This window comes from Botryllus schlosseri, chromosome 2, assembly GCF_051294905.1.
Source record: "Botryllus schlosseri isolate E-star chromosome 2, Bs_hap1, whole genome shotgun sequence".
In the NCBI taxonomy this organism is placed as follows: Eukaryota; Metazoa; Chordata; class Ascidiacea; order Stolidobranchia; family Styelidae; genus Botryllus; species Botryllus schlosseri.
In genome coordinates this window covers 584,270-700,170 of record NC_137237.1, presented here as the reverse complement: position 1 = coordinate 700,170, position 115,901 = coordinate 584,270, and the positions used below count along the sequence as shown (strand labels likewise).

The 115,901-nt window shown below is 39.6% G+C and overlaps 5 protein-coding genes across 5 annotated transcripts; 2 read left to right on the top strand and 3 right to left on the bottom strand.

Moving 5' to 3' along the window:
* Nucleotides 1-2,044: 2,044 nt before the first annotated feature.
* On the bottom strand, nt 2,045-3,589 carry LOC145432841 (26S proteasome regulatory subunit 10B). Its single transcript, XM_080309645.1, has one exon. The coding sequence runs from the start codon at nt 3,502-3,504 to the stop codon at nt 2,338-2,340; it is 1,167 nt and encodes a 388-aa protein (XP_080165771.1). The 5' UTR covers nt 3,505-3,589; the 3' UTR covers nt 2,045-2,337.
* Nucleotides 3,590-4,819: 1,230 nt separating this feature from the next.
* Nucleotides 4,820-6,749, top strand: LOC145432843 (uncharacterized). Its single transcript, XM_080309647.1, has 2 exons — nt 4,820-5,088; nt 5,652-6,749. The coding sequence occupies exons 1-2, from the start codon at nt 4,908-4,910 to the stop codon at nt 6,149-6,151; spliced, it is 681 nt and encodes a 226-aa protein (XP_080165773.1). The 5' UTR covers nt 4,820-4,907; the 3' UTR covers nt 6,152-6,749.
* Nucleotides 6,750-16,293: 9,544 nt separating this feature from the next.
* Nucleotides 16,294-23,467, bottom strand: LOC145432838 (uncharacterized). The gene is made up of 5 exons (XM_080309641.1): nt 18,878-23,467; nt 18,521-18,683; nt 17,744-17,804; nt 17,346-17,511; nt 16,294-16,428 (listed from the first exon to the last, which is right to left on the bottom strand). The coding sequence occupies exons 1-5, from the start codon at nt 19,831-19,833 to the stop codon at nt 16,320-16,322; spliced, it is 1,455 nt and encodes a 484-aa protein (XP_080165767.1). The 5' UTR covers nt 19,834-23,467; the 3' UTR covers nt 16,294-16,319.
* A 1,082-nt stretch (nt 23,468-24,549) lies between these two features.
* LOC145432872 (tenascin-X-like) lies at nt 24,550-105,992 on the top strand. The gene is made up of 98 exons (XM_080309695.1): nt 24,550-25,602; nt 33,352-33,502; nt 33,563-33,729; nt 35,439-35,561; nt 38,413-38,538; nt 39,270-39,367; nt 40,586-40,754; nt 40,810-40,940; nt 41,393-41,606; nt 42,528-43,073; nt 45,963-46,151; nt 47,044-47,310; nt 48,229-48,306; nt 48,475-48,663; nt 49,170-49,318; nt 49,501-49,690; nt 51,130-51,324; nt 51,389-51,466; nt 52,800-53,060; nt 53,871-54,140; nt 54,755-55,021; nt 55,562-55,741; nt 55,799-55,876; nt 55,934-56,010; nt 56,236-56,344; nt 56,777-56,854; nt 56,923-57,111; nt 57,656-57,733; nt 57,803-57,988; nt 59,022-59,099; nt 59,159-59,360; nt 59,944-60,080; nt 60,284-60,361; nt 61,080-61,268; nt 61,920-61,997; nt 62,059-62,250; nt 62,783-62,860; nt 63,148-63,221; nt 63,288-63,399; nt 63,588-63,665; nt 63,727-63,909; nt 64,232-64,309; nt 64,680-64,868; nt 65,635-65,898; nt 66,649-66,726; nt 66,907-67,089; nt 67,859-68,119; nt 68,573-68,650; nt 69,133-69,321; nt 71,050-71,127; nt 71,843-72,028; nt 72,805-72,882; nt 73,348-73,423; nt 73,486-73,595; nt 75,426-75,503; nt 76,200-76,276; nt 76,330-76,441; nt 76,841-77,101; nt 78,094-78,171; nt 78,227-78,300; nt 78,851-78,959; nt 79,211-79,483; nt 79,558-79,635; nt 81,029-81,211; nt 81,268-81,345; nt 82,688-82,829; nt 83,282-83,373; nt 83,955-84,533; nt 84,893-84,970; nt 85,184-85,447; nt 86,198-86,476; nt 87,746-87,940; nt 88,559-88,822; nt 89,644-89,721; nt 89,781-90,047; nt 90,300-90,482; nt 91,439-91,516; nt 91,950-92,141; nt 92,917-92,994; nt 93,055-93,116; nt 93,461-93,671; nt 94,211-94,480; nt 94,707-94,910; nt 95,325-95,481; nt 96,151-96,278; nt 96,462-96,606; nt 96,671-96,952; nt 97,556-97,834; nt 98,765-98,889; nt 99,280-99,443; nt 100,208-100,479; nt 100,985-101,097; nt 101,366-101,550; nt 103,005-103,101; nt 103,552-103,667; nt 103,820-103,967; nt 104,731-104,905; nt 105,750-105,992. The coding sequence occupies exons 1-98, from the start codon at nt 25,515-25,517 to the stop codon at nt 105,862-105,864; spliced, it is 15,666 nt and encodes a 5,221-aa protein (XP_080165821.1). The 5' UTR covers nt 24,550-25,514; the 3' UTR covers nt 105,865-105,992.
* On the bottom strand, nt 105,506-114,697 carry LOC145432886 (ankyrin repeat and MYND domain-containing protein 2-like). The gene is made up of 11 exons (XM_080309717.1): nt 114,365-114,697; nt 112,765-112,829; nt 109,854-109,992; nt 109,140-109,238; nt 108,917-109,074; nt 108,378-108,475; nt 107,684-107,797; nt 107,083-107,215; nt 106,713-106,844; nt 106,080-106,649; nt 105,506-106,022 (listed from the first exon to the last, which is right to left on the bottom strand). The coding sequence occupies exons 1-10, from the start codon at nt 114,486-114,488 to the stop codon at nt 106,581-106,583; spliced, it is 1,131 nt and encodes a 376-aa protein (XP_080165843.1). The 5' UTR covers nt 114,489-114,697; the 3' UTR covers nt 105,506-106,022; nt 106,080-106,580.
* Between the last annotated feature and the right edge of the window lie 1,204 nt (nt 114,698-115,901).

The window sequence follows — 115,901 nt, the reverse complement described above, 5'->3', positions numbered from 1 at the left end:
CAATTCAAGTCAAGTTACCTTTTCGAAGTATGAGGCATGATTATGTCATTGCATTTTGCTAGCTTTCTGACATACAGATTGAGTGGTCATTGATTCTGAACCGATAAACGAATATAGAGTTAAATATACACGCAAGAAGGCGTAGTATCGGTCACATATACATATAACAGCTAAACTACGTAAGTAATTGCATAGCCTCAGTTTATAGTAACCAGCCAAAATAGAGAAACGAATTGATAAGATGCAATACATTACCCATTTACGAAATGATATGATACATTTCCAGCCTGCGCCAATGGTTCAGGACTATATAAACTATATTCAATTTCAATAGAACAAGAGGTTTGGTTGAGGTATGAACAGAGAACAGAAATAGACATGTTGCTATTTATAAATTACTTTACTATACTAGTTTACGACAACGTCAGCTGCAAGCTTCGATCACTTCGTTTGTGGTCAATTTAATCGTGAGAGAATAATGGATGCTCAGTTAAACGCACAATCATTGAATGATTGGTCGCTCTCGCGGGTTACACTACACCAGCGTTTTGCGAACAATCCAAACATATGCAAGATACAGTGATTTTTATCGAAACCGATTACTTGATGACTTGAAATTGACTCGTGAATTTTGCTGTGAGTCACGAGTCAATCCACATTTCTGATACGCCGAGTCAAGTCAAGTCATTTCAGCAAAGTGACTCGAGTCAAGTCAAGTCATACGAAAAAGGTGACTCGAGTCAAGTCATGACTCGAGTCATCCCAACACTGCTACTTACTTACTTTTCGCTATTTTCAGTTGGTCAAGTAGTAGTTTAATCCTTCAATAAGAAAGATAGTCTGAGGAATTTCGGGGCTGTTTTCAAGGAGTATCAACATTTAATTTTCATGAGTAAAGCCCAGAATTTTTGTCACGCACAGTGGATATGGAGCGACCAATATGATTTCACAAAAGCATCGGGGAATATAATTTAGGTAGCGGGTTGCGTGGTTCCGTCAACACCGCATTGTCGCCCATATGAAATATTTTAACACAGTACATCTGGCTCATCATATCGTTGGAAACTGATGTTTAGCAGTCTAGCATTTACTCATCATATCGTAATCTAGCAGTCCATGACATTCCTAATCTGGAAAAGTGGACTCTTGATGACTTTTTTGAAGTTTTAGACCTGTTTTAGCATACCACCTTTGAAACTTTCTGGACTAAAGACAGGAAATGCATTTTCTGATTTTAGAAGTAGTAGGCTATTCATATTTCATTTCAATTCCCAATATCATACTTTGAGTTTTAATTAGTATCAGTTCTTCTGTCTGGAGAACATACATGTTGAATTATAAAAGCAACTGTTGTTTGTTTGTGATATTCATGGTGTTTGTCGACTACTATGGTCATGGTCATTTACACCAGGTCGATAACTGCCAACTTGTAGCACGGCCCACTTCTAGGATTTTTATAAGACACCGCTTGCACGGATGAGATGGCGAGGAGGGGCCTAGATAAACCTCCAAACACTTGAGGTAGGAATTCTGGAGTCGACATCGGTCGGACTTGAACCCGCAACCCATTGGTGTCGCAGCCGTGGATTATACCACTGCGCTATCTCGTCAGCTCTAAAAGCAAGTGTAGTAATGCCCTTAATTTCCGGCAATAAGGCTACACAATGTGGCATTTTACGATTCACCCTATTTTTAGTTAAGTTTACTGATCGCTCAAAGTGTTAACACCGTATCCGATACAACTTCTCCGTATTGCTCTTCGACTAAACTATACGGCTACCGGCCTTATAATATGGGGGACGAATGAATTACGATCGTTTTCACAACTACTTACTTACTTGAGTAGATTTAAAGTCAGTCAATTATACTTCTGGATTTAGGTTGCTCATGGAAGAAGTACTTCTACTCGTACTTGAGTACTTTCTTGACTACTTTGACCACCTCTGGCTACGACTCAGATCCCAATGATCTGGAATCACTTATTAGCTGCCATAATGCAATAACAGCTAAGGATAGGAGTGGTCACACACCTGTAGACACCATATTGCAAGGGCCTGCACTTTATACAATCATTGAAATGCGAGTCAGCAAGTATATAGACACAAAATTAGAGTATACCAACGTAAAACTGTAATAAGATGTTTGATACACGAACACATTTGAGTCGGTCTCTTGGTTTTTCTTCCAAGAAAACACATTTTAACAGTATTGTTGGTTTGGGCTGCAAAAATGGTTGAAACTTCAGTTTAGTGGCGTGACTCGCAAAATCATGCAATGGATTGTTCATACCATTGGTGCCAGCCTATCGTTTAAGAAAAAATAATTAAATATTCCTATTCAAATCGGCTTATAGTCCAACTTTGTTTCCAATTTCTTGTTCTCTGACAATTTTCGGACGGCTTTCATAAAGTCTTCCTGAATGACATACTCCCGTTCGGCTCTAATCGCGAATAATCCAGCTTCCGTACATACGTTTCGAAGATCCGCACCATTGAAACCGTCTGAAAGTTTGACAACGGCTTCATAATCAATCTCTCCGTGCTTTGTGATGGGAGATGCATGAATTTTGAGGATATCGAGCCTACCCTGTTCGTTAGGTAGTTCGATTTGAATTTTTCTATCCAAACGACCTGGCCGTAATAAAGCCGGGTCAAGGGTGTCGGGTCGATTGGTTGCCATGATCATTTTAACTTGTCCAAGAGTATCAAAGCCATCCATTTGGTTCAAAAGTTCCATTAGCGTACGTTGAATTTCACGATCGGCGCTGGTGCCTTCGGAAAATCTCCTACCACCAATAGCGTCAATTTCATCCATGAATATAATGCACGGTTGGTGATCTCGTGCGTAATTAAACATTTCCCGAATCAAACGAGCAGATTCGCCGATATATTTATCAACAATAGCAGAGGACACAACTTTCAAGAAATTAGCGTCAAGTTGGCTTGCGACGGCTCTAGCAAGGAGAGTTTTTCCTGTGCCTGGAGGACCGTACAGTAGACAACCTTTTGGTGGTGTGATTCCAACACGAAGAAAAAGTTCAGGGTTCAACAATGGTAGCTCAATAACTTCCCGCAACTGCCTGATTTGCTCGGAAAGACCTCCGATTTCGGAATATTTTACATCACCCGGGTCCTCATGTGACATATTGTACACCAACGGGTCGACTTCTCTTGGCAAATACCTCATTATTGTCAAAGTCGTCATGTCCAAAGCCACCCTAGTCCCGGGCTTCAATTTTGACTTATCAACTTGCCGCCTGCATCCGACTACATATCGCGGTCCGTTCGTGGCTTTAACTATAAATTTCTCCTCAGTCAATTGCTTTAACACTTCGCCCACAATTTGCCCGACACTTTGTAAAGCCTTCAAGTCGTTTTCGGACTTATCGTATTGTTTCGTTCTGTCTTTCAATTCGTCGCGTTTTGACCGTAATTTTCCGTCCGCTTCCTTATGATCGATCAGTTTTTGGCGATAATCAGCCAGAATCTGGTCCCTCGAACCCATCTTACTGTAAGATTCTTACAGAACTATTGAATACCGGTTCCAAAAAGTTCCCGTCTCGCAGATTTTCATGAATCGTGACTATGCAAGATGAAAATGCATCATCATAAATAGCGAACCATTGATATCTGGTGTTCGCATGTCAGCAGGGTATAGTTGGCTATTTTTGCGGTGTCGAGGTCATGCGTAATCGCTGCAATGGATATCTTCACTGTTTCGGTCTGGTTTATCAGCAATTTTTTTAGAAGACGAAATATAGCCCCCCTCTCGCTCTGTATCTCTCTACAGTCCATCCAGTCCACTGAGCTATATAAACGGTCCGGCCCGCAGTTCCGCATAGTCCGACGTTTAGTAACGCGGATCTATAACGAGGGGATCTTGATTTCTGAGAATCCCTCATCCATCCGCCACTTTTCTTAGGAAATATTCAAAGTTACCCTGATACCATACAGGGCCTATATTTCGCCCGGTTTTCATGACAATTTCACCAGCAATCCGAAACTACTTTCTACTTCACAATAATCTTCAGAGTCATACTTTGTGATACCGTTGCTGATCTACAATGTTCTTTCCAATTCTTTACTAGTTGCTGACGATTACCCCTGACGAGTGTCAGCCGAAAATAGTCAGGTTCATTAATATGAATATACTATTCAATTCCATGTATATTAAAGTTCTGTACCTCCAAGAAGCTCTTCAAATATTCTGAGTGTAAAATTAAGTAGTCTTGTTTCAAACAGAAGTAGTCTAGTAATAGACAACAACTTGAAATGAAAGCATACATGACCATTTGACCATCTTGCATACTACGAATAAGTAGAATTACCTCGTTACAAAAAGTATCTGAGGAACGATCCGTTCGAATCCTAAGGAACCCATCCAAAAATCCATGGGAATCCTAAAAATCTCGTCCATGCAGAACCCGAACTTTTGCTAAGATACAGTTTACAAAAACAAAGGCTATATAGTTGGGGTTGGCTGATTTATATTTGCTTGAATCTTAGACAGAGAAACTTTATTGTGCTACCAGTCCTGTCACAAGGTATTCATTTACTCTAATGATATATATCGTTGATTTTGATTTACACTGTTAAGTGCTCACTGTCAGTGTTTGGTTGTTTAGCTGACGTTTTATTCCTTTATCTTGAAATCAAAAGTCACTTTGGGTCTGAACTCTCCGAAATAAAGTCTGTAATAGAATCCAAATCAGCGGATCCGGTCATAGCCTTTGCAATATTCGTTTCGAATCCGAGTCCGTCCGATGCTCATCACTGACGCGGATCCGCCGTTTAGTATTACAAGTTACGCTGTTCTCCGTTTCAATATATACTTATTGTTCCGCGTTCGGCGTTTTGCAGGTCTTTAGATTTAGCTCTTTACCTTTAAATGCTGGTATATCATCTGCTATGCAGTCTTCTGTAGATAATCGAAAAATGGAGGAAGTATCCGAACATAGGCGCGCACCAAAGCGGCCGCACTCTCCGCAAAAGAGTGACCCGCAGTCAAGTGAGAAAAACCCCCCTCCAGCTCAAACGGCCGATGTCATGCAATCTGATGAAAAACGGGATAAACTGCTCCGACTTCTGGGTAAGCTCTCTTGAAATCCAATCTGTTTAGAGAATTTGTTGGTGCCAAAGAATTGGAAAATGCGAATCAGCATTGAAACCCATATTGAAATAGATTTTTCGTGTTGTACAAGGACAACTACATAGAAAATTTTCAGCTTCTTCTCCAAATTAGATTGGAATAAGAATAATAGTATTGATAGGTACACACCAAATTAAATTATAACTACTACATTCACAAAATCTTTGGAATTGAATGAAATTCTTAAAAAAGCTAAATACAATGAAAAGCAAACTCATATCAAATCAGGAGTCGATTCTCATGATCATGAGAATGTCAAATGTCTGTACAGCAAGCTTGGCTCGTTTCGCACGATACAGTTGTGCTCTAGCAATTTCAGGAAAACTAGAAATTAGATTAGATCTATAATTTCAGCATATAAACATTTGCCTAATTAGATAATTAGATTAGAATTGGATTTCCGGCATTTTGCACTAATTCATCTAGACTATTAGAATGAGCCAGTTGTACAAGTCTGGTTCGAAGTAGCCTTCATCACAACATCCATTGCAACTCGTTTTTAGGAGGAAAGAAAAGAAAAAATGAGACTGCAGCGAGCAAGTGGCTGGAACGCGTGCGATCACGAGAGGACGAACTTAAAGTATCTACCGAGCTGGAAAGCCAATTTAATGAGTCGTTGACCAATCGCCTGACAGGCGCGTCTCGGAGGCATCTCGGAATCGGGTTTAAAGATGACACAAACGCTACTGCGGCTCCAGATGCAAATACAGCATTGAAAGACGGATCTTCGCCACAACAACCGGAACCAATCAACCCCGCGTACAGGCCCTCACTTCATCCAGGGGCACCCAACCCTATTTCAAGTTTTGACAAACTGCCTACAAATTGTCACCCCGCACAGTACCATCCCAGACATTACCAACCACAACCACCTCATAACTCAACATATGGTCCCCCTCGACCCCCGCCACAGCTGAGCCATACTATGAAACCTTCAGCTGCTAATGATAAACCAATGCCGTCTCGAAACGCGTTTTATGCGCAATTTAAAAAGTCATCTTGATGGGGTTTAAATGAATCCTTAATAATGACCAGAGTTGCCAAAATTTTACTACCTGAGTCATTCGATTCTGAATCGAGTGTTAGGCCAGTATCACTCGTTATTAGAGCATGAATCATGCGGAATGTTTAAATATGTACCTTTTATACGAGCATGAAGGATATAATGCCAGTCTACATCACATTAAAGATGGTTTGGTATTTTTTTCGCAATGCCTATTTCATTGCACTTTCTGACAATGCTGTGGGTTGACTTTGTAGATATGTTATTTCCACAAACTCAGTTTCAATACTCAAAAAAATCTTATCTTACTATTGACTCGAAACATTAGCTTTAGTACTCGATTCAGATTCGAGTACTCGAATCATGTTGCCCAGACCTATAAATAATGAATGGACTCAAATCTGCACCAATCGGAGACGTTGGCGAGTTCACATTCATGTGATTACAATCAGCTGGAACTGCATTTGTGCGCTAACGCCTGCTTGTTTACATTGGTACCAGAGAATAGAATTGTGAACTGCCGTATATTTATACAAAATGTCACTATCACTTTGTTTTGGCAGATTGTGCAGACAATGGAGCAGTTTGTGACATGAAACTTGTATGTATACTATATAGCAGCAGGGGTGGTCAAAGTAGTCATAGCTGTTACTCAAGTAGAATTAGTTCATAAGTTTCTACTCAATTACAAGTAGTAGCATTGTCCAAAACATGTCAAAACTCCTTCAATTGGATATAGAAAAGTACTTGAATAGTTTTAAAAAGTAGATCATTAGGCTGCATACTCTTACCAGTTGATCTAAGGTGGGAAGTCGAAATTGCCAGATGGATTTTCGCGACTAACACAATATAACCAATGTCATTACAATAAGTGTAATTTTCAGAAATATATTCGGTTACTGCGATACAGTAGCTCTTTCGCCCAGTTATAACAATTGCAGGCATTACTTTGTACTTTTGAAAATCCAAAGTGTAAAAGTACGTTTTTTCATAAAAACTGCTTAGCTGAAGTAGAAGTAGTGTAAAAACGACCAATGAGTAAGTAGAACAAGTAGTCATGAACTACTTGAGTACTCACAAAATTAGAGTTACTGCATTACGGACGACCTTTCGATCCGAAGTTCACGAATACACGGACAGGTTGAAGTACGATAATTCTTCTGAGCATCAGTTGTTATATAATTTTTATGATTTCAAAACACCACAAGATACAATGAACAGCTGTGTGTCGATATGGAGTGGTCTTTGCAATCAGACACCGCCTAGGCCAAGGCGATGTAAATAAGGAACATGCAGTGCACGGCACATGCACAGCAAACTGAATGAAAAGCAGCAGACATCCCAGGCGCGTGGTGGTAGCCTACGCTCCACAGCTGCAACACCAATGGTCGCGAGATTGAATCCAGAATTCCTACCTAAGTGTTGCAGGCTTATCTCATCCCAACGTCATTTGCGTTTAGCGGTGTCGTACAAAAACCTACAACGAAGGTAGTCCGTCCTATAAAGTCGGCAGATCAGGAATTGTAATAAAGAATACCGCCCTGGTCCAAATGACCATTTAGTATTCGAAACTCGATGAATGCCAAAACAGCAACAACAGAGGATAACATAGAAGGCCAAACGATCAACACGAAGTGGCACGTTTCGGTAAACGAGGTCAACATATCAAATCGTGATGCGGTAATCATACAGGAGAATCTGCTTGCAAATCTACCACAGACACCTACCTTGGCATAGGCGATGTAAAGAGGAGGCATGCATGCATACTGAATGAAAGTAGAAGATTATAATATAAAATGACGAGCGATAAAATCAGGTGGCAAGTGACGGAAGGCTGTGGTTAAGGTTAGGCATGGGCAGAGCGATGCGCCTTCATGTAATTCGTGCTGAATATATCGGAATTAGAGGACGGACACGGGAGAGAGAGAGTCTTTATTTTCATCCAACCAGAATACATAACAGTGCTGGTAGTACAGAAAATACGCATGCACAGTATTCGGTATTTGATAGGAATGATCGATAAGACCGTGAAGGTCATCTAGTCTGATCACACCAGCCTACACTCGTGCGTTATGGGTAAGCTATTCACTTTAGATTCCGGCAATGACCGCAGTGGAACTGATTCATAACTTGACAATTTCTAGTTTCCTATAGCATCTTTCATGTTAGGAGACCTAATCTTTTGAGTAATAGTGACTTGTTGACTTGTCACTGATTTTTTGTTCAATGCGTCACTAAACAAACAGTAAAATTGTCACCTAAATGAGCTGGCACTCAGTCGATTCAAGCCCAGCTGGCTTGGCCCACGCGACACGACAAAACGGCCGCCACCACGCCCATCTGCGACAAAGCGATGCAGATGCTAATGCTATAATCAGGACGGTAACTGCCGCACCCCAAACCCCCCAATTGGGGGAGCCCAAAATTATTTCGTGAATTAGCATAAACCATAAATTATTGAATATTTTTAAAAAATTTATGCAGCTTTATCAAGCGATTTCAAGTTGCCAAATATCTTGATTATGAGGTATAGGCTACTCTTCCCCCAAGTGAAAATGTGCAAGATTTATTCAAATGAGCATATAGGCGTGGGCCATTATCGCGCCACGACGCACCAAGACATAAAGTTTTCGGCCATGTCACACGGCGACTCCAAGAAGGGTGCCAGAACCATCGGCAGCGAGAAAACCTGAGCCGAAAATTACTTCCCTTATGCTGACCGAAAACTTCGTTATATATATAAAATGCATATAGGTTTAATTGTCCATAGGCGCCTAAATGACTGGCGCCGAATGTTCCTGTCATGGCAATCTGAACCTCGCAAGACAAATACCATCCCGCAGGGAAAAATTACATGCCAGTGAAGAAATACCAATTTGAAATCGTGTGCGTCTTCTAGTTTAGTACGTTTATGCGATTCTTTTTTTTGTTGATATAAGCCTAACAGACAGGAGGTCACGAAACAACATCATGTAACGAAGTCATACCAACGGGTCCGCCCGCCCGAAGATGTTTAATTATTATTTAAGGGCCCTACAGTTTCCTAGACACCTCACTAAGCCCTACCGCGGTTTATCACCCTATGGAAGCCAAAGACCCAAATTTTTTGGGGGGCCTGACGAAGTGCTGTTTCGTTCCTGCCAACGGGTATACGCCCGCGAAGATGTTTGATTAATCATAATAATTCTTATTGAGTGGTCCTACCTTTCAAATACGCAGCACTCAGCTCTACCGGTAAATCTGATTACGTGAGCAGAGAGAGGATAAAAATTGATAGCAATATATATGCCATTCCCGATCATATTGACATCATGAATTACAGAAATTTTTCGCGCTTCGCTCGTTTACGCGAGAAGAGCTTACTCACCAAACAGTGCAGGAGCTCTGGCTCCATCTCTCTCCTATCTGTTATGGTATAATGCTATATAACGTGGCTTATCGCTGGTATATTACCTAGCGAATATCGTATGATTGACTCAGATTATATACGAGACTCATGTACGCTGTACTTACTGTACTTATCCAAATTACTATCGACCCGTACAATATATCTGGAAAAGGCAATTATTGTCGTCTCTATTGAACTGCCAGTCCAGAACTACACAGAACACAGGACGTTCGCGTCAGTTACTGCGGAAGTGCCAGTTAAGTATAAACTGTAAGCTGATATCCGTAGACAACGGACTTGCCGTATACCATCGCAGACTAACGGACGGCCATATACCCATCGCAACAGACATCCAATGAAGAATGATAAGTAGCCGTAAACAGCGTATTGCCTGAGGACTAGGGCTGGGCACAATGATTCGAGTACTCGAATCTGAATCGAGTAATTATTTTAATGATTCGAGTCGAGTAGTAAAAGACGATTTTTCCGAGTACTGAAATTATACGCTCCTCGCTACTGAAAATTATTTTATCAACGAGAATTATGGTTTCGATACTATTTTCCACTGCGGAAGCCTTGAAACCTTGATTTGCCGTATCGCAGCATACGAAACATATGGTACAAAGCTATTAAGGTTACTGGTAAAAACATTTCCGATGTCATGATCCTCCCACGACATTGTCACAAAGTACAATGAAAGCGGTAGGGTCGGAGAAATACCGAATTATCTTCAATGTGACGGATAACAGGCATTATATTCTTTGCGGTGGCATAAAAGGTACATATTTGAACTTTGACGTGCAACATTTTGCTGTGACGTCATAATGAGTGATACTCGAATACTCGACTCGACTCGAAGCATAATACGTGATTCAGAATCGAATCACTCAGGTACTCGATTTTGCCCAGCCCTACTGAGGACCCGGGTCTGGGGGCGAAGCCTCCCATAAGTCTGGTTTATCACTTTATGGGGGACCCAAGACCAACGTTTTTTTCTGGGGGGGGGGGGGGCTGACGAAGTGCTGCTACGGCACTGGCTATAATAGAGAGTGAGAGAGGGTCTTTATTTTCATCCAACCAAAATACATGAAAAACAGGCGGCAACGATGGTGGTACAGAAAAAATGCATGCACAGTATTCGGTATCAGACAGGAATGATCGATATACGACCGTAAGGTAAACTAGTCTGATCACACCAGCATCAGACAGGTCCGCTTGACTCTATGCAGTCAGGCTGTAAAAAAGTGTTGGTTCAAGAAGGAAAAGAAAAAAAGAAAAAGTAAACGATGGTAGCAATAAATGATCAATGAAGCAATGCAATATAGTTCGAGGGCGGTTGTCCATCTCCATGCGTTCGCACCCATTGATATATAACGCGTTGCTCGAACTCGAACGTATTCGGGATGAAGTTACCATGACCCAAAATACAAGGAACCTGACATAAATCAAAACGGACACCATCACTATCAGAATTGTTCTCGAATAACATTTTCAATTCCCGAATCCAAATTATCGTTCAAGTTTCATGCAGTGTTTCGCCACCAGTCCGATACATATTAAGCATGTTTGATAGGGATGGTGTGAACGTGAGGTTCACGTTCGCGTTCTGCGTGTGAACCTCGGAAATTTAGAGGTTCGCGTTCACAACAGAACCTTGGTAGGTTCTGCACTGTGAACCTTTTTCATATATTACAATTATAACATTATAACATCTTTGGTTCAAATTTATTGCATTTCAACTGCGAGCCACTCTATGCATGGCGCTGGCAGCATTAAAAATCAACACTAAACGAGCATGCACCTTGACAATCTCAAAAGTTTTACTTGCTTTGTTACAAAAGTATGCTCGAAATATCCAGCTTTCCGTTTGTGAATATTTAATGACTCTCTGCTGTGAGCTTGACCCGCAATCACACAACATCACGAGCGAAATACGTACTCAGCGAATGATGCTTATTCAACCAATCAATAAGATTGATATTGTTTTCTGGTGTAAAAATTCGAGAAGGCGTACGGGGTCAATCTTGACTCAATTTCTTTGCTACATCATTAAAACCAAATCCGTGCGATTGAGGGGTTGGCTACTGCTGTATAACTTTTGAATGGGGTAATATCGGTAGCAAGTATACAAACCCATTTTACACTCTGCTCAATATCAATGTAGCAATACTCAGACGCCGAATACATTGTCCGGTCCGGCCTAGACCGTTAAGGGGTAGTCCCTGATAAGTCCTCGTCGAAATTGTTGGCAAAGCGACGGAAGATATTGATTTTATGGGAGCATTATATACTTTTATTGCCTCAGTTGATACATTTAGCGACGTTTACAACGCATCAGCATTGTTGCATTATGTGACCCGAGTCGTCGTTAGGTATCGTGTACAACTGTACAATGTGTACATTAATATAGGCTATCACTTCATTGAAAGATAGGGTTGGAATTAGCACTATGACGTCACTTGACGTCATGAGGTTCACGTTCGCGTTCACACAGAACCTTTCAAAAAGGTTCGCGTTCACACGAACCTGAACCTTTCCGAGGTTCACACCATCCCTAATGTTTGATCGTCCATTGTCAGCGTTCAAGTCAAAATCAACGCGGAATATACTGAATCAGTCAGTGCTCGAGATTATGCTGGACAACGCTCTGATATATAGGCTACTGACTTCACCTACCAAGAAGAATCCGTTTTATGTTATCGTCTGTTATTTTCATACGGCGCCAAACTTTCGGCTGTAGAGTAGACCACTCACCATAACGAAAACCTACCACATTACACACTACAAAATACATTAGCCTACTAAAGAATACCGGCGCAAAAATGAACTGTGCATTAGGGCTGTTCAAAATAACTTTCTTTTTTCTGGATTCCAGTCATTCTGTGATTATTGTCAGGTTACCCAAAAAACGCTGCACACCAAATTTGGTTCAATTCTAACAGGTATAAGGCTCCGCAGATCCAATTTAAAATTTTAATTTATTTGGGTAAATTAAAAAAAAAATGAAATTTATCTATCAACCTCGTGAAATTGTTGAGCTGTCTTCAAAGACTATGCAAACAAATTTGACTCAATTCCAACTAGTAGAAGCTGAGTTATTCTAGTTTTTCGTTGATATTTTTTCGGATAATCCACCGATCAAGGATCATCCGAAAATTATCAACTAAAAACTCATTTACTACTATAACAAGGAGTTTCGACGCCTTCATATCTTGTCATTGTATCGCAGTCGCTTTGGTGTATTGAAATGATGAAATTCTTAAAAAACTGATGCTGATACTGCAGAAAAGCTGTCGAACTCAGAAGCCTTGAAATAGAGATCACCGCACAAAGGAAACGCGGGAACCATGATTACTCCACGGCCTGCAATTTACGTGAGTGTGAACGAATCGCAGTCTGCTGTCTGGCGCGTCGTCTGTAGTAGATTCTATCTTGTTTGCCGCTGCTTTACTGTCAACGAGCATGAGCCAGCGCGCGAGTAGTTCGACAACCCCAACAACCCCGTCGTCAGAGAGTCGGACTAGCAGCGAGATGGAGTATTTCGACACGAGCATGGAGGATTACATTTGCCAGGTTTGGGTTGAGGGGCAATCTTCTGAAAACAAGTCACTTCAAGAATCGGCCGGAAGCGAAGAGAACGAAACGCCACGAGAGCTTCAGAACTCGGAACGAGTTGTTGATATAAAGATTCCGGTTTCGAAGCGTTGTGTTGAACGGGATTCGGACCCGGTACTCGTTGATAGTTGTGCGCCTGGAGACAATGAGACGCCTTCAACGTCTCAAAGTGTACAGATGCACCTCAGATCAGACGTGCGGAGCGTCATCGGCAAACAAATGGTGAGATGCGGTATCTGTCACACTACTTCTTCTGTCGACGAGTACAACGAAACGCACTTGATGTTTATCGCGTGCGGCAAAAGCCATGGAATGTCGAATTTCGAAGAGTTCCTTCGTTAAGGATGCGATACTTCGAAAGTCTGCGACAAAATGAGCGTCAGTACAGGTTACACCGTAGCTGTGGAATCAAATACCTTGTGTCCATTTTACGCATTTAGAGAAAATTTACTTTCTGCAAAGTTTTCATTATCTTTCGGCTATATCTTTGGCCGTGGTAAACTTTGAAATAGTATGAAAAACAGAAACATAGCCAAGATTTCGCCGGAAAAATGTGATTGATTGATATTCTATCTCAGAATGTGAAAAAAATGGACATAGTCAAATTCGATTCCACCGCGACGATATGGTTGTCGAACTTGTGTATTCGTGGGGTATTTAACGGACTATCTTTTTCGTGAAAACCAACGATATTTCGATGCCGTTATCCCGCAGGGGTTCTTAACCCAAGGTCCGTGGACTCCTTGGTTCATGAAAGGCCAATGTTGCAACTACATTATGAAAGTATATCCTGTCTGTTTATCTGTCCATTCTTACGTTCCTTGCTTACGTTCCAGGGCCACGAGCAGAATAAAATTTGTATTTCGCCACCAAGCGGTAGCTTTCGATTCATATCCGTTTTATCAAATTTCGCGCTCGGCAAGCCGGTCAAAATCTGCTCAAATTTCGCGCTCGGCAAGCCGGTCAAAATCTGCTGTGAAATTGCCTTTACCCATGTTTCGACGCGGCACTCCGATGTAAATGAGTGCCGATTTAGCAGGCGTCGAACCCTGTCTGCTAAGCTGAATCTGCTCTTGGACTCGCTAACCTTGCGTATCAATCTTGTATTCAAAACGAATCAAGCAACCCAAATCGAATAATACACAATGAGAACTTCGGATTTTCTTAAGGAATACTAAGATACTAATACAAGAGAGTGAGATTCGCAATAGTGCTCGCTCGTCCGTTGCTCGATGGTATGGAGACCGGGACAACGGTAACGAGGGCAATTTATACACTAGCGAAAAGATAATTGAAGAGTAATCAAACAATCAAAATCACTAAAAGGCGTACAAATCAATTAGTAGATACACGAAATACAAATAAGGACAGTTGAAGGACGAACTGATTCCTCTAAAAACGTTATCAAATAAAGGATGGAAAAAAAGATGAGAAATCGCAATGGAAAGTGTGACGTAGATCAATTTCACTGAGCCGTGAGATTTGCTTGTGTCCACACAATGTTCCGTCTAATTTGTGACGAGTTTGCGCACCCTCACCAACTGACCTTGGAAAACCGTGCGTAACGACTAAAAAAAGGTCATAATTTCAGATTATTTGTGTTCAAGTCAGATTTTCTGTGCGCAGAGACCGTGAAAGCACTGCATTTGCGCACGTGCGCTGCTTAGAGGGAACATCCACACCATATATGACACTATGATATGATATTATATACGGAAGACTTTCACCTGGTGTCGCTGATCAGCTTGATGCGAAATAGGTGAAAGGTCTCTCGCTCAGTCTCTCTCCTAACTACACTTCCATTTCGATACCGGTCGCCCTACTATTACGTAACCTTAGGTGGTTCGTCAGCTCGAGTTCTACGCGCAAGCTTCGGTCATGCGCGAAGATATTCGGGTTCTAGGAGAGTATTTGTTTTCATCCAACAGAACAAAACAAATCAGCATTCAGCAACAATGATGATACAGAGAAGACACGCATGCCATACTAATGGGTATCGGGTAGGAATGATTAATACGATACTAGTACTCGAAGTTGTTCACACACATTCCCATCTTTTCATTGTATCGGATTCTTGTGGTGTTTGGAAATGATGAAATTATTATTAAACCGACACTGATACGAGCTTGGAGGTTAATTGCAGTTCGAGTGACAAGCATCAAACAATTACCATCCCATAATTTAGCTGTAATTTAAAATTAACTGGTAATAGAAAATGAATGAAGCAATGTCTAGGCGAGGTAGTGCACGATATCGCAGCAATGTCTAGGCGAGGTAGCGCAACGGTGTGGCTATCAAGGTAAGATGTAATCAAGCCAGTCTTTCTAAAATCTATCATACTCCAATTCACGGATAAGTTGCGGCGATGCATACCAGTATAATCAATAGATCTCTTAGCTATAGGTTATTGTTAGGTGGGGGTAAGTGGGTCTAGCTAGACTCTATAGTTCCCTTTGACGTAGATCTTTTATGAAAGTGAACAATGTCTGCTCGTGTACTCGAAGCATCCAGACCCACCAAAGGTCAAACACAGTCATCAATGATAGTTTGCAATGGTGGCCCTACGAACGGGGGGGCCCTGTGCGAGACATACCGGCGGGGGGGCTATAAGTATCTATCCGGCTCCGCCCCCCAGACCCCCCTTTCGCATCGGTTATTATTATCTATCTTATACCACCGCAAAGGTTTGCCCAGGTGCTGGATTCGGCCACACTGTTAAAAAAATACCTGTAAATTTACTGCTCAAATAGCAGGCAGCAGTTTTACTGCCGTTTGTAAAGGTAAATACTGCTTCCAGTAAGTCAATTAAATTACGGCGTTATAGCTGTAAGATTTGTTACTGGTTCGCCAGTAAATTTACTGCCTATTGTAAAACTAAAAACTGCTTCCAGAAAGTCAATGAAATCACAGCTAATAGCAGTAGGATTAACACTGTTTGCTAGTAAATTTACTGCCTTTTTGTAAAGCTAATTACGGCTCTTTGACGTATTTTTAAATCTAAATACGGCTCTTTGACGTACTACGTAATCACGGCACAATCACAGTATTATTATGCCCGATTTGCTGGTATATCAACAGACAATTTGCTTGCCCCATAGACCTGGTCACGAAACCCCACACTAATCATCAATCAATGATGCAGCGTCGAAGCATTTATTGATGTATTCATGGAGCTTTTTTCAGCAACTTCGCAAACTTGATCACTTTAGGGTGAACGTCACTTTTTCTTCTTTTAGAAGACTTTGAGCCTTGCTCTGCTATCCCAGCAAAGTACCTGCAAATGAAATAGATATTACTAACAGGGACAAAGCATCAAAGAGATTGCCAGCTGAGTGTGATGGTGTATTCTGGTACGATTTAGGTCAGGGGTGGCCAACCTTTTCAGCCGAAGGGCCACATGAGATTTACAAACCATTGCGCAGGCCACTTCAATATGTATAACCTTTTAGTAGTCGTCCAATAAAGAGCAAACCGGGTTAGGTAACGGTGAAAACAAGACTTATCGATCGATAACAATTATGTTATTAAAATCCAAAGTACATAGCCACGCCAAGCGCGAAAATTGTTCAAAGTTAATGAATGAATTCGGTCAATACTAATTGCACTTTGAATATTGCGGGTCGCCTCCGTATACTGCTGGGTTCATTTGGCAAGGACTGGATTATTCGGGGCCTGAACATAGTCATAGTCATCAACATCCTGTATTTCGCAGCCAGGCTGATCAATTTTTTTGCTGGCCTTGAAAATTTATATCAAATCACCTGGGTAATTAATTTTTTGACATGATAACTAATTATGAGAATTACCTCATGGGCCACTCAAAACCTTCGCGCGGGCCGCGGGTTGGCTAATGGCCCTCCCTGATTTACGTAGACCAGGGCTGGTCAATTTAGAAAATTACACCGAAGGCACTCACAGTCCCTCGGGTTGGCCAATACGAAACATATCTACACAAGTACTCTAGTAGTTTGTATGGGATCAGGTCATTGATTACTTCTACTCGAGTAGCAACAGAGACTGCTTCGGACAAGAATTAAAGACATAAGTTGTTGTCTTATAAAGCATATGTAGGTAGGCATAATCAAGATCAGAACGTGTTTCGGTGAGTCCAGGTGCATAGGCTATAATTGTTTTCACTTAAATTCAGTATAATCTGTTTCAATTGTGGTCTCACTCTCACTCATAGCTGACCTTTGCATGAACTCCAATGTAGCTGTTGCTTCTTCTGGGTACTCCATATTTAAAACATAGAAGCAGACGAAGAAATAAGCTACTGCAGAGTAGAAGCATTCTGTCGAATAAATGATCGATTTTTCGGCGGTGACCAGAAACTTTTCTGGACAGTGGACGGTCGAGCCTAAAAATGCACGGGTATTATAGTCAGATCTACATCATACCAATTTAGAGGTGGTTATGGTAAAGAATGCCTCCTTTATCAGAGTGTTCAAAAAGGTTTGACCAATTGGCTACACTAACTTTCCACGCTAATTCCTAAAATTTAATACCGCATGCTGACAGGAATTGATGTAATCATAAGCATAAAATGTCACTTCCAAAACTATTGCATTGCAATCTAAACAATAACTTACCGATTGCGATCAAGAACGGATGATTTGGAGCCTCCTCCACGAAGTCTCCTCGAACACTTTCCTGAAAACAGATATGGATTATCATTACAGCACACCTTCATCGACATCACTTGGATGGCGAGTAATGACTGGCGCAGGGGACAATGATTCGACAACTCGAATCTGAATCGAGTATCAATTTTAATCGTGTACTGAAAGTATACGCTTCTTACCACTGAAAGTTGATTTAGCAACGAGAATTATAGTGTCGATACTAAGTTTAAGTGTTGAAACCTTGATTGGCGATATCGCAGTGTTGGGATCAAGTTACACTATCTTCAAGTCACATGTCATCTCGAGTCATTGCGCATTTTGACTCGACTCAAGTCAAGTCGCTCAATTTTTGGAGGTGACTCGAGTCAAATCAAGTCACTCGGTGTTTGGAGGTGACTAGAGTCAAGTCAAGTCGAATTTTTAAAGTACGATACGGGTACATTGAGTGATTGGTTAGCAATCCGAACTTATACCTGATGCAGCGATTTAGTCGGCATTGATTACTTACGACTTGAAATTGATCCCTAAATTTGCTTCGAGTAAATCTGCATTTCTGAAGCATCGAGTCAAGTCATGACTCGAGTCATCCCAACAATGCGGTATCGTAGCATATGAAACATATAGTACAAAGGCTACCATTTTATGATTTGAGGAATGGTGGACAAGAAGGCACGCAAGGGAAATTAACACACAAATCCTGGTATAGGCGTATTACTACGTATAAAAACAAGGCTTTTTTCTTACCATTCGCCTGAATATTTGCGAGATTGGCTCATCAAAGTATGAACATAGTAACTCGAGCATGCCAATAGAAGCCGTATATGATTGCGATTGAAGAATTTCGCATATTGTCGAAACTCTTTCCATTGTGGTGACAACCTTCACCGACTTCACATTTTTCAGCGCCCTGCAAAGAGAATTACTACCATTTTATAAAAGATAACAGAGAAGATAGCTGTCTGCAAACATTTACAACTAAATATTGAAATGCAACGGATTTTGTGGAGCTTTTCTCGGCAACAGACAATATAATCACGACCGAGACATGTAGTGACTAAGCATTATCTACATTAAAATATAGGGATAGCTGTTTCTACTTACTTTTGAATGAGGCACCAGCTACTGTCCATCATGCGAATGATGTGTTCCTTTCCATCAACCCTACCAGTAAGCTTGGAGTAGTGCGCGAACATATAGTGATCTTCAAACAGGATGGGCCACTTAATCCTGATTGCAGATACTGGCGCACGCTCATTGATTATTGATCGCTGCAGTGGATAAGTTGTCGCCATTAACGATCTCACTCTTCCAATGTCTCGTACGGCTTTCCTGCTTTCTTCAAGCAGCCATTGCTGGTCTATTTCTAATTCTTTGATATTATTGGTAGGGGGCGACCAATTAATGCAGCCGTATTCTTGCACATCATTCTTTTTCCTTTTAACACTGGAATTGTTCATATTTTGGTCCTTTGATTTATTTTTTCGCCGTTCATTTTCCACTCTATAACATAGTTGACTCGCAAGTGAATCATGACCACTGCCAATGCGAACACCACTCGCGATATCTAGGAAAGAGCTTGGATATTTTGAGATAATTGCGTGGGCAATCGTCCCCAGTTCTTTCTTCTTTGGGTTGTGTTTAACCTTCATTATTTTGTCCGCAAGAATACGAACCATCTCCCTGCGTTGATCATCTGGAGGAATCTTGTTATTCATACAGCATTTGATCAGTGGTGCGGGAAAAGACTGCCAGGGTACTTCAAAGGAATAGCACCATGACGCATCACAGGTTCCAGAGTTGGTGGACGTGTTCAGTATACTTTCCACGCAGGAGGCATCAGAATCTGCCGATGCCGCCGATTCGTTCAAATCATCTTTGAGTCCAGAAATTAGTTGCCGAGCCGGAACAGGAGCTAATACTTCTCTCAAGTCTTCTTCTTTTAGAAAACGGGCTTGTTTGGCATTTTCCACACCGAGTTCATGAAGGCGAGCTTTGATATTTTCATATACCTCACTAGGTTGATCGGGTAGCATTCTACTGATATCTAACAAATCCATTTTGCACTTGCCTGTCAAGAAGAGTATGTGTGTTATAACTTATAACATTATCATATGATCTGCTGACAATTTGACACATTCATGAAAACATACATATGGCATATCCCAAAGCATGAAAAAGCCAATAACCATACGCAAATAGACTGCAACTGATACACGTTCGGGCTTGTTGAATTCAAGCATTATGCTTAAGTACTGTATACAGCGACATTCCAACAAGAAACCCATGCAGTGGAAAATAATCCAACAGCTGCGGAAAATCAACAAACCTTAGTACAGTAGCATAAGGCCCATGAATCTGAAAACAGCCACGATGCGGCAAAAATTCAGCTTTGCAAGGAGCAACAATAAGAGACACCACATCTTTATGTTGTACCAACATTCTGATTTTTCCAATTTCCAAATCAATGCTATCACGACTCAGGATAACATAGCAGTTCTCCAGCCTGTACTGCGTTCCTTTATAAGTTGCTTCTCGTAACAATTGGTAATGCTCAAATATTCCTTGTCTGGAAAGAATCGGTACAAGCCACTCAGGACATGGATCTGTATAGGCCTTTTGATTACTCATTTTCGTTGGAAATAAGGTGGAGTTGGAAATGAGATAGGCCTGGAGAAACTGATGATTCTCACAGAGTGTTTTAGTAATATTGATGAAGTTTTGTTTGGTTCTTACCACATTTTTGAAATACGAATGCTTACTCTCAAAACGGAGAGTCCAAACATGTACCAATGGCCCAAACTGGGTGATCAACCACGGGTAGTGAGATAAGAAGTGATGCTTTGGAAGAAATGTCAAGCTAGGGTCACACAGCATGAGGAGATGAAAATATTCAGATATATGGTGAATTAATAAAGCAATATTTTCAGTTGTGATACGCGGAGAGCAAACAGTCTCGATAATGATACGGAGAACTAAAATGGCCCTCCAAGCCGGGTCCTCATAATCATCAATTTTACCCATGAGATATAACGGAATATATCGAACGAAACACCAATTCTGGCTGGCATTTCCCAACAATTTACGACATTCTTCTCTTATTGGTATTGGACGAGACGTCGAACTTTCAATATCATACAGAAAATTCATTATCTTTGAATTCAAATAATGAACTGTAAACCACCCACGTCGAACCAAGCATTTTATGAATACCATCATATCTCGTGCCACGAGGCCTTCAAACAGATCATGTGCTAAACAGGGAGGAAGACCAGGATTACAAACATGGAAATGCTCGAGTTCGTTCAACGGGGAAGAGAATTTTATTCCACAATGGCTGTTTATCAAAGAGGATTCACATTGATCAACAGATTCATTATATGTCTCAATGGTTCGGAGTGAGCATTCAGTTCTGTAGTCCGGCCATTTATCTCTTGGTGTCACACAATATCTACATGAAAACTTGCCGGTTGAAAAATTGGTGATGAAACCGCCAATCCAATGACTACCAAGATTGTCGCCAGCGACACATATTATGCCGCCACATATTTTTTCAGATATACCAATATCTAATCCTTCTGTTTCGAGGATTTTGAGGTCTCTTATGAGCGGGTGAAGCAGTTCAGAAAAGTTCGAGTCGGTAATGTATTTCTCTTTGCACATCAAAACAAGCTGAATTTGAGCAACTTTGGAACGAGCATAGGTAGGAACGTTAGCAAACGTTACATAAAAAGCCAACATTTTGTGTTTTTTTCGAGCCGAACCAAGTGGATTTGATATTTCAAACGAATCTTGATACAATATCAATTGGATAGCATTCTTTTTCGAAAAAAGAGGGTTCGATTTAAAAACTTCTCCGTCAAAAATATCAGAAAACTCTGACGTTGACGATGCTGAACGAACCTTCAGTAGTTGTTGTCTCATAAAATCAGTAGAACATACAGTTTTTATGGTTTCCAAAATTGGCACGTAATAAAAAGTTTTAGTTGCTTCAAATGAACTTTCGATGAAATAAGGAACTGGAGCCACATAGCACTATAAATTTGCAATAGCAGTTCTACGAGAATATTCTGACAATAATGGATGATGCAAGTTCAATACCTTTTCATTGACGTAGTTAAGTTGAGACAGGAAGTTATCAGTAGAAGATGTACCGGTAACTTCAGTATTACCTTTTAAGATTGCTTTAAGCTGCTTCTCAACTTCTTTTCCATGGGAAGCTAATAACTTATGAAGCTCCGACATTATGTCCTGGACGACTGACGACGGAATGAGGTTTTTATATTCCAACCTTGTTGCAAACATTAGGCTTGGGTTATTAATTCCCTGATTCATAGCTCCGTTTGCAGCATTGGTATCAAGCACCGGGTCGTCAGCAATTGAACTATTTAACGCATTTTCAGTAGTAAGCTGAACCAGATTCTGATGGTGCTCACTAACGGTATGATTTCGGCTAACGTGACTTGAAAACGAGGAAACCACACCGTACCTTTTAAGACAGTTAGAAAATGGACATTTAACTATAATTCCAGATCGAATATGGCCTTTCAAGTGACGAAACATAGCTGCTGTTGACGAGAGTTCTATTCCGCATATTCCCACAGGGCATCTCAATTCCACTTCCATTTTCTTTATGAAATACCAGCAGATACGCAGCACCACCGCCGTTTGAATCCCAGACTAACAATTGCCAATCCTAAACTCGGTATACGTGCGCTGCCTGAACTAAAACTGATTTCCGTCTGGTAAGCCGCCCGTGACCTAAATTTTCTTCGCCAGTCCACACTTCGCAGCAGCCCGAGCCCCAAGCAGCATTTACGATTTATCTCGCACCCGAACTTTTTAGTATTTCAGTAACCAATCAGAAGTCAGCAGCCCGCCAATCCTCTCCCAGCAATTTGTATCAGTATGACGTAACAATAATGGCGTTTACAAATTTTTCTCTGCACCCGAACTTTTGAGTAATTCCACAACCAATCAGAAGCCAGCCATCCGCCAATCATCTCTCACCAAAGTGTATCAGTATGACGCAACAACAATACCCAATAGTTATGATCGCAATCGCAATATGAATGAAATGCTTGCGTAACTTACATGCCAAATATTATACAGTATACCAGAGATATCTAAAACTCCTAGATATCACTGGGTATACTCGAACTACTAGTGCTTCACGCCTGAATATCTCATGTTATTAAATATAAAGGTGATGATGAGCCTTAAAATCCATATACCACAATACATTCTTTTCTGTAGCCTTCTTCTCAGTCTACTTGGTATTGGAACGGCAGGCCTAGAAATTATTTCAATGTGAACATATTGATTGTTGCGATATTGAAGTTCTGCAACTAGTAAACGCCAGTATTCAGTTTACTGATTGTCAGCACTCAGCAGTCTCTGTCAAGCCGTGCTAAAATCGTATTTTCAAAATCTCAGTACTCTATTCTCGTTTGTGTAACCCTATTGTATATGAAATTACAATTTTAACAAAATATTTCTTTCCTAATCACAAGAAACGCGCATCTATACATGTGACTACTACAATAATTTACGGATTTGATTCGGTGAATCGAGTTACGATTTCATGTCCGTAATTAAATACGCCGTAAATAACAGTAAATTAACGTACGGCAACGTGTGTAAATTCGTTTACTGCTTAAATAGGTGTAAATTTACGGATTTTTCTAACAGTGCATGTCTATTTTGCATGTGTGCAAGGATAGACTACATCAAAACTAAGTAATTCTACCGCATGCAGAGACGTGATGATTATCGGGATACGGGACTTTTCTAACAAATGCAGTGATTTGATGATGATTGACACATCTGTACGGAATCATATTCTTGCTTGGTGCACGGATTTCCATGTTTATTCGTCATTCTCCTTGAAAAAAGCGCAAAATCCAAATAGGGGGCCCCCTTCGACCAGGGGGGGGGCTGGCGACCGCCCATCTCGCCCCCCCCCCCAAAAGCCACCACTGATAGTTTGTACCCCAGAAAGTAATGCGATACTCAATTGCAAGTAAAAGAGTAGATACTTTTGGTAGGTCTAGACATCACGAAACTATACTGCAAGTGGGAATAGAAAACAAACTAGGAACGATGTTGAACATCTTTTTCGGGTATTATAAAGTCGTCAAACACACACGGCAAACTCTTTGCAATATATTTGTGCATAATACTTCGATGTTCACGGTTGTAGGGAGGATGTTTTCTCGTTTTTGAAGCGTTCGCGGAAATATGCGATTTCTCTGCTCGCCAGACACCGCCGAAAAACGCTTGAGGGTTGAAATTATTATTAGACGGCTTCGATATGATCAATTAGTAGTTTTGGCAATTAAAGAGAGCGGCATTTCCTCGTACACCGATTCGCCATAAAAAGTATTTAAATCGTTGATTTCTTTCCCTAATATTCCAACCGATCAAAATGTAGACTTTGGATTGAGCTGTCAAATCTCAACGACATGTCCCTTCAATAAGCTGGTAATTATTAAGTATCTAAAAACGCTAGGAGCATGTAAGTAATCTGATTTAATATAGCAGGCCATGCACGTATCGACGTCCGATACGAGACCTAACAATGTAGCCAGATATTTTTCTGAAAAAAGTGGTTTTCTCAATGCTTTCGAAATGTCGTGAAGTTGTTGCTCGAAAATATTGCTATCCACTGAAATTAAAATCATTCGTCAGCAAATCGAGGCGTTGTGCGACAGTCAAATTCCGTAGAGAATGAAATATCCTGTTGACAGCGCTCGTTGAGGCTTTTATTTTAGTTTTTAATGACTCTGTTTATTGAGCGGCGTGTTCTTTGAAGTATTAGAAGGCTAGTTAGCTCGCTTCTTTGTGCAGCGTATGCAATGATAGTTGGCGAGATCTTGTCTTGACAGCGTGCCAGTATTAGGTTATTATGTTCTTCATCGAAAATGCTTGGGGATTGATCAGTTTTTTTTACATTTAATTTTATCGGTTTCATTGAATTCACACACGTTGAATATTCATCGCGTTGGCGGAAATTGTTTGGTAAGACTTTGAATGTAGTTCAGGTAAAGAAAACAGAACTTCAACATGCAATTGATTAGTAGCCTATTTTCGTATCGAAATAACTGCATTTTCATATTTGGTGATACGATTGTCGATATACACTGTTATAGTTGCTGACAATTATATCCCGGACGAGTGTCAATAAATATATTTAAGTTTATTTCAATAGTTCAGCTACAGGTTTTAAAATTTGTGTTCATTCGCGAAACTAGATTCTCGGCAAACAGTTCAGGCGCTTTGTCAGACTGTTCGAACTTCAGGATAAAGGGAGGATTTAATTTAAATCGCGCGTTAATTTCAGATTTCAAATGCACGCGATCAGGAAATGCAAGAATGTTTGCAAGTAGCTTGAAGTACGTCACAACAAAGTGTAGACGATGGTTATTTTGTCATAAACACAATTGCCGATGTCGCCATCGCCCACGGGTGTTGCAACAACGCATCCGAAAGTAGAATTTTAAGTAACAAAAATAGCATGTGTAGTTGCAGGTTACTTGAAAAATGCTTAAAATTTATTCAAATACTCAAAGTTTATCGAAGAATCCTTCTGTCTCTCACCCTTGAAATCACTGCATACCAAAACCAAATATTATAGATTTGTCACAGGAATTGATATCGTGCAGACATTTGCTATTTCAGAGCTTAACTAAACCAACCCTGAACCATATTTTTCTCAAATCGGGATATTACTTGTGACTTGATGCATTTCATGCGGGACATCTTCAAGCATGCTTGTTTCTTATGGATTTTATTTTCCGGGAGCTGGCAGCTTTCAGCAGCGCAGGAGAGTGAGTGCCTTATTTACACTCTATTGTTTTTGAGTCCGCGATTTGGGTTCGTTATTCGCTGCATCGTTCCTGTATAGATTAATGACCGGGATGATCAGATTTAATATTTTGCAATCCGAATCCTGTTCCGGTTTTAAGTTTCAAATCCAATTCCGTATCTGAAATTGGCTGAAATCTGTTTCAAAATTCGCATCAAAATCGTAAGTTGTTAGAAATTCTTTGTACAAATCTACGTTCAGCTTAAGATATACTCCAAATCCGACACTAATCCGTCCAAAATCCTATAATCCGGTTTTATCAAATCTAACTTCATATCAGTATTTATCTTTGATAAGGGAACGCGCTCTCAGTGACGCGACGAATTAAACGGTATGTTTCATTAAATAAAAGGGGATTTTTGTACTATATCTATTTCATTGCACTTTGTAACAATGATGCGGTCGATCCCGATTTCACAGCATATGCCATTTTCACTAACCTATGTTGCATGTAAACATTATTTGTTCCGTATGCTGCCACACGACCAATCGAGGTTTTGAGGCTATACCACAGTGGACACACATACGATTTCGCGCCATTCTTAGCCATTGTACTCGCGTTGATAATAAATTACTGTCACCGACACGCGAAGTTATTACGTTTCTGGTGCTAATTACAAAGTTCGTAACCTATTATTAACTATCTAGCGCGTGGGAAATATCGTTTAAGTCAGTTGTGATTTCGGGCGTCTCACTACAAAAAGTTTCCAGTGCACCATTCAGAATTGGAGACTTCTCAAAGTTTTTAATGATAAGACTGATTGTGCGGCCCCGTTACGCGGTAAAGTGGCCTCATGCTCTAATCTGAAAAGGACGATCACTCGTTAGAAGAGAATCGGACGGAAGTTCCCATTATGCCACAATAATCCGCTGAACATGACAGTTATTTCTCTCTCATGCAGCGCTATTTTTAAATGTTGCTGAGCGTTTGGCAACGCATCACGATCGCGCTTTTAATAACACTACTAATTGATAGTTGCGCTGCTCACGAGATATTTCGAATGTTTGGTGTGGACCAGATCGAAACTTTCACAAATGTCAGAAAACAATCGTTCGATGGCAATAATCTCTTTGATCGTTTAGTTACCGAACGTTAACCAACAAATAAACTGCAATAAGTGACGACATTTGATAATCCCAAGGAGAAGAAATTTTAATTTACCTATTTCATGGCTTCTTTGCGTCACAATCCAACAAACCATTGGTAATTAACCTTTACGAACCTGACGAACCTTTACGCTAAACTGCTAGCCTTCGGCGAACCAGAAATTTTCACTTAGTCACAAGAATATCTACAACATTACACAGCTAATACATGACTATAGAATATAGCTGCACAACAGCAGTGTTAATAGAACAAGGCCATTGAAACATGACTTTCACACAAAACAAGAAGATGGCAATGAATATTTATCAGGGTTGTAATGATTTGTCTGACTCGAGTCGTGAGACTGGCTAACAACGCATATTGGGTTCGTATGCAGTGTGCACCAGAGTTGGATCAATTACATTATTTCAGTTCAATTACAATTACAATTACAATTACTTTCATGCATGTTTCAATTACATTACAATTACAATTACTCAATGCTAAAAATATCAAATTACAATTACAATTACAATTACTCCTTGCATGCTTCAATTACATTACAATTACAATTACAATTGCTGCTGTTGAACATGTAATTGAATAATCATAAATTCAACCGTGCTCCTTGACAACCGTAGCGTCGTATTTAACAACAATTCAAGTCTAGTTCAGATTGTGTAGTAATAAATGCGTTTATGTGCGTACATAGTATGCTATGTAAGATGTCATTGTGACGTAATAAAAGCGTGTTTTGTATGCTCGGTAATTATGGCTCACGTAATTGGAAATGTAAAATGTTATTTACCTAATTTCCTATGGGCTAGGATTAAGGATAGGGTGCAGTATGTCGTTGAAAAAGTATTATAATAAATGCACGTGTTGGATTTGCGTATATAGTATACAATTAAAGAAATAATATTAATTTTATCGAGGGACGTAGGAATTAGGATGAGGAGTAAAACAAAACCGTGCTTTGTCAGATAAGACGTTATATAATATCCAGTGGTCTGGTTAGTTAGCCAGACGAAGTAACGATGCAGTATCGTGATCTGAAATCGTATTGTAGATTGCCAACCCACGGATAGATGCGCAAGATGTGAGTCACGGATGAATGCACCGACAAACGTACTGCAGAGCCGGCTAAAAGCAGCAAACTTTGTAGTCCTAGAGCTGGCGATCCATGCGTCCAAATTTGATGCATCTGGTCTTTATCGTAAGCTATTGATGTACTAATTCCGAAAATACAAAAAAAATCATACAGGGCAATGTAACTGCTCCAAAATAGCCGTTTAAGGCCGACTGTTCTGAAAAGTGAGAGCGCTGCATCAGCATGGCCACAACAATTACCAATTACGCCCAGCGATTGTTCAGAACAATGCCGATTCCCAGACTTTCACGACTATTTTGGGATGGTACCATTGCCTGGAAATATACTTTTATTGCGGAATCAGTGCGACACTAGCTTTCGATTAGGACCATACATATCAAATTTCGACGATTGGATTGCCAGCTATGGGACTATCAATTCTGCTGCTTTTAGCCGGCTCAGCAGTTCGCTGCTCGGCGTATTCACTCGTGAGTCACGTGTTGCGAATCCATTCGTTGATTAGTAATCTAAAAATTGTATACAATGGCAGCCGAGGCCAGCATAGCGGTAAAAATAAAAAAACTTCGACCGCAAGGGCCAAGTCAAGGGCTTCCGCGAATGGATCTACCAAATTCCTTGTCGACATTTAAAGAGAATGCGTTATAAGTCAATTATTTTATGTTGTGCTTGTCAGGTCTCAATAGCAATTTAATGTAATTGAAATTGTAATTGAGCAAAATTTTTGTCAAATTACAATTACAATTACAATTACACGAAATAAAAATGCTTCAATTACAATTACATTACAATTACATTGAAAAATGTAATAATTACACTCAATTACAATTACAAATTACAATTGATCCAACTCTGGTGTGCACCCCAGTAAAGAATCGCTGCTCCAGAGCAGACTTCTACATCTAGATAAATCTTGTTGTCTAATTAGAGCAGCGGTTCTCAACCTGGGCTCCAGCGCCCCAAGAGGGCGGAAACGATCAGTGGCCGATATTTGGGGCGCTGAAGAAAAATGGCGTCGCATTATATGGGGAAGTAGGGACATGTGCTTAATGATGATGTGCTAGAGAACAGCAGTTCTATATATCCCTGAGTTCTCATTGCAAATTTAACAGTCGACAAAATCTGCAAAATCTCGACATTTTTCGTTGCACTTGGCGCGAAAATATAGCCTACCGACAATGCTTGCAACGCGCAATTTATGTAAAATGAATTGCGCGTACTTTAGATCGGTAATTCCCCGTTAAAATACTCCCGCCACGCTAGCTCGGGTTATTTTCCACAAAATGTTTCGAGAAGCCGTTTGTACATTAAAGATGCTTTGAATCTTTTTCGCCAAAATTATTAATTAAATAGAATATAAATGTAGCCTATCTGAGAGCTATTAAATTAAATCGTCCAGATATTTATTCATTCAACTCAATTAACAATTTCATCATTCTAATGCACCACACGACTGCGATACAATGGATAGATAGGATTTGTCGAAACGACTTTGAGTAGTCTTTGAAATCAGACACCCACCTGGCCTAGGCGATGTAAAAAGGAGGGATGCCAACTGAATAAAAAGAGTAAAAGTAGATCGTATAAAAAGACTGGCGACAAAAGAGTTAGCATCCGTCGGAAGGCGAGATCTATGCTATCCTTTTGATTCTAATATATTTTCTGGTTTCCCTCAAAATGCTGTAGAAGAACGGTGTAGTACGAAACGACCGAAGCTTGCTGTATTCAGACATTACTGGCATTCTCATGCTGGTTACGAGAATGATCTCTGAGTTGATAGAAACTGAACCTGATTTGTGTTGTATTCAGGGCTTTGGAGCAGCCGTAAATTTGCCTTGCTCCAGCTCCGGCTCCGGAGCTTTCTTCTGTCATACACTAGCTCCGGCTCCAGCTCCGGAGCCACATTATTACCACTGCTCCGGATCCAGCTCCGGCTCCGGCTCGGAAAACTATCGAAGGTGTCTGTCTATATCAGGGGTGTGCAACCCGCAGCAGCGGCATCATAATAATTAGTTATCACCGTCGTTTCTTATTGAGTTGAGTTAGCACTTTGCAGGAAAATCGTAGCATTGTCACGATGTAAGTACATTTACTAGTCTATTGTTACGGCATAGAACTGGTGCGTAGACGATATAGGCCTAACTACCCTAGTCCCTATACTAACTAGTAGTATGTCCCACAAACTGAATCCCCGACAGTTTCGCCACCTCTTACTAAAAGCAGAAAACATAGATGGCGATGTCCTGAATTTCTGCAATGTTCGCTGGCTAAGTCGAGGATTTATGGTTGCACGACTGAGTAAGCTGAAAATAAAAACACTAACGCGACAGAAGTTCGTGATCCGGAATAGGTATCCTATACTTGCTTTTCAACGTCATATCTGAATTGAATTTGCAACTTAGGGTTAGAAGCAAGAAACAATTAACAACTGATACATGAGGTGTGCCTACTCGCATTTGAAAGAAAACCGTCACTTTGGGCGTGTAAATGGGACGTAAATTGGACAAAAAATCGTGCTTACTTTCCTACACTGGAAGAGAGCAAACCTAGTTGCAACACTGTATGGGTCACTGCGATACGAAATTGAGTTACGAAATTTTCCTCACGCGATTCCGACATTCGTTCTCTAGAAAATAAATTCAGGCTATTCAGTACTCCGTGTGATGTGGACGTCAATAACATTCCCACAAGATTTCAAATGGACTTTATTGAAATGCAAGGCAGGGACCGAGGAAAAATTTCATACAAGGGGCATATCGCGGCTGGACTTTCAAAAAAAGTATACCTCCTTGAAAGTGGTCCCAGTTTGACCAAACATGCAAAAGAGATGGCATCTATATTTGGTAGCACGTACACAAGTAAACAATTGTGTTCAATAATGAAATTCACGAAGAACAGACTAAGATCGCGCATGTCCGACGCCCATTCAGGAAATGTTCAGTTTCTTGCTTCATCTGGCTTGGTACCACATGTCAAAAAAAAAACGTTCAAAAAGAAAACAGCATCAAGTGTCACATTGATGCTGTATTGTTTAAGTGTGAATACATTTGCTCTTTTTGTGATTGGTATGATTGAGATCGCAAAAATGTAGCGCAATATACTGCAGTGAGAGTGAATTATAGTATGAAAAGTCCGCGGCCCGCCAACGAGTTGTGCACTCGACATTTTTTTTTCATCATCATCATTGGTTTATTAGCAATTTTATCAGTTCAATACACCACAAAAAATGCGATACAATGAAAAGAAAGGAAGATGTCGAAGCGACCAGGAGTTGTCTATGGAATCAGACACCAACATTGGCCTAGGCGGTGTAAAGAGGATGCATGCACAGTATGCACACAAAGTAAGAAAGATAGTATAGAAAAAGGAAGCGACAAGAAATAGGGCGGCATGTCATGGGAAGCGAGATCGATAGGTCAGTCGTGGTCCGGTAATCTTGAGGATGGAGTGTATTTATTTTGTAGTAATTGCTTGTATTTCGACTTGAATGTGGACATGCTCGTCGACTGCCGGATGGCCGACGGGATTCTGTTCCACACATCAGGTCCGGCATATTTGATATAGCGATGATCTTTTTGGTCGATCATATGATATTTGGACGACATGGACGCGCGTGTGTTGTACTTGTGCGCTTTTGATTCAGAGGCAAAGAAGTCATTGAAATATTCGGGGCAACGACCGCAGTGAAACTGATACATAAACTTGGCGATTTCTAGTTTCCGCATATCTTCTATGTTTAGGACGCCGAATCTCTTCAGCAGCGACTTATTGGATAGGCAGCCAGGCCCCTTTAGGGCCCTAGCTATGATTCGGAGTACTTTATGCTGTAGTTTCTGCAGTGGCTTGAGTGCACATTTGGCCCGAGACTAGCAAAGGTTGCCGACCCCTGGTCGAGAACATCATAGTTGCACTAGAACGCACTTTACTCCATGCAACTGCTGTGTACAGTATGAAAATTACTGATGCGGCGTTTTAACACTGGCACTGTACTCGCTAATGTTAAGCCATACTTCATACATAATTCAATCTTTAAATAAGCGATTATTATTGAACTGTAACTGTGGTAAGAGCAATATGGGCGGACATCACGACCTGATCAATAGAAATTCGATTTGTACAAAATGGTCAATGGTTTGACGTTCGATATTGGTGCACTCGTTACCAGTCAATCCGGTGTCGATCAAGTTTATCGGAATATAATATTTTCCCGTTGAAACGAATCGAATAATCGAATTAAACACTGTGCCATGCACAATTACGCCATGCCCATAACGAATTAAACTATGCAGTATACACATTGCACATTTTTACAAGTTACAGTGCGCGATAATCCGGCAATACTAGAGTAGGCTATCAAGCAGACTTCAAAAATGAATTTACGAAACAGATGATTACAAATTGGAAATCGCGTATCAAATCAGTAATTTGTCTCCAACATAAAGTACCATGGGTCCGGACATCGCATTGAGTAGCTCGCACCGCGACAATTGTTCGCCGAGAGTAAAGACGTTTTGGGCTACTCTTCTGCCATCCCCGATTCACGCTCGAAAATCCTTACTGGAGTTAATGACGATCATGCGCAGTAATGAATTCCAATTCGCATGCATAATTGCATTCTCAATAACACTGTCCAATTTCGCGGCCCGATTAAAGAACTATCACAAAAGAACGAGTAGGCTATTTGCTCATCCGATTCATAGCAACGATGAATGGAATTTCTCGGCTCGTGCTCTTCATATCGACATGTGAAACGAAATCACGTTTTTATCCTCTCTCCCATTTCGCGAAATACATAGTGATCATTATTTTCGAACCGTACGATTGGCCAACAAGGTTGTGCTGAGGATGAAGTTGCGGGTATGCCAAATACCCACAATATTCTCAGGCATATCTAACGTACCGAGGTTCGGCACTCATGTATGAAAATTGAGCATTGAACATATGACTGCTCTGCTGTTAAACCCCCAGGAACATGGTTAGTCGGAAAATGTAGCGCCAAAGTCTCTTAATTTCGCGAAGGCCTGCTGTTGAATTATGTGAACTCAGCAGATAGGCTATGGTTGTTGCATATATAATAGCATCTTATGAAATACGTCGGAGCCGGAGCTACCCCTCAAATAACTAGCTCCAGCTCCGGCTCCGGCTGAATTTGATGTAGAGCTCCGGCTCCATCTCCAGCTCCGGTAAAAATGCACGGCTCCGGGGCTCCGGCTCCGGGCTCCGGCTCCAAAGTCCTGGTTATGATTCTTTCCGATTCGGGTATTAATTGACTTGGCACGTTTTCGCGAAATCAGCAATTCTAATTCTAATCCTAATATGGAAAATAAGATGTAGCTATATTACTATACTTCTTATACAATTTGGAAGCTATCTCAATATTTTCTAGCTTTGCAATTCTGCCCCACCGAATCAAACTTGATATTTTCGTGAATCTCCAAAAGTTTTTCACATTTCTGTTTCCACGAAAACTGAATTTCACGATCGCAAGTACTATACTCCTTCCATTCTGTTCGCAGAGTGCCGCGAAGGACCGCTCGACATTTTCTTCATAGTGGAAACCTCCCGCGACACGGGCAGGAAATCGTTTGAAAACGTTCGCAGTTTTATCGTGAACGTGGCGCGGCAAATCGACGTGGGTCCGGAATCCAACAGATTTTCCATCACTGTGTGAGTTGACATTATTGGTTATAGTGGCCGTCACAAGGAATCGAAAAACTCCATATTTAGATTTAATAAAGAAGTTCAAGACGTTATGATGCTGAACGAGACCACAGGCGTTCCTGCTTTGCGTAAGCTGTTGGCGAGGACAAAGTTTTGGGGCGGAGGCAATCGTGCAACCAATGTCGGAAAGGCGATGAAATATGTTGCCGATAAGTTTTCGAACGAGATCGGAGGTTTGACGGCAGTAGACTTTCAATTTTCGGTTTCCATTCCCGTTTATTTACTAATTTCGGATTTGTTCCGTAGAAAATTATTTTTGACATCTTATTCCTCAATCTATGCGGTTGTATATTGGCAAGATTATTTTTCTATCTTGTCTATACTGGGCTGAACCTGGATCATTTTATAGATAACTATTAACCTATAGTCATTTGCTGCGAAATTGATGTGACGTGTTGTGGTTCAATAATTCTGACATAAATACAGCAGGGGATCTCCCCTGTATGGAAATTTACGCATGAATATTGAATCAGAGATGCCACTCCTGGGTTTTTCCACCCAGATCTGGGTTTTTTGAGCATCACCTGGGTTTCTGGGTTTTTATCCTTGAAATCTGGGTTTTTTTCAACATCCAGTTCGCCAGGTCAGTTTTACGCTCGAAAATTAAATATTAGATTAGTATGGTCGCAATATCGTAAAATGCACGCACTTCAGTTCACCATTGTCGATGGATTTTGCTGTTATTGTAACGACAGAGTGTTAAGAATCTATTTCACTACTAAAATGAGAGTCTTCGGCTTGATGCGATGGAGCTTCATTGAATGGTAACTTCCAGATCGCAGAAAGTCATCTTCATATAGGACGATTGCCAGTAGCGAACTCGGCACTTGGTGAACAATTCGGCATGTATCGATAAATATCATGTAACTGTATGGTATGCACAAGCACATGAACAGACCAGGTGATGATCCGACTAATATAATCCTATTGTTATCTGATTATATTTATAGTTCCAACAGGGACACTCAGAGAGAGAGAGAGAGAGTCAGTTAGCTGGACACCACTATTAAGTTAATCAGAGGCATTGGTTATCACTATCAGCACATTCGAACCCTAACCCTAAGTCCCTTACCCTAACCCTGAATTTCATGATTTGGCAGTTATTTATTTCCACTATACATTGGTCTGTGATTATTCCAAATAAAAGTGATTGTCGTAGGATTAATCAATCGAAAGCTACTTTCAATCTGTTCAGGTCGCTGAAATACATGAAATCATCCTTAGAAATAGGGAATGGCATTGCATTGAACTTTCGCAGCGCGATGATATAATTAGTACCGGTACTCTATCAACTATTCACGCTGCGCCCCAATTTTATCATTGCGATGTGTCGAGAGGAAAACAACATGTTTTTTGTGCGGTTCGCAGTGTTAACCAAGCAAAATGTGTATTCTGAACGGTTGTAAATTCAATATTAAAGGCTTCAATGACTGTATGAGTGTATTCGACGGCTATCAGGCTCCACTTTCACAGCTATCTCGTGCCTTTTGCGTGAAATATAGGATCTGGGTTTTTCTGGGTTTATTTCGCCTCCACATCTGGGTTTTTCCGAAATATCCCAGTGGCATCTCTGTATTGAATAGTTGTTTGAAAGTACAGAACTTCAATAATAGTATTACACCGTCGAAGAATATGTTCAATTGTTCATATTGCCAAATTTAGTCCACTGGAAGCTGGCTGACTCTCGTCAGGAGCGAACGATGGTAAATGCGGTTAACCAAATTCGAAATATAGATACAATACAATTATGTTTGTAATAACGAACGGCATAAACAGGGCACCGAATCGTGAATGAGTTTTTATGAAGAGTCTCTTTGAGGTACAGAACTTCAATATGCAATAATATATGCATAATATTTATGTATAATATGATGTGTTGTAGGTCGTCGTCCCGAGCTGGACGCGGTTTGTGTTATAATAATAGAAGGGGTGTCCAGTGACTTGAGTGCGGAGCCTGCAGCCGAACTTCGAAAACATTGCAGGATCATCGTGTTTGGCATCGATAGTGAGTGAAAATGAAATTCTAATCAAATTTTTGAAATGTTTCTATGCTGTGATTTTAATTTTAATCTGATTTTTGGCTTTCCTGAAAATGCTACAGGAGAATTGTGCAGTGCGAAACGAGCCAAGATCATTGTATAGACATTTGCCATTCTTGTGCTTATGAGGATGAACTCTGATGTGATATGAAGTGAACTCGATTTCTGTTGGATTTCCATCTGAATCAGAATTGCATTCAATTTCCAAGTTTTCCAGAATTCAGTTATGGAATTGTAATTCTAGAACTTTACTAGTAGCTATATCCCCTATGGCAGCGGTTCTCAACCGGGGGTCCGCGGACCCCCAGGGGTCCGCGAAGCAATTTCAGGGGGTCCGCGAGACCTCTAAATTTTTAAAAGGGTTGATAACCGAATTTTTATTTTATTTTTTAATTTGAGAAAGCATGAGGCAGTTTCGCACCCCAACTGCTAAAACCTCATGACTCATATCATCATAATAATCGTCCTATACATGGACTATCGTAGTGTGGAATCTCATTTTCATTGCCAATTTTCCAATAACCTGCTGATACAAACATATTGCTGTTAAACCTTTTGTTGGGGTTTGTGGAAAAAATAAAAATATGGAGATAGTAATAACGTCAATCAGGGTGACTTCGCTATGTATGCAAAACCTTCTCGATTTGAAGTTGTCAGTCTCATCAAATTAATGAACAGTCGTTTGAAATAAAAATTTCCGAAGTATTTCCATAATTTGTCCCAATGCAAGGAACAACTTCTTGGAGGTACAGAACTTTAATATACAATTGAATAGTATATTCTTATTGAAATGAGCCCGAATATTTTCGGCTGACACTCGTCATAAATCGGACAATGATATACCTGCTCTTAAAGCTCGGCTATCAGATTTGGCGCATTCTTATTGCTGATGCCCTATCGACAAAGCTGATTTTTTTATGAACAAGGAGTGTTTCGTTGCTATCAAAGCATTATACACTCCAACCCTGAAATTCATATCACCAGTTAGATTGGTATGCAGCCTTGTCTTGTTAATGTTCAATTGTTCATGGTCGAAAATGTATGCTCGTAAATATATATGTAAAACCGAACAAAACAAGTTTCATGACAGTCTTTCTCTGGTTGGAAAACGTGGATCCATTCTTTGGAGCATAAAATTTGTCTATATACTTTTAGATTAGGATTTCACTTTGACGATAGGAACTCTCTGCGGGCCGAATGCGGCCCGCGGTCCGTATGTTGCCCTGCCCGTCCCTGCGCTAGATGCTGGACGTGATACGTGCATAAAATATGTGTTTCTTCATTTTGGTGCCATCAATGTTGCGATCACACCAAAAGTATCGTCGGAAGCGTTATGCGTTAATATTGCATTAGCTTCCATCTATCTTTGCGGAAATGGTTGTCGGCACTCCTCGTTCATATCAAAACGAAGACGCGGACTTTCAAGACACGACCACGTACTTCAAGAAATACAGCAGCAAAATTAGCTTTGAAATATTAACTGTCCACCAATTTCTACATAAATAGTATGATGTTATCTTCAAGAAAAATCATTATTTTGCTGTTTATCACAAGCCTACAGTTCATATTTGCAGAAGACAGATGAAGGTTGCACCATAATAGAGCTAAAATTGAACTGAAACTTGAGGGGGTCCGCGAGGGTCCGTGACGGTCAAAAGGGGTCCGCGAAGCCAAAAAGGTTGAGAACCACTGCCCTATGGAATGTCGGTTCATCTTTTGAAATAAATTCTGAGTGATGAGAGCTTTTCTGCATAGAATAATTAGGTAATTAAACAGAAAGTTCGGCACTTCTTTGTTATTCCTCACACATCCAGAAGTGATCACCATGAAACCAATAAATGATTCCCATGAACATGTGAAAATTTATACACGTCAAAATAAATTGGGGATTATGACTAGGGGAGTATTAGGGTCGGGGTGGGAGATATAAGGGTCCTGGGAAGGGAATATTGGGGTCGGGGTTGGAGATATTAGGGTTGGGGAAGGCGGTATTAGGGTGAGTTAGAATATCCTAAGATTAGGGTTGCGGAAGGGGCTATTTGGGTGGTTAGGATATCCTAAGATTGGGGTTGCGGGTGAGGGTGGTAGGGTAGGTTAGGGTCAAGGTTGAGGTAGGATATCCCGAGATTAGGGTTAAATTTGGGGTCAAGGTATCCCAAGATTAGGGTTTGGAATGTTGTAATCTTCACCTCCAACCCTAATCTTAGGATATCCTAACCCCATCCTTGACCCTAATATCCCCAACCCTTATCTTATGATATCCTAACCCTAATATCTCCTCCCCCATCCCTAGTCTTAGGATATCCCAACCTTGACCCTAACCCACCCTAATATCCTCCTCCCCAATATCCCCAACCCTAATCTTAGAATATCCTAACCCACCCTAATATCTCCCGACCCTAATCTTAGGATATCCTAAGCCACCCCAATATCCCCCTCCCCATCCCTGATATCCCCAAACCTAATCCTAACCCACCCTAATATCTCCCGACCCTAATATCCCCAACCCTAATATTAGGATATCCTAACCCTAACCCATCCTAATATCCCCCTCCCCCATTCCTAATATCCGTCTATCCCACCCCAACGCGATGAACAATTCATTTTGACGTTTATAAATTTTTCTGGTAATGTTCATGGGAAACATTTATTGGTGTCATGGGGATCATTTTTTCGATGTGTGGGGAATAACGAAGAAGTGCCGAAAGTTATCCGTGACGTTTCCACCAATTCCACTCTGGGTTCTATTTCTAATCTAATTTGGAAAAGCTGCAAATATTCTAGTTGGCCAACTCTGCTATGGTTGTTGTATTCCAGGACCGAATTACTTTGAATTGTCAAAGATTGCATCAGAACCAACTCAGGGGCACGTTCGCGTATTACAGACCTTCATCGATCTGGTCAGATTTGAAGAATGGATCGCGGAAACAATTTGCAAACCACGTAAGTGCCAATCGTGAAACCAGTCTTGAAACCAAGTCACATAGATTCCGAGTCACAAGTCAATCTTACTCAGTTTTGAAGCGAGTCAAGTCGAGTCATTTTCAATTCACCACCGACTCAAGCCAGAGTCGTAGTGTTGAGACTCGAGTCCGAGTCCAAGTCAGAAGTCGTAAAGGCATACGGACTACGGTACTGTGTATTACTGTTCAGTCTAAGCCATGTTCAACTCATTTTCACAACTCTGCTGAGGTGAAACGAATTCCACGCATTCATAGTATGCCCATCTGCCTCACTCTTATCCAAAGACGGTCAGTAAGGAAGTACTTCTACTTTATCAAAGTACTCAAGTACGTTTTGCCTACTTGTACTACTTCCTCAAGGGGTTTTGATTTTAAACTACTACTTTTACCTTACAGTATTTTAGGTAAAACTACACCTAGAATACGTACTTTTTGCTTAGATGCAAATTGTTGCTTTTACTTGAGGACCAACACTGAGTACTTTGACCACATCTACTCCTAATATGTTTATTGAAATAGGTAATAGACAAGTCCTATTTTTCGTGAGTCATATGATTTGATATAATCATAGGAATATAGAAAAACGACTCAACTCTAGTCGAGTCATTTTCAAAAATGGCATCTCGAGTCGGTCTCGAGTCATTGCAACCCTGGAGGTATCATGTCAGTCATATTGTGAGATTGTACCGTTCATACAATATTTATGTTCAGCAATCTCGCAAATGCAGCTGGAGCGCGGACGCATCACGGACCGTTCTATACAGGTCGTGTGGACCTCGCAACCTTTTGCATCGGAATATTTCATTCAGGTTCGAAGAAATGATTCACTTTTCGTTAGGATTGGACACAGTATTCGAATACTTGTATCTGAATTGAGCATTAATTGTAATAATTCGCTTCGAGTAGTGAGAGAGAAATTCTTCGAGTACTGAAATTATACGCTCCTTTACATTTTGAGTTAATTTAATAAATATTTTTATTAATTATCATTTTGATAATATTTTCCAACGATAGTTTGTATTACAGCGTATGAAATAAGCAGTACGCCACAGTACCACGCACGTTAGTGCAAATGACATTTCTGGGATTTTGTGATCAGAAAGTCCGATGTTGTTAAAGTACCAAATTAATTTTATTGGGCATAGAAATGGAATTATTTTCTTGGCAATCTTATAAAAAGTACATTTTTGAACATTCCACATCAGTCACATCTGTATGACATCATAATGAATGATACTTGAATACTCGACTCGGATGATTAATACTTGGTTCACAATGTAATCTCTCGATTACTGGATTTTGCCCAACCCTTGTCTTTAAGCTTGAGGAGCCTATACACTAGGGCTCTTCAAAAATGACTTTTTTTCTCAAATCGCACTGGCTACTTGATAAAATTGTTAGGTTACCTAATTTAAGCCTACACACCAAATTTGGTTCAATTCCAACCAGTAGCCGCATTGCTACAGGAGAAGAAAGTTTCTATTTATTATATAAAAATAAATAACCAAAAATTTGAAAATTTTCTGTTCACCCTATGAAAGTGTTAGGTTGTCTATAGAAACAATGTTCACCAAATTTGGTTGAGTTCCAACCAGTACAAGCGAAGTTATTTTTGTCGAAAAATTTGGATTTGAATAAAATAGTATTTACGGTGGGCACCACTATAATAAATAATTAAGGAATTGGTCACCGTAAATACTATTTATTGATAATCCAAATTTTTCGACGGCGATAACTCCGCTTCCACTGGTTGGAATTCACCCAAATTTGGTGAACATCGTTTCTATATACAACCTAACAATTTCATGGGGTGAACAGAAAATTTTCAAATTTTTTGTTATTTATTTTTATATAATAAGTAGAAACTTTGTTCTCCTGTAGCAATGCGGCTACTGGTTGGAATTGAACCAAATTTGGTGTGTAGGCTTAAATTAGGTAACCTAACAATTTTATCAAGTAGCCAGTGTGACTTGAGTAAAGAAGTCATTTTTGAAGAGCCCTACTATACACTTTGTTGTCTTGGGCAGATTCGACTTTCCGGTGGAAAAGAGGCTTTTCAGTCGAAAACGGCCGCATCCAATCAAACATCAGTCACTTTCGGCGACTTGGAGCAAGGAACTCGGTACTCGCTCGACGCCTGGGCCATTGACGGCGATGGGAAACGAGGGCCGCGGGCTGTGTCTTTTCTCTCTACCGGTAAATTCTCGCAAAATTCCACGTTTATCAACATTCAACGATACTTTTTGTGCAGGAATTGAGGTGCCAAAGATGGTTCTCGATCCATTGTCAGTCACAAAAACCTCATTCACCGTCAGTTGGGCTTCCTCTGATTTACGAGGCGTATTTTATTACATCACGGTGAAGAGACTAGACACCAATGAGGTGAGTACCCAAACCTGAAGTGTATTAAATGTAATGGTTCGAGTAATGAAATGATACGCTTCTTGATTTATCAGCCGGAATTGTAGTTTCGAGACCATTTTCCACTATTGAAGGCTGTAAACCACGATTGGTCGTACCACAGCATATGAAACATGTAGTTCAAAGCTACGCACGTTAATGGAAATGACATATCTTTGATGTCACGACCGACCCACTGCATTTGCACAAAGTGCAATGAAATAGGTCTGCTAAAAATTACCAAATAGTCTTGAAGATGTGTAGAACTGGACGCCTAAAATGAGTAATGAGCCATACTGGAATACTTGACTCGAAATGTGATACGCGATTCAGAATTGTATCACTCGTACTTGATTTTGTACAACCCTAGTAGTAACACGCGACAAAAATCTTAACTGTGCCCTTATGACATATTTCGCATGTGAATTGTGCAGGTTGTCATATCTACAAGTGTATCTGGCAACAGCTATCGAGCAGTAGAACTCTCCCCAGGCAGGAGCTACGTGTTGGAACTTGCCGTCCTTCACAGGGGAGAGAGAAGTGAGAGCGACAATCGTCTGATCGTACACACGATACCCGACGCTCCGCAGATTTCTCTCGGCTACGTGACGGACCGGTCGGCCAAACTCGAGTGGGAATCGGTAAAAGGTGAGAAGCTCGGGATCCATGGATAAACATGTGAAGAGCTTCTTCGATGTACAGAACTTCGCTATAGAATTCAATAAAACATTCATAGTGAAATAAAGCCGAATATTTTCAGCTGACACTCGTAAATCAACATGTCACTAGATCTATTAGAAGACGTGCATGATGCGGTCGCCCTTAACTCATCCCCTGAAGCTCGAATCAGAACAGGCAAGAGCCATGAACTTTGCCGTTGGCAAGCATTTGTCGGATAATTCTGTTTGTGTGAAGAATGATCGAGATTGTGTCGTCGGAAGATGCCGTTCACACTTTCATTTGTATGCCTTGGAGAGTGGACTTAATCAAAATATGCCGACCTAGTTTGTGTCAACAGAAGGACTTTCAACCGAATTGAAAAACATGCCTCGCACAGAGTCTAAGGACTTCAGATATCATTATAAAACAGTCCATGAAAATATTACTGTGGAATGTCTTCTTTTTTAAAGCATTTTTAACTTTTTATGGACATTTGTTTGGTGTACATCAGTACAGTAAATACACCAAATCATATATGGTCCATCCTGCTTAAATTTGACAATTCTGTTCACTTTTAGACGAATTATGGGTAGAAATTCGCATCCATTGAGCCACTTCTAAACATTAATGAATAGCAATTCAATATTTTAAACTAGGTTTTTTATGTCTTTTACCCAAAAGGAACATTTCATCAGAGCCAGACCAACATATTTCCAAAATTCGCTTTTCAAGTACCTGCCTAATATGCATATCAAATTCAAATATATTGCTATACATATTTCTTCTTTAAACTTTTTACAACACATATTTATGTTCATAACGTTGTAGGTCTGCTATATATGACCGTATCATATTTATTTGAATTCTTTTTTTCTTATTTTGGAAATAACTGTCTGTTCGTCTGTTCAGGGGCTGCAACGTATTCTGTGAGAACCTACGACATCGAGACATCTACTGGAGTTGATCTTCTAGTTCGAGTTGATGAAATCAACGGAACCTCGTTCATTGTCAAGCCGTTGTTGTCAGGAAAACTGTATCGGTTTGACGCGTCATCAAAAACAATCGCTGGTACAGAAAGCAAGGAACGATCATCGGTGACTGCCAGAATCGCGCCGACCAACCCAAGCCGTTTGGAACTGGTTTCTAGAACAACTCGTTCTATCAACGTCACTTGGGACGCTAGAGTCGGCGTTGAATCATATCTCGTACAATTCAAGGCTATAAACTCTCCGGATTGGATAAAAAGAACTGTGTCAGCGACTTTCTTCAGCGCTCAAGCCCTCGGAGTTGGGACCGTGTACATATTCAACGTTTATTCACTAGGACAGAATTCGGAGTACGACTCAGAAAACCCGGCTACTTTGAAAGTGCAGACGGTGCCTCAAAAAATCGGTGGTTTGCGTGTGCAGAGCATCACTCAAAACTCGGTTACCCTGCAATGGAATCGAGTGAGAGGTAAATTGAATAATTGACAATTTCGAAGCGATATTATAATGACAATTCTACATCTCATTAATTAAAGACTGTTCAGTAGTTTTTCAGCTATACCTATTTCACTACAGAGTAATTCCCTGTCAACATGCAAATATTTTTTAAATCCGTCTCCACACCCTCTCAGATTTTTCTCTAAATTTATATACAACTAAAGTATCTAGTTCTGAGTACAACGAAATTTATTTCGGACAATTTCGTTGAACGGCTCTCGAGTTATTGCAGTTTGAAAAATGATGATTTTGTGATTACTCAACCATGAAATTTGGCAACACAAAACCTGTGTATGATTGTAACTGATAAAGCTCAGAGGTTACGTAGAGTAAAGGTTTGAATGTTATTTAGCAATAATTGTTGGTACATGTTCTTCACTTAGCACGAATTTCCCCGCTCCACAGTATTGGGTCAAGGTTCAAAACGCGATTTCAAAATTGGCATATGTTAAAATCGGTGATGCATAACGATATTTTTTAACTCATCTGGTGCAATTCTATTTAAACCAAAATTCACAAGCAAGGTGTCATTTGAAAGCTGTTTCCAACTAGAATGCACGAAACTTAGTTTTGTTATTGATATTTGACAGCAACATGGTTAAAAATATAATATGGTGCATAATGCAAAATAGGTCATTTTGTAATTAATTTAAATTATATTAATTCAGTGATTATCTGATTTTGCCATTATTCTACTCCTTATATGATAATGTGTTTCAGTAGATAATTATTGTCATGCTCAGAGTACTTTTATTTATTGCACGTGCATTATACTTGCAAGGGTGCTTCTGGGTTTACCGCCTATCAGTAAATTGAGTCAACATCCAAATAATATTTCAATTCGTCTTCACACCCTCTCAGATTTCTCTGCAATATCATGTACTACTAAAGTACCCAATTCTGAGTAGAATATAATTTAATTAATATAACTTTATTGATCGGTTCTTGAGCAATTGCAGTATGAAGAATGAGGACTTCGTGCTTACTCAACCATGAAATTTGCGTACAATTATAACTGCTAAGATCATTACTTATACAGGCTGCAGGTAGTAATGCTGGTAAGCAATGATTGGTGGTACATGTTCTTCACTCACTAGGAATTCCCCTCCGCATTACAAAATCAAGGTTCAAATCTTGATTTGAAAATAGACATACCAGTATGTTAAAATCAGTGATGCGTGACGATATTTCTGAACTCTGTGGCACGACTCTATCTAACTCAAAATTCATAAGTAAAGTGTCATATGAAAGCTGTTACCAATTAGAATCCATCAGAATTGGTTATGAATTGAATATAAGACAGGAACACGCTTAAAAATATACTTTGACACTTTATGCAGAACAGGTCATGCACTAATTAGAGCGCATCTTTTCAATGAAGTTTTAGACAAGTGGCAGTCAAATATCACATGCAATACCAATTCAGCAACGTTCTACTCTTTCCAAGCTTCCATTTGACACCTTCCTCGAAAAAATCGGTTTAAATAGAATAACACTAGGCAGAGTTGCATATTTGTTACGCATGGCTGATTTTGAAAACATGATGACTTTGAATTGACATTTGACCCCTAACCCCCATTAGTAAAGTTAAAAATTTAGGTCTATCACAATAAGCATATACCAAAATATCTTACTACAAAAATTTAAGTCTGCCCGGCAGCAATTTGATCACTATAATGTTAATTACAAATAGACACAGGTTCCAAGCGGTATAGCGTCACGACCGAGTGAGCACAAAATTTCATTTTTCAAATTGCAATAACTCTGTAACGAATTGTCCGATTTTCTTGAAACAAAGTTTGTTATGCACCAAATGTAATGCCTGATCGATGTGAAAATTTTCAATTTGATCTGAAATGGTGTGGAGACGGGCGTTTGCATGTTGAGAGGGAATTATGTGAGAACCAGGGTTGTAACCAAGTCACAAGGCTCCGAGTCACAAGTCAATTTCAATTTTATAGTTTTGACTCGAGTCAAGTCGAGTCATTTTCAATTCACCACCGAGTCAAGTCCTAGTCCAAGTCAGCAAGCAGAGGTTCGAGTCCGAGTCATGGCATTATGACTCGAGTCCGAGTCAAAGTCATTGTGTTGATTGCTCAGTTTCCAGTTAACGTCTTGTTAAACCCACTTTTTATAACTCTGGTGATATCGAATGGTTTGCATTTATAATATACTCATTTCCTTCACTTTTAGCTGTTTCTAGTCGCATTTTCAAGTACCGGTAGCTTATAAGATAGACGGAATCCCAATTGTGTGGTTACTTTACTATTCTTCGAAATTACAATTATATGTAGGTCTTGGTCGTCTGAGTCTCGAGTCATATGACTTGATTCGAGTCATGCGCAATGTATCGAGTCCAAATCGAGTCAATACACAGATTGACTCGAGTCGAGTCGAGTCATTTCCGTATTTTAAGAAAATGACTCGAGTCGAGTCGTCAAAAAATCGTGACTCGAGTCTGACTCGAGCCGAGTCATGACTCGAGTCATTACAGCCTTGCTCTCATTTGATCTCATTTCAAGCTCTTGACGTCATATTTCGAGATACGATTGTTGATCTACAATGTTCTTTCCAATTCTCTACTAGTTGCTGACGATTACCCCTGACGAGTGTCAGCCGAAAATATTCGGGTTCATTTCAATATGAATATACTACTCAATTGTATATTGAAGTTCTGTACCTCGAAAAAAGCCCTCTGAAGTTTTAAAAATGCGTCTTAAGCTAGACACCATATCTTTTGCATACCGGCTGAATATATTGGGGTTATCAGTGAAGGTGCTAGTTTTCAGTTTTATCACTATTGGCTCGAAAATCTAATCTCGACACGTTGTTGGCAAATCGAATGCCTTCTTTTCACCAGGCGCCAAGTGGTATTTGCTGAGATTCCGTGACGCAAACACCGAAGAACTTCTCAAGACAGAGCGAGTGAGCCAACAAGTGGCGGAAATTGACGGACTTGAAACGGGCATCACGTACCTAATCACTGTGGCTGCCGTAGGAGAAGATGGCGTGCAAAGCAGGGAGAGTGACCCACAGATGGTGATAACGTGTGAGTTGATGAGAATCGATGTATTTGCAATTCAAAATTGAAATTGGCTTCTTGAGGTTCAAAACTTCATTATAGAAACAATATTGGCAAATTTACCAAGCTTTTTGACTGACCCACGTTTTTAGCAAATTTTGCCCACTTTATTTCTGTTATACCGGAACTGCGCTGTGTTATATGCCGTTCGTGAGTAGTTTCCATCATAACATGAATAGATAGATAGGTTTTTACTCATCACACCAAGAAACAAGGAAAATAAGGTAGGCCTACATTACAAATGACAATATAGACTAGGACGCGGCTAGGGGCCTTCAGAGTTAGTCGCCACCTGAAAGCGTTGAAAAGAATTATTGTTGTAACAATGCTATTTCAATGGAGCTGACTAGTTTTCAGCTAATCAGTGTCAGAATTATTTTTCGTTAATTGGTGATATCTTTACCCAAACACTATCACAGGCCCTTTTCAAGATGTAAACACACAGAAAAAGCATCACTCTCCCTTCAGGCATGCTTGTAACGCATTTTTGGTCATGTCGAAGTTACGAAATTTGCCACTGTAAATACTATGTTTCCAAAAAATATTCGAAATTTCAATTGGCTCTCCATCGGCTTTCATAAGTTGGAATTGAGCAAAATTTGCTGTGTAGCGTAGGCAATGTAATCAGTGAATCCCGTAAATATGAAAAAAAGTTGTTTTTGAACAACATTCATGCACATACCAATATATACGACATGATATAATATATGTCAACATCGCCATGCATCACAACGACAATATTCTGTCTATAATTTCAATTTTGCTACTTCACTCCTGATGAGATTCGGTCAGAAAGTTTGGAGCCTAAAAATTTTGCCAGCGTCGTTTGCTGCAAACTGAAATTGATTTTTCCGCCAAGTGCCGGACGTGCCCGGCCGACCTCGTCTCGTGGACAAAACAAATTCCACCCTCACGTTCGAGTGGGACAGCGTGCAGGGAGCCATACAATACATGTTGGAGTTGCAAGCGGACGGAGAATCCGGTCCGAAACAACTCAGAACCAGCGATACTGCCTACAAATTCGAAGATCTCAAGCCTGGAGTTTGGCACACGTTCAGGATTCGGTCGGTGGGTAGCGGAGGTCGGATGAACGTGGAGCTTAGTGACCCTGCTCGAGGGTTAACTGGTGAGTTGTCTGAATTTTCTTTGAAACTGGACCCAGACAGTTACATATTGCTAGTTGTATAATTAGACTTGATAGAGGAAATGCCGTTGATCCAATTCTATTCAAATCTTTTTTGTTCTCATTTACATCCGAATCTGAATTTTGCTTTTCATGAAAATGCTACAGGAGAACTGTACACTAGGGCTCTTCAAAAATGACTTTTTTTCTCAAATCGCACTGGCTACTTGATAAAATTGTTAGGTTACCTAATTTAAGCCTCCACACCTAATTTGGTTATCTAAAAATAAATAACAAAAAAACTGAAAATGTTCTGTTCACCCCATGAAAGTGTTGGGTTGTCTACAGAAACGATGGTCACCAAATTTGGTTGAATTTCAACCAGTACAAGCAGAGTTATTACCGTCAAAAAAATTTGGATTATGAATAAAATAGTATTTACGGTGACCAATTCTTCAATTATTCATTATATTGGTGCCCACCGTCAATACTATTTTATTCAAATTCAAATTTATCGACGGCAATAACTCTGGTTTTATTGGTTGGAATTGAACCAAATTTGGTGAACATCGTATCTATAGACAACCTATCACTTTCATGGGGTGAACAGAAAATTTTCAATTTTTTTGTTATTTATTTTTATATAATTAACTTCATAGGTATCACTCTAATTCCAATCTAATCTGGAGACAAAATGTGGAGCTATATACGGGTATCTAATTCTCATATACTTTGGAAAAAACTGTAGTTACCGGTAATCGTAATTCTAGTCTAATTTTGAAAAATAAGCTGTGTAGCCATCAATGAAATTCCAATCTAATTTGTAAAAAACTGTGTAGTTACAAATCTTAATCTAATCAAATTCTGAAAAACTGAATCTATTCTAGTTGCCCAACTGTTTGAAACTGCTTTGCCTTTCAGTGCCACGGATACCGGAGAAACCGCAAATTATCAAAGTGTCCGCGTCTTCCGTCACCGTTACTTGGAAGAAAGTCACCGGTAAGAGCTTTTCTAGTCCAAAAACTGTTCCACCAGAATTGAAAGCAGTCTCGAAAGCACTTGAGTAAGCAATGCAAGTGGAAAGAGTTTGTTCTAGCGCTCGGAAAATGCAGAATTACTTTGTTATTGTTCACCAACGCTTGAAACTGTATCCCTTTTTTGCAACAGGTGCTGTTGGTTATATTTTGAACGTTCGTATCGAGGGTGACGACGGTCTCGTTGAATCGCGCAACACGACCAATATGAGATACACCATCAATAACTTGAACGGGGGAGAGAGCTATTTTGCGACTCTGATCGCGTTCAGCTACGATCTCGCTGAGAGTGCGGAAAGCGAACCGACGTTGATAGAGACCAGTGAGTTGTTGTGAATGGGTAGCTACTGGGGTTTGTTCAAAAATAACCTTTTTCTTCTTTTCGATAAAATTGTTAGGTTGGCTGAAAAATTCTGCACACCAAATTTAGCTCTATTCTGACCGGTAGAAGTGAAGTTATTGGAGTACCGGTACAAAATTTTGGATTTGAAACAAATAGTAAATAATATTATTTGAAATCCAAAACTTTGAACACCAATATTGCACCTTTACCGGTTGGAATTCAGCTAAATTTGTTACTGTATACATTGATTTTTTTGACAACTTTCATGCAGTTGCCAGTGAAATTTGAAAAATATCCTTTTTAAAACAAATTTAAGCTTTTCCAGCTGTAGTATCTTCACTTCTACAGGTTGGAATTGATCCAAATTTCCTGCGCAGTGTTTTTAGCCAACCGAACAATTTTATCAAAGAGACAGTAAAATTTGAAGAGGAATTTTTGAACAACCGTAGTAGCCACCGTGTGGTTGATACGAACCGATATTTTAGTGCCGGACTCTCCTGGAAAGCCCCGGGTTGTGGGGGTGACATCGACCACGGTGACTTTGGAGTGGGACCCGATCAAAGGGGCTTCTTCCTATGTTGTTTCTATTTCTGATCTGCGGAGATTGACCGAAGTGCAGACCCAGGACTCGAAGGTTGGTTGTTTAATCTGTACTTTTCGTTGACTTTATATATTTTGCCAATTATGGCAACTATTCTACTCGAGTAGCACAAATTTCGGCAACTATCTCGACTCTACCAGGAAATATCTCACTATTTCACTCTCACCGTTTCACTATTATATTATTCTATTATCTATGTTCTCATTTCTTTACAGTTGACCATTGAGAAACTGAGGCCGTCCACTCATTACTCCTTCGGCCTGTACTCTGTGGCTATCGAAGGCTCTAGGAACCAACGCGAAAGCGAACGGACCGCTACCATCACCGCGCCAAGCCCGCCCCCGGAATTATTTCTGGCTGACGTGGGAACCACTTACGTTGAAATCTCATGGATTCATGTCCGAGGTGGGATATCGGTTAATTTGTTACTATTTTATTTGCTTTCGTCACAATATTCATTGCAATAATGATTATGATAGATCTAGAATAAGTTAGGCTAGGCAAAATCCAGTACTGGATGATTTGATTCCGAGTCCAGTATTAGGCTTTGAGTATATTGTGTGGTGATGTGGCAAGTTCAAATATGTACCCTTTATGCGACCACAATCAAAATAAGGACAGTTTCTTCGTCACGTTAGGATAATTCGGTATTTTGACGACCATGCGTGTTTAGTTTCACTTTATGACACTGATGTTGATCACGTAGTTTCAAGGTTACCTGTGGGAATAAAGTATCGAATCTATAATTATTGGTTATGTATTCAGTCTAAGTGGTAAGATATGTGTAATTTCAGTACTTGAAAAAATCGTTTCATACTACTCTACTAGAATCCCCACAATCCATACTCTGCCCTAATTATAGCTCGAAGAATTTTTGCTTCACGAAAATGATAGAAACAGATTCTAAAGTGAAACCAACATGGCAAAGTGTGACATAACAATCATGACATAGACAAAACAAAGCAGGTTAATAGGAGGTTTGTAAGGTATACAGTTACCAGGCGTTACCAGTCTGTTTGTCATTCGTCGACTATCAACACACTATCCAATTTGGCGCTACGATTAAAAAACTATCAACGAAGAACGTGCATTTGCTCGTCCAACGTTTCTCTCAACATGTGCAGCAATGTCATGGTTATATCCTATGGCGTCGCTTATATATTCGTCTCAATACTAATTAGGTATATTGCTGATATCACATAAGCATCAATCCTGTTTTGTGACATGCTAGTCAATTATTTGAACGATTATCGTAATATTATGCGAATTCAGCCATCAGTAAGAGCATATCATCCTATGAAATACATCGGAGCCGGAGCTACTGTTTATAGAACTGGCTCCAGCTCCGGCTCCGCTGAAAATGGACGGCTCCGGGGCTCCGTCTCCGGTTCCAAAGGCCTGCCTCTAGCACAGGGGTTCTTAAACCTTATTGATCGCGGACCCCGTTGTGGATGTTTGCGTGCGCTTCCAAAATTTCAAAAATCAATCAAAAATCAAGTCTGCGCTTTGGGCTATTTGATGTTCAAATAGACACCTGTTGACTAAAAAAGTTCCTTACATCAAGCTACACTTTATTTATGCTATTCCGTGCCAGGTAGTCACCGTCCAACTGACGACATTATTCTAAAAGGATAATCTGGTTTTGTAGTCTCCTGATGACATATTTCAAAAAAACTATTTCGCGCACCCCAGTTTAGGAACCCCTGCGATAAAACTTTATATGAGTCATCCCAAAAGAGTTGAGTCATATTAAATGTATTGTAGCAATGGATGTTGTAATGAAGGCAATCTTCAAGTTATGAACCGCAAACCAGCTGTTTCATTTGTACGTTTAAATTTCGCAGGAGCCATATCGTACATAATCCGTTATCGGTCGATCAAAGAGGGCGCGGGATTGGTCGAAGGCGAAGTGACCGCCGGCATTCCCACCAATAAAATCATTTCGAACCTGACCGCCGGACTGCTCTACGAATTTAGCATTTTCTCTGTCGGCCAAAGCGGGAGCAAAAGCGACCCGGGTGTTCTGATCGACGGGACTTGTGAGAAACAGTCTGCAAACATTGCAAATTTTGTAATCTGTTGGTCAACAATTTTCCATTTCAGTGCCGGCAACCCCAAAAGCGCCACTCGTTTTGCTGGTCGGATCGACGAATGTCACGCTCTCGTGGAGTTTGGCAAAAGGTGACAGCTCTTGTGCGGATTCTAATTTCTAGAGCCTGACCGATATCGGATTTTTGAGTCTATGCATAACTGATAACGCTGACATAAAAAAGATATAGCATCTTGCTTTACACAAATTTTCAAACAGCATTACAGTCATTGTTATGTTTAGACATGGAATAAACTACAAAGGCTGTATCTGGACACCTGTAAGCATCAGGAAATACATGCAGATCAATATTCCCCAGTTTAGCAGTGAAATAGTAGGTCAGACTTGGGCAAAGTGCGGCCCCCAACGCTATTCTGACCGGCCCACGAAAGGTAGCCTGGAGTTTATAAAACAAAGTCTACCTTTGAATACTAATGCGTGAACTAAAAACATAGACTGAGTACCGGTACCGTGTTGAGGAATATATTTATGAGAAAAACGCAGTGAAATACAGACTCGTCGGCTGAGACCGAGAAAGCGCAGATTTCAGAGAATCTGCCACTGAAGCTCTCAAAACAACAAGGCTAAATGCCAAGCTACACACCGCTCGAAGACCAGCTTTGTACTATCCCAAATACATTTCGTATCTTAACAGAAAAAAGGGCTCTGGGCGTCAGGGGGTGAATGTGATTGAAATGAGTGAAGAATGTTTCATGTTTTGCATTGTTTTGAATAATGACACTGAATGAGTAAATATTATTTTTTGTAAATTAAACTGCACTTTCTCATTGCCCAATTTTAACACATCCTCTCAGCAGCTTGTGGTAACAGTTTTACTCACTTTTTTATAGTTTGAAATGAATTACGCCACGGAATATAGGCCTAATTTGAAGTGATGGCCCGGCCCGACAACCTATGTTTTTTTTCATTTGACGCGTATGGGAAAATAATTGTCTACCCCTTGAGGTGGATGAGGCTATAGTTCTCTGACTCCCTAGCCGAATCCAAATACATAAAAAGAATTTTATCATGCAACAAACAATTTCAATTACAATTAAATAGTATATTCATATTGAAACAAACCCGAATATTGTTGGTGACACTCGTCAGGGGTAATCGTCAGCAACTTGAAGAGAATTCAAAAGAATTTTGTATATCAACAAACGTACTATATATGAAATTATTCGAAATATTCTTTGTACATTTTGCTTAAGCTGTGTTTTCCTCGATGATTCATATTTTCATGCTGGGTACGTCATATTTGGTGGTACGGTTGTTGATGTACAAAGTTCTTTCCAATTCTCTGCTAGTTGCTGACGATTACCCCTGACGAGTGTCAGTCGTGAATGTTAGGATTTATTTCAGTATCAATATATCATTCTACTCTCATTACCGTGTCTAATCTTCGCTGCATTACCATGTCAGGTGCTCTAAGCTACATCGCGGTCGCACGTTCAACTGATTTCGAAAAGCAAGTGCCGAGCAACGGAACTCGCGTTGAAATTGACGGTTTGGACGCCGGAACGCGATACGAATTCACGGTGATGTCGGTTGGCGTCAACGGTCGCGTCAATTTTTACGAAAGCCGAAAAACGAGAGAGCAGACTCTCACGTCGCCACCAAACAGGGTATGGAAGGAAGGTGTCACGACGGACCAGATTACCGTAGCTTGGGAGAAGATGAAAGGTATGTAGTTATAAAGTGCATATACAGATATACTTTCAAGTCGAAATGCAAGTAGCATCTACTGAACGAACACTAGTCAGCGCTCTAGATTACCGAACCACGATATCATACATTAACCTCACCGTCTGATATGCCCCCCCATTTTGTCGTTGTCCTTTTATGTTATCGTCATCTCTTACTTTCCATCTAGTGTACACGCTTCTCTTTTGCATTGCCTAGGCCCATACGGGTGTCAAATTTCAAAGACAACTCCAAGTCGTTTCGACACCTTCCTATCTTTTCTTTGCATCGCAGTCTTCTGGTTTCAATCGATGAATTTTGTTAACAATAGACTTAACCCAACTCACATGGGGGTGCCATAGTTAGGGCTGGGCATTGTGACGTGACTTATAATAAGACAATTGAAATGCGTACCTTTTGTGCAAAACCATGGAAATACGGAAGTGCGGTGCAGAAAAGACAACAATGCCAGCTCATGATCATCAAATATAATATCCTTGTTCATAACCATGGCCACAGCACAGCCCTCTGTGACAATTGAATGATATATTCATATTGAAATACACACGAGTTTGTGCATCATATAAAAATAGTACATTGAGTTTTTAATAGCAATCTATTCGCCTTGATTATTCAGAACTACATGCCGTGACATCGTATTTGATGAAATGATTTTTGACGTACAATCTTCTTTTGATTTCTGTACTTGTTGCTGATGATCACCTCTGAAAAGTGTCGGCCGAAGCTATTCGCGTTAATTTCAATATGAATGTATTATTCAATCGAATAATGGAATTGTCACCTTTGCAGGAGCATTGTATTATTCTGTGGAACTGGAGTACGTCGATGACACCAAAGCTAAGCCTCGCAAATTCATGTCTTTCCGAACGAGTTACAAAGTCAACCGACTGAACGCCGGCAGTCGACACAGGGTCAGAGTCGCAAGCGTCGGTTCAAATTTCATCGAGTCGCGATTCTCCGAGCCTATCGTGGTCGCAACTGTGCCGGAGACCCCGGGGGCCCCTCAACTCGTGTCTGTCACAAACAGCAGCGTACAGCTGGCTTGGCGGCCTGTTCAAGGTGATAGATAGTTTTAGGTGTCTAGTTGTCTGCCTGTAATCTAATTCTAATCTAATTTGTGAAATTCTTTCATGCTCTCAATGTAATTCAAATCCATTTTCTGGGTTTCATGAAAACGCTACAGGAGAACGGTACCGTTGGAAACCAGCCAAGCTTGCTGTACAGACATTTGCCATTCTCTTATCTATGAGAATCATCTCTGTTTCGATGTGAACTGAATTTGATATTGTTGTATTTCTCTCTGATTCACAGAATTCAGTAATTCTGATTCTAATCAAATTTGGAAAAAATCTGTAGCTATCACTCAAATTTTAGTCCGATTTGTAAAAAAAATGTTTAGTTATAATTCTAATTCTCATCCTGATTCGTGAAATGTTTCCATGCTCCATTCTGGTCTCATTTCAGGGCTTTATGAACATGCTATAGAAGAACGTTATCCTATGAAACGAGGCAAGCTCGGTGTACCCGATTGTATTTCTTTCTGATTTGCAATTGAATTAGATTTTCAGGATTTAGTGAATTCAATTAATGTAATTCTGATCTGATTTGGAAAAGCTGAATATTTCATTATAATTGTCCAAATCTGGTTCAGAGAACTGTGTCTACCATTACAGGGTCGGTTTTCTACTCTGTCGTCATGAAGGAGGATGGCAAAGAAGAATCGGTCGTGAAAAATTCGACCCAAACCGAAGTCACGTTCAGCGATCTGGCTCCGGGTCGTTGGTTTGAGTTTTATTTATTGTCGGTCGGGGTCGAAGATCAAATAAACAAAGAAAAAAGTGAAATCATCCGAATTCAAACTGTTCCCGCCGCTCCGAAAAACTTGAGATCTCTGGAAGAGACAACTTCATCCGTTAGTTTGACATGGGACGCCGTAACAGGTGAGTTGCTTCTCGGCTTTCGAGACAGATGTGCTTGTGTGAAGGAAAAATTGACTCGAAGAAATTTGAGTCACGACTCGATCTGCATTTTTAAAACATCGAATCAGTTCCCATCATTTTTTCAAAGTGATTCAAGTCAAGTCATGAAATAGTTGACTCGAGTCAATTCATGTACAAAAGTTGACTCAAGTCTAGTCATATGAAAAATTGAATGAAGTCAAATCATGACTCGAGTCAAGTCAAGATACAAAAAAGTTGACTCGAGTCAAGTCATTTGGAAATATTTGACCCGAGTCAAGGCGTATAAAACGTTGGCTCAAGTCAAATCATGACTCGAGTCAACTAATGTGGAAAAGTTGACTCAAGCCAAGTCAAGTCATATGAAAAGTGACTCGTGACATGTGGAAAGGTTGACTCGAGTCAACTCATATGAAAAGTTGACTCAAGTCAAATCATGACTCGAGTCAACTTATGTAAAAAAGATGTGATGTGACACTACACCACCGTCCACCATCTTTGATGCGATCTCTCGTTAATCAGGGGCTTCGTCATACCGGGTAACCTTTGGTCACGAAAGCTCGACTCCTGACGTAAAAATGTTCAACGGGACGGAAGCCACCATGTCATCTCTGAAGCCCGGGACCGTTTACTCTTTCACCGTGGCCGCAGTGACCTCGGACCGGACCAGCGAAAATGCTCAAGCCGTCGTAAAGAGCACAAGTTCGTGTCTGATTTCACACTTGTGTGCTGGAAGGAATAGCTTTTTTTCATTTTCAGAGACCGAGGTGCCGTCTCAACCTGTCGTGAGCAAAGTCACAAACTCCACTGTTATCATCGCATGGGAAAAAGTTGCAGGTAATCTTTAACGCTGACTGGTATTAGAGATAAAGTCAAAACCTTCTGAATGTTCAGGCGCGGTCAAGTACGCTGTCTACTATGGAGGCCTCGAAGAAGAAACGGTTACGAAGCAGGAAACATCAGAAGAAAAGGTTGCAACTAAAACTGGAATTAGAACTGCTAACGTTTCAAAAGTCGCAACTAGAACTAGAACTACTCGCTACACATTACACAGTGATGAGATTGTCGTAACATATGAAGCAAAACGACGACTTCATTTACCCAAAATACGCTTGGTAACGCCACTATGATGCTACGATACTCGGTATTTGGATAAGATGTGGTTGCAGTAGCTGAGTTTGTCATAAATTTGTCAGATGTCGATTCGCGAATTGTCTTCGGGAACATGGTTTCAATTCTGGGTGGCGTCCATCGGCGCCGGTGGCCTTGAAAGCGCAAAGAGTAAAAGCCGCAAAGAACAGACAGGTGCTGTACAAATTTTGCTACTCAATGTTAATATTATTTTTCCATCCATCTATTATATATTCAGTCTAATTTAATATTATGGCAAATTTCCGGGGAGATTCGGTTACTTTGCAATTCCTGAAATTAAGTATGATTCATTAATATTGATTGATTGCTATATGCTATTAAGTTTTTTCTACATCATTTTCTAAACACAATACCATATTACGTCATTTTCTTAGCATCTATATTCTAAATCGTTGCTCTATGTGTATGTGTGTGGGTTTAATATATATTTCTTTATAATCGACTGTAGTTTGCATCAGGTATTCTTTTGTCTGGCGACCGAATCCCAATCTATATTATTGCCATTTTGTTTTTTCATTGTTTCTTGATGTGACAAATGATAACCTATCTATATATTAACATCTTAATGTCAATTTCTACCCACAGTACCCATGACTCCTGCCAATTTTCGAGTGAAAAATGTCGGAATGGATTTCATTTCTGTTATTTGGGACACCACTCCAGGTAATGCGATGCGTGTCATGGATTCTGAGTCGTCTCACAGTCACCGTAAATGTTGGGATTTGTTACAGGAGCCGCATCGTACCGAGCTTCGTACGAGGAAAGAAAGGTCTCCGGCAGCAAGAAAGTCATCGAGTCTGACGAGACGGAAATCATTTTTTCCAAATTGTTGCCCGGAACTGATTATATCATCACAGTGCAATCCGTTGGGGCTTCTGGCAGACAATCGGCGGTCAGTTTACCCCTTGCTGAGAACACGAGTGAGTGAATGGTTTGAATACCGTATTTGAAGAATCATTATACTATTTCATTCCTATAGATGTGTGTTACACAGTGATATAAGAGCTTTTTTGAGGTGCAGAACTGCAGTATACAATTCAATAGTATATAATGTATATTCATATTGAAATGAACCCGAATATTTTCGGCTGACACTCGTCAGGGTTAATCGTCAGCAACTAGTAGAGAATTGGAAAGAACATTGTATATCAACAATCGTAACACGAAATATGACGTCACCAGCAGGAAATTTCAAATGAGAGAGCGTTTAATGTACTATTTTTAGGTGGTACACAAACTCCTTTTGTTGACATGGCCTTGGCTGATGTGTTTTGATAACAGTAGACTCCAAGGCACACAGATGAAAGTATGAACGGCCCCTCCCAACGATGCTAAATCTGTCGTCTCAATAATTTTTCGCGCATGCGGGATTATCCAACAAATGATGGCAGAATTTATGGCCTTTGATTGCTCCGCATCAAGCCTAAATGGATGAAGATAAATTAACCGAGACCTTGCTTTCAGTCCCAGCCACTCCCAAGTCTCTTGTAATCGACGACGTCGAAACCAGTTTGTTCAAAGTCAGTTGGAACGAAGTCGAAGGTGAAAATTGAACAAAATCAACTTCTAAAAATCCTACATCTTTTAACCTCCAGCGTCACTTTACTGCAGGAGCTTCTTCCTACGTGGTTGAAATCACTCCTGAAATCGGCCGGCCGGCGTTCTACGAGACACAGAGGCCGGAATGGGTTACGCGCAACGCAGAACCAGGCAAATGGTACAAAGTCAACGTACAATCCAAAGACAGGAAAAATCGAGGCAACGGTATCACCAGTGATATTATGCGCGTACAAACGAGTAAGTCCGATGAACATTCTGCGCATTTTATTTTTTACCTTTATTGCTCAGCAAAGTTTGATTTAAAAGTCAAGTGAGTGATATCTCACGAGCAGACTTTGACAACTAGATAATTCTAGGCGTCTAATTAGACTAATTATTAGGGCAAGTTTTTGTTGCAGTTAAATCAGTGGAAAGTTGCATTTATTTTTGAAAAAAGTTGAAGAAGTTGCATTTTGACCACATTTGGCCTGGTTGACTAAAAAAAAAGCGGTCAACTTCCCAGATTGACTAAAAAAAGGTCAATTTTCTGGCTCAGCTCCCGAAATACCCGTAAAAGCCTTACTTCGGTGCTGATTCATGGTGTTTCTGTCGAATTTGGCCGTGTATTTCACCAGAATCGAAAATCATTTCATGAAAAATCGAGAAAGTTGCAAAATTTTGCAAAAAATTGCATGAAAAAAATGGACAAAAGTTGCAAAAAGTTGCACTATAAGATTCCTTCAAACAGCTTGAAACAGCATTCTACATATTCTAAGAGTATTTAGGAAGCTGCCTGAAGCTGTAAAAAAAGTTGCAAAAGTCGCAAAAACTTGCCCTACTAATTATCTAATCAAGACAATCTAATTTTAATGTAATTTGTGAAATGTTTCTATGGTCTCATTTGAATTCTAACTTAATTTTGGCGTTTCCTGAAAATGCTACAAAACGACTGTAAACGAACCAAGCTTGGAGTGCAGCCATTTGCCGCTCTCGTGCTTTTGATTTCATATGAAGCGAACTTGATTGCAGTTGTATTTCATTCTGCTTCAGTATTGCATTCATTTTCCTGTTTTTTTTGCGAAGTCAGTAATTCTGATTGTAATATCTGTATAGCCATCATTGCAGTTATAATCTAATTGGAAAAGCTAGTTGTCCACCTTTGCTCGCGAGTTGCTGACAATATATGAAGTTAGGGCCGCATCGTGCTCTAAATATGATGTGGTCTCAAATTAAAGATAAATGCATTAATTGCGGGCAACTGCGGAGTAAACATGAGTGTTATTTTCACCAGTCTGCCAGCGTCCGAGTAACGTCAAAATCTCCGAGATCGGGACGGACTTCGTGAAAATGAGCTGGAAAGAAATGAACGGTATGTCTTGTCTGCCGAATTTAAATTTGCGATTGAAATCGATATCGAATTACTGCCAGGCGCGGACTTCTACGTCGTCACGATGCGTTGGAACGTCGGCAGCGAGATCCTGAACCCGTTCGGCGGTCGCGCTCGAGGTAAAGACGTCAAGGTCGAGTGGGAGAGAGAAAGCGATAACAAAAAAGACGGATTGCAGTACTCGAAATTGGAAGAGTTTTCAATTGACCGCTCGGAGGTTGTTGTGAAAGGAGAGGAAGCTTCGTGAGTAACCCTTTATTCTCTATGCACTAGCGCTGTTCGATAAAACCTTTTTTTCCTGAATCCTGCTGGCTAGGTGATTAAATCGTTAGGTTGCCTTAAAAAACGACGCACACCAAATTTGAATTCATTCCAACTGGTAATCGAGGATTTCGTACAGTTTGAAAATTTTGAATTTACCTAAAAATGCAAAAAGAAATTTCAAATTTTTTCATCAACCCCATGAAATTGTTACGCTCTCTTACAAAACGATGCAAAACAAATTTGACTCAATTCCAACCCGTAGAAGCGGAGTTTTTGAGTTTTTCTTTGATAATTCTAGTTGTCCTTGATAATCTGGATAATCCAAAAATTTTCATCGAATCACCGAATTAGAAAGAAACACACAAAAAATTCGATTAGAATTAAAATGATAGCATGGAAGCATTTCACAAATGGATTATCGTAATTTTGCTGTGATTAGACATGTAGAATTATGTAGCTGTCCCAGCCTGCATTCTATGTCTTTGTAGAACAGTAAACATATACGACGAACTGAATGTACAAACTTGATAGTACATTCATTTTTCTTTATTTTTTTATTCAGATATCAATTCCAAACCAAGTCTCGCGAGATTCAGCTGCTAGGACTCGTGGCGGCGACTCGTTACCATTTTGAACTGGAAACCGTCAACCAGCAAGGGCGAGTGAGCACTCGGAAGTCTTTCCTGAATGAGACGACATGTAGGTCAAGGGGCTATTTTATTTTGTGCCCAGCCTAACGATTGTTAATTCCTACTGTGACCAATCTAGTGATTTTTTATTACGAAGTGTGGCCACCCTAATGATTATTATTCCGTTTTGTGCCTGCCGACACAATGATTGTTATTTCCTAGTGTGGCCATCGTAATGATTATTATTGATTGAAGACATCTTCTTTGTTTCAGTGCCGGTTCGCGTTGAAGCCGTACAGTTACTCATGGTTACGGAATCTACGGCCACGCTGGCATGGCCGTCTGTCCGAGGTAGGTCCTGGTCTGCAACGATTTGAGCATGTGATCCTTTATATCCAAAACTGACCCTAATCAGACTTGAATAATTGCATCATTCTACTGGTATAGTAAAGTAAAATGCCGGTCATTTATTTATCTAATTTGTAAAATGCCACACTTGGGCATGCGTCACTTGAGGTGTTGGTTAAAGTTAGGTTTGGGGTTAAATTCACGGTTAGGTTAGAGTTAATTTTGGGGCTAAGGTTAGGACTGGGGTCAGAGTCCGGTGACTAGAAAACTTTAATTTTAATTTCAAATGATAGCTACACAGTTTTTTCTAAATTAGATTAGTAATGGAAGTACTGAATTCGCAAATACCTTGAAATTAAATTAAATCATGAATTAAAAAGAAACGAGCTCAGTTCATATCAAATCAGAGTTTCTGCTCATGAGCATGGGAATGAGAAACGTCTGTACTCCAAGCTCGCCTCATTTCGCACGGTCATTTCCTGTAGCATTATCTGGAAACCCAGAAATAAGATGTGTGCCGAAACATTTTACAAATCTGATTAAAATTAGTTACCGACATTTCTTTGTAATAAGTAAATTATACTAGAAATATCTAATTGTCCAAGTCTGCGTGAATACAACTCAATTCAAATTCTAATTTCAATGTGATTGTGAATACTTTTCGATAGTATATCAAAGTTCTATACCTCCAAGAAGCTTTTTAGATTCTGATTGTGTTCAGGTGCCTTCCGATATATCGTCAACGTGACCCGGCAATCGAATGGTGTCGTGACGTCGTTCACTACGCCAGAAGCGTCCATCAGTTTGGAGAGACTACCGTCAGGTTCTTGGCATGACGTTGTGGTGTTTGTCGTCGGCCGGAATCAGAAAATCAACTTTAATGGAAGTTCGGAACTGAATTTCCAGACAAGTGAGAAGATATTCTTTTCATACGAGAGTTGGTCGATAACAAAGTCTGCGTTGGAGGCCATCACAAGGTTCCGCGCCACAAGGCAATTTGAATTTTAGTCGAGTCATTTTCAACTCACCGCCGAGTCAAAAAGTCCGAGTTCAAGTCAGGGATTGAACGGATGAGTCAAGTATAGTGTTAAGGCTTGAGTCTGAGTTCAAGTCATAGTTTTATTGTTCAGTATCGAGTTCAGTTGACTTTTGTGAGACTCTTCGTCCGATTCATAATCTACTCAATTGTCTCACTCTGAACTTGTTTATTCTAACACATAATACGTTTTTTTGACCAATTTTTCAATTTCAATATCCTAATATACGAAACTTGAATAATTTACATAGAATGTGTCATATGCGAGGCGAATGCAAGGTCTTCGATATCACGGAAGAGTTTCACAGAAGTGTTTAATTAAATAATGAATGCTATGACTTGGACGCAGACTCAACTCTCAACACTATGACTCGGACTCGACTTGGTGATGACTTGAAAATGACTTGACTTGACTCGAGTCAAAACTTTCAAATTAAGAGTGACTTGCGACTTGGAACCTTGCAGCTTGGTTACAACCCTACTGTAGTATGTGGAATTCTGCTCTGATTCGCATTTTTGTGACAGCCCCGGCGCGTCCTGAAGGTGTCCGAGTGTTGAACGTCACCACTACAACCATCGGACTCGATTGGGAAGACAATGAAGGTTTTTATACCCCGTCCACCGTTGATTCAAAATCATAAAGTATCCGTCTCTTTCAAAACAGGCGCCGCCTTTTACAAGATTCAAATCAAACTGACGGAACCTTTCGATACCTTACTGCGTACGGACGAATCGCGGTCTAGCCGTCATGTTGTTGAAAAGCTATCTACAGGGACGAAATACATGATCTCGGTCGTCTCGGTGGCTTCTGGAGGACGAGAGAGTTTACCTTCGAGATTTATTGTGGAATCTACGAGTGCGTTATCTGTAGGGCTGGGCAAAATCGAGTGAGATTTGATACTGCGACGAGGTTTTGAGTATTCTAGCATCACTAATTTTTACGTCACAACAGTATGAATGATGCAAAAAGTTCAAATATGTACCTTTTATCACCACAAATAATATCATGTCTTTTCTACATCACGTTAAAGATATTTTTTTTCTACCGTACCTATTCGGGTATTAGTTGGTCATAACTTCACAAAAATGTCATTTCCACGAACTTTTGTAGCTTTGTACTACAAGTTTTGTACGCTGCAACACGGCCAATCGAAGTTTACAGCGTTCCACAATGCAAAATAGTCTCGAAAATATCATTCTCATTGACAAATCAACTCTCAGCAACCTGGAGCGTGTAATTTCAATACTCAAAAAGAAACCTCTCCAATCACTCGATTCATGTGAATGAATACACGATTCAGTTTGGAGTATTCAAATGATTTTGCCCAGCCCCAAATATTTGCCGGAGCTGTATTGTTCCTAACGCAGACGCTATTTTCAAATTTCAGTCCCCGACAGACCGCGAAATTTGAGACTGAACGGCGTCACAAAATCAACTGCCGACTTGCAGTGGGATGCTGCGACTGGTTAGAATCATTTTCTCTCTTCAAAAATTTCCTTATTTGATGAAATGATATGTTCATGCTGAAATGAGTATTTTCGGTTGACACTCGTCAGGGGTAATCGTCAATAACTAGTAGAGAATTGGAAAGATATACAATGTTGTTTGCAATTCACTACTAGTTGCTGACGATTACCCCTGACAAGTGTCAGCCGAAAATATTCGGGTCTATTTCGATATCAATTTTTTTCTTCATCTGCATATCGGAGTTTTTTTACCCCTAGAGTCTCATAAAATTGCCTTTCTTATCAGGTGCGGTCGCTTACGTGCTGGCTGTCCGTGACGAAAACGGAAAAGACCGAGACATGAGAACCACCGGGACAGTGGTGCGTGAATTGAAACTTTTTCCAAAATGATAGAAATGGAAAAAATCTAAAAAAAATTCGTTTCAGATGAGAATTGAAGATCTGTCGGCTGGAGTTTGGTACGAGTTCCGAGTGCGTTCGGTCGGAAGCAAGGGTCGCATCAATTTTGACGAGAGCAATGTTGTGAGGCAGCAGACAGGTGATTGTGACACGGCATATGGGGCAATTATTTTTTGACCTGAAAAATGAATGTTTTTCACCTATTTTTGTGACCTAACAATGAAAATTTTGGACTTGAAAATTCAAGCTTTTACAACTTTTACTTATGCAATTTAGATTAGACTAAGGAATGTGCAGATTCCGACCGATATTTTACACTGTTAACAGTACCCGCGTCACCAGGATCGTTAGAGGTGGAAGAGGTCACCACGTCGACAATTTCATTGCGCTGGGGAAAAGTTCACGGTGAGCTGACCACAAACTACTCTGTTTTTTCACATCTGTGATGAAATAAATCGTGTCGCAGGCGTGAAGCATTACCGTCTGTTTGTGGAAAATGACGACGATAGGCAAGTCGTTCACAATGTCACCAGAAACTTTTTCACGTTATCTCGACTAGGCGCCGGCCAAACATTCAGCATTCGTGTCCTGGCCGTCGCTACTAACGGCTTGCAAAGCCAAAAGAGCGCCGCGGCTACTGTAGCTACCGGTGAGTACACTTGCACAATTAGATGATTCTATTTGTGTAATTACACTAATTAGTGTGACATGTTGGTCATCTAAGTAGCTGTGATTCTAGTTATGATGCAATTCTGAAAAGATGGAACTTTTCTAGTTGTCCAACCTGGGTTTGGGTTTTGTGGTTTGAACTTTCTTGTATTTCCGTCTGATTGTAAGTTTTTTTTGCGAGTTCATTAATTCTATTTCGAATCTAATTTGTAAAAAACTGTTTAGCTATCATTCTAATTATACCGTGATTGAAAAAAGCAGGAAATATTCTAGTTGTTAACTGCTCTCTCATTTGCATGCAGTTCCCGAGTCCGCGACGGAGCTGGAAATCGTCGAAATCTCAACAACCAACGTCAAACTGAAATGGCAACCCGTCATCGGTGAGTTGCTACTCAAGTAGTTGCTACTTAAGTAGAAGTACAAGTAATTGTCTGAATTTCTATCATTTCGCTCATAAGGGTTGTCTGAAAAAACGATTTACAACGAATTTGGGTCAATTCGATTTCATGGGGTAGCCGGTAAAATTTGAAAATTTGAAAAACAATTCTATTGAAGAAATCCAAAAGTTTATTCTTATATAGCAATGCTGCTATTGGTTGGAATAGATCCAGAATTGGTGTGTAGCATTTTTTTAGGTAACCTAACAATTTTATCAAGTAGCCAGTAAAAATTGAATTTATTTTTTCTTGAACAGCACGATGGTTGCTAACCACCTCTGATTCGATTAAAATACATTATCTTTCATATCAGGTGCCGTGACTTACCTGTTGATTGTACGAGATCCCATTACCGGGACTATTGTAACGTCCATGGAGACCTTCCTGCCAGAACATATCGTGACGGGCTTGGAGCCGGGCAGGACATATTCGTTCTCAGTGGTTGGGAGGGGTAAAGACGGAAAACAGAGTCAAGAGAGCCCGCAGAAGAGAATACAAACCAGTGAGCACTCTATTCCTCATACTTTGTTATTAATATTAACTTAATTTATTAATATAATAATGTAACAATTTTAATAATATCATGGTATTAGTCACGATTGCCATACCGTCCATATTTCTAATATTTGACCTCATTATTGACTTGTGTGACGAAGTGATGGTTATCAATATACAAATTTACAGTTTTCTTGGGTAGACAACAAGTTTTTGGCCACCCTTCGTTTTTGGTTGCGGCTTTAAATAGGTCTGGCGTCAGTGATGACCTTACTTACCAAATTTTCAGATATGCTGCTATGCAACTTTTAAATGTCTCACTGTGTACTGTATAAACTGATTCTCATTGTTTTGTATGTTCTGACAGCCGCATACTTACCGCCACAGCTGACTTCGTCTGGCGTTGTTTTTATAATTGTATTGGTACTTCATGCTTTGTCGCATTGGTTATTATTTTAATCTCTCTTTCTATGTCGGTGCGTGATTGTGCCGTTAACTCTTACTATGAGGACTATGATGGCTCTTCAAGTTAATGAATTATACTGCATTGAATGTAGTGTTGAAAAAAATAGTTAAGTTATGTCCCAGTAACGGTATCAGTTGTACGTTGATGTGCCCATCCCCGTTTTCACTCATATAGTGGGTCATTAGCAAAAAAGTGGATGATATTAAATTATTTCAAATTTTTTTCGGCCCTCCAAGAAAGCCTCCTGGCTCTCAGTTTGAGAGCCCTGATACATGATTGCAAAACAACACAATCTTTGCCCTCGCAGCACCTCTTGCACCCACGGGTGTTCGAACAGCCGGGGTCACCACGTCGACAATCGGCGTACGTTGGGAGCCGGTGCCAGGAATGAAATCGTACCAGGTTATTATACAAGAAGAAGGTGATGAAAACCGTAGGACGGAAGACGTTCAAACGACGGAACACACGGTGTCAGGGTTGCGATCCGGCAGCTTGTATTCCATCTTTGTGGTGTCTGTCGGTGGGCGAGGACGAAAAAGCGAGTCGTCTGAAGTGATATCGGAAGCCACTTGTAAGTTCTTATGCTCAGCGTCATTTTCGTCATCGGTAAGGCCAGTGATATAGAATTCGGTCACAGATATCATTTGAATAGTATATTGATATTGAAATAATCCGAATATTTTTGGCTGGCACTTGTGAGGTGTAATCGTCAGCAACTAGTGAGAATTGCAAATAACTTTGTATATCAATAACCGTATCACAAATATACATTGAGCGTGGGTATTTGGAATCACCATTTTTGCATGGCAATTTGCTATTTTCATTTCTCTACCTTTCTAAGTCAATTTATGTTAACATTGTTTTAACAGAAAATGGCAGGACGAATACAAATTACCTATTTTATATATATATATAGCCTAAGACATAATACTAATTAGTAATTACCTTTTGCCATTATGCATCATGCTATCATGATCATTTTTAAATTTTGAGTTGCAATCCTTGTATTTACTGGTGAAAAGCTTATAGTAAATAAATTTGAAAATATCAATGTATTGTTCGCTGCATTATTCGAATTCTGCAGAACGAGTAAGTTATTTTAATGCTTGTTTCCGAAATGGTAAAGCTTTTTCATCTCAAACAAGAAATGGATGTGTATAGTGCAGTATTTGGTAACGTTTCCTATCGTATCGAAATCTGAATTTACGGCATTGTGCAACTGAAAAATATCGTTCTAGAGGAGAATAATGAGTGTGCTATACCCCATCACCCCAGATGCCCGATCTATTTTGTTTTCCTCACACTCACGTTTTCTCTGCAGACCCTTCGCCACCTGATGGAGTCACAATAGTTGATGTAACGTCATCGAGCATCGATCTCAAGTGGAATTCCGTCCGAGGTCAGTAAATTAGAGATGTCAAAAGTAGATTATCGATAAAAGTAACAATTATGTAGCAATAGCAGCTACCTGCCAACCAGAGTTGGAGAAATAGAATGATAGCTACTCAGTTTATTCGAAATTAAAAATTAGATTAAATTTTTCCAGTTGTCCAAATCTGATTTGAACTTTGCGTTGCAGGGGCGCTGAAGTACATTGTTGACGTTACCGGCGACGACGAAACAAACAAACAAATCACGGTCACCCAAGAAGGGGTCACGATACCGGGGCTGTCTTCTGGAATCTGGTACGAAATGAGAGTGGGGGCCGTCGGACCGATGCAAAGAGCGTCGCGTTTCAGCGAATCAGTTCGAGACCAAACAGGTTGGCGGCTTATAATAACTTGGCTGCAAATAACCCGATTTTTTTCAAATTTTACTGCCTGGTCGATAAAATTGGTAGGTTGGCTAAAAATAAAACGACGCACACCATTTGAATAATAGTGAAAAGTAAACCCATGAAATCCGGTCAGATTCACCTAAAAAACGATGCATAACAAATTTGACTCAATTCCAACCTATAGAAGAGAAGTAATTGGAGTGTAAAAGTTTGGATTTGAAAAAATAGTATATAGCCTACTAGGGGAAATTCCATCATTATTTTAAAATGTTGGATTTTTCAATAGAAAAATATTGTATTTCAAGAGGGAATTCTATCATTAATAATGTTGGATGTTGGATCAGAAAGAAATAGTGTTTGTGGCGGCAATACTGACATGAACAATGGTAAATAATGGATTTATAGAAATGGTATTTACTGTAGGCAATTACAATAATGATAATAATTATTAATGATAGAAATAATGTTTCTTTCGATTCCCAAATTTCCGATTATCTCACTTCTACGCGTTGGAATTGAGTCAAATTTGTTATGCAGCATTTTCAGACAACCTAGCAATTTTATAGGGTAGACAGTGAAATTTTAAAATATTTTTTTTGTATTTTCAGTCATAAATCTAAAATATTCTACGCTTATAACTACTATTTTACGGTTGGAATTGAATCAAATTTGGGGTTTATCGTTTTTTTGCAGTAAAATTTGATATAAAACCTTACCCTGCATTTTTGAAATCTAAAAACTATTTTGCCACCAGAGCCGGATGCCCCGTCCGACGTGGTCGTGACGAAAACCGGAACGACCTGGATATCGATCGAGTGGGGCCCAGGACAGGGGGTGAAGTTTTACGAGGTTCGAGTCACGAGTCAGGGAGGAAATATGCGGCAACTCGTTTCTGTGGCGACCGATTTCAGGATCGACGGCTTGACTCCGGGTTTGAGTCACGAAATCGATGTCCTGGGCGTCGGCACCAGTGGACGAAGGTCCAGTCCCAGCGAAACTCTGCGACATTACACAGGTATTGTGGTATAGTCTAACAGGGTTGGTGTGATTGAGCGATTGATCCAAATTTTACTTTTTCATGTCAATATTCCGACTCTGTATCCGATTCGGATCTAGGTCTAGAAGGTTTTTAATTATATTCAGTTCATCAATTGCTGTCCTTTACAGTTGCTAAAATCACAGTAAATCCGCGATATAAGAATTACTTTAATGGTGCAACAATTTCATAATGTTATTATTGTGGCCTCTTAAACCACCATCTTGATTCGAGCCATGGATACAATATAAATCAAGATCCTTGCCCCACCGTAGGAGTGTAAGCAAGGGTTCTCTTCCTTGATCCTAAATCTGAACATGTTCCAATATGAGCACTGTCTATGTGCACACTGCACAGTAATGTTAATGTTAGGCTCCTTATCGTGCACTCATCGAAAAATCGAGTATAAAGCTTTTTATTCCTCATTTCCAGTTCCAGCGGCAACGGAGGAAGTTGTCGTTGAGGAAGTGACGAGCACGAGCGTCACGTTACGTTGGTCACAGGTCACAGGTGAGTACATTGAATTTTTTATTATTCATATATTAGAAAATATATTGTTAATTTATCTCGTCAAATTTATGTTGTTAAATTTATCTATTCAATTTATGTGAAGGAGGGATGATCGAAAACAACTTTTTTCTTCAAATTTTACAGGCTATTGCAGCCATCCCGGATCGTCCATCCATGAAGTTTATATCTTGTGTATTTATCGCGCTGTATTCGCTGTTCTATTTGGTTCAATTCCCGGTTCTATAATTTATAATAATAATGGAACAATTTCCCACTGTAAATACTATTTTTTTCGAATCATATATGTTGCCAGTAAAATTTGGAATTTTTCAAAATTTCTTACATACATTAAAATTTTTTCAACTCAATTTTGCTTTTATTGGTTGAAAATGAACAGAATTGGGTGTGCAGCGTTTTTTTGAGTACTGAAGATATTTTTGAATAACTCTTATGTATAATATTTATTGAAAAATCTGTTTCAGGGGCGTCAACATTCACGATCGTAATCCGTTCGTCATCGGAGGATGACGTGATGAGGAGTATCGTCACTGGAGACACGGAATACAAAGTGGAGGGGCTGCTCCCAGGAGGGGTGTACGCATTCTCTGTCAGATCGAAGGGGGTCGGGGGCAAACCCAGCAAGGAAAGCCCCAGAATTCAAGTTCAAACCGGTACGTTCTCGATCAGTTGAATATGGATAACGATGATTGCTTTATAATTGATTCTGGTTAGTCGTGTTTAGGTAGTTAGTTGCGAATTCTTATTAGTAGCTCATTCTTGATTTAGGGTGGAGCCCAATTCTTCTCCTCAACTAAGTACTGCTTAAATGCGAATCTCCACTCAACTAAAAATCGATTGGTACTCAGCGTTGAGTGCGCGCCAATTCTCTCTACTCAGTTAAGTATCGATTTCCAGACGTCGTTTTCCAAGATAGCGTTGCCAGATTTTTTTCGCCTTCGACCGGACACGCGTGAACGATTTTGTCATGACAACACGACGCTGTCGTCATTATTTCGTCACTGACGTAAAAACTAGACGCACTTCTCACTGATATATCTAAATGCAATGAATAGCCTCAGCTGATCCACACTCTTTGAAGATGACCCAATAGAAATATATAAATCCTTGAAGATACCCGGAACGTTCCTATCCCCCACAGAAGTATATTTGCAAGACGCTACAACCCCATTCGAAATATATAAAGATAAGTTTCACAGCAGGCGAACACGTAAGTGCAGGCCTGAAATAACAAAAGAATGCATCTATATCGTGAAAATAAATTGAAAAATTAACATATTTCCAGGATTTCTTTCCAATTGAAGCTCCTCTTTGAACCATTCACTTTGCCCCTCTACCATTCAATTTCCCGATATAGCTAGACCCACCCGACATTTTCTCCCTTAAATATCCAGTATCTCCTATTTCCAATATCTTATTGCTGCTATCGTCTAAACTGGCTTGAAGGTATAGCGACTTAATTCATCCTAACCCTGATAGTACCTGGAACTCTATCTGCTGAGGGTCTTTTCAAGATGTTTCATCTATTTAATTGTGGAAAGAGCATGCGTAATAATAATAATCGTTAAGCTATATTATTCATCTGAACAAGTCACACACAATGTACAATGCGATAAGACACAATGCGATGTAATGAACAGATAGGAGGATATCGAACGACACGCAGTTGCGATCTTTTTTTATACTGACATCCACCTCGGCCTAGAGTGCCCGATGTCACAGTACTTTTCGATGTTGATCTTTTTGAAGCCACGTCCCTTTCTAGTTCTTTCCATTCCTTGTGAGTGCTTTCTCTTTGTCGGGTCTTTTTTGTCGCCGTAAGAACGACGACGGCGGGGGGGATGCTAGCGCATTGAGACTGCAAAAGTTACCGTTCCGGTATACCGGGATGCCGTACGACAAGAAGTCGAAAGGGTACAAGATGATTACAAATATAATTATAAACACAACATCCGTCCAAGCGCCACTGATTTCATTCGCTCAGCAGAACCTCACATCACGAAATAGTGTACCTATATCAGCTATATACGACAGTACCGGTACTACGGTATTTGGCGGGTGTTGCCTGCAGTTGGCTGCTCGACCGTGAAAATTGACACTTAAGTCTGGTGGTGCGCTGACTTAGATTTGAGTGCCGATCTGGACGCATTTGAGTGTGAGTATACTTTTTGGCGTGAGTTGAGTAACGAAATCGTTGCTGAGTAGAGAATCGCTACTCAGCAGAGAAATTGGGCTCCACCCTTAGTTCTAGTTGCGAGTTTTGAAAAGTGAGTGGTTCTAGTTCTAATTCTAGTTGTGAGTTTTGAATAACCAATAGTTTGCGCAAGTCTGATTTACATGTACTGACAAATAAAGATCCTCTCTCTCTCTCTGTTCCACAGTTCCGCTGCCCCCGTCTGATATCACTGTGGGTTCCGTCGCCATGTCGCAGATTCAGATCTCTTGGAAAGAATCAAACGGTGAGTTTTGAACAAGACTTGAACAACTAGATCATTCTATTTATATAGAACAAAACTGTGTAGCTATCATTCTAATTCTTATCTAATTTGAACAAAACTGTGTAGCTGTCATTCTAACTAATTCTAATCTAATTTGAAAAAACTGTGTGGCTAACATTCTAATTGTAGTCTAATTTGGAGAAACTGTGTAGCTATCATTCTAATTCCTATCTAATTTGAACAAAACTGTGTAGCTGTCATTCTCACTAATTCTAATCTAATTTGAAAAAACTGTGTGGCTAACATTCTAATTGTAGTCTAATTTGGAGAAACTGTGTAGCTATCATTCTAATTCTTATCTAATTTGAACAAAACTGTGTAGCTGTCATTCTAACAAATTCTAATCTAATGTGAAAAAACTGTGTGGCTAACATTCTAATTGTAGTCTAATTTGGAGAAACTGTGTAGCTATCATTCTAATTCTGATCTAATTTGAACAAAACTGTGTAGCTGTCATTCTAACTAATTCTAATCTAATTTGAAAAAACTGTGTGGCTAACATTCTAATTGTAGTCTAATTTGGAAAAACTGTAGCTATCATTCTAATTGTAATATAATTTGAAAAAACTGTGTAGCTATCGCTCTTATTATAATCTAATTTGGAATAGCGTCTAGTTGCCCAAGAGTGGTTGTGAGCGAGTTTGAATTTTTAGCGAAACAAAATTTCTCGAACCAGGTGCCGCGTTTTATCGAGTCCATACCGAAGACGAGTCAGGAAAATTATTGCGATCGGACGACGTCGAGGCGACTCAACATTCCGTCGACCGACTCAAAGCAGGGACTACGTATCGCCTGTATGTTTCGGCCGTGGGCAGAAGTGGCAGGGAGAGTGCGAGGGCCGGTCCGGTCATCCAAATAACCAGTGAGTCGTATTGTTGCATTCTATATCATATATAGTTTAATGTAGATTGATTTTTCTTGCATTGTAGTTTACTGTTTTATAAAATTTGCTTTTGTCATACAAAACGCTGTATGTTATGGTTGTTCAAAGGGATTCGCTGATTAAATTGTTAGGCTTGACTAAAAGAAAACTTGCACACCAAATTTGGCTCAATTTTAACTGGTATATGTCAAGCTGGTTCAATATTTTGAATTTATCATAAAAAAATTGAAAACAATTTTTTTTCAGTGTTTTACTGTGAACCACGGAAATTGTTTTGATGTCTAAAAGAACGATGCTTAACAATTTCTGCTCATTTCCATCCGGTAGAAGTTGTGCAGTTGTAAATTTTGGATTTGTTAAAATAGCATTAACGGTGGGTAATCCCTGAATAATTATTGAAACTGAAATAACTTTGAATTGCGTGGAATTTGTTTGCATCGTTTTTGTAGACAACGCAACAATTTCATGAGGTTGTCAGTATAATTGGAAATTTTTTAAATTTTTTTTAATGATAAATTCAAAATAATGAAACTCCAGTACTTTACGAGTTGGAATTCACCCAAATTTGGTGTACAACGTTTATTTTTATGCAACGTAACGATGTAATCAGTGAATCCTCGGAATCCGCAAATAAAGTTATCTTTGAGCAACCCTACTGTATAATATATTCATCAAATTCTTATTAAATATAATCTGAATTGATTTCTTTTATTTCGGTTGTGATTTGTAATCAAACGTCGTCGATTTGTTTCCAGAACCTCAAGGACCAAGCAATCTGTTGGTTGAAAATATCAGAACAAATTCGATCTCTCTTTCATGGCTTCCTACCGAAGGTTTGCTCTTTTTCTAATTATATTTCGGGCAAAATCAAGTATCTGAGTGATTCGATTGCGACTCAAGGATTTAAGTAGCACATATTATAATGTAGACTTCTGAAAATTTCGAAATTTTCTTCAAAGATATTTTTTTGGTAATAATGACTTGAGACTTTCAAAGATGTCTCTTTTTTGCGGCACAGTTGCTTGGCATCCAAAATAATTCTGGATCTACCCGGGATTTGAGACTCCAATGGTGGAGTATTGAAAAGTATTCATATGTTACTCCAGGTGTGAAGACGGAATATTTTCTTACTCCGTACTCGACTCCAAATGATAGAGTACTCGAATCGTTGTGCCTAGTGCTACTGCGTGATTCGAGTCATTCCAACTGATACCCGACTCGAATTTGAGTATTCGAATCATTGTTTTCAGCCCAAATTTCATAATGCTAGCCAATTATCGAGTTTTATATTCCGACAGGGTCTACCGGTTACAAAGTCCTGGTCGTAAAATCTGGTTCTGAAGAAAGCATCGTATTTGACTCGATCGTTCCAAGGTAAATACGCTTGATTTTCAGAAACTCAGATTAACTTGTGACATATTTTTTGTCTGTTTCAGCTTCATGGTAGAAAACTTGGACTCTGGTTGGGAATATTCGATGTCGGTCGTCTCTGTAGGCTCTGATGGTCAGGAAAGCGCTCCGAGCGCCTCAGTGACATCACAAACATGTGAGTCTCGTTAAAATGCAGCCTTGTACAAGCTACCAATTCATTTCTTTCATGAAAAACTTACTACTGATTTTTGTGTAGTTCTAGTTGTAGTTCTATTTGCAGATTTTGAAAATTGAGCAGTTCTAGTTCTAGCTCTAGTTGCGCAGTAAAAAAATAGTTTGCAGAACAACTAAAAAACACGCGTTGTCGTTTGATGTGAATCATGATAACGTTGTTCTATTGTGTAATGTTCCGCAGCCATTGCTAGTTCAGAGTCATCAGTACTAACAGTGGGGTAGCCAGGGGTGGGTTTTGGGTGTCGAAACCTTCTCCATTTCAAACTCAAAACGCGCCGTTTTGAAACCCCAATTCTATCTCCAACATTTCTGACGTCAGTTGCTATAATGAGTAATTGGTATTATCTAGAGCCCGACCGATTATCGGCTCGCCGATAATATCGAGTCGATATCACGCTTGGAGAGAAATATCGGTATCGGCCATTGAAGGTAAAAAAATATCGGCCATTTTCGTGACGTCACAACATGGTGGAAGGGAGTCAAGAGAAGTCGATAGAAGACGTGAGGACGGTAAATTATAAAAATAAATTGCCAAGCTGCATGTAGTGCATACTGCATACCGGCAGTAGGCGTGCCTATCCAAAAATATTATAGATAACTAACCACCGTTACGCCCCACTGACTTCGTGGGAATCCCCCTGCAGTAATCGATCACCAAAGACAGGTAGCAGCTGGAAGGATAGTTGTCTGCGGAAGATTTCAATCAGTAAGAGAAATGAGAACTTCAATCATGCTGGACTGACCCTTGTGATGATAGAGAAAAGCGTCGCGTCGAAACATTTCTCTGAAGATAGTGCTATTGGTTCGGTACCAACAGAGCTAATTATACCAGTAATGCATGGAGTCGTCAGACTGAGGCCTGCGGGACACCATGATAGGAAATATGCGAGCATAGAGGACAAGAAAATCAAGCAAACGTGGAGTAAAGCCAATAATTGATATGAAAATTTTTGATTCCATGATGACATTGGCCAATTCTGACAAAAGAGCGTAAAATATTGATCAATTGATTGTTGAAATGCTGGTCATGGACGGTCAAGGCCCAAGGGGGATGGGTGGAGCAGTTGCAGACGTGGACAATTTCAGTTGTTTTGCACATTCTCTTCAGCTATTTGTTAATGATGTGCTGAAGGCTCCAGGTGCACTGCCAGAAGAATATCAATATTAATATCAATATTTGGTGAAACCATTGAAGGAAAGATCCCCTGCAAGGGAGCGGTGGTACCAAAATGAAGAAAGATTTCCAATTCTTGCTGTGCCACTAACTATGGTACCAAGTGAAACTGTGAAACTGTGTTTAGTACTATATACATCATTTATGGAAGACCACAGAAGTTCACTCCTTGGAGAAAGGGTCGAGAAATTGTGCTTCGTGAACTGTAATCTGCAACTGCTGCATTGGTGCTTTTGATATATTTTTATAGCCCCTAGATCATTTGTTTCATGTTCAAGCATATCAATGGCTGTAAAGTTGTTGAAATAAATGCTCTGAGGTGTTAAATATGGGCCTTGAGCTAGATTCCATATCTTTTGAATATCGGCTGAATATATCGGTCTTATCGGTATCGGCTCAGAAATCCAATATCGGTCGGGCTCTAGTATTATCAGTTCTTAGTTGCTTCGGAACTGAATCTTGTTTTATTAGATAGTTTAGGATTTTGAAGGATCGTTAGTTCTAGTTCTAATTCGTGTTGTGTATTTCTAAAATTGTTTGTACAAGTCTGTTGAGATTGCATTCAATCTTTTTTTGATCATAACTACTTTTTTCAAGTGCCGTCCGTACCACGTAACCTGGAGGCTGTCACCGTCACGGAAACCACGATTACCGTGACTTGGGAGCCCGCAAATGGTGAGTTGTTGCTCCCGCTACGACCTCGGCAGAATTACATCTCGAGTTATCAAATCCTATCCGAGCATTCATTGTAATGGTTTTATTCAAGGAGCAAGAGATAATTTTATTCGAGCACTGAATTTTACACATCTTCCCTCTAATGGTAATATTATCAAGAAGAAGTTTCAATGTTTTTTTTTCCAATGTGGAAGCCTGAAAATTTTTATTGATTGTATCACTGCATCTAAAACTCAAAGCCGCGTATGTTAGTGAAAATAACATTTCTGCGATGGTGCGATGAAATAGATTTAGTTGAAAATGATCAAATGATGTTTAATGTATTGTAGAACTAGCTTTTATAATTTGTGATATCCTCATTTTTCGTGAAATGGAAAATGTCCTTCGAGGACACCCAAATGTTGTCCTTTTCTGCAATTCGTCCTCCTATATAGCTTTTACATCCAGGCGATTGTACAGGCAGAACTGAAAAAGGCCATAAATTACACGAAAAGTGAATTTCGACGTCAGGAAATGCATGACTGACTAAAACATATGCTTAGAGCGGGCGTCCATTTTTATTTTTTGTCAAAACAACCGTATTTCCAGTCAAAATTTTTCATCACTCGAATTCTAGTCAGATCTCATTGATTGGCGATTTGAACAAAGTGTCCTCAAAATATGGTAACCCTATATTTACGACACATTTTTTTACAGGTGCCGCTGGATATTTTGTTACCGTCGCAGATTTGACTATCGACGAAGAAGCCGTCTTTGAAACGACGCTGAACCGGGTATTTTTTTCGTGACGTCATCTAAGAGAAAAAGCTAAACGGTTGCTTTTCAGCTAACGCTCTCGGAATTGCCGCCCGGCACGGAATTCGAATTCAAAGTGCAATCGGTCGGACAAAACGGAAAATTAAATACGCAGTTTTCTGATCCGCTCGTACTGCAAACGGGTGGGTTTAAGAAAAGAATTTCACATTCAAGACTACATCCGTTGCACTTTATCTGTTGATACACAATGTTGTTTTCAATTCTCTACTAGTTGCCGCTCATTACGTCTGAGGAGTGTCAGCCGAAATTATTCAGGTCCATTTCAATATCAATATATTGTTTGATTTTACATTGAAATAGCGATTCAAATAAATTCCGATATGGAAAAATGTGGCGTAACGGTGACATTTTAAGATAAGCTCTATGCGAAGTCAGATGTACCGGTACCTATGCGTTTGTCATAATGGATAAGAAGCAAAATTATACAATACAAATACAAGCAAATTATGAAGCATCAACTCCTATTTGTTTCAATTAATGAACATGATAAACATGATAATTAAGTTTTGATTTGTATTCAGTATCCTCCGCTGTGCTCGGGCTGGTTATCATATCAACGGAATCCCAATCAGTGACGTTGTCTTGGAACGCGTCGGCCGGCTCCGTTCGTTACTCGGTTGCAGTTCGAACCAACAACTTGCTCGTACAAACGCTGGAGACCTCTCAAACGCAGATTATTGTAGAGAACCTCACGCCTGGAAAGCAATATTCGTTTTCTGTTGTCGGGATCGCAGCTAACGGCGCCAGAAGTGAAGAGAGCGACCCTATTGTCGCTACCACAGGTAAGATTTGTTGGACAAAATTGTCAGTGTTTTAGGGTTGTGCGAAAAGAAAAAGAAACTTCTCTAATTTTATTAGCTGTTTGGTAAAATGGTCAGCCTGCCCAAAAAAACTTTGTACCTTGAACTTGACTCATTTCCAAGCGAGCGAAGCTAGTAGAGGAAGAAAGTTTAGAGTCATTCTATAGAAGAAAATTTTTTTTTTCCAAATTTTACTGCCTACCCCATGAAATTGTTCCGTTGTCTAAAAACATAACGATGCATAACAAAATTTGGTTCAATTACAACCCGTGGAAGTTATTGCAGTAAAAATTTTTGGATTTGATAGAATTGTGATAGAGTTTACCACAACCTACAATTTTCGAAGCCTATAACTTCATCTCAATGGGTGGGAATTGGTCAAGATTGGATTCCTCGGAGAATATCCAGGAATACCTGAAATTGTGGTACACCTAATTTTGAATAACCGCCGCACGTCAGTTTGTGACCATGCCCACATGCTTTTTATTTGCTCCCAGAAGATTACAGCAATATTAATAACAAGATTGCTGGCATTCATTGACCACCAAAACCAGCCCTCTATGAGATATTGAACAGAAAACAGTAAGTGAATAATATTTTCATGTTGAAATGAACCGAATATTTTCGGCTGACACTCGTCAGGGGTAATCGTCAGCAACTAGTAGAGAATTGGAAATAACATTGGACAACAACAATCGTATCACAAAACCTGATGTCACCGGCATGAAATTTGTGATATTTTATGATACGATCGTTGATATACAATGTTATTTCCAATTAATTGATGGCAATTACCCCTGACTTGCGTGAGGCGAAAATATTCAACTTTTTTTTCAATATGAAAGTACTATTCAATTGCATGTTGCAGTCCTGTACCTCCAAGAAGCTCTAGAAATCAGTCACATTTGGAATGGCCCAGTGGTTGGGAAGCATTGATCTGTCTTTGTGTCTAATTGTTTGCATTCCCCATTTAGGCATCGCAACGCCCCAGAAACCTGAAGTCATTTCCGTAAACAACTCAACTGTGACGTTGTCGTGGAAACGAGTGTCTGGTAAATCGCAAGTTTTGTCTTCTTTGAGCCCGAATTTATTTCTTTTCCTGTTCAGGTGCCAGAGAATACGTCGTCTCTGTGATTGCCCTGGATGACGACATCGACACTTTCAGAACGGACGAGGAAACGGTGAATGAGTCATTTGAAACGAAACTCTTTTCATTTTTTGCAAATACAATATCAATTTGAACCAAGACTATTCAGTTTTTTTTGCATGAAATAATAAGTTTTCGTCGTATCATCACGAAATCGATTTGAACTGAAACTGTTTTTTCTTTTTTTGCATGAAACAACGAGTTTTCATTGTTTCCTCGCGATATCGTTTTGAACCGAAACTCTTTTCCGTTTTTATTGCAAGAAAAAAGAAGTTCTCGTATTTTCCTTGTTTTTGACTGAAACTCTTTTTTCAGTATTTTGCAAGAAATAGTGAGATTTCGAAGTTTCAGTGCGGTAGCGTTATGAACCAAAGTCTTGATTTTTTTACAAGAAATAACGAGTTTTTCGCCACGATATCGATTTCAACCTGAACTCTCTTCAGTTTTTGTTGCAAAATTAATGAGTTTTCGTATTTTCGTCGCAATACTGTTTTGAACGATAACTCTTTTCAGTTTTTTAGGCAAAAAATTATTTTTCGTATTTTCATCGCCTTATCATATTAAACCAAAATTCATTTTTCCAGTTTGTCGCGAGAAATCTACGAGCCGGGACTTCGTATTCGTTCCGCGTTTCCGCAATCGGAACCAGCGGAGACAGAAGCGACCAAAGTCAAGCCATCAACGTTGATACCAGTGGGTTTCCTTTGACTAGTGATTCATGCGGTGATTCGTATAGTTTTTCTAATCTAGCCGTCGTGCTCGTGAGCTTGCGGCATCCTATTCTAGACGGCATTGTTGCGTCGTCTGAATATTTTTTGTAAATATTTTGTTCTGTAAGTGTGCCTTGAGCATTTTATAATTTTGCTAGTGTGCCACTCGCTCGAAACTATTGGCTTTTACACATGACTTGATGGATTTTAAAATAATAAATCTCTGCGTTTTAGTTCCTGCCAGACCAACGATCAGGGAGGTTGGAGAGGTGGGGCCAAATTCGATGCGAATCTCGTGGTTGCTGGTGAGGGGGGCAGTCAGTTACGTGGTCACCGCAAATTGGACCCCTCTTGGGACCAAAACGGAACGCAATGTCCGCGAAACCACGACCGAGCCGTTCCTTGTGATGACATTACCGGAAACCGGCACTAGCTATGAAATTACGGTCAGCGCAGAAGGGAGAAGCGGACTCAGCATCTCGAGTGATGTAGTGATTGAAAATACGCGTGGGTTACCTTTTACAGCAAACTTATGACCCTTTAGAGTTTTTGAAATCATCATATTTTTGGTTTTTTCAAAGTGCCTGCGTCTCCAACGGCAGTTCGTGAAAGAGACGTCACTTCGAATAGTATTTCTATCTTTTGGCAACCGGCGGAAGGTGAGTTTGCTAGCGGTAGTAATCAGTCCAAACATGTGTTTCTAATCCAAATTTTAACCGTTTGTACCAGATTTGTACAAACTTCTGGATTTTTTGAAATGCACCGCTAGAACTAGAACTAGTCACTTTTCAAAACTCGCAACTAGAACTACATCTAAGGACCTATAACAGTCCGCAACTATCTGAATAAAAAAACAACTGAGCAGATTCCTAAGCAGATCATTAATTTTTGTTTTGTCAGAATCAGGGCGTCAACCCCCAAAACCTACCCCTAACCAATGTTAGTAGCGATAACTGTTAGCTAGCAATGGCTGCATGAACATCACGCCAAAACACAACATGTGTTATTTTGCGACTGGATTATTTTTTTACATGCGCAAATACAACTAGAATTAGTCACCTTGTAAAATCCGTAACTAGAACTAGAACTAGCCAAAAAACATTGGTTAGTTAACCGTCGACTAACTAAATTGGTAGATTGTACAAGTCTGCCGTAAACAGTCAACTATAAATGGTTCAAAACAGTGGTTCTCAACCTTTTTGACCTCGCGAACCGGTAAAAGTTCAAAGCAAATGTTGCGGACCAGTGCACCTTTAACAATCGAAATTAACCGACAAATTGAATTGAATCCCGACAAATGTATGCAACTCGGAGTCAGCTGTTAAAGACCAATAACTTGCTTGTGATTGTTCGGTATCGTTTGAAAGAAGTGAGACTTTGCTGTTCGCTACACCTCTGTTATGCCGCCAAGTTTTGCTGTAATGAACTGTTTGGTTCAAATTAGTTTGTTTAAAAGTCTATGTAGTTTTCACATGCAGCCTAAATTGTCCGAGTTTTAGATTATTTTACACTTGCGCTCTTGTGACCGACGCCCAAATAGACCATGAACAACACCACGCAGAAAATGTACGTTGCAAACTTCAAATCAATTTAAAATTTGATGTTGGCTAATTCCTTTATAATTTAGCAAATTTCTTGACATTTTTCATGTAAGCCCGCATAATTGTTCAATATCTACAGATGTTAGTATTTTTTGAATTCCAAGTCAATAAAATGATTTCTTTTTAAAAAAATTAGCCAGTTTATAAAATGACGGGTTGACAACCTCACAATTCTTGATCATTTATTATAGAGCTACCCGCCGTAAATACATTGATTACAAATCAAAAATTTCACAACCAAAAATTAGTAAATTTTAAATGTGAAAAGTGAAGATGGTACAGTTGAAAAAGTTTTGATTATAGTGAAAAAAAAATGTTTTGAAAATTTTTCGAATTGCAATCACTCAAGTAGCGTAAGTGCCTTAAGTGGTGTAAGTTGGCGGTACCTATTTTCAATGCTCTAAAAAGTAGCATTTTGAAGACCATTTCTGAAGAAACCGTTCTCTCTCAGGTGCCGCGTCGTACGAAGTGTTGGTGAACGGCGAAGAAGGAGAGAATTCGCAAACAGTGACACGACCAACGTTAGAGATCGACCAATTGCAGTCCGGAAATTGGTACGAGCTGCAAATATTCTCGATAGACGCGAAAAATCGCAAAAACGAACAAGGCAGTCGATCAATCAGAGTGCAGACAGGTTAGGAGTCACAGTTTATGGATTGTTTGCAGTTTTGCGACATTTGTTTTTTTCAGTTCCGAACGCACCGCGTGATGCCGAGATATCCAACATGACGACGCAATCTGTCACAATCGAATGGACACCAGTAAGAGGTAGGGCGTGGCTAGACTGGAGTCACAAATTTTTGCTGACTCTACCCGAGTCAATATTTTGCTTCTCTAAGAGTTCTTGTATCGAGCCGCAATTGTTTGGTGACTTGACCGGAGTCTCGGAGCTCATCATAAACCAGGGTTGTAATGACTCGACTCGAGTCCAACCCGAGTCACGATTTTCTGATGACTCTACTTGACTCGAGTCATTTTTTTCAAAATACGGAAATGACTCGACTTGGACTCGAGACGTTGCCCATGACTCGAACCAAGTCGAGACTCAGATGGCCACGACCGTCATTTCATTGTAATTTCAAAAAATAGTAAAGTAAACACCCTATTGGGACTTCGTTTATGGTACTGGTACCTGAAAATGCGACCAGAAACTGATAAAAGTGAGGAGAATTAGTATATTTTAAATGCGAACCATTCACTACCACCAAAAAAAGTTATGAAAAATGGGTTAAACAAGACTTTATCTGGAAACGGGACATGAGACTCAGACGGCCAAGACCAACATTTCATTGTTTAATTTCGAAGAATAGTAAAGTAACCACCCTATTGCGATTTCGTCTATTGGTACTGGTACTTGAAAATGCGACCAGAAACTTGTAAAATTCAGTAAAATTGGTATATTATAAATGCGAACCATTCGATACCACCAAACAGAGTTATTAAAAGTGGGTTTAACAAAACTTTATCTAGAAACTGAGCAGTCAACACAATGACTTGGACTCCAACTCGAATCATAATATCATGACTCGGACTCGACCTTCTGCGAGATGACTTTGACTCGGACTTGAATCGGTGGTGAATTGAAAATGACTCGACTTGACTCGGAGCCTTGCGGCTTGGTTACAACCCTGTCATAAACTAACAAGGTTGACTTCATTAAATTAATATGTAGTACTCCAAATCTTGTTGAAATGTCAACCTCCAGCCTTCACCGTTCATGAGCCTGCCACCGTTTGTGAGTGAGGATGATTGAATTCTTTTACGAGTAAGGAAACATGAAGTAATAATTTAAGCACATACCTTGTGCTTCCTAATGTAACAATGACGACAAACAAGATCTGAACTTGAAAATGGAAACAGTGACTTGTAACTTCAATTGTTACTGCACGCTTTGCTATGCACAGTAAATAAACTAGTCTTCAAAGTAAACGCATTTCCGGTTCAGTTTATGCAGCCTACTATAGTAGTTGTATTCCACGCATAAACATTACTAAATATATTTTATGTACTAAACTGCAAACAACTTTTCCGCACAAGTCTCAGGTCTGGTTTAGAACCACCTTCATAGTTGGAGCTTTGACGTTTCACGTTTCATGTTTCATATTTGCAGGAGCCGCGTTCTACATTGTGAGCGTGACTGTGGAGGAAGAAGGGGTGTCTTCATTTGACGAGCAATGGACCGCTGTTCGCGTATTCGATGGCGTCGTCACTTTTGACGTTTTATCAGAAGAGAGTTCTGTCATAATTCAAAGGTGAGCGGATGGACAGTGTATAGCTTTATTCACAATAATCATAAATTAGACTCGAGATAATGATATTACTAGGACTGGGTGATCAGATTCTGAATGTAGTATCCAAGTATTACGCATTTTGATATTTTGTTGCACCGATATCCGACGATATGTCTTTTGGTGTAAGAACGGTATGAACGACGTGGAAAGCTTAAATATGAACCTTTAATGCGACCAAACTGAATATATTGCCAGTTCCATGTCACATTTTGTGTATTTTGACCATACCTATTTCATTGCACTTAGTGTCCTTGCTGTGTGTTGATCACGACTTCACAGATATGTCCTTTGTAGAACTTACGTATAGCTTTGTAAAACGTATATGGTATGGTATGATATACCAATTGACGCTTACAGCCTTCTATCCTGGAAAAGACTATTGAAACTATAGTTCTCGTTGATACGTTTTTCAGACTGAATCCCGGGACGTTCTTGCAACTTGAAGCTCGTTCGACAGGAGACAAAGCTCGCTCAAGCGAATCTGTCATGTTGTCTGGATCGACTCGTGAGTCAAGTTCTGCATTTAAGAGATTTTATTCTAATCCAACATGCTCAACTTAATAATTGCAATTGCACGATTAGACTGTTCGAACAAAACGCCGTTAATCTAATTCTATAAATAATTTGTGAAATGTTTCTATGCTCTCATTTTTGGTTTTCATGAAAATGCTACTGGAGAATCGTGTTGTGTGAAACTAGCCAAGCTTTCTGCCATTCTGCCATTCTCGTGCTTATGAGTAGGAAATGAGCAGGATTTGATATGGAGGGAGCTTAATTTTTATTGGATTTCTTTCTAATTCGGAATCTCATTCAATTTTGAATTCAGTCATTGTAATTACAATCTGATTTGAAAAAAAGCTGTCCGCCTACATTTCTACTTTTAATCGAATTTGGAAAAAACACGTGAAAGTATAATAGAATTCCAATTATAATCTAATTTGAAAAAGAATGGGTCGATATAGTTCAAATTGTAATTAAATTTAGAAAAACTGTATATATAATTCTAACATTAACCTAATTTGGAAATGGATATAATACAATTCTAATGTAATTTGGAAAAGCTCATCTGCCGATTCTCTCTCATAGTACCTGGAGAAGTGACCGACATCGTAGTAAGAAGAATATCGTCAAGCTCTGTCACCCTGGAATGGTCCGAAGTCAGCACTGCCGATTTTTATCGGGTCACCCTCGAAGACGACGTGGGCGTGATCGCCACCACATCAGTGCAAGAACCAGCGATCACTTTTGAGGAACTGCCGGACGGAATTTGGTTTCGAGTTTTTGTTGTAACCTTTGACTCTCAGAATCGATCTAGTTTTGTCGCCGGCACATTGCTGGATTTCCAATCCTTGCCTAGAGATGTAACTGGCATTCGGACGACATCAGTTAGTACCTCTGGGTTGACGCTCGTTTGGGACTCAGTCCGTGGGGCAAGTGGGTATGAGGTTACCATTCTGTGGCGCTCGGACGAAGTGTCCGCGACGCATCTACAACGAGAAGGGCAACTCGACAGCAGAGGGTTGGCTCGCAGAACTTTCGCTACCAGACTCACAAACTTAAGCATAGCGGAACTGGACTCTGGCACGACGTACTGGTTTGAAATTGTTGCTGTGTCGGAAGAAGGGAGACGTGGCGGCGTGGGTCAACGGCAAAGTGAAACTACATGTGGGTTGATTTTGTTTTATTATTTTAATACTTGTTTTTCTTTCATAGTTTATAATTTATTCGCTCAAAAAGGAAGTTGTGGGTTGATTTGACTTTTTTGTGATTCAAATATTTGACACCTATATTCGCATTTTCAAACCGTTGACGTCATATTTGGTGATACAGTTGTTGATATACAATGTTTATTTCAATTCCTATTAGTTTCTGACTATTACCCCTGACGAGTGTCAGCCGAAAATATTCGGGTTATTTCAACATCAATATGTCATTCATTGTAAATTCAAGTCCCGTTCCTACAAGAGACTTCAAATTTGGTAATTATTTGATTTGTTTTTGACAAATCTATCGGTATTTCGCAGTGCCGTCCGGAATTTCGGATATCGACGTCAACTCGGTATCGGAAAGTGTGATTTCTATCTCGTGGGGAGAGGTCAAAGGTCAGTGGATAAACTTGTATGAACTAGCAATCTAGTTCTAATCTAGTTAACTGAGAGTCAACTAGCTACTGGTTCTAGTTCTGGTTCAAATTTTGAAACACGAGTACGTCTAGTTTTAGTTCTAGTTGCGAGTTTTGAAAATGAAGTAGTTTTTACAAGTATGTCAGGGGCACATTCTCTTGGCCGGTGTTGCAATCAGTTTTTATTTTTCAGGAGCACAATCCTACTTTGTGGACGTCTCCTCGCTGGGTGTGGTCATATCACAAATGAAGGTGGATCGTCCTCAAATCGTTGTCGGAGATTTGGAGCCTGGGACGGAATACGTTTTTATCGTCAGACCGGTCGGCACTAAAGAACGAGTCGAGTTGGTTGCAAACAGAACGGAAACGGTGAAAACGCGGCCTTCCTCCCCAAAAGAATTCAAAGTCGATGATTTCACGGTCGACAGCATTTTTATTTCGTGGAACGCCCCCAAAGGTGGGAATTCGCTGACAAAAAAAAACTTAATATTACACATACATAGTAAAATTAACTTGATAGCTTTATTCTATCAAAGCTTTTCGCCTGACTCTCATCAATAGCTTATAATAGTATTTGCGGTCAGAAGTTATTTGATCATTATCAATTACAAAACTGCCTGCTGTAAATGCTATGATTTCAAATCCACATTTTTCAACAGCAATAACTTCTACCGGTTTGAATCGAGGTAAATTTACCATGCATCATTTTCGTAGGCAACGTATCAATTCTATGGGGTTGCCAGTGAAATTTGCAAAAAAGTCATCAATTTTTTAATAAATTTAAATTTTTCCAATTCCGACAGCTTTGCTTCTACAGGTTTGAATTGAGTCAAATTTGGCGTGCATCCTTTTTTTTAGCAAACCTGACAATATTTTTTAATAGGGAACGCTCATATTCAGTGCCACATTTATTTTCTAATGCCAAATTCAGCAAGTGCCGAATACGCTGCTAACCAAACAAGTCAATTTTTGACAAACAACTTAGTACGGTAGACTTTTTTTCATTATTATCACATGTGGGCAAATATTTTCTACATTTAAAATTTGTTTTACCGCAATTTATTCGCTAATGATGAGTGTTGACAAAATGACTTTAGTGAATAAATTAAAAATATATGGTTTTGTATAATTCCGAAGTTCTGTACCACGAATGGATTGTTTATAGAGAAATGCTGAAAAATAACAAAGTGATTGAATAATTTCACAGGCTCGGCTCGATTTGTAGTTACTGTCGAGTATGTCGATAACAACCGTCAGACTCAAGGATTTCTGGTGAACTCGTTCGAACCTGCCGTGGAAATCGGGGGCCTCGACCCGGGGGTGGCGTATCGATTGTTTGTCGTTGCTTACGGAGACGAGGAAGAGGAGTCTGCGAGCGCAAAAAGTGAAACAATCGTACGGAGGACGGCCGTTTCAGCCCCGACTAACTTGAGAGTGGAAGAATTTGGAGAGGATTTCGTGACGGTTTTGTGGGATGCTTCCGAAGGTATGACCTCATTTCCTAATTCTAGTTGTCTGCTTGGACTAATTTGAGCGAAACGCCAGTTATCTAGTTCTAATCTAATTTGTGAAATGTTTCAACGCTCTCACTCTAATCCAAATCTCATATCTGGATTTTTGGAAAGTGCTACCGGAGAACTGTGTTTTGCGGAATGAGCCAAGCTCGCGGCACGGACATTTGCTATTCTTATGCTGACGAGAATCAGCTATGGTTTGATATGAAGTGAATTTGCTTTTTGTTGGGCTTCTTTGTGAATACAAATGGGGTTCGATTTATTAGGTTTTGCGAATTGTGATTCTAGTTCTAATCTCATTTTCTTGTCAAAAACTGTGTTGCCAAGTCTAATCTAATTTGGAAGAAAACTGTGTACGTGTGTAGCTATCATTCTAAATCTATTCAAATCTGGAAAAATGACTAGCCATTATTCGAATTTTAATTTAATTCAGAACAAAACTGTGTAGCTATCATTCTAATTCTAATCTAATTTGGAAGAAAACTGTGTACGTGTGTAGCTATCATTCTAAATCTATTAAAATCTGGAAAAATGACTAGCCATTATTCGAATTTTATTTTAATTCAGAACAAAACTGTGTAGCTATCATTCTAATTCTAATCTAATTTGGAAGAAAACTGTGTACGTGTGTAGCTATCATTCTAAATCTATTCAAATCTGGAAAAATGACTAGCCATTATTCGAATTTTAATTTAATTTAGAACAAAACTGTGTAGCTATCATTCTAATTCTAATCTAATTTGGAAAAATATGTGGCCATCATTCTAATTATAATCTAATTTGGAACAAAACTGTGTAGCTATCATTCTAATTCTAATCTAATTTGGAAAAATATGTGGCCGTCATTCTAATTCTAATCTAATTTGGAAAAATATGTGGCCATCATTCTAATTTTAATCTACTTTGGAATAAAACTGTGTAGCTGTCATTCCAATTCTAATCTAATTTGGAAAAATGAGTAGCCATCACTCTAATTTCAATCTAATTTGGGAGAAAACTGTAGCTATTGTTCTAATTTTAATCTAGTTTGAAAAAAACTCTAGCTATAATTTAATTCTAATCTAATTTTAGAAAACTGAGTAGCTATCGTTCTAATTCTATTCTAATTTGGAAAAATGAGTAGCCATCATTCTAATTTTAATCTAATTTGGAAGAAAATAGCTATGATTTTAATTCCAATCTAAGTCGGCAAAGCTAAGTATTTTCAATTACTCCAACTCTATTCCATTTCTCTGTAACAGGTGCCACCTCATACATGGTGTACGCCACCGACCAAGTGACGGGCCGCGTTATCCCGGTCGAATTCCCGGACGCTTCTCAAGCTCGGACCATCGCCGGTTTGGATTCGGGCATCCTGTATTTGTTGGTGGTCCGGGCCATTGCCGGCGTGGACGACATTCTCAGTGAACCCAGTCTGAGTGTGGAGCAAAGGACCGGTATAATAATAATAGTTATATAGGAATTTCTATAGCGTGGAGAATGTAACAATATATCATCCCTACACAAGAACAATAAAATATTTAAAAAAAGTATAATGATGTGCTTAAAAGACAGATTGCATCCAGAGCTGGACAAAGTGCTCAAGTAGAAGTAGATGTGCCGTAAATTTCTTCGTAAATAAAAGTGGGAGTAGCCATTTCCGAGTAAGTGAAAAAGAAAGTATTCTAGGCCCATAGTTCCGCTTGAAAAACTGAAATCTGTCATGTAGAAGTAGGAGCAGTCTAGAATCATAACCACTTGCGGAAGAAGTGCGAGCAGGCAAAATCTACTTGAAGTGATTCATTACTGACCACCTCTTATTGCATCGTTTGTGAAGAGAATGGAAACTGGACAGACAACTGAAATGCATGTGTAAAGCTTTATTGCATTTGTATGGCTGTAGATGATATCGGAACTAAGCAAATTTTAACTCTTTCAACTGGACCTTTTCTGGAAATATTTCAGTAGCCCCAATCTAACGAGTTAGATCATCTGATAAATGCGAATTTATATAGCAAGTGTGCCAGTTTTCTGACCTCACATTCCAGATATAATTGTATTTTGTTAAATCTCAGAGCCTGGACCCCCCAGATTTGTGAGAGTCAGCCGGGCTTCGGCCAGATCGATGGTGGTCGAATGGATGGCAGTAACAGGCGCCGATACCTACACGGTTTTTGTGACGGAAATTGGATTTCCCGAAAGACCAATTGCGGGACAGCCGACCAACGATGCCACGATTAGAGAATTGAAACCGGGCACGGAATATCGTATTCAAGTTGTAGCGGTGACTGTGGAAGGACTCGTGAGTCGTAGAAGCGCGGAAGTTACGCAGATAACAGGTGATGCCAGCAGTAGCCATGTATAAATTTTGAGTCGCTCAATGTTTTTTTTTTCAAATTTGACTGGCTAGCTGATAAAATTGTAAGGTTTGCTCGAAAAAAATGCTACCCCTCAAGCTTGGCTATAAATTTTTTGATTTGAATTAATAGTAATCAGGATGGGTAGGAATTCCGAAATCCATAATTTTGAACTCCAATGACTTAGCTTCTACGGGCTGGAATTGAGCCAAATTCGTTATGCATCGTTTTTTTGGGAAATTTAACAGTTTGATGAATAAATACAAAATTTCACCTCTATTGCTTCTAGTTTGAATGGAGAGGAATTTGATGTGCACTATTTTTTAGTCAAGTAGCCAGTAGAAATAAAAGTTATTTTTGAAATGCCCTAATGGGCATGCGATGTAAGAGCATGCGACATTTGAGCATGTGGGTTAAATTCAGGGTTAGGGGTGGATTAGGATTCGATTTAGGGTCAAGTTAGGGTTTGGGTAATTTCAGGCTAATGTTGGGACCAGGGTCAGTTTAGCGGTTATAATGTGACATGCTGAAGTGTCGCATGGTAAATATACTGGTATTGGAATAAACCTCAATATTGTCGGATAACACTCGTCAGGGGTAATCGTCAGCAACTAGCAGAGAATCGAAATCAACATTGTATATCAACAATCAACAATGTACATCTAGAGATTTCATTATGGACATATTATTTGATTGTATGTTGAAGTTGTGTACTTCCGACGAGTATCAACCAGGAATGTATTATTCGATTGTATGCATCAGTTCTGTATCTCCAACCTTTATTTATTAATTATTTTTTTCAGCCCCCAACGCGCCCGGCGACCCCGTTGTGAAATTCTTCTCAACAAATACGATTGAGATCGAATGGATCGAAATGAAAGGTTTGTGTCGGAATTGCGTCACCGAGAACCAGTAGTAACGTTTATTGTTTTCTTTCTAGGGGCCACAACATACGTAGTCACCGTCACTAACGAGGAGACTGAAGAGTATTACGAAGAAAACGTCGGTTCCTCCCTCACGATGGAAGCGGACGACCTGGAACCCGGCACCGATTATTCGTTCACGGTCCGAGGAGAAAATATCGACCAGGGCTTACGGAGCGAGGAGAGTCAGAAAACGTTGCAAAGCACCAGCCCCGAAGCCCCGGACGTGGAGGTCGTGTCTTTCAACCCGTTCAGCATTTCCTTGTCCTGGGGCAGGGTGAAAGGTCAGTTTGATACAAAATCCAAGTGTACTACAAGGGTCATCTAAAACTGTGTAGCTATCATTCTAATTCTGATCTAATTTAGAAAAGGTGAAAATATATTTACTTGTCCAAGTGTTCATTTCAGGATCGCTAGCTTCCATGTAAGACCGGGTCTTATGCTATAATATTACCATATCTGTTTACAAAGCTACCGCGATTATCAGTAGGCTTGCGTTCTATATTTAATTACCCAAACATCCGATGTCTTTGCAGGCGCCTCTCACTACGATATCTACGTTCGGTTCGCCGGAAACGAACGGGTCATTCGAGACATCGTGCCGACCAATCACACGATAGTAAACTTGGAAGCTGGCACGGAATACCAGATGCAAGTGGTCGCAGTTTCTTGGGCCGGTCTCAGAAGCGATCGCAGTTTGAGGGTACTTCAGACAACTGGTTAGTGTGCACGTTGGGTCTTGTATATACTGTCATTTGCCGCTTAATGGCACTGTCGGAATTTAACGAAGTTTGTTTAGAAGTCTCGTAGCTTTCATATGTACACCGTACTAAAATACGTTGTAAATGTATCTACAATTTAATGTAATATTCCTCTAATTAATAGACTAGCTCCACAGTTCTTGTTTTTGGAAATGATATAAAATTCATAGTATCTGCCGGACCGGTGGTCGAGAACCACTGGGTAGGTATTAATGTTTGGAAAATATGTTTTGGGGTAAATCTGGAATTCTCTATCCTCATAGGGCATAGCTTAGCATCTACTGGTTGAAATTGAGCCAGATTTCAAATCGAGCCAGAACTTGGGAAAAAAGTGTTTTTTGTACAACCTATATGAGCATCACATGGAAGGTCTCCCTGTGAACATGTCAAAATGTAGAGCGTTTACAATTGGTATTGGGTAAGTGTTGGGGATATCAAAAAAGTAAGGTTGTTGGGGGTTGGCTTGAGCTTGGAGTCAAAGGTTAGGGTTCAGGGTTAGGGTTAGGGTTGAGGTATCGTAAGATTCGGTTTGGGGGTTAGGTGGGGTCACCATATTTTGAGATCCAGAAAAAATGACACTTTTTACAAATCGCAAAACTTATGAACTCAAACGACAATATAGATCATTCAAAAATTTTGACTGGAAATAAATGTCTTGACTGAATAAATAGGCTAATTTTCGAAATCGACTCCTGGAAGACCAAAGAGGATATTTTCGATTTCTTGAAAAAGGAGACGCAGTCCTCCTAAAGGAGCACGTATGGTAAGCATTGGGTCAGAATAATAATGCTGTGACCATACCAAACACGACACCAATTATATACGCCACGGAAAACCCGGATTTGGGACGGTCATGTTGTTGTGGATAAAAAGACTCCAGGTAACCCCTCTAAATGGCAAAATTGTCTTTACAGCCCCAAATGCGCCGAGCGAGCTCGAACCAGAGAACGTGACGCAATCTTCAATCGCGATGTCGTGGGCTCCGGCCAAAGGTTTGTATGCGTTCACTACTTATTTATGTATAACGACAGTTACAGATAGAGCCCGTCCGATATCAGGTTTTGAGCTGATACCTGTAAAACTAAATGTTTTTTTCCAAAAGTTCACAGCTATTGATATGCTTGGATTTGAAATAAACAAGAAAGGCTGCATCTGACACCTGTAAACGATAAGAAATAAATCAATATTACCAGCCTAGGAGCCGAAGGTGATAGACTTCCTACAATCGTGTTATGGTGTCCGGTATTGATATTTCTTGAAAAGTCTGATATTGAAGACTGACACAAAACTGCAAAGTATTTCGTAGATAAGCAGAACATTTTTTCTGTACTCGAAAACATTGCCTTCAATCTTCAAAATTAGTATTCCATTTTCGTGATTGAAATTTGTACTCGACTGAATATTGACCCGAAGCTTCTCTGTCAGGCGCGACTCAATATCGACTCGTGCTCATCGATGTGGAACGAAGGACTCGAAGCGTGACGATAGTGCAAGGGTCGCGTCGTCATATCTTCTCGGGGCTTCTCCCCGGGACCTTGTACTCGGCCCACGCGTTCGCAATTACTTTGCCGGACTTCACTCGCAGCGTCAGAAGCGCATCCGTTACTCAGAGGACTCGTAAGTCGTTGGAAATACTTGAGTACTTTTCAGAACTTCGTTTGTAGTTACACTTGTAGTGGTTTTGACATGTCTTGGAAATTATTAGTTCTGCATTAGGGTTGTTCAAAATTAACCCTATTTTTTCCGAGTCCTGCGGACTCACTGCTTAAATGGTTAGGTTGCCTAAAAAACACTGCACACCAAATTTGACTCGACTTCTACCAGTAGAAGCCAAGGAAGAGCCAATTGAAATTTACGAATTTATTAGAAAAAAAATTTTTTTTTTCAAATTTTACTGCAAACCTCATGAAATTGTTGAGTTGTCTACGAAAGCAATGCTAAAGAAATTTGACGCAATTCCAACCTGTTGAAGCGAAGTGATTTGAGTTTTTCATTCATAATTCGCGGTTTTTCTACCGTCAATGCTATTTTTGCAAATGTAAAGCTTTCAACTGCAATCACTTTGCTTCTACCGGGATGGAATCGTGCAAAAATTGTAATGCATCGTTCTGTAGGCTATTTACCAATTCCAGTAAAATTTTTAAAAAAAATTTCAATTTCTGTAATAAATTCAAAAATTTCAATTGGCTCTGCGTCGACTTTTACTGGTTGGAATTGAGACAAATTTAGTGTACAACGTGTTTTCAGGCTACCTAGCAATGTAATCAGTGAATCCCAGGAATCCGGAAATAAAAGATTATTTTTGAACAACCCCATTGTGCATGTATCTGAGTAGAAATGTATGGCTTTTCTTCTACTTGAGTAGCACGTCTGAGATTTCGTACCGTTTCAGTACCGAACGCTCCTCGGAACCTTGTCGTGTACGATGTACAAGAAAACAGCGTTTCTCTTGAGTGGTCTCGGACGAGAGGTAAATTTCACTCTTTTTATTGGTAATTTCACAATGATAGCTGTTACGGGCATTTCACAGGATCGCGGACCTACACCATCTTCGTGAACAACGTCGACCAGACAACAAGCCTCGAGCGGCAGGTAAACGAAACTATCAATTTCTGAATGTAAAGGCACTCTCCCTGTTAGCAAAAATGTGGATTTAAATTTAATTCAATGATTGTCTGCTCTGATACAGATGGATGGAGTGCAGATCTGCGTTTAGAAGTTGCACGGTAAAATAAAATAAATTAATAATTCTTGCATTTAGAATTTGATTGCAAGTATATAACTGACGTTCATTGCTGATGAGTGTCGATTGAAAAAGCTTTTCGTGAATCAATTAACAATGTGAGGTTATTGAATATTTTGCCAGGAAAGAAATATTCAAGCTTAGTTCTAATTTGTTTATTATACAGCTATTTATTTATTCATTATTATTAAAGATCAAAGATGTCCGAGCCAATCAAATCACTGTCGACCGATTATCGCCGGGATCCACATATCGCTTTGAGGTGGCCGGGGTGACGGAGTTTGGGCTGGCTGGGGCTAAAAGCGATCCCGTGGAACAGCAGACTGTCCCGGCACCCCCACAGGACGTCGTCGTCAGCGAAGTGGCCGAGACTTCGCTGCGTTTGAACTGGACCAGATCTGAAGGTCAGTGTCGCCTTGACTAGATAATTGACTTGACTAGACAAAATTGTGAATCTACTATTCTAAATCAATGTTTCTTAACTACTTTAGTAGTCGTACCCCATGAGGTTTCAATAACATTTCTCGTACCCCCTGTCCATCAACAACACAACTTCTGATGGTGTCTACATAAAAATCAAAAAGACAATGGTCATGAAAATCAGAAAATTTTTATTTTAATAAATCTGTCCAGAAAACATTTTTTTTTGCTTTGCACAATAATTTTGGACTCTAGCTAGCGTATAGGCCTAATTCGAGAACGTATGTCGTACCACCTGCTTTGGTGTTTTGTTCTCCCAATGGGTCCGTGAACCCCTGATTAAGAACCTGTGTTCTAAATCTAATCTAATTGGAAAAATTGCTCTCATTCTAGTTCTAATCTAAATTGAAAAGAAAACGGCTTAGTTATCATTCTAATTCTACTCTGGTTCAGAAAAGCTGAAAATTTTTTAGAGAAAAAACAATTCCAGTATTTTGAATAATATTAAGAAATCAATTTCCAGGCGCTCTCTCCTACACGATACGTCTTGTCGACGTAGAAACGGACGTCGCACTCGAAAGAGTAGTCGGAAACATCACCACGGTGCGTTTGTTCCGATTAACTGCGGGCACTCTGTACGAAATCACGATGGTATCACGGAGACGAAGAGCTGACATGACAAGCAGCAGCAGTTACCCGGCCAGGACCAGGTTGCCGCCCATACCCCCCACCGGGCTAGAGGTTTATCTCGTCACAGCAAACTCGGTTGGGTTGCAATGGCAACACAGCAAAGGTGGGCTAGAAATGAAAAGTTTGACATTAATTATTCTTTTGACAAAGTGAAGACAAAGCCATAACTTGACTCGAGTCACTTTGCAAAACGACTTGGTCAGGAGGTAGTGGAAATCATCAATTAGTTACGTTTTAGACTGCTTCTACTTGACAGTTTTTTAGACAAAACTAGGCCTAGAATATTTACTTTTTATATACTTGGAATTGCTACTTTACCTTTTCTTTAGGAGCCTCCGCCTACGACCTCCTCCTCCGGCCCCTGGATGAAAGCGGATTCCCAACAGATCAGGAGTCTTCCGTGGACGGGATCGTCGCGAACGAGGTCGAAGTGACCCAACTCGACCCCGGGTCGCAATACGTCTTTGAGATTTATGCCTTGACCGAAGATGGCCAGATCAGTTCTGAATCTGCGTCTATCGTGCAAGCAACGAGTAAGTCACGGGGGGAACACCGCAGTGATGTGTTTGATTATGGTTGTTGATGTACAAAGTTTGTTAGCTGCAGTATTGAAGCTGAATAATATCATCATATTGAAGTGAACTCGAATGTTTTTGGCTGGTACACAGGGCTATTTGATGAGTAGGCTGTTAATATACTATGTTGTTTCCAATTCTCCACTAGTTGCTGACAATTTCCCCTGATGAGCGTCAGCCGAAAATATTCGGGTTCATTTCAATATCCATATACTATTCAATAGAAAATCCTTATTCGCAAATGTTCAGTTTGTGTTATGGTCCTCATAAAAATTCGCATATTCGCGCTTTTTTTAAGATAAAATTTGTAAATTTGTCTGGCGGTTCCAATTCCACGAGACGCAGAAAATACAAAGTCATATTTCTTGTCAGGATATCCCGCTCCATATTGGCCCGAATTCGACGAGCCTTTCCTGCGACTCAGCAACGCGTCCGCAGATTCGATGCGGGCCGAATGGAAGGAGGTGCCCAATGCTGTCTCGTACACCATCATACTTAGAAGTGAAACGGCGGACGACATCATCATCAGGTAGTGGCGAATATTTTGTGTTCTACATATTTTTAATGTAGCTATTGCAATTTTGTGCATTCTGCGACATCATTTCAACTTCAATTTCAACTTGATATTGTTGATTTATTAACGAAGATCTTTTCGGGAAACAATAACTTGAAATTGATAATTTATTCACTAAAAGCTGTCAGTAATACAGTGAGTCAAATTTGAAATATAGGAAATATGTTGCATATGTGACATAATAATAACAAAAATAAAGCATTTGACAGGTGAGATACTGTACTAACGATACATAACAAACTTTAATGAGTTGATATTCAATTATAATCCAATACATCAACACACAATATTAATGGAATATTCCAAAAGTGTAGAGGCGTTCCTTCTGTCGACAAAAAAATATTCTGCTGTCCTGTGACTTATCTTTTTCATTTTTCATCATCAAACATCTTTGATGCAGTGGCGATCAGGAGACTCTTTTTTTCGTAACACATCTTGCATTTTGAAATTTGGAACATTTTTAAACATGTTTGCATTTTTTCCATCACATACATTTTTCGTCTTGTAATACTTTACATTTTGCAGCAGCTTCACATTTTTATCATAAGAAGCATTTTTGAAATTTTTTGTACATTTTGCAATATCTTTGCATGTTTTCAATCATAAAATTTTTTTACGATGCAGCGACATCGAGGACATCTTCCTGACTGTGCGTAATCTCCTCCCCGATACCGAATACGCCGTCACTGTTGTAGCAGTTGGTCGAAGCGGAGACGCAACAGAGGAGAGCGACCCGGCTACCTTGAGAACACGTGAGAACATCTTCTTCATGATCATTTTTTTCACGAAATAATCTTTTTTACATAAGTAATTTTACATGTAATAATAGACTTTTTTCATGTGCTAATATTCTTTCACTTGAAAAAAATTCATGTGAATTTTTTTTTTCGCATAATTTTTTTCATGTAATTAATATTCTTTTACAATTTTGTCAGGCCCGGGACCCCCTCCCGCTCCGTCAGACGTTGTGTCGTCGGTTACGAGAGACTCTGTCTCCCTGCAGTGGTCAGTGAGTCCCGGCGCTGTGTTTTATCAAGTCGAGTCCACAGATTTGGAAACCAACGAGACAAAAGTGGCTGGGTAGGCTTGATAATAAATAAATAATAGTAATAATAATGTTAAAAAATACTCTGATCACTTTCAGAAACATTGTGTCCCCCCGTTACGACGTGAAAGGTCTGACCCCAGGTAGGATGTATCGGTTCCGGGTCATCGCCATCGGACTTCACTTTGACTCGACATGGAGCGCCGAGATTGTGACAGGTGCTCGATATCCGAGTCCGGTCATGCGAGATGAGTCACCGGCGTTGATGCGGTTGCTAGAACGTGGCTGGAATTTTATCACTGTCGAGTTCCTGGAGCTCCCAAACGCGGTTTCCTATGCGCTCAGAGTTCGCACCGGGGGGGAGATCGTTCGGGAGATTGGGTACGTCGGGATTTAGGATTTGTTCGATATCTGTCACAATTTCGGCTATTTTTTTCCAAGTATTTTTTTTGACTAAACTACTAGATTTTCAAAACCCGCAATTGCGCAATTGAACTCAATTTTCAGAACGAGCAACGAGACCTAGAACTACTCAATTTCAGATCTAGAACTAGAATCACTGAATTTTCAACACTCATGGAGTACTGTTGTAAATAGATTACTGATATTGTAAGCTCCTCGCTGCTAAGAGTTACATTATCAGCGAGGGTTCTACCTACCTAGTTTTGGTGATATTTTTTACTGCAGATGCCTCGAAACCTCGATTGTCACAAAGTGCAATGAAAATAGGCGAGGTCGAAAGACCTTAATTATGGTTAATGTGATGTAAATCTGGCTTTATTTTATTTGTAGTCGTAAAAAGGTGCATATTTAAATTTTCCACGGGCTAGTACAAAGTCACAATTTAGTTAGTTGATGGTCAACTATTTATAGTAACTTGGCTAGTTTGTAATTCTAGTTGTGAGTTTTGAAAAGTGGTGGTTCTAGTTCTAGCTGTTGTATGTCAGGGTTCCAACTTGTTTTATGTGTGTGTATTTTCTACAGAAACGAGACAAATCTTCAGCAAAACATTTCCGGCCTGTCCGAATTCACGGACTACGAAATCTCGTACGTGGGTGTGGGTGAAGGCGGCGATGTCACAAAGGAAAGCCGTCCGCGATTGTCCGTGAAAACTTTACCCCACACACCTGAAGTACCCACGGGGGTCGCGGTTTCCGACATTTCCGCTGAAACCGCGGTTTTGGAATGGGGCGACGCCTCTAGAGCACTCTCCTATGACGTTATAATCACGACGGAGGACGAGGAATTTGAAAAGTTGTTTCGGTGAGTTAAAAGTATTCATCTATCATGCTCAAGTAGAAGTAGAAGTGACTTTGTGAGCTCATTTAAAAGTATGTATCTTCACTGCGGAAACTTAATGGCGTATGTCCATTTTGTGTGTGTTATCTATTTTGAGCAGATTAACTTTATGTAAAATTTTCATAATCCTTCCGCCATATTTTGGCCGTGATTACCGTTGAAACAATAAGATAAACATAAGCATGGTCGAGAGAAATTTTGCAAAAACTTGATTTTCTATCAATTTCAAAAATGGACATCAAAATTTGAAAAATTTACGTATGTCACTTAGATTACATCGCGGCGATGTGGGAATGTCCACGACATATCAAGTAAAAAAGTAAAAACCCTAAAACAACCCTAAGAAAGCAAAATGTCTAATGACATTGCAAATAGGTGCAAATTTTCAATGTATATTCAGTATAAATGGCAGAGAGTCTATTTTGTCGGGTTCTTTTGACAATTCCACTCAAAAAAGTGTAAAAAAACACTTCTATTCAGTAAGAAGTGGATGTAGTCAAGAAAGCAGGGTAGTAATGAGTCGAATCATGACTCGATTCGACTCGAGTCAATTGCGCCTGACTCGACTTTTAAGATTGATAAAGTTACTAGATTATTGACATTTTGTCTGCAAGAAAAATCGGGCAATAAACTGTTACCCGAGTGTGAAAAATTTGTATGTTATAAAATAGAGGCATTCGATATTACCCATAACCACACGTGGTGACTGAAGAGTGAACGCAATGACTTGGACTCGACTTGAATCGGTGGTGAATTGAAATTGACTCGACTAGACTTGAGTCAAAATATGATTGACTTGTGACTCGGAACCTTGTGGCCCTGCTTAAAACATTCCCGAAACCTGCTTGAGTACTTCAAAAAATGTACTATTTTACTGAAATGCTGTAATTTCAGAAACGTGAAGGAAAGTCCATACATCGTTGTAGGCCTCACTTTCAACACGACGTATTTTGTTCGGGTGGTTTCCAACGGAAGGTTTGACAGATCTCAGCCATCAGTTTCCGTCGAGTTTGAAACAAGTGAGTGTGATACATGTCTGATTTTACATATTTATACAGTCGGGGAATCATTTGAAGACCTTCTTGCAAGTATAGAACCTCAATATACAATTGAATATTGATATTGTAATGAAACCGGATATTGGGTAATCGTGATTGACCGGCTATACAATGTCTACTACTTGCTGTCGATAGCCCCTGACGAGTGTCAGCTGAAAAGATTCAGGTTTGTTTCAATACGAATATACTGCTCCGTTGTAGTTTGGGAATCACTGTTCTATTGCAAGATTTCTATTTGAAAGACTACACAAGACGTTTCGGCATCTTTCTATCTTTTCACCTTATTGCAATCTTGCGGCGTTTATGAATTCATGACCTTGTTAATAAACTGAACCTTTCTTCATTGCATAGAGATTCCAAAGCCGGGCTTCATCAGACTGCTGCTTCTGACGAAAATATCGGAAAATGAAATCGGACTACGCTGGTCGCCGGCTGCGTACGCGGTCAGCTACGTTATCTCTGTCTTCCGGGGGTCGGAGGCTGTACGCACTCTCGACGATATCCGAGGAAATTCCGTGAGTTGTCAGCAGACTAGTGCAAACTACTGGGTTTTTAAAATGCCGTTCACAACTAAGAACTACTCACCTTTCAAAACTAGCAACTAAAACTAGAACTACTCATTTTCCAAAAATATCAACTAGAACTAAAACTACTCGTTTTTAAAAACCAACTAGAACTAGAACTACCCACTTTTCAAAATGTGCAACTAGAACTACTTACTTTCAAAACTACCAACTAGAACTAGAACTACTCATTTTTAAAAATGTACAACTAGAACTATTTACTTTCAAAAAGTCGCAACTACAATCACAACTGGAATCACATGATTTCAAAAGTCTCAATTAAAACCGGAACTAACGACCTTTAAAGATCCTTAACTAACAAACTAAAACACAAGTACGGTAACTAGACTGAATTCTGCAGCAACTCGCTTATTGGCAGCACTGATAGCACGAATTACTGGATTGAATATAAGCTAGGAAATATTGGAGATAGAACCGACATTTTAAAAGGAAGGGAGGGGTTCCAACCCTTAAAACTGGCTTCGCCACTGTTGGTAGTGAAAATTAAGAACATCTCACAACGGAAAAGCGGTATCACGATTTACGGCAAGTGTTTTTTTGTTGTTTGGCGACTAAATTGCTTTTTAATGCTCAACTAGAACTAGAACTGATCAAAAAAAAGTAGCTAGTTGACCGTCATCTATCTACATTAGTAGTTTGATCAATTCGTCAGGCGTCGCTGAAATTAATTTTTCCTGAAAATATTCTCTTTTTAGATCGTAATCCAGAATCTGGATCCGGAAACGTCGTATAGAGTCGAAATCCGAGCGATCGGTATCTCGGGCGTCACGGGGGAGGCAAAAATGAAAACGGTTCGAACCTCCCCGGCCCAGGATCGTTTTGAGGCAGAACTGAACGAGTTCGAGGTCCCAGAAAGGGACCCCGAACAGTCGATCGTCGAAGAAATTATCGAATCGAAAACGGCCGTGCCGACAAATTTAGAGGAAGCTTTGAGATCGCTTGTCGATAGGATGGTGTCCATGCCGAGGTTTGTCACATTCTCTCACAATAATAATGAATATTTGTCAAATTTTCGCAGTTTTACTTGTACCCGTTGGAATTGAGCCAAATTTGGTGTCGATTGTTTTATTTAGCCAACCTAGCAATTTTAGCTAATAGCCGCAAAAATTTAAAAGAAAAGGTAATTTTGAGCAACCCAAATCTTCAATAATAATTATAATTATTATAATACTCTCATGTATTGCATAGAAAAAATTTGACTCTATTACTGAAGTTTTGAAAGTTAAATTCAATCGCGACATTTTCCGTAGGCTTCCCGGATTGTGTGTGTGTGTGCTTGTGTCACCTTGAATAAAGGATATTATAATGTTATTAATGAATTTCACAATACAAGCATATTGTTTGCTGCGTCACAATAGTAACAAATAAATTAATCAATAACACAATAACTATGATGAAATTAATTCAAAAAATGAAATAAATAAATTTGGCACTATGAACTCGCTGGAATTTGCGATAAATCGTTTTTACAGAACGGAACACGCGAGAGACGAATTCGGGAATGTAGTCTTCAAAGAGAAATCGTCGTTTCAAGTACTTTTGCGAAGCAGCATCGAAGCCGTTCGCAGTTTTCTACTTGACGCCGGTATGTCTAGCGCATGGAGTAATTTGAAGTATACAGCTGAATGAAACTTTCGAAAATATAGCAAAATATATTCGGGTTTATTTCAATATCAGAATTGTAGCCAAGGTTGTAGCCAAGGTGACGAGTCACAAGTCGAGTCATTTTACATTTTCAAGAAAATTACTCAAGTCAAGTCAAGTCCAGCCTTCCAATAATTCAGACTCAAGTCATTACAACCCCGATGAATATGTCATTCAATTGTATATTGTAGTTGTTTGCCTCCAATCAGGTTTTGAAGATGTGAGAATTGAAAAGAGCGTCGACGCAAACAACATCGATAAAAACCAAGACGCGTTCAACGAAATACTCGCCATCAGCAGGACTTTGTCGACGAGCCCCGCCAGTTTTCGAAAGTCCGGAGCCGATAAACTGGCGCTAGAAATCGCTTCGCTGCTCACGACTATTTTTGTATCGGTGAGTTTGCTTTGAGCCCTGCTTCATTTGGAAAATCCTGTTTCAAAAATGTTGCCATCATTCGTGCCTTTTTTATTGACCGTAAATAGGGATTAAAGAGGAGAGTATTAGGGATGTCATAAATTTCTAATCAAAAACAAGAACGCTCGAATGGGAGTACAAAAGGGAAGTACACTAAAAAGTACTCGAGCAGTTTCAAAAAGTAGATTTGAGTCCATTGGTCGCATGCTTTTAAGATGGATTTCGTATTTTCACCTGATAATATGGAGACGATATCACATTTTGAACGAAGGAGGCAAAAAATATTAGCATCACATAGTGAGAGAACTATCATCTCTGACTGATAGAATGGGAATATTGATCTATTTCTTATAGCTTACAGTTGTGCGGATAGATGCGGTCTTTCTAGTTTATTTCATGTCCATTGTCCAGGCGTAGCAATAGCTCTCAAAATGGAATTTTGGCAACGCCATCTTTTGGATATCGGCCAAATTTATCAGTATCGGTTTAAAAAATGATTCGGGCCCTAGTCTTCACCACAGACTCCAAATGACTAGTAGCAAAAATTGATAAATAGCCTCGATATTCAAAAATATACTCAGTAGCGCTGTTCAAAATGACTTTTTTTCTCAAATTCTACCAGCTACTTGATAAAACTGTTAGGTAACCAAATTTAAGCCTACACACCAAATTTGGTTCAATTCCAACTAGCAGCCGCATTGCTACAGGAGAAGAAAGTTTTTTATTTATTATCAAAAAATGAATAAAAAAATTTCAAATTTTTCCGTTAACCCCATGATACTGTTCGGTTGTCTATAGACACGATGTTCACCAAATTTGGCTCAATTCCAACCAGCGAAAGCGGAGTCATTTATGACGAAAAAATTCGATTTGAATAAAATAGTATTTACTGCGGGCACAACTATAATAAATAATTAAAGAATCGTTCATTGTAAATACTGTTTTATTCAAATCCAAAATATTTCGACGGCAAGAACTCTGCTTCCAGTGGTTGGAATTGAGCCCATTTTGGTGAGCATCGTTTCTATAGACAACCTAAATATTTCATGGGGTGAACAGAAAATTTTTTTTCATATAATAAATAAAAAAACTTTCCTCTCCTGTAGCAATGCGGCTACTGGTTGGAATCGAACCAAATTTGGTGTGCAGGCTTCGATTAGGTAACCTTACAATTTTATCAAGTAAGCCAGTAGAATTTGAGAGAAAAAGTCTATCTTCATACAATGGCTATTTTTCTCAATTGTGAAATTTAAACGCAAACATGTGTCTAAATTGCTTTCTACTTGCCAAAGTTAGTAGTCTCAGCTTAAAAACTGGTAATTAGAAATGGAATTTGTCTAGGAACATAGCACACTGGAGTAAGCTAATCCCAAAAATGGGAGCTGCTGTCGTGGATAAATGTACCCAAAATGAACACAACCATTCTTTTTCAGTCTCCCGATTTTGACGACTCTGAATCATCCGGGCTGGAAGACTTCACGGAAGCGATGACCCCGCTGTTAGAAGATCCGTTGCTCGAAGTTATTCTTGGTATGTACTGTTATGTTCGTGTATTTACGTTGGTATCGTTTCACTCTATTTTGTATAGGACTAGTAATTAGCGCCAATCATTATTTCCTCGTGTGCCTTGCGTTGTATTTGTACCCTGTGTTCTGTTGTCTCATGGTTTTTCATTTAACTGCACTCTGGATCGTGTCGCCTGTCGTAAAGTCATACTGCTGATAATATACTGATTTCTTATTGCAACCTCGTCGTATTGAGTTATTATTCAAACAAGATCAAGAACATAACATGTACTGTCTGACTCAAGAAGCTATCGAGAGTTTATTACGTTCTTTCCGATTCTCTACTACGTGCTGACAATTACCCCTGGCGAGTGTTTCAAATGAAACTATCCGGGTCCATTTCAATATGGACATATTCTTCAATTCTGTATTGAGTTCCTGCACCACAAGAGTCCTTATCGAATGATGTTTTTAGGAGAGTTCAAGGTGGAAGTGGCAAACATTTACCAACGAATGATTGCGCTGACGCCGAGCGGTAAACTGCCGTCAAAGACGGTGATTTTCAGCATACGTCAAATTAGCAGGACAGAGGTTAGTGTTTGGATCACATTTTTTCAAATTAGATTACCATTACAGAATTCGTGAGAATTTGGAAGTAGTAGAATACGATCATTTCGGTCTAATCCGGTCTAATTGTCGAAGTCTGTCAGCAGCCTCTGCAAATCCTCATGATACGATTTCAGGTCGCCGATACGATTTTGATTCGTCAAAACTCGAGCAGTGTTCGCTTCACTGGATTACAACCGGGAACGGAGTACGAAATCACTGCGGTTTCCGAAGACGAGACTACCCTGTATTCGGAATTGATCACGACCAAAAGTCCTGCAGCAGGTGAACTGATTTGTCGATGTTTGCCTACTGACTGCGTCTCCCGTTCTTGCAATAAGTCCCACCTATTAACTGACATTCGTCTGTTGTTTTCTTCTGCCTGTATTTCATACCAAAATTACCTCGGGGGCAGCGCAGCCCTAATCCGACATTACTCTCATTGTGATTCGAGTCACAATTTACTGTTGACTGTCATTTTCTTAAAAACGGAAAATGACTCAACGTGACCGAGTCGTATGACTTGAGACGTAACACGTCTCTTTGAAAAATCGGCCCAGAAATTGTCTCTTCAATGTTTGAATAAACATGTTAAGAGTACTAAAAATGAATGTATCACGAACGTGTCATACAGATTGTCTCAAGTTGAGTCATTCTTCGTTTTTATGAAATTGACAAGTCAATGAAGAATTGTGGATCATTACAACTATTCTGGGTTTTTGCATCACTTTATTGTCAGATTTGGTTGCCAAACGTCGTCCTTTTTTGCAATTCGACCTCCTTAATAGCCTTGACAGCGAGGCGATTTTAGAGGCACAACTAAAAAACGCCATAAATGATGCAAGATCTGGAAAAATGACCAACACAACGGTATTCCCAGTCGCAATTTTCAATTTACCCGTATTCATTCCCGTCTGATTTGGCGATTTGCAAAAAGTGTTCTCTCTTCCGAATCCCAAAATATGGTAACCGTATATTGTCTTTTGACTTTCGATATTTCTCGTTTGGAAACCCACCGTGCAATTTCCAAAGCTCTTCCTGTTTCCAGTGAAACCTCCAGCCCCCAGTGAACTGAAATTATCGTTCGCATCACGAACCTTTGTATCGATCCGATGGAATCCGGTCCGACGCGGTAATTCTGCACTCGGATACATCGTCCGGGTGTACAAAGCCGGAGCAAAGACAGCGTTTCGAAGATTCCCGGTGCAAAGAACTAACGCAAAGTAAGAGCTGTCATAACTCCTAGTCGTCTGATTACAACGGAATGCTGGTAATTTAATTCCAGAGGGGGTCAAAGTTGGTGCTAGAGCAGAAGTCAAAACCATTTCAAGTGGCAGTAGAAAATGATGGGCATACAGAGTGTTCAAGTCATTCTGAAAAGTAGATTTACCTAGGGTTTGCATACTTTCACCGATATGATACTAAAAACACTGTGATGGCACAATTTTTATGTAAATTACACAAATATCCGTGAATTTACGTAAATGTTCAAGTCCTAGTTATGCCTAAAAATCTGTAAAGCAGCCAGTCTGACTTCGTAACCATGTCAGTGACAGTTGGCAACACTTTCTTGGAGTACTCACGAGTAGAGGTGTTGCGAGTAGATATTTCTCAGTATGTATTTATTTCAGATCTGGTTAGCCTAAGAAACTGAAATTACTTACTAGTTCGAAAAGTCGTGGTGTTTAATTCTAATCTGCAAAATGTTTCTATGCCCTCTCTCATTTTCATCGTAATCTAATTCCTGAAAACGCAACAGGAGAACTGTATTGTGTGAAACGATCCAACCTTGCTGTACAGACATTTGCCATTCTCACGACGCATTTCTTTGTAATTCGGAAGTTTTTTGCTAATTCAGTAATTCCAATTTGAATCGAATTTGGAAATAAAACAATGAACAATGTAGCACTCTATTCATAATGAAATTTGGAAAAGCCATAAAATGTTGGTGTTCAGTTCATGTTCGCGAGAGAATCTACTCTAATTGTACAAATTCAATAATACTAATTTAACTCGGTATCGCGGTAATTCATACTTGTATCTGAACTACATAAACATCAATTTCAGATCTATCACGCGCTTGACGCCGAGAACCAGCTACGAAATCACCGTTGCGACATACAACATCAACGAAAAGCTACAGTCCCTCGAGACCGAAAGGTTGCGGGTCCGGACGCGATAATTTTATTTTTCATTTCAAAAATTATATTTTGCATATTGCTACTAGTATCAGGTTCGTTTTGTGTTTCCGCCTGTTTGTTGAAATCTAAATATATATGATCGTGATTACATAAATCAAACCTTCTCAAACTCTGGTCAGCAGGTTGATTGAAGAATATTCTACTTTCTGTAATTATGTGCTGCTAACCTCATGAAAATATGAATACTTTCGGAGACGATGATTTTATTCTTGAAATCAAGACGCAAAAATACCCACAAAATCAGTGTTGCGGGGAGTGATATCATGAAGGCTTGCGACGTACATGTATAAGACAAAAACCACACATAACTCGCATTCTCAAAAGTAGACGGAAAATTTTCCAGCCATCCTTTTGGCTATGTTTGATTTCGCATTGTTTCAAAGTTAACGATGCGCAAGCGCAGTTCATTTTATCAAAATGTGCAACATGCACATAAGCTACTTCGTGCCAATGCTGGGGCTTGTTCACGACTAGACAGTTATGCCATTTCCAGTATGGTGTCTAGCTCTGTACGACCAATCGAGGTTTTGAAGCTTCCACAGCAGCGGCAAGGATTGGAGTACTTAATACATCGGGCATTCAAGTGTAACTCTTCGCATGCGGCTGGTCGTTTCAAGACTCGTTCGGTACAAAGTTAATTTTGCAACAAGCCCGTAACACCCTGTAAATTTATATCTGACAAGCACCCCACGTGACGTTATTTCGAACATTTCTTCTTATGAATAAACCAGTTTAGTTTCTGACATCTCTGACTGCAGTAGCGTACCTGAAACAAAAAAAGGGATGATGACGATAAACGATAGTCATTCCAGATAGAGAGAAAGGTCACTTTTCTGCATGCACTGCATTGCAAAGGCGCGGAACCTTCCCAGCATGTAGCGCACCATTTGTCGGAGTCTCTCATGGACTGCATGCCGCTAAACAGCGACTGCATGCACGACAGGGCCGTCGGTTCCTCGCCCTGCAAGATAGAATCGGAGTTGAACAAACTGAAGTAGTCAAAATCTACTTGAAGCACTCTGACAAGTACTTCGTTACCTCGGAGTATAATAAATGATTTACACTCAAGCACAACTTGAAGTAGCAATTTCAAAGTAATTATAAAGCAAGTCCGCTAGGCCTAGGTTTTTGAATGAAAACTGTCAAGTATCATATGATAGAATGCAAATGTTTGGAATAGTAGCCGATTTTTCACTCACCACTTTGGTGTTCGAGAGAGTCTGAACAAGTTGCAGGAATGCGGGCAGTTTCGTGAACAGAAATTTCATGAGAGAATCGCGAATCACTTTTTCGCATCCCAGCTGAATTCCGGCGTCGTTCTCTTTTAGAAGCCTGTACAGTTGGACAATACAATCGTATCACAAAATCTGATGTCATTGGCATGAAAATTCCAACCATCGTGGCGAAGAAATAGCTCAAGCTCAATGCACTATTTTAAGATGATACACAAACTCCTGCATATTATTCAATTGCATATTGACGTTCTGAAAGAGTGTCTTCACATTGGAATTATAGTAGAACATGAATGACTGAGCATGCAACAACTACGAAATGAATTTAGATTCTGAATGAGCAAGAAAGACATGAATTCATATCACATCAAAGGCAAATGTCAGTTCTGCTGTAGCATTTTCAGGAAAAGCAGAAATGAGATTAGAACTTGAATGAGGGCATGGAAACAATTCACAAATTAGATCATAATTACATTACCGGCATGTCGCTCTGATATTTAGTCTTATTGGACAACTCCCGAGTATGTACGGTTGCGAGTGAAAATCCCAAGTCGCCACGTAAACTCACATCTTGACGAGCGCCGTCAAATCCGGCTTGTCCTTGGAAAGTCGTTCGCAGCAGAGAGAAAGGATCGTGGAAACCTCGTGACATTTCAGAGCCAGTATTTCATCGAAATCTTTCCTGGGGAAGAAATTAGCACGTGATCTCTTGCGACGGATCAAATATTCGGGTGAGAGCGACACTCAACACACCCGAGATGTGGTCAAAGCAAGCAACAACGTAAAATTTTACTCAATTACAAGCAGCAATTCCCAGGACGATTCAAAACCGTTTCCAGTGAAACAAAAAAAAAGTCTGAAAATTGGTCAAGTGCGTAGGTAGAGATTCAAAATAGTACATTTGGTTGAGAAACAGAATGAAGCTTTAAGCAAATTTGTACAACTAGAAAAATGTTCAGCTCTTCCAAATTAGATCAGAATCAGAATGATAGATACACAGTTTCTTCCAAATTAGATTACAATTAGAGAAACTAAATTCAAAGCTGACTTGAAAATAAATACAACAATTAAATCACGTTCAGCGTTTTCAGGAAAACCAGAAATCTGATTAGAATCAAAATGAGATCATAGAAACGTATCACAAATCAGATTAGAATTAGATTGCTGGCAGTTCATTTTAAGCAGTTTAATCAGAGAAACAGAATTACCTAGTTGTCGAAGTCTGGTAGCAGCCTGAATATTTACGAAATCTGAAGACTCACTCATTTCGGACACATTTTCTCCCAAGATCGTCCAAAACGTTTCGGCAATTCTTCAGAACCGAAACATCGCACAGTTGATCCATCACCAATATCACCACCTGAAATTGGAACCTCTCATGGAATCTATTCCATAAATTACGAACAACGTGGTTCTACTACTAAAATGATACGCTCATTGCCACTAAGAGTTATTTATCATCGAGAATTACAGTTTCGATATTATTTTTCACTGTGCAAATCTGTAAACCCCAATCGTGAGTGAAGCTATGCACGTTACAGGAATTGAGATATCTGTGATGTTTGTGATCGACCCACATTGTCACAAAATACGAAGAAATAGGTACGGTCTAAAAAATACTAAATAATCGTCAATGTGCTGTAGAATTGGCATTATTATCTTTGTTAGTACATATTTGAACCTTCCAAAGCATTCAAACTATTGCTAAATCACAACGAGAGATATTAGAATACTCAACCCTGAATCAAAATCACCCAGATACTTGATCTTGCCCTGCCCTGATTACGTACAAACGGCTCACCTTGACCGGGTGGAAATTCGCCAGCATCACCATTTGCTGTAGACATTTCGCCGTGCTTTCCGATATCCGCGCTGGGTTGCTTCCTTGAGGTGTGAAGTAAGGCTCCAGCCGTTCGAACGTCAGAAAATTTCGGATGAGCGCGCTGACGTCGTGCTGTCCTGGACAAGACATATCGCGTAACAGTCTCGGCTGCAGAAAACGTCACGTCCAGAACAAGAATCACCGACGAACGAAGCCAGATCGGAGGCCGTCTTTCCGATCGAGTTTGTCGTGCTTACTTTGGCTCCGGCGTCCAGCAGAGTTCTGCATGTGTCCATTTTACCTGCGAAATATTACCACGGTACAGCGTTGGGCAACTAGTAAATGATAGCTACACAGTTGTTTTTTCAAATTAGATTACAATTTGAACGATACCTAGTTTTATCCAAATTATATTACAATTAGAATAATCGCTACAGTTTTTTCCAAATTTTATTACAATTAGAATGACAGCTACACATTTTTTTTCAAATTAGATTATAATTGAATGATAGCTACACTTTTTTCCAAATTAGATTACAATTAGAACGATAGCGTCAGTTTTTTCCCAAATTAGACTAGAATTCGGATAACTGAATTCGCATAAACCTTGAAATGGAATTCATTTCCAAATCAGAAAGAAATATCAAGAAAATCAATATCAGTTCGTATCATATCAGAGTTGATTCCAACAAGCACGAGAATGACAAATGGCTGTGCAGCAAACGTGGATCGTTTCACACTATACAGTTCTCCTGTTAGCATTTTCATAAAGTCAAAATCAAATTCTAATCGAAATGAGAGTCTAGAAATATTTCACTAATCAGACTAGAGTTGAGATTCAAGGCATTTCGTTTTAAATAGTATAATTCGGCAGACTGAATTATCATTATGTCCTCGTATTCTTGCAAAATCCTACCAGAGATTGCTGCCATCATAAGCGGGGTGTAGAAGTTTGTGTGGCAAGTAATATTGACGTCAGCGCCATTTGACAACAGGAACCGGACAATATCAGTGTGGCCGCGGTATGCTGCTTGTAAAAGTGGAGACATGTCATTCTAAATGAGAAAAAAAGAGTCGTAGAATTAATTCATTTCGAAAAAATATACATGGAAATTAGATTTTACGCGACACGAAACATATGGAATAGATGCGGTTCATGAAAGAACCGTGATATAAAATGAATGTTTACTACAGCATTACAAGATTAAGTTGCGGAAAGAAGTTCCGTTGATCACTAGAACTGGGCATAATGATAATGATTTGAATACCAGAATCTGAGTAGAGTATTAATTCTAATGATTTGAGTCGAACGGTGAGAGAGATTTTTGTAAGTACTGGAATGATACGCTTCATGACCAATGTTCCCTCTAAGCTGGGCAAGTGCGCAATCGCGCAGTGCTGACACGGTCTTTGCGCACAAAAAAATCTGAAGTGCGGACCTTTTTTTTGTTGTTACGCACTGTTGTCCAAGGGACCGCGCAGTGAGTTGGTGAGTGGGCGCAGACTTGTCAAAAATTAAAGGGAACATTGCTCTCGACACTGAGGCATAATTTTTCAGCGAAAATGATAGTTTTGATGCTGTTTTCCACTGAGGAAGGCTGCACACTTCAATTGGTCGTATTGCAGCATACGAAACATGCAGTACAAAGCATTAATGAAAATGACGTATCCGTGAAGTCGCGATCACCGTAACAGCATTATCACAAAGTGCAATGGGATAGGTATGGTCGAAAAAAACACCAAAATTATCTTGATGTGAAGTAGAACTGGCGTTATATGCTTTGTGGTCACGTAAAAGGTACATATTTGAACTTTCCACATCTTTCATACTGACGTTACGTCGTAATGAGTGATACTCGGATATCGGCTCGAAGCTCAATACTCGATCCAGAATCTAATCACTCCATACCCGATTCTCCGCAAGCTCCAGTGATCACCGAGGCTACCTAAGCTGTTGGGTGCAATTGGGATCTATATTGTGTACAGTACATTGGAACTAACAGTGAATAGTGAATATACCAAAATGCAGGGTGCACTGGAAAGGACAAGACAAATTTCATTATAAATACAAATTATTTCATCTCAATCAAAACACAGACACATAATGGCTGCCGCTACATATAACGAGTAACGCTTAATGAATGAATTAATAGGTACTGGCGTATACAATAACGCAAAATTTCAAAGTTTAAGCTGAAAACCAAAATGTGTACTGGCCAGAGTTGGATCAATTGTAATTTGTAATTGAGCTGAATGTAATTATTACATTTTTTCATGTAATTGTAATTGTAATTGAAGCATATCTGTTTTGTGTAATTGTAATTTGATCAAAATTTTGCTCAATTACAATCTCAATTACATTTTCATGAAAACCTGACAATCACAACATAAAATAATCATTTAATCAATCATTTATTCGTCGCACCAGTGAAAATCCGGTACGAACCAGGATGACGACGAGGGGCCTTAAGGCCTTAGTAAACAGTCAACACATCTAATAAATAGCCTATTTACATCGGTGTTCCATGCGTGCTGCTTTATAACTAGATAATTCAGTCACGCTAAACTGTTTTCCATACTTCAGTAGCAACAGAAAACTTTGTGAGTTACAATATAGGCTAAACCAGTGGTTCTCAAACTGGGGGCGGCCCCCTTGGGCGGCGTAAGAGCATCTGAACGGGGCGCGACGCTCCAGTGAACTGAAATCTTTTCCGCGCTTGGCCCGACTCACCTCCGTTTTATGGTTATTGTTCGGTGTATAGTCGGAATTTCGTATTGGAGAATTCTCTCATCAACAGTCATAACCTTCCGTACCATCAAACTATAGCCTATGTAAGGATTGCTAACTTTCTGGTTTCATTGTGTGCTATGACGATAAATGGGGCACGAAATATTTACTGTCATAAAGGGGGGCGTGTCTAAAAAAGTTAAGAGAACCAGTGGTCTAAACTAAATCTTAATATTTCAAAAATGGATGAACAGCAAATAAACTCTTCTGAAACCTGTGCTGAACCATTTCCTACGCTACAGTCAAAGTTTTTTTTTTAAATCTCTGACCAGTATCGAGGCTTGTTGCAACAATAACAAAAAAAATTCAAGTTTCCAAACAAGGCTTCATTAAACATGATCACACATTTGTAGAGATGTTATCCCAATCTGACCTCCAATCTTGGCCAAATTTACTGAGGCCAGAAACTTTTCGCACCCTAATGTTCACCAAATGCAATCTAACAGTTTCCGAGCAAGTGAAGATGTAAATGCGAACCAAAATATTGTAATTCTTAGTTATCAGGAGGTTCTTTCCATTTGCATTTATTTTAATTTTACGCACCTTATCGGTATCATCCTCATCGCTGACGCCTTACCAATTACATTTCATTATCCTGACTCAGCTCTGAGTAGCCTAATCGTTTGATTACATTTCATTGGCTGTCCTGTAGCCTATTCGCTGTTAGTCGCTCAAACCTTTGGTTCTTAACAGTCGCTTGAAACATTTTTCTGTGCTTGTAGTTTTCAGTACTCATGATTCGGAATAGTTCGAATACGTTCAAGTATTTTTTTAATCAAAGGGTATTCTACATATCAGGAATGAAACATGAATAGCTTGAGATTGTTGCTAATTACGTCGCTACGGTTGTCAAAGAACAATTATCTGTTTAAAAGTAATTGTAATTATAATTGTAATTATTTACATGTTTAACAGTAATTGTAATTTGATATTTTTAGGATTGAGTAATTGTAATTGTAATGTTAATGAAACATGCAAGGAAGTAATTGTAATTGTAATTGAATCGAAATATTGTAATTGATCCAACTCTGGTACTGACCTCATCGCTGATTGCCGTGGAGACATTTTCTTCAGTGACCAGACGCTGGACAGACCCAAAATCTCCTGGAATATTTCAAGCAATGTTTTATCTCACGGCGAATCCGAGCATACAATGTTCATCACATTTTAGAGGTGCTGCCAATGTAGCCTACTTTACTTCTATTCTTCATGAGTGCTGAAGTAGGCTTCGACTACCTTCACTCCTCCCTTTTAGGCAAAACTACTCACTTCCTCACGATTAGAATTTGGTTGGAAAAAGTAGTTTTGGAATAAGTTTGCGACACTATCATGACCGGACTCATAACCGCATGAAATAGCCTAGTTGCGTAACAGCAACTGAATATTGAATATATTTCAAGACTGCACTTACGATGCACTTACATTTATCCTGTCAATCTTACAATTCACTGTTGCAGTACGATGTATGCAATTTATAGCCAATCTACTTCGATCAGCTGCAGCTCCTTCTAGCAATCGTAAAACATATTGGCCAATCCTATGATATGTAAATCGTATTCGTACACATCTCATTTGCTTTGAAATTGACACTGTAACCATTTTTTTTGTATGTGTCCGTGATTCTGAAGTTTACGCTATTTTGTTGCCTGTTTTGTTATGTTGCGATGATGAAAAAAAATTCTCTCTCTCTCTCTCTCTTGTACGCCTCCAATTAACTGCCAAATATAACCGGCCCAACCACCAAAGCTACTAATTCGAGTTATTTTTGACCTTCCATTGTTTAGTTGAACTTGAATAGTTTTAAAATCTAATGGAAATTGCCTCTTTTACTTGTATTCGAGCTGAAATTTACTTGTGACCTCTACTTCTATTCGAGTAGCAACGTTGACTACTCGGGCCATCTCTGCTATATTTCACTTGGAATTACTGAATTTGCAAAAACTTTGTAAATTGAAAGAAATTCTGAATTAGAATGAAATAAAACAAAAATCAAGTTGACTTCATATACAATCAGACGTCATTCATAAGCATGAGAACAGCAAATGTCTGTACAGCAAGCTTACCTTGATTAGACTTAGAATGACAGTAACATAGTTCTCAAATCATATTAGAATTAAAATGATAGCTAGTTTTTTTTTTAATTAGATTCAAATCAAAACGATAGCTTCACTTTTTTTCCAAACTACTTCACAACTAACATTCTAAATTCGCAAAAACTTAGAAATGGAATCAATTACCTAGTTAGAAAAGAAATATAACAAAGATCAAATTCAGTTCATATCATAACAGAATTCATTCTCATGAACGCGAGAGTGGCGAATGTCCGTTGGCCTGCACAAAACTTGGCCCGTTTTGCAGTACACAGTTCTCATGAAGTATTTTCGGAAAATCCAGAAATTAGATAAGAGCCTTGAATTCACAAATTAGATTAGAATTATACAATCGGCATTATGCTCAAAATTAGTTGACAGCTAGAATAATAACATATATCTTCCGGTCATCCATCAATGTTTACAGAAAGGCATTCAAATATTGATCGAATTGGGAATCGACATTACTTAGTGCCATAAAGACTGACATAGATCAAAGGAAATGGATGATATAGTTTTGAAAAGGCACTGTCATTTCACAACCCTCACCATTTTCAATAGCTTTAAAAAGCCCTGCATGCAGTGGGTCCATTATCTTCTTTTTTTCATCAAGTTTCAGATCCTCGATTAATTTTGCTTCTTCATTTTGTTGGATAGCAACAGGCTCTTCCATTCTTACAGACCGAAAATTGTAGATACGCACGATAGTTAATGTTTACTAAGTCACGAAACCACGTTGAAAGTAGGTTATATGACAGTATAATATACGCTAAATGAAATTCAGGTAATTATAACCAATTAGAAAGAGATAACTATCTACTCGAGTCATTGCGCACGACCCAACACCCAACCAAGTCATGACTCGACTGACATTCAGACAAACTGAAGTGGTCCTGGCGGAATTCTAGTGGAATCTTCGCTCTAACGTGAAACTATAGAGACTGTAGGATGGAGCGACGACCCTTTGTTCTAAGTTTAGATCCGTCACGCTTGACTTTGCGGAGTAAAATTCCATTCGCGAGAGTCCGATTGTCCTATTTTACATGTAAAAGTATAGGCGATTTCGGAAATACATGGACGAATTTGACCGCCGAAAAAGGGTGGAAATATTCTAGCTAGACGTTTCAAATTTTGCATGTTACGAGGAAGCATCAATATGTTCTCACTAGAAAAATTTCACAACTGTCCTCCACCCAGAACACGTTTAAAATCAATTTCCCGCAATGCCTTATTCAGCGATAAACTCTCCGCGGCCGAATCCCGTAAACTCGTAGACAATGCTATAATTGATAAGGCTTTATGCGGTAACTGAGTGGCCGCTGATACCGATACAAATCTGCCCAAACTATTTTCTGTGCATAAGCAACCGATGAAAAAAACGAATAGACTACGCGGAAAGCGGATGAAAAAGAGCGACGAAAAGATTATCACTACATCCAAAAGATCAATATCGTACACTGTTTCATCGGGCATTAGGCCTATGTTACATTGGAAGACTGTACTTGTTCGTTTTGACATCTTCTTTTCTGTTCACTAGGCTACATCGCATTGTCTTATATCCCGTTGTACATTTCACGTCTTTAGCAGTTAAAAATAATAGATCCTCCGCGGCAATTATGGCCAAAAACTGCGCTATCCCTGGATGTACCTATGTGAACATTCCGCGTAGTGATCAATCTAGTAAGAGGTCCTTATTCACGGTACGAAGACCAGAGCTGTTAAGGAATGAAGCGGCCCAGAAGCAGCAATGGCCAGCCTCCTTCTTTCCATCAGGGACCCCTCAAAAGGAGATCGTATCAAGACGTTGCTCCATAAGGAGCCATAAGCAAAGCAGCTGTCTCAACTTCAACAGAATTAACAGTGTAATTTATAATAGAGCCGCAATCTGCGAAAATCATTTTGAGGAGAGCGACATCATTCAGCTCAAAACCACAAAGCAACTCAAAGTGGGAGCTCTGCCTAAGCTAAGTTTGCCTGAAAGATGTAGCACAATCATAAAGGTATGCAGGGTATCTCTCACTCAGATCAAGAAACCAATGCACCAAACGATTCCAATTGATATATTTATTCATATAAAAAGAAAGGA

What these genes read in the sequence shown, in the direction of transcription:
- LOC145432886 (XM_080309717.1), bottom strand. Translation starts at nt 114,488, where the DNA reads ATGGAAGAGCCTGTTGCTATCCAACAAAATGAAGAAGCAAAATTAATC. An exon ending in TTTTAAAGCTATTGAAAATG is followed by an intron (nt 112,830 to 114,364) that starts GTGAGGGTTGTG and finishes GAAATATTCCAG; the next exon opens with GAGATTTTGGGTCTGTCCAG. An exon ending in AATGCAGTGCATGCAGAAAA is followed by an intron (nt 106,650 to 106,712) that starts GTGACCTTTCTC and finishes TTTTTGTTTCAG; the next exon opens with GTACGCTACTGCAGTCAGAG.
- LOC145432838 (XM_080309641.1), bottom strand. Translation starts at nt 19,833, where the DNA reads ATGGATTTGTTAGATATCAGTAGAATGCTACCCGATCAACCTAGTGAG. An exon ending in CGCAAATATTCAGGCGAATG is followed by an intron (nt 17,805 to 18,520) that starts GTAAGAAAAAAG and finishes ATCTGTTTTCAG; the next exon opens with GAAAGTGTTCGAGGAGACTT. An exon ending in TCCGTTCTTGATCGCAATCG is followed by an intron (nt 17,512 to 17,743) that starts GTAAGTTATTGT and finishes GTGCATTTTTAG; the next exon opens with GCTCGACCGTCCACTGTCCA.
- LOC145432843 (XM_080309647.1), top strand. Translation starts at nt 4,908, where the DNA reads ATGCAGTCTTCTGTAGATAATCGAAAAATGGAGGAAGTATCCGAACAT. An exon ending in TAAACTGCTCCGACTTCTGG is followed by an intron (nt 5,089 to 5,651) that starts GTAAGCTCTCTT and finishes ACTCGTTTTTAG; the next exon opens with GAGGAAAGAAAAGAAAAAAT.
- LOC145432841 (XM_080309645.1), bottom strand. Translation starts at nt 3,504, where the DNA reads ATGGGTTCGAGGGACCAGATTCTGGCTGATTATCGCCAAAAACTGATC.
- LOC145432872 (XM_080309695.1), top strand. Translation starts at nt 25,515, where the DNA reads ATGCATTTCATGCGGGACATCTTCAAGCATGCTTGTTTCTTATGGATT. An exon ending in GGAAACAATTTGCAAACCAC is followed by an intron (nt 38,539 to 39,269) that starts GTAAGTGCCAAT and finishes ATTTATGTTCAG; the next exon opens with CAATCTCGCAAATGCAGCTG. An exon ending in AGGAAACATCAGAAGAAAAG is followed by an intron (nt 56,011 to 56,235) that starts GTTGCAACTAAA and finishes TAAATTTGTCAG; the next exon opens with ATGTCGATTCGCGAATTGTC.